General features: G+C 44.8%; 2 protein-coding genes across 5 annotated transcripts; both read right to left on the minus strand.

Moving 5' to 3' along the window:
- Nucleotides 1-18,948: 18,948 nt before the first annotated feature.
- Nucleotides 18,949-104,155, minus strand: zeb2b (zinc finger E-box binding homeobox 2b). Of its 4 annotated transcripts, none has more exons than XM_085801539.1 (10): nucleotides 102,356-104,155; nucleotides 100,979-101,117; nucleotides 39,885-40,136; nucleotides 34,700-34,768; nucleotides 32,096-32,284; nucleotides 30,891-31,105; nucleotides 27,778-27,886; nucleotides 24,959-26,967; nucleotides 22,987-23,089; nucleotides 18,949-21,146 (listed from the first exon to the last, which is right to left on the minus strand). In XM_085801539.1, exons 2-10 carry the CDS (start codon nucleotides 101,049-101,051, stop codon nucleotides 20,575-20,577), a joined length of 3,591 nt encoding a protein of 1,196 aa, XP_085657665.1. In that variant the 5' UTR covers nucleotides 101,052-101,117; nucleotides 102,356-104,155; the 3' UTR covers nucleotides 18,949-20,574. The 4 variants fall into 4 exon arrangements, with proteins under 4 accessions (XP_085657665.1, XP_085657648.1, XP_085657656.1 ...); XM_085801522.1 differs by having other exon boundaries at nucleotides 22,909-23,089; XM_085801530.1 differs by having other exon boundaries at nucleotides 39,885-40,139; nucleotides 102,356-102,821.
- A 2,625-nt stretch (nucleotides 104,156-106,780) lies between these two features.
- On the minus strand, nucleotides 106,781-120,015 carry LOC146990931 (uncharacterized). The gene is made up of 6 exons (XM_085801552.1): nucleotides 119,833-120,015; nucleotides 118,813-118,886; nucleotides 114,800-114,887; nucleotides 114,175-114,253; nucleotides 109,709-109,784; nucleotides 106,781-106,868 (listed from the first exon to the last, which is right to left on the minus strand). Exons 2-6 carry the CDS (start codon nucleotides 118,818-118,820, stop codon nucleotides 106,811-106,813), a joined length of 309 nt encoding a protein of 102 aa, XP_085657678.1. The 5' UTR covers nucleotides 118,821-118,886; nucleotides 119,833-120,015; the 3' UTR covers nucleotides 106,781-106,810.
- Nucleotides 120,016-144,179: the final 24,164 nt, after the last annotated feature.

A 144,179-nucleotide genomic window follows, 5' to 3' on the forward strand; every position in this document is an offset into this window, starting at 1 on the left:
GTGTGGCAAAAGCCGGGTAATGAAACCCAGCTGCAGGCCGCAGAGACACTGGATGGCTTCCCTCACAACACAGGCCGGAGAGAGGGCCGACTAGGAGCGTAACACAACAAGAAAATCGAAAAAATACAAACAAAACGAGTGATTTGCACACAAAAGAAAACTGAATAAAGCGTGGCCCGTCCACTGGAGAGAGGTTTATGTAAACAAGTGGCTGTGCTAAAACAATACAGCTGGATTTCCTTCTCGGTAAGCGACGATAATCATCACTCACTGTTTACCACAGAGGAGACGGGTTCCAGCCCCAAACAGCCTCAGGTTCCCCAATAACACAAACGAAGCTGGATTCACTAACTCTATCTCTGTGATGATGCAGTTCTACACGAAGATTTGGCAACGAGTGTTTCGCTACTGTCCAAACAGATCAGGAGAAATGGGGTTCATATGCTCCTCTGTGCACACAGAGAAAGTTTAGCTTTAGTTTTATCAGAAAACCTGAGTTTAAACATCATTTTGGCATAACTTACCGTCTAACTATAACAAAATTTCCCTCTTTTTTTTAATGTATTCTAAATGTCCTTAATATGTGTGAGCACTGGAAGACTTTTTTCCCCAGCAACATTTCCTAACCATTCTAAAACTAATCATTTCGCTTTATGGAAAAAGAGCTTATCATATGCAAAGTGCTCAACATCAATGTCTTCATATTCTCGTTTGAGAAATTCATTGCGCAGTGAATTCCCTGGGGATCGCTGCAGCCAAGTTTCTGCCTTGCAAAAGTTTTTTTTTTTTTATTCTCTCACTTTAATTCAACTTGGCACGTTATTTCTCAGAAATACCGTTGGGCTCGAGGGAGAAACATAGACGTGGTCTCACTTGTTAGTGCGGGTTTTAGTGCTGAATAAGGATCAGACAATGGCTGAGGGGAGAGGGGCTGCAGTCTAGCGAGGTATTGACACAGGAGATATTGCCTGAACAAAGTGGATCCGTGAGAAAAGGGAGCGAGCGAGCGTGAAGGAAGAAAAAAAGAGAAAGATTATCTTAATTATCATTCAGGAGCTGCTTAGTGCAGCACCTGTGCATGAATAATGTCATTTATAGGCACATTGAGATGTGCATAATTCCCCCTTAAATCATACACATTAGCGGCATAACAAGGGATGAACAAGTCGGCCTCTCGCAGGCTCAACTCGGAGTGAGGGGGTTCATTGTCAGCCCCTCACCTCCCAATAAGAATGTACTGCTTTATTCAAAGACTCCACACATCTCTCATTTAACACTTGCTACTCGGTCCAGAGGAGCTGTGAGGTTACATATCCCGCTTCATATTAACACACTGGCTCTGTGATTTAACAGCACAGGGCTCGTATGATGATAATCACACTTGTTTTCAAGTAAAAAGCAAAGAGAAGCTGCTACTAATACACACACACACACACACACACACACACACACAATGCAAATGAATGGAGCATCTACACAAGAGTGTCACACGGAGCTTAACCCAAGATGAACAGCCTCCTCACAAACACATTTTAATCTGAATTTAGCAGTAGCTCATCTTTTAAATGTCAGACCTTCAACTGAACTGTGCAGAGCTGAACTAACAGCCTGGTCTTACCTTGTGTCACTGCTCTGGTTGTTGAATTTGAGGCTTTATTCTCTCCTGTGGATTAAAGTAACATGCATTAATTTCCACATGTATCATTATTAAGCATCAATAAATTTGACTTTATTTAAACTCTGCGGTATTTCCATTTAACTGCAGAACAAAAGCACAAAGTGGGAGCTGAGTAGGGATGGGTATTGATAAGAATTTAGCGATTCCGATTCCATTATCGATATTGCTTATCGATTCGATTCCTTATCGATTCTCTTATCGATTCTCATTGGGTGAGGGAATAAAAGAGAAATGGGTTTGTTTGCATTAATGCAGTGGTTCCCAACCTTTTTTGGCTCATGACCCCTTTTGACATCACAAATTTCTGGTGACCCTCAATCAAGATGAGCAAGCTCAGATATTTGTATATGCTGCATTTTATTTGATCTTGATTTATATTCAAGAAAGTGAATGTATAAAGAATATAGTTGTTTAAGATTGTGAAAAATAATTAGTTAAAAAAAAAAAATTAATCAATTACTAGACATTTAAGGCGATCCCATTTGAATTCCAGGCGACCCCACATGGGGTCCCAACCCCAAGGTTGAAAACACTGTATTAATGGCTCTAACATTAAAAAAGTAGACAGGACCGACCTGCCTGGACAGGTTAACACTAGACCACTGTGGCTGTGGGGCAGCTGTGCTCACAGGAGGAATTTAACAATGTTTCCATTTCATGGTTTTTATGCATCTGTATCTTCTCACTAGTTATTGTTTTCATAACGTTCGTTTTTATGCGGAGTGAGCGAGTGAGCGAGCGAAAGAGAGAGAGAGCGCGCAAGAGAAAAGACACACGGCGCACCGTTTCACGTGGCTACGAGCAAAACCTGAAACGAGGTGGTTGGAAATGAAGAGAGAAAAACAGAAAGAATAGACATGTAGCCTGTTCAGGAGACGTTGTCCTGTCCTCACGACGTGAGGGAGGGAGGACCGGAGGGTGGCTCTGGCTCACAGGTTAGTGATGAGGAAACGTCACTGTCAGCTGCATCTGTCAGCAGCTCCGCTCCACGCAGACACCACACTAACTTTATTTTGGGAGAACAAACGGTGACGTGTGGATATAAACACTAAGCACCCTCATTTATAATGAAGATTGATTTTAACGTAACGTCACGTAACGTCATTAATCAATTAATGCGCGGGTTTCTGAACCAAACGGAATCGATAAGGGAATCGTTAAAGCAGACACGCACACGATTCCAAGAATTGATCCAAGTTGGAACCGGTTCCGAAGAGGAACCGGTTTTCGATACCCATCCCTAGAGCTGAGACACCTGGATAAAACGGAGCTGCTGGGAAGAAACTCACCTTTAGTGCAGAGAGGGGAAAACCAACAGGGGGTCTCATTAGGAACCCCCTGCATGCTACAGCTAAAGCCTTGAATCATTAAATGTTCATTTCATTGTAATTGTGAACATGCATACAGCAGTTACATGCTTTAAAAACATTGCCCAGAGAAATCAGTCAACACAACAATATCACACAAGGTCTGAATGATCTAGTTTAGCATTATTTTTAAAGTTAATTGAGTGGAGCACAAGCAGAGACTCACCTATAGCCAGCTGACAGTCACACAGGAAGTGACATCACCACCAAAGTCTACAAAATAAAAGTGCAACATATAAACATCAAACACATAAACAGACAGATAAACCATATTAATTCTGTGGTTAATGAGCTGTTACTTTTCATTACAGCTGCAACATCACTACTCAAAGTGAGGTAATGACAGTAGGTGCCATGGTAACGCCAGTCAAACTGCTGCTATTGTAACCCGGCCGTTGCAGAGGTAGCGCTCGTAGGAGTCCTGCTAGTTAAACTATAATTTCCTGCATCTCATTTCTCCTGCACAGAAACAATGGTACAGTGAGGCGGTTCACAATGCCACACTTCATCACGGCTCTCATCTGCATGCACACTCAAAGTTCAGTGTCACATAGAGCCCATATTTCCACATGGTTAGCCTCTCAGAATAACAGCCTTGTTGGAGCCGTGTACAGTGTTTTACAGTTCATCTGAGGGAATTTGAAGGGTCTCACATCCACACAACTTTAGTATTCATGTGCCAAGAGTGATGTAGGGTGATACATGACACTGATTCCCTGAGGTCCTGCTGTTTGTGCACCACTTGTGTAAACTAGAAAAGAGCTTCTGATACTTCATCTACCCGTGTCCCAGTCCGTCCCTGAAGAATACATTCACGCCCAGCGTATGTCAAACAGTCCTTGAAAATAAGTGCTCGGGCCTCAACTTGACTACGAGCTGGGTGGGTCCGCGCTCCAGAGCCGGAAAGTATTTGTCATCCAAATCAGATTTTGTGTTGCCACGGGAGACATGGGTGCACACAGAGAGGATGCATACAATATGAAACAAGAGTAGTAACAAGGCTGTCATCACGGAGAAATGTCAAATATTCCGCCCCGCTGCCGACTCCTCAGCGCAGCCTGCCGCTGTCGAGGCCCGGCCCACGCAGTCAAAAGTTCACAACAACAACAGAGGGCATTGTGGGTTTTCTCTAATCAGAGGGGCCTTCCCGTTAGAGCTGAGCTCTTCTGAATTCTAACTATGCCAACAGAGATATGGAGTAGGATTCAACTCCGAGTGTGTGGACCTCCTCAATGCTGAGGTCAAAATGCAATTTTAAAAAACTTTGAGCACTTGCTTTTAGCCTGGGTGGAAGGTTCTGGTGGGAGGGCTTCGTCATTTTGGGAAAATGTCAGTCGGCAACAGAAAGAGATTTGATTGGATCTCACACTGAACTCGTGTATTATTCCCCCCAAAAAACAAGAGCAGAGCCGCTTGAAGCTCAACAACTTTCTTTCCTTCTGAAGCTGAGAGTTGCTAAAAGTGCTTTGTGGTATTTTCACACCAATAACTCATCAATTAGGAGAAGAAGAAGAAGCAAACACAAGCAGCCTGCACTCTTCACTCTCTATAAGGGAACCCAAAAGATGGAAAAGTGCAAACAATATCAGATGGTGATTCAACAGCTCCAAAAATAATAAATAACGACTTATCTTATGAGCTGTGACAGAAGAAGGTGATCAGTGTTCTTCAGTTTTCTTCATTAAAGTCACAGCACAACTCTACACAGTCCTTGTCCGAACAAATTAAGCGACTAAAAATAGAAAATAACCAGCTAGTCTGAGATAAAACTACAAAAAATGACATTTTGAAGACAACAGGTCCCTGAGTCTCTGCTGCTGTTGTGCACCAACATTTTATCTTTCAGCATGGAGAGCACTGTAACTCTGCACTAACACTGAATATTTGCAGGGGAGACAAACTTTGCAAAATCTCCATTTTCCACCTTTTTCTGGTGACATCACAGGTTTGATTCTCATCTCTGTGCTCGTGCTTTCACCCCCCTCTCCCAAAAAATACTGACTTTACCATCCCGGACTGCAGGAGCAACATAATAATTCATATTCAGATCATTATTTTTAATACCTCTGAGTATTCTGGTAATATTTCATAATTGCAGTGGAGTGACCTTAGGACAAATGCCATTATGAGTTTAAAGGATGACGACTAATCTGAAAGATGTAATTCCCTCTGAATATTCGGAGGGCCCCATCGACGCTCGGTATCATGTTTGAACTCAAGTTTTATTTATCCACCGCTATTTGATATCTTTAAGATACTGCAATACATATAAATTATTCATGTCAATTAGCTTTTCATCTTTCAAGATACGAACTTGTGTGATCCCTTTAACAACTATTTATTTCATGCTAAAACAGAGCTCTCCCTGGAAGCCCACTGCTATCGCCTGAGGACATGTCTTTTAAATAAAAGCATCAGAGCTTTGCATACCTACAATTTGCATATTAAAGGCACTGGGAGACAGATGATAGAAGAATTGGCTGAAGCAATCTAATCATCCCTCAACTCTGACTGGAATCCCAAACTCTTTTGGGCTTGGCCTTCAGAGACGCGGCAGCAGCAGCGGGGGCAGCGAAGATACATTCGCAAATGAGGAAAAAAAACCTTTTCAAGTTGTTATTGTTGGGTTTTGTTGGAGCTCGGTTGGTTGTTCCTGCCTCACATGTGCCATGTTTTCTTTGTAGCGCCTGCACCAGTTGACAAGATGAAGACAAACTGGTGGAGTGGAAAAGAGCCGACAAGCTTCAGGTCTTTAAACCCATTAAGTTAAAGGGTGATTCCAGAGGAAGGTTAAATTAGCTCTACAGGCCGAGGATCAGAGGTCAGAGAACAACCCTGCTGTCACTGACAGTTTGTCTTATCAGTTTGCTGCTCTTCATCAGTTTGTCTTCCAGATAACTTTGACTAACTTGGTCAGATGTAAACAAATGAGATAATAACTCTTAAAAACCGGAGTTAACCTTTTAGGTGCAGCTGTTCAGATTTAAATTATTCAGTGCATTTTAAAGACACAATTTACCTTGAGTTTCTATCTCAATGAGCAGCCTGTCTTCTTCTTCATGTGTCCTGATGCTGTAGAGATCTCCTGCAGCTCCACTCAAATCTGAAATCAAAGAGAGGTTTTGTTACAGATTTACAGGGGATTTCTGTCATGGCACCACTGTGTAACAACGTTTGAACAATCACACCGGAGGAGGACTCCGTGTGAGAACGAACGGTGCAGGAACATCAGGAGGAAACTGACCAGAACAGAGCTCCGATTTCACACAACTTGTTTTCACTTGTTTCCCACGAGAAGTGCTGTGAACATTAATGTCAACGACGGCTCCAGACCATTTAAGTGCAGTAAACTAAGCCACTAAACACACACACCCACACATCCCTGAGACCGGTAAAGCATTAATAATGTTATTAATTACACCTGCGGCCCCTTTGCTGTCAAAATGTCTTCTGTGATGAAGCTGCACACTGAGTGAGGACAAAACGCCATTCTGGTAAATGTTTGCAGCTAATGACAGAAATATGAGACGTTACGGGAGTTTGACAGAAAGTGCATTAATCTGAAGAGTAAATAATATCATGTAATCATAAAAACCAGGCTGTAATTAGGTAAAACACTGCAGGCTGATGACCACATAAACAGCAGTTTGTCAAACAAATCGACTCTGTGTTTTTATTTTGGATAGAGGTGCGTTCACTGTCGACTGAGGTTAGTTTGTAGGAATTTTAACAAGATTCGACTTCAAGTCTGCAACAAATACAAAGTGGAGCTGTGAGTATGCGTGCGTGTGTGTGTGTGCATGTGTGTGTCCTCTCAGCCTGAATCATGCTGATCACCTCTGATACGCTGCTGCCCTGTGGCTACACATGCCCTGTTTAGGCAGAGACAAGAAGACACCAGCTACTATCATGGGCAAAGACTTCCAGCTCTCAATCCAGCGCACACTGTGTCCGCGCTGAGAGTGAGTCGATCTGATGCAGATTTCATGTTTTGTAAATTTAAAGGGAAGTGAAGTGGAAGCTGAAAACGCTGCTGCAGCAAAGAGAAAAATAAACAGATGGTTTCATAAATCCACAGAATGATGGAAAGTGTAGAATTAAGAGAGAGTGAAAACAAGTGAGCATGGAGATCATTTGATGTGGTTGAGAGGGAAAGAAACAAATGAGAAAATGAAGTCAGAATGAAGCAGTAATAAATGTTTTCTAGTGTCACACACACACAGCGCAGTGAGAGAGCAACCAGGGAGGAGGGAGGATGTGATTTTTAAGAGGAACTAATGCTCCAGTGTCTAGAAGAGTCTGAAGTGGACATGAAGTGCAGAGAAGTCCAGAGCAGTGAACTTCTCAGCCGGCGTCACTCTGACTTCCTGTGATTTGTTTGCCCCGTGGCGACCGGCGTCCTGTATCGGCCGAGACAGGCAGGACGAGCGCGGCCGCGGGTCCGTCCTCCTCCCCACCGCTAACGGGTCACATCACACGCCGGTGTCACTCGCATGTCCACTCACTTCGGACCTGACCCACTTCACCGAGTCTGACCACGGCTACTGCACCGCCACCGCCGCCACCATCATCGGCATCATCAGCATCATCATCATCATCACCGTCATCCTCCCTGCCTCGGCCAATAGGCCCTGACACCCTGCAATCTGAGCCACAGCTAATTAAAGCCTTCATACATGATCAGAGGCAGCGGCCTTTTCACCCACATCGTCACCGACAGCAGATTGATGCTCGGCCACATCACGCAAATGAGGGCGGCGGGGCGTTTATGAGAAACAGATCATGGTAATGAAGAAAACTTCTCTGACAAACTTCCCTGTGGTCGGGGCAGGATGGTCAGCAGTGGACAGAGAGAATCAGAAAGAAAAACTTTCTCGTGTTTGTGAAAACAGGAAAAAAAAAAGAAAGAGAAGAGAATGTGAGCATCTGAGGCTGCTCCCAGAGACATCAAGTCTTCCTCCATCTCATTGTCGCATCTCGTGCAACACGTTGGCCAGACATCTTGGCTGCACATCGCGAGCGAGGTCCGAGTGGCGCGCAGACTTCCTCAGCACACATGGCGGCGCAGCTTCACCGCCACCCTCGCCCCTCGCCGCCGCCCTCGACGGATCTGTTTAGAGCCTCTTTCCTGGAAGGTTCCACCTCGCCTCGCCCAGGGGACAAATGTGAAGCGTTACAGTCAGACAGGCTTTGTTACAAACGCTCCGGTCTCACTGCTAGCACACCGGCTGGGCCCTGCTGATAGCTAGTGCCACTGCCAAGGTGGGCCCGAACACACACGCACACACGCTTACACCGAGTGCAACAAACTCCTCCGAGCTGAGCTCCAAGAGCACACAAGGCCTGAATGGAGATGTGCAGGAGGAAGCCAAGTACATGTCGACCCTAACAAGAACACAGCTTTTACAATCTGACGTGACTCGCTGGTCAGATTTAATATTTAGAAATCATTTCCAACATATAAGAGAGATTTTAATGTTCTGGTCTCACAGCAGGATGCAGATAATGAAGCTGCCCTGGTATGTAAATCATTTGTGATGCTAAATTTCTGCAGATTTTAAAATGACAACACAGATTTCAGGTCTAATGAGCTTTACAGGCAGAGATATAAAAGAACAAATAGAGCAAAGACAGTTCAATACAAGGTGATTAATCTTTTAGATAGAACATAATAATATAACTGGTGCAGGAGATGAAAGAGGGAAGTGGTTGAATTGAAAACACCAAATTACAGCACTAGTGTGTATAAATGTGAAGCGGTTTTTTAAAAGGTGATATTATGTATTATATTTTTGCATTTTTACAAGAACAGAGAGGATTTATAAAGGCAAGAGTTTAAAGTAAACAGCTGCTACTGGATTCATTCAGCTCTTTCTGCAGCTTTTCTGTGACTTCGACTTCCTTTAAGTTCAACTTGTTGTTTACCAATTACCTTCGAGGCTTTCCTACCAGCGGGGACTTCTCTCTGCATTCTTTACATTTATATTTTATGTACTTGTTACTTGGCAGATATAGTGTTTCTCCTTCCTCGAGCCAATCTTCACTTTTTAGTTGAAAAAGGACACGGAGGGAAAATGTTTTCGAGCTTTTGCGTTTGAAAGGCTTCAGAAGGTGATTTGGATCTCGGGCGTTGGAGATCGGCAGTAATCAGAAGCGGGTTTGGTAAAAAAGAAAGAAAGAAAAAGAAGAAGAAGAAAAAAAAAACAGAAAACACCCACACAAGTTCACATGGCTCTCCCCTTCCCCCTGCCTTCCTGTGCAAATTTGGACATGATTACAAGTGAGAAAAGCCGAGGGGGGTCTGGCTTCACGGCAGAGATGGAAGATACCGCGAGTGTGTGTTTTTGTGCATGCATACTTTTGCATGTGAGTGTAGGAGAGAGAAAAAGAGCCCCACACACACACATGCACATGCACTTCAGCCACACAGAACATACAGTCCCAGAGACATGAAATTCCAAGTAGATTTAATATGCACAGTTGCACAAATGGCATGACTCGGAAAGCCTCCAAACCTCTCTCTCTGAGGTGAAAAACCTCCTGTAAGTACTTTAACAATGGCATTTTGCTGGTTTAACATACCAGTTATGATTGAATAATACTTTCTCGTGAGGCTTTGATCTCGAAAAGCAAGGCAAACCTAAATTTTGTACAGATTAAGGGTTGTTCAAAGCTGCAGAAGGACGGCAGTTTTTTTTTCATCCCCTCTTCCCCTCCACCTTTTAAGTCGCCTGAGTGGAGAATCATTACACTTCAAAAGTACTGGTCCTCGCTGTAAAAGCCAATCATTAAATAAAAACTCAGGGAAGAAATACACCTAATTACGGGCAGACAAATGCACATAATTCTCCCGTTTCTCTCCCCCCTCCTGTAGAGCTCAGAAATGCTTTTTGAAAAAAGAAAAAAAATGCACGTCGTCAACCGTTTGGGGATTAAAACATACAACAGCTCAAGCACTTTTCACTTTACGTGTCGACGTTGAAGAGAAGAGAAAAAAAAATTACACAAACTAATTCCTCCGAGGACAGGAGTTGTTGTCGGGTGTGTGGAGGCGTTTGGAAAAGTGGCACAACCCGAGTCTTTGCAACACAGACGGTGAGGCTCGCTGCACTGCGCCACGGCTGAATCATCTCCTCATGCATTTATGAATTTACTACTCGCATGTCATTATGGGTGAGCGCTGTGACAGAGGAGTGCACCGGGTCAAACTGCACGAGAGGAGGAAGAGCACAGTGTCCACAGATACTTCTCTGAGCAACCTTTATTCCCACGAGAACTTTACAGCAACCGATCAATATTTTAATATTAACGACCGGCCACATGACCACCGGCAAGTGTGAGAGGTCACTCACAGTGATGGACTCACAAAGAGTCATCACCCACCTCTGCAGCTCCCTTCAGTTTCATTGTCTGGTTTGTGGAACAGAAACTTTACTGTTCAGGTCTCATCAGTGTCACTTCCACACTAACAAGCTGTAAAAACTCTACGACACCTGCTCAGCATGAACATGGCAGCCAGACAGAAAAAAGAGACCAAACACAGAGCTAATAGAGAGAAAAACTGGACCAGGAACAAGTTACAAGATGAATATTGAAAAACAACACTCTGTTCTCTCATGCGAGCTGAAATGTATGACTCTAAAACGCCAAAGCTCTCAATAAAATATAAGAAACAAACACAAAAACAGAAACTATCATTTACTTAACTCCTCAAATAACCCCACAACAAGCTACATTTGTTGACTGTCATTAAACTGAACTGAGGTATTTTTCAACATTCGTTACAAACATCCAAGAAGACACTTGAACACAACACGACTCTTTTCTGTAGTTTTCAACTGAATTGTGATTAATCTACAGCATAACGGATAAATTACAGAGGTGTACAGCCTCAGCTTCACATGTTGAACCAAAATATCTGTTGTTATACTCAGTCACAGTCTGACTCTGGACACTGGTTAGAGTCTGGTTTTACACACTGAATGGTTTCCCTATTGTGCGATTTCATGTTGGTGGAATTCTTACAAACACCATGTGAATATCACATTACTGATTTGGTCCACGCACCATTAACCAGTGAACTCCTCAAAGTTCCCTTCACCCATTACTCCTGTCCCACATGTTCATTTTCTTAAGATATTAGGCAATTTAATTACAGTTAAGAGCATTAAGGAGCAATTTTAAGTATAATTTGCAGTTCATGAACTGTTTTTGAAAATTACTCTTAATATAATTAACTTCTGTCATTAGGCCTAATCCCTGCAGGCTACAGAGGGAATGCTTCCTTTAAGAAATTACATACATGTAACGCTACATTCATTCCTTTTCAGCAGGAAGGTTGGACTGCAAAGGTTCGTCTCCTCAATGGAGTAATTATCCATTTCCAGTGAGAGAGTACAAAACAGTGCTAAGTCCATTAACGGCTGGGAGTCTCTCTAGCATGAATAATCATAAACCAACCAAAAAAAGTAATTGGCCTGTTCAGAAGACGAAAATACACAGAGAGGGAGAGGACACATTTCAAGTTCATTTGCTTGAGAATTTAGGGGAAAATGCCAAAAAAGGAGGGCAAAGGGCAAGAAATCATGGATTTTTTATGACCACATTAACCCTGCATCGAATTGCACTGTCTCCTCATTCTCTGGTGAAGTATACCGCTTAATTAGGGCAGATATTTCCTTGTCGAAAATACTGGGGCCCAACGTCTAATTAAATCAAGAGGAAGGTGGCGTATTAGTGATGGGAACACCCAGGCAGCCATCCACCATCGGCCATGATGCCTTCATAAAAAATGCATGCAGCTCCCCGAGAAGAAAAGCTCTAATTTACAAAAAAAAAAAAAAAAAGAGGAGAGGAGAGGAAGAGGCTGAAGATTCATCCGGGGCCCGGTCTCAGCGGGGCGAGCCTCGCACCTTGACGGGTAAATGATGGTTTGCTTAACGTCTCCTCTGATGAGGTTAAGAACGTGTCACTTTGTCTTTGGCCGAGCTTTAATCAGGCTCCAGCCGGCCCTCTGGCACGAGCCGAGGCTTCGCAGGCAGCGCGTAACTGACCGGTGATTTAGAATGATATGATTACACCTACACCGGCATGCTGCGCCGTGGTGTGAATTAGCCTCCCTCCCTCTAGAAAATGTGTAATGAGCGATGTTCCCTGCTCCCAGCTGGGGCCCTGCGGACTCAGCCATGAGCCGGCATCCTAATCAGCCGTCAGCCAAAAAAGCCGCTGTTGCCGGCGCATTAGAATCTGTGTTTGTGCATATCAAAAGATTTCCACAAACGCATTGGCAAAACACATAATCACTTACCCCTCAGAGAGAGAGAAGGGAGAGGCTGGATGGACGACGGACAGACTGACAGAGATCATTTCCTTTGAGTGTCGGAGGAAATCGCTGCCGTCACGTGACGGGGCTGGCAGCCGGCGTCGGCCCGAGCGTTTCAACCGGAGGAGTCGGTGAGGAAGAGGGAAGTCGAATTCGACAGCAGGAGCGGAGAGATGATCAAAGTCCTAATGAAAAGATGAAGTTTGAGGCTGTGATGTTTCCTGCACACGAGCTGAGAAAATACCATGAAATGACCACTGAGCTCATCAAGGTCTGTCACAGCAGGTGTCTGCTCCTGTTTTAGCTCACATGATGAAAACCATTAAAATGGTTTCATTAATTAATGATAAACAGTTGCTGACATAGATTAGAATATTTCCCACAATCCAATACAAAAAATGTGCCAAATACTCAACAGACTGTAGTCATCTATCTGTGTTATAGCTTGTGTGTGTGTGTATTTAAATGCATTTACCTTGTGTGTGTGAGTGTGTGTCCATGCAGCTGGGACTTGATTCATTTCCCTCTGCAGAGATTCTTCACCTTCATCACTGATGAGCACAAACAAGCTGAGAGAGAAAGACGATCAGAGAGAAGCAGAACATTCACCTGCATCAATCTAGAGAGATAAAAAACACATCAGTGTCAGGGCTCCACACTCACTTTTTTTCTAGGAACAAACTGGCCCCTAACTTTACATTTTTGGGGCACAAGCAGAAAATTTAGGGACGACTTGCAAAGCAAATATTCACATTTCTCTCATTATTCACCTTTTCATTCATGATCCTCACTCACATTGGCCTTTCACTTGATTGCAGATTCTTTGAGTCGCCCCTTTCACGTTTTCCCAATGTTAAAAGAAAAAGAAGCAAATTTACTGGTTGCACATGCACAAGTACAGTAGATGAAAAAATTTACTTGCACATCTCAAATTTTAGGGGTAAAATGCCTCCATTTAGGTGAAGTCTGGAGCCTGGAGTGTTTTGGATTGAAACAATTTCATTGTCACAACAACAACATGAAAAACAGAGAGGTGGCAGCTTTAAACCTGGAGCAGGTGACACACCTGTAAACAGACCTACAGTCAGACTGCACTGAGAGTAAATCTTATGAACTGGAAACATACACAGGACTGACACGTACACCTGTAGATACACACAGGTGATACACCACAGAACTGCACCAAAACATTGAGTCTCAACATCAACACATCAGTCTACACCGGTGGTTCACAACCTTTTTGGCTCACAAATTGCTGGGGGCCCCATCAATCAAGATGTGCCAGCTCAGATATTTTTTTTTTATATTTATTTGAACTTGATTTAAAAGTATGAAATATAGTTCTTTAGGATTGTGTGTGGTGTTTTTAATCTCTTTTTTTTTTAAAGAATTTAAAAACAATTTTTATCAGAATTTTTTTTATGTTTTTATTTAGCCTACTGCCATTTCAGGCGACCCCACTTGAATTCCAGTGACTGACTGGGACACTCACATACACACACATATAAGCAGAGTGCTCATAGCCTAGTACTGTTCAGGTTGACCTAAAGCAAATAACATGAGGGTGTCACATTCCTGCAAAAACAACCAGAAAATACTAAAACATGGACCTTGTGTTAGTAAACATGATTTATCCATCCACATTAATGTATCAAAACAGACAGCGGTTACCTGTCAGTGGTGACAGCTCCGCCTGTCTCTGCTGCTGCTAATTGCTGCACCTGTGCAGGCCTACCGTCAGCATCCTCCGCTGCAGCCCGGTTGCTAATGCTAATGCTAACAGGCACGAAGAGAAATGTGCTGGTGTTTGCTTCGGTTTGTTTGTTTTTACCGGTTCCAGCTTCTCCTCCGTCCCCGCTCTTTGTTTCGGTCCAGTTTCTCTGCTCCGTCGCCCCAATGTTTTGTTTTTGTTGTGTTTTGAAGAGGTTTCTGCCTCGTGCTGCTGCACTGAACCTGCAGGGCAACACCTGTGGTCTTCCCTGCACGTGACGTCATTGGCCACGCCCCTCACAACCTGAGCAAAACTTGGCCTCCTCTGAACACCTCACTCACTGAATTCGTTTTTTATTTTTCATTTTTTTAAGTAGGCTATTTTTTTTTTTGGGGGGGGGGGTCGCCTTTAATTGACAGGAGGGTTGAGAGAGAGAGAGACAGGCAGTGGGAGGATGACATGCAGGACAGGGACGCTCAGCGCGGGATTCGAACCGGGGCCGCCTGCAGTGAGGATTATAGCCTAGTGCTCTACCAACTGAGCTAAACACCTACCCAAATTAATTTGAATTTAATGATATAAAAAACAATTGAATTACATTAAGTTAAAATAAATGAATAATAGCCTAATAAGTAGGCCTGGGTGTGGGTTAAAACAGGTTTATTGAGCAGACTACTACTAATTGATCCATTAATATGAATGAGTTGTTTGCTTCTGAACAACACCTGTATGTGTGTGTGTTTCACACGTGCACATGGAAAATGAACCAGTAAAGTTGAAGTGTTGCAGCTCTTTGCAGCAGCGGAGGCTCTGCAGGAGTCTGCCTCACCGCTGCCATACCATGACTCCGCTGTGCCAAACGCGGTGTTTCGGTGGGAGCGAGAGCATGAAACGCATAAATGCAAATTAATAAAATTCCACGCGGGGGTCTTTGCAGAGCTGTCCAACATCACCACGGTGCACCGAACCCCCTCTGATGGTGAGAGCATTGTTGTCTTTGTGACGCTCTGCAGCTGCTGCATTCACTGGAAGAGGCAGCGACGGGACCGAGTCCCCTCAGACTCACACTGTCACCTCCAGTTCACATGCCACTCAGCACTAAATGTGTCTGGAGCTCATGTGATCATAGTTCTTTTTTTTTTTTTTCTTTATAATGTATTGACCTTGTGTTTCATGTCTGACCTGCTTTGTGTGGCCCCTGCCTCATTCTTACCTTCTCTACCTCCTGCTAATTGCTTTTTGTTTGTGCTCTCTGAAGCGTGTTCTGAAATAAAATGGCACATAAATAAAGACAAGGGATATTCTCATATCCCTGGAATATGTATGCATCATGATGCTGGGCCAAGCTTTAAGTGCCAGGCTGGAGAGAGAAAAAAAAAGTAATGCAGTAACGTCCCCACATTAGGAAGAGGATGAGTTTCTTTTATCATCTTCTTCTTCCTCCCCCCCTCTCCCCCCCCTCCCTCCTCCTCTGTAGCACCGCTGGCACCGGGCTGCACCACCTGCTCCGGGGCTCTTTTCGCTCCGGCCAGAATGAACAGCTGGCTGCTCTTCTGACGCTCTGATTGGCTAATCCCTGCTGGTCACTTGCGCTTTTCCTCCCTGCATGTCATTGAACTTTCTCTCTCCCAGTGCCAGGTCCGAGGAGTGCTCTCTCTTTCCCTCTCTCTCTCTCTGTCTCTCTGTCTCCCGCTCTCGTCTTTGCCCAGGCCCCCGTCCTTCATGTGCCCTGCGAACGGTCCGGGTGGCATATGGGGATATGTAAATAATTTAATGAGGTCAAAAGTGTGAGAGTCTCCTCTACTGCACCCTCAGACCAGCCCTGCTTCCAGGGTATCAATGGGTAAATAAAGTGCTCAGTGCAGCAGTATCTGGGTCCAGTGTTGACCTTTATCACCTCCTCCTGAACAAAGCTGCTGAGGAGCCATCCACACATGCAGAGTCTGTGCATTGTGCCACCCACGTGCTGGAGTTCATGCATGTGCACCCTGGTGGGTGTCCTCCTACAAACAGCTCCAGTGGTCAACAGTTCCACCTTCCATGTTAATTTAACGTCTGGCTGCACTGGTGTTAACGTCTCCTTCTCCCTCTCCGCATGCTGAACCACCTCACTCCTTCATTTCTTTTTTATTTCGGGGGCTGATCTGTTCTCCAGTGCGGCTCAGACTGACTTCAACATGGAAAAAATACACTTCAAATCCCCAGTTGCAACCAAACCTCAGACCTATTTTCATTCACGGGCCTCCGACGTGTTGTCATGCTCTATCACTCTTATTTTGTGCATTAAAGCGTGATCTTTTTTCCCTTACGTCTTCATTTTGCTGCTGATGTTCCGTGCTCTGCCTCCTTTTTTCCATATTGTAACCCTCCTGCTTCTTAAAGCTCATTTACGTACTGGTTTTGTATTTTTAAAGCCGCGTATAAATAAAGTCGACTTGACAACCGAGAGCCACTGGGCCTGCACCGCGTACAGTGGATGACACATGAGCTTATTTTGTCTCATGCAGGTAGAAGAAGATGAATAAAACAAGACAAGAGGAGTGATCTCAATAGAAACAAGTCGATTTTACTACTAAGTGTATCTGTGGAAGCAGCAGAGTAGCCCCAGGCAAAATGTACACTTAGCTTTGGTCTATACGAGGCCCAGCAGTGAATCATCAGAGCTCAGCTGTCCAAAATACACCACCAATCTGGCCCAGGCATATGGCTGCATGACACTCGGATGAATTACTACTACACGCTCGTGTTGTTGTTTTTCCTCCCGTTTTAAATGTTGTATATGCCAGGAAACACTCCCAACACCGTCTCACATCAGAGCAGATCAGTGACGCCTGAGAACAGGTCTGAGGATTTTACATGTGGGAGTGAGGTCCAGCAGAAAGTGCATCTGACTCCTGCATGATGTGATGTGTTTTGTTCTTTTGTATCAGACCTGAAAACTTCTCATTATTCTCATTATTTCTCCTTGAAAAGGACTGAGCCTGGATTTCAGTGTTCAGTGTGTTTGCTTTAAACTGCTGGGCCTACCACATGGGTGGAGTTTGGTACAAAGGATGATAAAATGAGGGCTATAAAATTGAAAACTGGGCGTCTGATAGACAGGTTTTGATATTAAGTTCACAAAAAAATCAATTCAGGGCCCCATCATGAGGCTTGATTGCAATTAAAAGCCGCCCTCCACCGAGGCCGGGCTAATGCTCCGAGACAGTATTGATCAGTAAATGTAAGACTAGATTGGATCAGCATCAGCGTCGGCCACTATTCAAACACTGACAGCTGGAATTCATACAGACAAGAGAAATGACTTGTTGTACCTGGCTCATCCAACGCTGCCAACGTGTGCTGGGATGTTGGCTAAATAACGTTTCAGCTGAGCCAGTTTTGCATTGCATGTGTGGAGTTTCTGCCGTTCTCACCTTTTATCTGGTTTCTCCCTCAACATGAACTAATGTAATCTTTCCCCCATCTTTCTTTGCTGTTTCCTAATTCAGCAATTCCCCCTCTGCCTGCATTGCTCTGAGGTTGCAGGAATATTTCATCACATCCAACTCGAACTTTGACCTCCCTATTAGTTGCTTGTGAAGTCAGAGACCAGCGAATGAATTCAGGCTTGTATGCAAGTCTAATAGATGTAAAATGTAAAAGTGGAGGAAGGTTGAAATTTCTCTCTTAATGATACGATGCACTCCAGAGGATTCCCTCCTTGGCCGCCTTGACACGAGCGCTCATTTTTCGCATGTGTAATTGTCCGGGCGGTTCACAGCACATTATCAGATTCATCAGCTAATCATTTAAGACCCCCTCTTTTATCTACAAGATGGTCTGCGAATGATCCGACGCTGCACCGATCGATAGGAAAATCGGAATATGCAAAGTGCGTTCTGATGTTTGGCATCGCTCAACCTTTGGCGCTTTCATCTGGGCCTTTTGATGTTGCTTTTAATCTGCATAACGCAGTGTGAGTGGCTAATGGAGTCGAGCGTCTCCTTCAGTGGAGAGGACTCTGCTGCTGGACTCCACCTGTCAGGCCTCAGTGAAGTTTCTACATCAGGGTTAATGGCCGGAGAAACGAAAGCAATGAGTCCAGAATCCAAAGAGTTTCAGTTTAAAATGATTTAAAACACCTTCATTGATTATTAAAACTGATTGTTGATTAATTTTCTATCAGTCGACTAAGGGATTAATTGACTTCTGCCTAATTCCCACTATGAGATATGAGTAAATATGAATTTGAGATGCTTTAATAAAATCTTCTACAGTACGCCAGATGTTGTCATAATTAAAACAGTGGACAGCTGTTTGTTTAAAAAATAAATAGACATTTCTGAGAGAATGAAAGTCAGAAAACAATGTTTAAACATCTGTTTTCATTTTCTGTTTGATTGAATATTTAAAGTATGTATTTTTCTCTATTTTTCTCATAATCAACAAACCCCATTAAAATGCTCAAACATAAATCTTCAAAAATAAAATTCACAAAAACAAGTAAAACAGGAAAAAATGAATTTCCTGGGGATTTTTTTTTGTCAGTGGTGGATTAACACACATTTGCTGTTTTCCAGCTGGAGGATGAATCCATTGAGTCCAAATTAATTCCAGTGCAAAACTTTTAAGATCAACTCGACTTCTTGCTTTAAATTCTTGTGTTGTTGTTTGTTGTGTTGTGTTTGGATGTATGGTGTAAACACAGGTGAGAAAATGTGGCATCATCTAAATAAGACATAACCAAGCAGCAGATCTGGGGTCAGCTGAATTGAAAGTGTGTCCTCGGTGGTTTGTGTATAAAGTGGATCTGAGAGGAGAAGACTTTGCCAAAGAAAGCTGTACAGTTTGCTCTCTGAGAATAAACATGTAGTGCTGAGGGTTTGGTACTCTGTAATTTGGCTACTTTTATTCGAGCAGGGTCATTTTCAAGAGAAATTACAAATTAAGAATTCAATAATACTTTTACAAAGACATTTCAGGAAAGATTCTTCTTCAGTCATGATATCATACATAGTATTTAACAGTCCCTCTTCATTTTTTTAGCTTAAAAAAAGAAACAAAGATGAAGAAAGTGGAATTTTTCAGTCGAAAATACAGTGTTTTCACAATTGTATAAAAGTTCCCAAATTTGGAATTTTCCAGTAACTGGAAAATAAAGGAAATAAAATAAAATAAGATTAAACTTCGCATTTCACAATGTTTCAAAACACAATAAATGCTCTCTTTACGTAAAATTTGCCCCTATGATCGACACCATGTTCCTTTTTACTAAAATATATCTATATATTGAAGAACTATAGTACTGTACACAACAGTATGAAATAAATAAAATTAGGAAATATAAAATGGGCCACATAAATAATGTCTTTTTTTCAACCTACAAATAAAATGAATGCAATTTGCTGTTTTCAAAAATGGTTTGGTGTAATACTGACAAGTTAAAAGAAAAGAAACTGAGAAAACATTGCACAACATAATGTAAACTAAGGAACTGCTGCCTATAAGTCTTAATACTGACACGGGTGCTTCAAAGAACAACGGTGAACCATTTCATAATACTGAAGCTGGTGAACAAAAGTAACCTTCCTTTTACACAATACGAGGGTGGCACTTGCAGAAAACACACAGGTTAAAAGGTTTGCATATAAGGCTTCTTTTTTCTTATCAAAAACACCTTACAAAGGCTTCGTCCTTCATTTTTTTTTTTCGCCCCACACCATCTGTCCATAAACTGTATTTTCCCTTAAAACGAAGGTCTCTTTAAAACTTCATCCTCTCAATTAAAAAAAAAAGAAAAGAAACAACAACCTCTAAGCTCCTTCATACAGTCTTTTGTTTAAATTCCTTCATTTGAAGTTGATTCAAGAGGCCTAAAACAGTGTGGCTGGAGATGTCTGTGGCCGGGCAACAGGGTAAAACTAAAGACGACACCGTAGGTAGGTAGGTGATAACAAAGGTAATATCGAAGGACTGTAGTGCAGACACTACTGCTCTTTTTCCAACACTGTATAAATATATACATAGGCAATACTTTTTATTATTTTTGTTCATGATTATAGAAGCGGAGTGCAATTTGTACAAGTCACTAGTTGTGCTATAAATACTATGGAACACAGGGGGTTTATTTGAGGAGGTTAGCACCACACATATTTTTAGGCCTTAGTACTGTACATTTTTTGAAATGTATTCATTTATTCATTGTTCGGTTTGCATAATGCAGCTTATTTCACAAACCCATGCCTCCCTTCCCTAAACGCCTTCCTCCAGATTGATTTTTGAGTCCATGTCTTGTTCGGCAGACGTCCCCCCACCTCCACCTCCACCTCCCCGAGGAGTCTGTCAAAGAAAGCTTCCCGGAAGCTTCAGGCACGTGCACGTACAGCTTAAAACACGGTGTTTTAAACCGAGTAGGTAAGAATACTGAACCGAAAGAGAGAAACTTAAAACTTCTAACATGGGAAGCTTCTGAAACGTCGTCGTTGTCGTCGTTTGTCACCGTCGTCGTCGCCGATTACATGCCGTCCTCCATCGTGTCCTCGTGATCCGATTTGGTTTCCGTTTTGCCGTCCAGCGAGCTATCGTCCATCGAGTGCTCTCCGTTCTCCTCCTCGTCCCTCAACGTGTCCGGGTCTGTGTCCATGCTCTTGCTCTCCTCCTCCTCCTCCTCAAACTCGTCCTCTCTCCGCCCTATCTTGGCGTACGTTCCTTCCACTTCCTTCCGTCCCTCTCTGATCCCTCCGTTCACGGCGTCGTGCCTCAGGATGGCCTCGCGCTCCGCCAGCTCCGGGTAACCCTGAGGTGTCATGCCCTGCAAGTACGCCCGGCTCATCAGCAGCTCCGTGGGCTCCAGGTGGCCCTTCTCGCGGGCCTCCCTCTCGGCCGCCTCCCGCTCCTCGGCCTCCCTCTTGCAGTAGGAGTAGCGGTGGTTCATGTGCTGCGAGTAGGAGCCCGAGTGGGAGAACCTCTTGCCGCACTTGTCGCACTGGTAAGGCTTCTCCCCCGAGTGCAGTCTGGAGTGCTCGATGAGATGGTGTTTGTGTTTGAAGGCTTTCTTGCAGATCTGGCACTGGTGTGGCCTCTTGCCTGCGGAGACACAAAAACAGAGCGGGGACGTGAGTGGCCGGCCTCGCTCATCCTGCTGCTACAACACATTACACAAGTCAGAAGAAAGCAAAAACGTTGAGGAAAAACTCTGATGAATTGGATGGCATGGAGTAAGATGACATCACGGAGCATTAAATCCAACTCTGACTTACGACTTAGGGCTATTTGTTTATTCAAATTGTGAGCACGATGAGAAAGTGCGCTCGCATTCGTGGGCCTACATTATGGAAATTCCCTCCTGTGGTTGAAGCATGGAGAAACTCGACCACAACTACTTATTTTAGGCCTGCGTGCCACACTGATGAATGCAACATAAATAAACTACTGCAAAGCAAACAAACAGAGAAGGCGCGACAAAGGAGTAAACAAATCCGAGATGGAGCGACGGGGAGGGGAGGGGCCGGCGGGGGGCTCCGAGGGGTTGCCCTGCTTATCTCCCGACGCAATTCGAGTTCATGGTGACGCCTGGCCCTCCATTAGGTTTTGGGCTGGGGCTCCTCCGTCGACCAAATGTGACGGGGCGCTTCGGATGCCAAGGCAGAAATGAGAAACCCAAGCTGGCCACAAGGGCAGGGTGAGATCGTTTTATGACACGGGGCCATAAACTGTCTGGCTAAATAAATGTCCTCCGGCTTGTAATGTGGCCGCACGGCTGCTGTTACACTCACAGTTTATTCCAAACACTCGCTGCTCGCCCACCTAAACTTCTTCCCTCTCCTGCGACCTAAAGTCACCGCCATGTTTTTTCTTCCACTACTAATAAGTCTCCAAACATCTAATGTTATGTTGGCTTCCTCCTCTATGTCACTGCTGCTCACCACGTGTGGAAATATGGCCGCCTGTCTCACACAAATCACATGACTCCCCTCTGACACCGGCTCCGTCAGCCAGCCAGCCAACAGGCTTTCAAACTCAAACTTCAGTCCAACATCTGGCCGCTTCCCCTGCACTTCTGAGCTCTCGTATTATTGTTAAAAACAACGGGCGGCGACACCGACATGAATGCGTGGCGTCCTGAGCCGAGATGCGGGGACGCCGCGGAGATAAGACGGCCCGTTTTTAAAGAGTTCAGCGCACTGTTCTGATGGTGCACCCTCCCTCGCTTTTATGTCCGAGCAGATAACATGAAGGCTGCATAAAGCAGTGCGCGCTCTGCTACAGATAGTGGATAAAATAAATGATGCAACCTAGTGAAAGAGGATCTCTGTATAATAACTATAATGAAAGACTTGTTATCAGTGCTCTGAAGCTTCTGAGCGCTTCTCCGCTGATGTGATCTATCGCCAATAATGGGGCCGATAAAGGCATTAGGGGCCTTTTGCTGGCTTTATATATCTAGGTGAATTGATGTGTGTCTTTTGAGATAGTAAAATGGTTAATACAGCAGGATATGATTGGAAAATAAAGAGCACAATCACTTGAAAAGATAGCTGAAGTCTTCCCTTTGCTTGCCTACCTGCATTAATTACAGATTACACATATTTTAGAGGGGAACACACAAAGCTTTAAAACACACAAATTCAAAGTTTAACTAGTCATTCGTTGGCATCTCAACCCTGTCAATGAAGAAGCACGTTAGGTGTTGGGTTACAAATACAACTTAAGGGTAAAAAACAGAGAAAGAAAGAAGGAGAAAAGGGGTAACAAAAATATATATTCATACTGAGAGGATTTGGCAACACAAACATTTAAAACATAAAAAAGCATGGGGTTTAAAATAAGGGTCTAGAACAGTATATACCTGTGTGTTCATATTTGTGTCTTAGAAGGGAACTGCTCTTCTGGAATGTTTTGTCGCACAAGTCACACGCGTACATACCACTTTCGGTCTTCTTAATCTTCTTCCGCGACAGACAGGAGTCGGGGTCTGTCATGTCGTCCAGCCCTGACATGTAATCTGGTGTACCGTCGAGCAGGTCCCCCTAAAAACACACAAACAAATAAAAACAAAACAAAGAGAGAGAGAGAAAACAAAACATAGCAATGAATTTACTGTGTTGTGTGAGGGGAGAAGAAAAGTTTGCTGGGGAGGTGGATTCTGGGAAACGGTAAAAAAAAAACATTTTAATATTGTTCAGGAGCGTAGAAACATCGGTTTAGTCGTAGTAATTCAGGATTAAATGTCATATAATTGCAATTACAAGACATATCGCTGTGCAAATATTGCTTTTAGTCAAATAAAAGTTATTCAGCGTTCAAAGTGTGCCACTTTATGTTGCCAGATAAAACAGTAAACTGCACTGTAACCTCCCCCCACCACCACCACCACCAAACAATCACACTGTGCTCCATGTTCTCATGAATTTTTGATCAGCAGCACATAGCAGCATTGATTTCTTATAAAACTTTCAGCTCTGGAGTAATATCAGCCATCTATAACTGACACGCTCCCCATTATGAAGCTCGGCCATAATGGTGTGTTCAGTGTGGTCTAATTTTGTACAGGAGAGTTAATTCTGCACATTCCTTTAAAATTCTCCTTTATGATAAAGATTAGTCCTCCACTTTAATTGATGGAGAACAATATTACGACATTAGAGGAGGCGCGGTGAAATTGCAAACTCATATAATGATTAAAATCAGAAGGTGCACCTTAATGGCCAATATTGAGCCACCAAAGCTTCCTTTAATGAATATGTGTGTGATAATGTGTGGACAGCTCTGCACTGTGTTTTAAGAAGGGACCACTATCACTCTGCAATCAATTTGAACTAAACGCCTGTAGCTGTATTTTTAAAATCTAATTTAATAACTTAGAATAGGAAACATTATTAATACTTTTTTTCATCAAAATGGTTCCCTCTATGTTAAACAGCCTTCAGCATTCACTGGTAATGAACATGGAGACTGTGCATTATTAATCCACATGTAGAAGCTCATTTTGGCTGTGGCTCTCTCTTTAAAATGCAGCAAAGTTGCGATGGGAAATTTCACAGAAGTGCACAGCTCCGGGGCTCACCTTTGTCATTTTTACAAAGGCCTTTCACCCATATTTAATAACAAAATATGTGAGTGCAGGCCAGCGCTGGAAGACGACTGGAGTCGGGAGCATTAATGTGTTCCACACGCAGCAGCGGGTAAAATTTACAGTGGAGAGTGGTAACAATTAGAGCTTTACTGAGATTAGATTTTAGGGCCAACATCGTCCCTGTTATTTATTTGAACCTGATGCTGTTTGATTTGTTTTGCCAGCGCTTAAATTGGACTTTTCTGAGGTTAGAAAATTAAAAACTACTGTGATTCTGGATCAAGGTTTAGTGTGGAAACCCTTCAGAACGGCCCCCTAAAACCATTAAAAAACGGAATAATTATAAATCTCATCGCTAACATTCAGAATGTGCAAATGAAAGGTTGGAGGCTCATGAAGGCAGCATGAGATAATCCATTTAAAATATGATGAGAAAAAAAGATGTGAAGAAAGTGGCAGCAAATCCTGGAACCACAAATATTTGGCTTTTTTCTTTCTAAAACAGAGAAAGTGATGAAGAAGATCCACAACTGACTGATATTAGTCTCATTATCATCACTAATATATCAATCTCAGACTGTAAACAGCTGAACCCCTCGTCCTCCATGACACCACTAATCATGTCACTTTTTTTTCCCAGCCCGCGGTCGTGTCACAGCTGTTTATCTCCATCGCCTTTGTCAGCTCAGCCTACCTCAGGTGAGAGTGTCTCTCTCCTGCCTCTGAAGTCAGTTTTAATTAGTACAGAAATGAGTTCAGATCATTTTAGGGAATCTGAATGAGCCTGGGGCTTTTTACATAAAACCACAGGTGGCTTATTTACCTGGAAACCTGGTTTCCGCTGGTACTTTCTCCTCTGCTGCATCTCGGCAAAGGTAGCTGCCCCTGCTGCGTAAGTGTAGGCCATGTGCGGTAGGAAGCCCATTTGATCCATGCCCGGGTAGGGCCTGAGACCTGGTATGCTGGCCTGCATCGGGGGCATGAATGTGGCAGGTGGGAAAGCGCTCTGAGGTGGAAGTGAAGTGTACAGGGGTTTGGCAGCAAACGGGTTAATGCCGAAGATGGGGCTAGTGCTTTTTTCAAGGTTTCCGTTGTTCATGGAGCCTGAGAATTCCTTCTTGAGATAGGCCAGGTTCAGAGGCTCCTCGAAGTGCTCTCTTGGAGACGGGACGTTGTTGTGGTCCATGCTGATGCTGTTGACTTTAGGCCTGCTTTTGACAGTCAGTGCGTGCTTGGGTTCCTTCATGAGTCTCGGCAGAGACAGGTCCAGCGGCTCGGCCTGCAGGTCTTCTGATGTCAAGCTGTTTGGAGTGTAGGAGCTGCTGTGGGAGTTTTTGGAAGATGTGGAGGACAGGTTCAGCGGGGAGGGGGTGTTGCTGCGGGAGTGGTCCAACTTTTCACCGGCGGCTTTGGCGTTGCCGCTGAACTGGTGGTTTTTCAAATGTCTCAGCGAGTTGTCACAGTTGTTCACGTTGTTGTGGAGCTCGGCGATGGAGGGGGACGTGATGCGGTCAGTAGGTTTCATGAGGGACACAGGTGACCTAGCTGCCATAGAGTCTTTTGGTGGAGTGTGGTGGTTATTTGTTCCGACAACCATGTCCGAGTTGTTCCTGTGCTCTAGTGGTGGGGTCCTGGTGGTGCCGTACTGGTACATCTTCCGCTGCTCGAACCACTCCTTGACGAATTCCTGAGGAAGGCCCACTGCTATGGAAATCTTGAGCAGCTCCTCCGAGTTGGGCTCCATGTTCATAGCGAAATACGCCTTCAGCACGGACATGTGGTCCCTGTAGGGGTTGAGGGGCACGGTGAGTCCCTTCTCAGACAACATGGGGGAGGATAAGTGGCTGTTCTTCTCCATGAAGATCCCTGGTTTGTTGGGCATCAGATTCTCGCTGGGCTGCAGCACGGCCTTGATCTCCTCGTTCATTTTACACAGGTAGCGTTCGTGCTGATGCAGGGGGATTGGCCCGGGGAAGCTTTCTTTGCAGTATTGGCAAGCGTAAGGCGTAAACATGTTGTTTTCCTGCACCTTCTCCTCCACACCTCCTTCAAGCATGTGGTTGGGTTTCTCTCGTTTGATATTGCTAATCTGTCTCTTTGAGTCTGCAGTCAAGCTCTGGAGGCAGGCTTTGGCTTCGTTCACTTTTTCTAACGTGTAGTCGATGATGTTTTTGGTGGCGCCGTTGTGATTGACGAGGGGAAGACCAACCTGAATCCCGCCTGATGCCAGCGCCTGTTTCTGCTCCTCCACCTGGGACCCCAGCTCCTTCATGTAGGCCTTCAGCTTGGACAGCTCCTCGGGCTTGCAGTCCATTTTCTGCCTGCACACAGTGTTGTCCACGATCTGGAGAACCTTCTGCACCTCGCTCAGGTTGTTGGCCAGCGGGCCCGGGTAGCCCAGGAGCTGCGACTCCAGGCTGGCTATCCCCAGGTGCTGCAGGGGGCTCTGGGCCGAGCCGTGGTGGATGCCCAGCGGGCTGCTCCCTCCCATGCCTCCGTTCATGAACGGCCCGGGGGCTCCGAAGCCGTGAGAGGCCATCATCAGCTTGTAGTCGTTGAAGTCCAGCGGCTCCGTCTTGATGTTAAGGTGGTTGTTGTGGTCGGGGAGGCCGAGCGGCTTGCCGTTCTCCAGCTTCTGCCTCAGCTGGGTGATGGCGGAGTTGGTGGGCGAGGAGGAGGCGGAGGTTGGGGAGGAGCCGGTCTTCATGTTGCTGCGCATCCTGCCGTTCACGGCGATCAGGCCAATGCACTTTTTGCTGCTGATGTGGGAGCTGTAGGAGCCCGAGTGGGAGAAACGCTTCTTGCAGTTGGGACACTCATACGGTTTTTCACCTGAAACACAAAATACACATCACGTAAGACAAGTGGACTATTTGTAGTTTAGTTCTGTGGTTTGATTGTAGGAAACAATGAACATAAATCAACATTAACACCTTCAGAGTGACTGTTCATGAAGATTATTTTAAAGAAAGATGTTTTAAAAAATACAATGAAAGTAAATTGAAACACACCAAAAGATGATACTGACTGTGCAGTAACAAACTGCCTCAGATTTACTACAGTAAATAGGAGTTTGGTGGAGAACATTAAGTCATTAGACACAAGAAAACAAGTGAGGAAGCTGCTGCAGAGGTGATAGAAAAACATAAATCAAGTTCAAGTGAACAGAAATGTTATTAAATCCTGGTTCACCTGTTTATTTCCTATACAGAACTGTAAGATAAGTGTTGCATGTGAAGTGTGACCTGTTGTTTTAAGTCATTAAATACAGGGGACTTCAAACTGCTGTGTGTTTTCTGCTGCTTTACACACATCGTTGTTGGAGCTAAATGGTTTCAGGTTGATCCAGATTAGCCTCTGGACCCAACGCTGCCTCGCCTAAGTTGTCCTGTTGATCAATGCATAACAAATAAACTGATAAATGAAGGAAACCTCTAATACACTTCACACACACATGCGTTTCTGAGCAAATATTGCACTTGGCACGTGAGATGTTTCTTAACACAGCACAGTTCAGTGTCCATTAACAGCAGGGAGGGTCCAAAATAAACCGAGAGGAATTTGTGCAGATTCATGGTCGTTCTTAAATCATGGTTATGAATATTCAGAGAGCAGGGCTGCAGCGTTCCTCTCTGCACTCACCACTGTGAATCCGGAGGTGTTCCTTCAGATGGTGCTTGTATTTGAAGGCCTTGCCACACTCGGTGCATTTGAACTTGCGGTTGCCGGCCGCTTGGTTGAGCAGTTGGTGCTGCGAGAGGAAGAGGGAGAGAGCGAGAGGGAGAGGGGGAGGGAGGGAAAAATAAAAAACATTGTCAGGGTGAGAGTTCAGTAAATAATCACAATTGGTCGGCATGACAACAAGCAACAAGCCGAACGGCTCCTGTGGCCAACGAAGCCTCCTGGCTTTCTGCTCCCACCTCCGTCGAGCGACTCCAGGCAGCGGCGGTGATAACACAGAGAATCACATAGTTTTTAATTTCCTGGCTCCTCAGCCAAAGGAGGCCTGCCTTTAGAATTTGGCAGCCCAGAAAATAGAATAAATGAAAAGAGAGAGAGAGAGTTTTTTTTTTTTTTTTTACGGCGTTTCCCCCTCATTACAACCACCGATCTGATCTACTTTTCAATTAATTTGGGGCCTAATCAGTCTGAGAGGTATTCACAATCACCCTGCATACCTGCATTCACACCATTTAAATTAGACTTTGTACTTTTTTCAGAGCAGCCTCAAATGTCCCTCAGTAATTGGGACCCTTTTTTTTTTTTAAAAAAAAGCTCAAATGTCTCTTTAATAATCTTAGGATACAGAACAGAGCGTATACACCCGGCCTTGATTCGCTGTTCAAAGGTAAACATCAGTTGCAATCCATCAAATTTGCAATTCAAACGAGGCCTGATCTCAAAAAAAAAAAAAAGAAAAAGAAAGAGGAAAAAAAACTAAATGTAATACCCAACAACAACAACAACAACAACAACAACACTGGGTGTAAACCTGGCTCGTCACTCACAAAACAATTAATTCCAAGAGGGAGGTGAGGACGTTAAACGGTTAGTAAAAAAAAAAGACACATTTTCTGTGAGCTTGCTGAGGGGAAAACAGCAACTCCCACCTCCCTGTTCAGCCTTGACAAATGCTGGGGTGTGTGCTGACTCTACCCACATTCCTGGGGAGACAGATGGTGGCGCGCAGGACACTGGGAGGACTGGGAGGAATTGTTCAAACAGCCCCAACCTTCAAAGATCAAGCAGGGAGAGTCGGGGGCCCCGCCAAGCGCCGGAGAGGGACCCCACTGCTCGTATGTTGCTGAGTTGCATAAACAAACAGCAACAGCTGCTTCGGTGCCCCCACCTCCACCACCACCAGCCCCTTACTTCCCCCCTGAGGACCCCTGCCCGGTAAAGTTTAGTCTCGCCACCACTGCTAATAAGACACAATCGCTCAGCGCTCTTAATTGTGAATGGCACCGGCAAAATGCTCCGTCTCTCCTTCATGGCTGGTTGTCAGTGTGAACGCCACCGCCGCTGATTGTGGGCGGGGACCCGGCTGCATGTTTGCATATGTATAACCTCTAATTAGTCATATTCCAGCTAAGTGCTTAAGAGGAGGAGGAGTATTAAGGCTTGTAAACATACGAGACTGAACAACACGGCGCATGATTACCTATCAGGACATTATTCTTTATGTTAATCTGATTGCTCCTCAGTTAGTTGTTAATTACCAAATGTACATTTTCATATAAACACGAGCTCGTTTAGACGCTCCGTGTCTTGATGAGCGAGTGATGGATTTTGTTTCTGGTTTGAAACAGTTTGAGCCAGGGCTGAAAAGACAAAGAGGAGAGCGCCACCTACAGAGAAACTAACAAAAGAAAAGAAAGAACAAATCGGAGGAGTGAGCCATCACCTCGAGGATTACCATTTAAACAGTCCGGCTAATTTACAAATCAAGATAACCGGCTTTGTGGAGGGACCCGCGGCACTTGTATAGGCGTCTTTGGCCAGCGAGTCGACTCTGGAGGAGGCAGGAGGCTGGTTGCATTGTAATATGAGGAGTGGGACAGCGGCTCAGTCGGCCGGCCCATCTGCTCACGTTTACACCCAGCTGGTAGATCAGGTGAAAGTGCTGGCTGCTGACATCTGATCAAATCAGCCACAGTCTGAGCCTGTCATCCTCGCTTCAGAGAGCACAACACCCACGACCTGGGACTGAACACCGCTAAGCATCAGGGTACATGACATCATCTGTGATTAGCTCAGTGGATGATACTGGAGATTACAAGGTTTTTGCTGAGAGAGAATTATTTTTTTTAATGATTTTTCTTATATTTTCAGTTGTCCTGTGTTGTGGTTTTGACCTTTTCCCTGGAGGGTTTTCAATTAATTCTTCTGATGGATGCCACGTTTCTCTGGACATCTAAATCACAAAGTTAGATTCATTATGTTCTGGAGATTAACTTGATAAAACGGTTGCATTTTTTAAACAAATCCTTTAGTTATAATCATCTGCACAGACTCCATCTACTTTAAAATTTACTGCTCCAATTTGAGTTCGCTGAGAAGTTATAATTATCCCCCGACGTGCAAAAACTCTGAGAGCGTGCATTTTTTTTTTTGCCACAATCTATCTCTACCCCACATCTTCAACTTAAAGCTGACAAGCGAGTTAAACAGCCGTGACTGCTGGATGTGTTTTCACCTCACAGGACTTTAAGGTGATTCATGCCAAGTGCCAGCAGATTCACATTATATTTCAGACATATAGGATATAAATCGCTCGAGAAAATTCAAGTATACACAGATGTTTATGCAGTGCATGAAATTAGAAGTGTAGAGGGGGGTGGGGTGGGAGGGTGGGGTGGAGTTTGATGGAGTGCTACGACTGCAGGCTGCACCAGAAGAACATTAAAGGCCAGGAGTGAAGTGAAGTTAAGGAGCTGATAAAAATTTCCAAATTGGAAATTAACACAATCATTCGATCGTGAACATGAGACTGGAAAATCATATCAGGGAGGGCCATCAAAAAACCATTTAGGGCCTCAATTAAAGTTATTACCATTAAAGGATCTGCATCTTCAAAATGCCATGAAAAATTAATAATGATTGCCAATCAGAAAAAATGATCTCTCTTCTCCGAGGGATCACAGCACATTAGAAATGAAATGAAATAAGAGGAGGAGGAAAAGTGGAGAGAGAGAGAGAGAGAGAGAGAGAGAAAGAAGGGATGACCAGGATAAAAACATGTAAAGTGGCCTCACCTGATCCCTGGCTGGCTTGTGTGTGGCCATATGCCTCTCCAGCTGAGTGCGGTAAGCAAACGTGTAGTTGCAGAGGGGGCAGGCGAAGTTCTCCTCGTTCTTCTCATGACGGTACTTGATGTGCTCCTTCAGCGATGTCAAGCGCTTGTAGCCCCGGTCGCAGTAGGGGCAGGTCAACAGTTGGGCGAAGGCATCTGGCGTTCCAGGTGGCAGGTCTGCACAGGAGACAGCGGGAGGAGGAGGAGGGAGGAGGGAGGGAGGGAGGGGGGAGGAGGAGGAGGAGGAGGAGGAGGAAGGGGAAGGGAAAGCGGGCCAAAAGGTCAGCGAATCAATGGCAGCTAACGGGCGGGCTGCCCAGAGTGGTATGGGAGTTATCTCTGCAATCTGCTCCACATGAGAGCCACAGTGTCAGGCTGGCATCCGCCGCACTACGACCTCCTCCCGACTCCTCACACACACACACAGACACTCACACACACACACAGACACTCACACACACTTGTGCAGCTTCGCTTACCGCACCCCACTCAGTCTCAGTTTCCTTGACATAGTAACAAACAGGCAAACGAGGGCGTATGTACACAAACACATGTACACATACGTACACAGAGTCACAAGTGGACAAACCCGTTGACACACATGTGGAATTCCTGCTGCTCCCTAATTGCTCCAAACTGCCTGCACTTTTTTACCGCCACTCTCGCTGACACGTTGATCATGTCTGAAGCATGAATCATGGATCATGAGCCCCCTCCGATCCAACCCCCCCCCACCTCGGCTCTTTTCCCTCCGGGGGAGCTTCGGAGGTGCACTATCTGATTTCAAGCCCCTGCCCAGCTGTTGCTTAAGACTGTAGGTAAACACCAAGGCATCCGGCGAATCTGTGGGACCAACAGCTGCCCAGTCGTGTCAGCGCTCTGAGCTGCTGCTCTGTCCAGACGCCCTCACTTCTCTTTTTTTAAGCCCTGCTGCTGTTACTGCAACGGCCCGGCTACAGGACGTCCACTTTACTGTCTCCACTTTCATCATTTAAAGTGAAAAAAGAGATAAAACTTGTCATTTCAACACATTCAGCAGTTTTGTTTTACAGCCTGCAGTAGCTCATGGTGGCTAACGTTAGCTAACGGGAGCCAACTGGGTGGTTTTGCTGACTTCCTGTGACCTTTGACCCCTCCCTCCCAGCCAGCCCAGGTCTGGATGCGTACCGTTCTCCTCCGGCCCGGTGGCCTCCGGCGTGCCCAGGCGGGACAGCTCCTCCGGGGCTTCTGGGTAGATGATGGCAGTGTCGCCGCGCTGCAGGTACTCGGCGATGCTCACCACGTGGCTGTCGCTGTCGTCCAGCTTCCGCTTGGAAAAGAAGTCCTCGAACTCTGAAGTGCAATCGACGCTCTTGACTGAGGAGAGAGAGAGGGAGAGAGACGGTGAGGGGGGAGACCAACAGAGAGGGAGGGAGAGAGGGAGAGAGAGGGGGAGGAATAAATTGGATTCATTTCTTCCCCAGAGAAATGTCTTACAGGAGGATATTGGGAACATCTTGGTAGAAATGCGATGAGGACAGCCACCCTAAAACATTACAGCCGTGCTTTGGGGAGAATACATCTAAATTACTGGGTTTGCTTGTCACGCCACGGCGGCTAAAATAAGACTTGTAACTTAATCCGGACAAAAGTCAAGAGATAAAGGCGCTACAGTACCATGAGCTGCTGGAGAACAACGTGTAAAAAAAAAAAAAGTAAAATAAAACTTCTCTGACCCAATTTACTCATGACATAAAATCAGATTTGAGTTAAAGACTGTGAAATAAAGAAAGGAAAAGCCCTCTCTTACATACATACATACATACATGCAGGAGGCTTAATCAGCAACAGAGCCACGTTGCTTTGTATCGACTTTCACATATAAGGTCAATCAAGAGACTGTGGCTTTTGTTGATTCCGTGTTGAACAGATTACCGGGGCCAAACCACAAACCAGCGCAAAAAAAGGGAGAAGGGTAGAGGGGAGAGAGAGAGAAAAAGAGAGAGAGAGAGAGAGAGAGAGGCATGCTTTGCCATAGCTGAGCAGAATGTATCTTAAGCCAGCCAAAGTGCTGAGGCCACACAATGCGTTTTCTCAAATTATTTCCCAGTCCCCTCTCTTCAGGGAAACTCTTAAGCTGCAGTGTGGAGATAGCTGCCTCCAAAAACAAACCGGAGCTAAAAGAAATCAGCAGCCTTCATTAGTCAAGGGGATGGCCGACTTTCAAAAATCACACACATACACACACACAGACACAAACACACACACTTTCGTACTCACACACACTTTCGTACTCACACACACACACTGTTTACATCCTAGAGATTCTGGAGGCTGTTTGGCTATGCTGAACCGAAAAAAAGCGAGTGAAGTCTCATCAGGCTTCATCCCCTGTTAATTAGGCTTTTAGACTGTGAGCCAAGGTGAGGTTTAAAGAGCGATTTGTTAGGCCGTGATGACTTTGCGGTCCAATTTGCGAAAGGTCAAGGTAGTAGATATTTGGTTGTCAAAAATGGCATCGAAATGTCATCGGTGCCAATGCATCGCTTTTGATAACCGTGATAGCATAATTCACAGCCATCTCATTAGGTGATTCTAAAGACAATTGTCAGAGACTCAGTGTTTTTCTTTTTTTAAGTGGTTATTTAAGATTGAGTGGTGATTGACCAGGGTGCGGCTCGGTGCAATCAGTTTCTGGACCTCAACCTAAAAACCATCATGGTCAAGGAATGTTGTTTATTTTATGTTTTTACTTTGCAGGCCATGCAACCTACCAGCCTCCTCTGTCAGCTCAATAAAATGACCTTTGCTTTTCTTTTTCACTCAAACTCTAAATGCAACGTGTTTCTTTAAAAGGAGAGAGGAGCGACTTTTCTCTCAGTGAGGGAGGAAATCACCTGGATCAAAGTGTGCTTTGGCACCAGGACGTGATCAAACTGCTCATGTCTTTAAATGAAATCACATGTGATCTGGTGGCAGGGAGCTTCCACCTCCGTGCAGCAGTATTGTTTCCAAAAAAAAGTCCTTTAAAGAAGTCAAAATGGAAAACATTTGTCGCGCAGAACGGAGGGGGGAAAGAAAAAGTGAAGAATAAAACACCAGGACGAGCGTAAAGTAAAAGTAATTAAAGCTGAAGGGAGGGTTTCTGAGGCAGGGCTGCATGGCGTTCTGTGGGGTGAGTCTGGTTTACCATAACAGCATCCGGGGCCAATTGTCAGGGTGGCCAGGATGATATCATGGAAGGAGAAGGGGTGTGTGGCGGCAAATCAGCTCTGGTGGCTTAATGAAAAATGGCAGGTATGGGTTTGGGACACAAACACACGCAAAGACTCAGTGAAAGGCTGAAAACAGCCACGTATAATCACAGGTTCTAAACATTAGACTCAGTGGAGCTGCCCATAAAGAGACAGGGATTTGCCTCAGTGGTGTCAGGAGTCTCCCTCTAATTACACCTCACAGTTTTCACATGTCATTGTTCTGTCCTTGTTATTTTAAAGAGGTGGTCGCCGACAACTTGGAGTCAGAACCCCCCAGAGGAGAGATAAATCTCCGGTGTCACACGGTGATGAATGGTTAAGAAAGCAGCAGAGATGTATTTCTGCTACATAACACAATGTGTTGTGTTTCTATGTTAATCCCTCTGACCATTCATTAGTCAAACTGGTCACAACCTGAGGCTGCCACTGAGGGAACAGGGACAGGAAGTCAAGTAGGAGGAATTTGCAAGTATATATATACTGTATATATAAAATTGTTTTTAAAAATCACATTTTACACCTCGAGTCGACTCACCTGTACCGTTTCCAACTGCCTGCAGAGTGGCGTCGGGCCCCAGGGTGTCGAAATCATCTTTTATTTCATCTGCACAGAGACAGAGGAGAAGAAGAAGAAAGAAGAGAAGACGGTGGGGTGAGTGAGAGAAGGGCGGGCGAGCACCTCGGTGTGCAAACCAACAAACACAGACAATGAGGCCTTTAAGAAGAAGAAGGTATAGAGAAAGCAATAAAGGCACCGCTGTGCATCGCAGCACGCCGCAGCTTTGTTGGGCATGCTTAATGAATGCTATCATCTGGGCCAGACAGTGACTTATTTACCTTTAACATGACAACAAGCGGTGGGGGAGGCGAAGAAAGCTTCAATCGCCAAACAGAGCGATTAAATACAACATGGAGCACATCCACCTGAGCAATCATAGAGCTCCAGCCAACACGCAGGCTGAGCTTATTACTCCCTGGCTGTGACGCCGCTGCAATCCTCTGCATGCAGGATCACGCTTGTTTTATCATATGTCATTTGGTGGATGCTTTTATCCGAAGCTGCCTGTGTGAGTATATTGTGAGCGCACACATTTTTTTGATTTGCCACAAACCCCTGGCAGAGAGTTAGCGCCTTGCTCCTGACTAAAAAGAATACAACCCTCAACCACAAATTAACAGTTTTAGTTGCACAAACATTTCTGAGGGGCAGAGCGGCTCTGCAGGCAGAAATAACCTCATTGGTCGGGGTAAACCTCAGGTGGGCGGAGCCAAAGAATTAATGTTTTGTTGTGAAGAGTGTCAAAAAGCTGAGGCCAAATGAAACAGTGAAAACAGGAGGCTATTATTCCAGAGATAATCCTGCAGGGTGGAGACCTCCAAGATTTAATAAATGTGACTTGTTAGATTCAGTTTTTTGGCTCCGCCCACTCCAACCATTCACATTTTTTATTTATCCCTGCTTCAGAGAGATGTTTGAATAACTAAAACCTCCAGGAGCCTCGGTTTGAACAGACCAGGTTCTTACTGCCAATCAGGATAATGGCAGCCAGTCTGTGCAGACGGGCAGATATTGTCCTGGCACAGGTGAGGGGCTGTAAATAAACGGTGGATTGACAGGCTCATAAACAACCCCCCCACCCCTCCTCTGACAAATTCATCGGTCCACGGTCGACAGGAGGACACTGACCGGACAATCAGCTTAAGGAGCCCGTGGTCCCTCCTTCCTGCCTCGTCCGTAAAAATTAAATCAAGGTGCTTCCGAGAACATGGGGGCTTTGTATTATAAAAAAAAGAACAAAAAACCTGCATTGTGCGCCTTACACGCATCTGTTCTTGCTCTGCTGCTCCTGCAAGGATGTTACAAGTGTTGCATTGTGAAGATTTTTTTTTTTCAGTGGTCCACAGCAGGATCTGATGTATCTGACTATCCCTTGGCTATTAAACCAGGATGAGCGCCTACATTGAGAAACCTGGCTGAGATATTACAGGAAAGGTGGTGGGTGTATTGTTGATAATAATGTTATCCTGCTTACATTACTCTACACAAAAGCCAGAAGCAAAAAGAATTTTTATTTTTAGTTGGAAACAATGGGCTTAATAGTTGTGGAATGCTTTCTGAGGCTCGCAATTCAGGGTTGTCTTGAAATTAAAGATTTGGCTTCTGCGGTGAAATGATAAATACCCCTGTCAATGGCTCCAGAGAATAATGACAGACTCTTCTGGACGGGTATGTCCTAGTTTAACTTTCCCCTTGCTGGGCTTTTTTTTTTTTTTTTTTTTCCTCCTCTGTTTTTTTTTTGTACATTTGATTGCACGTCTGCCAAACTGCATCAAAACCACAGGCGCAGTACGAGAAAATAAATGGGTTTTAAACAACATAAATTAAGCTATGACAAAACAAAACAGATAAAAAAAACCTCCACCACAGATTAAAATATACCCACAAGTATCAGATATCAGCGTGGATGAAATCCTCCTCCGTTCGCGCTGAACACGGTAAAAACTCCCTCACATTTCTGTGTCCTCGTAGGCACCGTGTTTGCTTTGGGTAATCAAATTTGGCTGCATAGTTTTAGTCTGACGCAAGGGGATGACCAGTGGGATTTACTGGCCCTCCACTCTCCCCTATTTACCTTGGACAACTTTTGTTATCTGTGGTCTGAAGGGAGGGACTGCAGCTTCCAGCAGGAGGTAGGCTAATACCACATACACCTCTCTGCTCTGGCCTCTGGCACACATACATGCATGCGTCCATGCCAGTCCTGAACTACATTCAAATGGGACAAAGTGTCATTGTGGTGAAACTGGGTGGCAGCAAGAAAAAGAGCCGAGTGTTGCTGCTGCAGCGCCTTGTTGATTTTACAGGAAGTGACCGATTTCACGGCTTTATCTCGTAGAAAAAGATCAAAAAATTTCACTTTATGAAAACAAAATGAAAAACAAGGAGAAAAAAAAGAGGGATTCGATTTCTTCTGGAGACATTTATGCCACAAATATGTGCCTATTCTTGGTCATGGAAAGCATTTTGGATGAAACTGTCCACTAAATGCTGGAAAACTGTGTTTTGTCAGCAGTAAATCACAGAGGACCTGAGGCGGTAAGGTACACACCTCCTTGAAGAGCGATGTTGAGGTCTGAGAGCCGACTCCGGACCCAGGAGGAGTCCAGAATACCTTGGCCAGACCGTAATTCCACCTATTTTCATAGCAGCTCTGATGCTGTTTATTTTGAAAACATTCCTACTTTTATGGCCGGTCACCGCAGTCGCAGGCGCTTTAAAGTTCTGCCTTTGTGCATTTAGCCTCATTCATCCTGAATCTGTCACGTCTGAGTAAAGAGTTTCACGCTCTCCAGATCTCCGATAGAAAAAACACGGTTTTGTTAAAACATGATTCTGATATTTTTAGACTGAAGTTGTCAGTCGAAGACATTGTGTGTCAGTGGTCCATCATTTCAGATACGAGCATTTTACAGCCAAAGAATAGCCGGTGAATTTTATTCTTGGCACAGTGAGAAGCATCAGAAACGCTGCACGTACTGAAAAAAATTTATAACACAAAAACCTGCTAAATGTGCACAGAAAACAAGAACCAGTGTTTTATCACAAACACGGGGCCCCGTTTGGCACAAATGTCATAAAAGAGAGAAAGATTTTGTGTTTTCGGAGGATGCGTCTCCGGGACGAGATGCTTCCACAGTCCAATGAACATGAGGAAAAAAAAAAAAGTGGGATTTCTGCAGCCTGTGATTACTGCAGAGTTCAGTAGAAATCCTCCCGACGCCCTCCACAAGAGTTTAAAAAAGGGCAAAGGCAGCACGCAGGTGATTTATTTGAAAATGTCTGTCAGTGATAATGATGTCATACTTTCCAGCACATCGTGTCCAGCCTCACTGTGGGATGAAGGAATGTCAAGGACAACGCCAGACACAAGACTCTGATTGTGCCCGGGAATCAGAAGAGACTCCGTGATAAACTTTTTTTCCCCCCTCCTTCTCCCTTTTACTTGCAGTAATTATGCTTCAGAAAATCATTTAGGCTGTGCAGCACGATGCGTAAAGAATGAAATCTGAGTGTGTTTTTGTTTTACAGCAGCAGTTTTGGGTCTTTTCCTGCAGCTTGTGAAGACCTACAGTCGCACACACTTCCAGGACCTGTGTAAAAACTCTTGATAGAGCAGTGACGACCAAATCAGTGCGATTAGGAAGGAGGGAGGGTGCTAACTTATCTCAGGCCTAAGTTATGTGCTGAGGTATCACTGTAGACACTTAGGCACCGGGGAAGAAAAAAAAAAAAAAACACACACACACAGGCTGGGAAACACAGCACCCGCAAGATTGGGAAAGAGACTCCCAAATGCTCTAATGAACTTGACTTGCTCTCTGAAATATGTCAGACACTTTATCACACAAGAAGCATATTATCTGGGAATTGCAACATAGTTGAATTACAGACATTATGGCACCGCGGGTCTTTATCAAATAAACAATTACCGTATGCAACGACAGCTTGTTTATCCTTTATCTTGATATATTTACCAAACTGTCTTTTCTTTCTTCCCCCCGCTTAAGGAGCCAGTGTTATTTAGGAGAAGCAAATGTTGATACCCACCAAGTTTTTTTTTCCATCCCTAATAAATGTGCAATTTTCCCCCATATTAAAATTTAAGACTGCTGAATGTTCCCCCGTTTTTCGGCACCGTGCACAGCTAGTTCATTAGCAGAAATGAATAGCGAAGCCCAGCTCATTTAAATGGGCTGTCTTACATGACTTCTCGCCGTACTCTGTTCCTGTCACATGCTTCCAAGAATCATTGACTCTTATTATACATGTAAATGGCTATCATAAAAATAAAAATTTCATTTAAGATTGTTAATGACTTTTTGCAGCAGTCTGGCTTCCTTTAATGATTATACCCTGCCCCCTAATTAAAAGTATTTATCTTTCAAGCATCCGTGACTGGAGCCCCCTGCAATCGGAGTTGTTCAACAAAAGACGATCAGTCAGTCAAGTTGGAGAAGGTATCACCTGCCTGGGATTAAGCAGCTTGTAAAGGGGGGGTTTGTCACATGGCGTCAGTGACTGCTGGGGGGTTGAGATGCCATAAACACACATACAGTTTGACTGTGCCTCCCTCCTCCTGTACAATCTGGAGACTGAAACAATGAATCATATCAGCCGCACTCTCACCTCCTCGTGCTTTTCATTTCCTGCAGCTCACAGGCTTTTTTTCTTTTTGTGAGGTTATACATTACTGTAAATATTTTTTGTTGTTTGGCTCAGAGCAGGACTTTTCTCTAAGCATGAACCAAATGGTCTCTGTCGCCCGCAGAGAAACTGTTTATCATGTCTGTCTGCTGAGGGAGCATCATCAGGGCTTCACCATCAGACCTGGCTCAAGTCGTGTTTGCAAAACGCTTCGAGGGGTTTGTTTAAGTCTACTCGGGCACCAGATGGGTGGGGTTTACGGCATAAGACGACACCGCGAGTGGCAGGATGTGCACACAGTCACCATGGAGTGTCTGAGAGTCAGCTTAGTGGTAGTTCCTGTGATTGACAGCTCACCTGAATCCCTCATATCTGGTAAAGCAGATAGAACAAAAGCTAGAAGTGTTTTTTGAGTTGTTGGTTTTTTTGGAGCCTGATCTGAGAGAGATATTCAAAAATAAAGTTTGATCAGATACTCATCTAACATATACAGTATCATGACAAAGACACTCACCAGTACCGTCCACTGAGGCACTCAGCATGTCGTTGTCAGGCCAGATGTGCTCCACGCCGCTGTCCCTCATCTCGTCGTCCTCCTCCTCCTTGGTCAGCAGGCCGTGGCTCTCGGCGTGGGGCGAGGCCTCCGGGTTGGTGAGGCTGGCCGGGCTGCCGGTGCCGTTGATCAGAGGGTCTTCCTCGGACACGGGCAGCTTGTCCTCCTCCTCGGTCTCTGAGCCGGTCTCCACCACGTTCTCATAGTTGAGAGCTGCAACACACAAAGGGAGGACGAATGTGGTCAGAACAGAGGCTTAGAGGAGGAAGAATGCAGCGTATGTGTGATACAGGATGAGATGTGTCTTTGTGAACATGTTGTCGTTAAACTGTAAACATGAATGACAGAGGAATGTGAGGAGGATTTGCGACTTGTTTTGGAAATGGAGGTGTATATTCCCACATTAAAAAGGTCACCCCACATCACAGCAAGGCGTAGGCACTTCTTCTATTTCTTTTCTTTTTTTTTTGTGGGTTACACCCCAATTACAGCATCCGCGTCTGGAATTTGTGACTGAACCACAGCGGTGGGCAGACAGCTGTCGAGGCGATGCGAGCCAAAATAGCCACTAATTTTCAGTCCTGCTCACATGCCTGGGATGCCAACGAGCTGCACCTTTCAGGACGGCTCTGCTGCGCCGCATACCCGTCACGTTTGAGATGCACCGCATAACACATGCAATATTACAAATGTCGCTGCTGTGCATACAAAAGGCTTAACCTATAGTCATTTAGATTATTCAGCGTGCGTACCCCTCGGATGTCTTTGCATTTGCATTGCCAGTGAACCATGAACATAAATATAAATGTTTCCTAACATATGAGAATATAGGAACACGGCGGGGCCTCCGGGCCCATTGACTGCACACATTCAGGGAGCTACGCTGACATACATACCACACACACACCCACACACACACTCACACACTCAAAACTCAGCATCAGCAGAGCACGCCTGGTTCCACAACACTCAGGTCCCAGACATATGCCTGCTTCTCCCTAAAATAGCCGGCCTGTAAATAAGGGCTGTGAACTCAATCAAAGGTGGCTCGCGTGCAAATTAGTCACCGCGATCGGCAGCCATCGGCCGCAGCGTAAATCGTGGCAGAGGAGGACGTCAGAGGACTTATTGGGGGAGTGCAGATGGAGCACTAGGCGAGCCAGAAGCATGGCATGGGGACACACCTCATTGGCAGCTTGTACAAGAATGTTCTGCGGTGAGAGCCAATCATGGGAGGGCCCCGAGTCAGAGTCACCATAGTGAAGGTGGAGGCTTTTTTTAACGTGCTTCAGTTGAATTTATGTTTCTGAGTCATAAAAAAAAAAAGCTGCAGCGAGGCCGTAAGTCAGCAGAGTCTTTAGAGAGAATCAACAGATTTATATCTAATAGCTTTGACATTCAACGTCTCCTTTTAATAATAGTGTAAAATATGTTAAGTTGCGACCCTGGAGGAAATCAACAGGCTTCATTCAGGTTGTTTTTGGCTAAAATCACAGCCCATCTGAGGCCTGAGAGAGTCTCTGCCTCTTGAACTTTTCCCAGAGCAGAGTGTCGACTAGTTCACGCATGACATTTCTGAAGACATTATACATATGAAAAGATAATCCTCCCCACATCTCCTCCTAACACGTCTCCGTACGATTGACTGGTCTGCACTTGCCTTCAGCGAACAACTGCACAACAGGTGCAAATTAAAATGAAAACAGGGCTTTCAAATGTGGGAGGGGAGGCGAAGGAGGGGGAGGCCGAGGGGGTGGCAGGCAGGCAGGCAGGAGTGGGGGAGGAGGGTGGGAGTGCGGTGACCTGCCTCGAATACCAATCGACGGAGGAAACAAAACCTTTTCAAGAGGTGTGATCACAAGGGTTTAGGCAAGTTCAGACTCAGTAATGCTCCTTGGAGATGACAAAAAAGGCAACGCAGGCTGGAGACCCACGAGTGGAGAGAGACGTTGGGATTCCTGGGTGGTCTGCATCCACCTTGGTCCGGCTGATATTGGGCCTTTTATTGATCTGTCGCTCTTGTGACAGAGAGACGTTTACCTGATTAACCCCAGACGTCTTAAACCAGCCAATCATCTCTGAGAAACTATGAAAAAAAAGATCATTTTGGAGGCTCCGTGCCCCTGCAACCCCGAGGTTTTGAACTTTCCTCAGCAATGTGCCATCGGCTCTGTGCAGCCCCCCAACTTCCAGAGGAGGGGGCGGCAGCGCGGGGCCGCTAGAACAAAGGGCCAAGAGGCTTGGGAAGCTATCAACCCGTCGCTGTGAACCTGATCTCTGGATGCAGATTCAATGACGGAGGAGCAGGGGCTGGCTGAATGAAATTATCTAAGGCTGGACAGGTTTTAAAGGGCCCATTCTTCGCCAATAAAAGGAGCGAGGGAGCTTCTTTTTGTTTAGTAACACATCCACCACGGCAACGCACACCGGTCTGACTTCTATACTCCTCTACACTCCCACGTAGGGAGTGAGGGAGCGCTGCATTGTGTGTGCGTTGGACCTTCCTCAACAAACTTTGTGGGCAAACTAAATCCAAAGTGTTGCCTTCAGTTTTATTTTTGTCAACACTTTGAACCAGCTTTTTTGTCTCCTGCTGTTTTTCCCGTGTCGTCTTGTCCTCCAGTTTCTGAACAAATTTAAGCGTGGGGGCGTTGAACTGTCTCCGAGAGCTACAGTAAGACGCAATCTTCCCCCGAACGTCAGCTGTCTCCTCCGCATTCAACGTATACCTCCAAGAAGGCAAAATGACAGTGGGGTGCTCGTCAAGTCAAACGCGTAGTATTAACGCCAAGAAAGCCGCCATTGTTTAGGTGCCACCGTTGACAAGAGCCTCTCCCTCTCCGAGCATGAAGCATCTATTGGTATTGTGTCACGCAACAAAGTAATTCTAACCTACTAATATTTCGCAGGCAGTTATCTCCCCCCCGAAAACCTCGCTCTTAATCGGCCTTTTGTGTTGCTGAGGAGAGAGAAAGACAAAGAAAAGATAATGTTTACTTCTCAAATGCCTCTTCTCTCCTTTTCTTACCTTAAGTGTCATCCTCAACAAAAGCAATTACGCCTGACGTTCTGCAAACTGTTGCTACCTGTTTCTGTCTTTCTCTCTCTCTTTTTTAATCTCTCCCTCCGTTTAAGGTAAATAAAAGGAGCAGCCTTTGACTTTGAGTTTTGCAGATAATTAAAATGACACATGTAACAGCACAATTCTTGTTTAATATCGGGTTTTAAACTATCTGACATAACCCTTTCACAGGCCTGGCATTATTCTGTCACTCACAAAAAAGTACAGAGGGGAGAGGAATATTGTATATTGATTAGGATGGCTGGAGGCTTCAGCAGTGACAGGCTGAGAGAGAACCAGAGAGCAAAGGAGCAAGTCTTATTAAAATCTCATCATTTCTTTGATTAAGATAAATAAATAAGAAAAAAAGAAACAATAGAGAAAGCAATACTGGAGCTGTGACAGTTGTATTCTGCAGAAGCTGGTGGAATTAATTTGGTGCCGGGAAACAAACTCCAAATCTGAAATGATTGTATTTACAAAGCATCAGGTTGACAGTCAACGAATGGCTCCAGTGATCAAAAATGCCTTTAATGTCGGAGTCATAATCGACTCGTGCAGATAACTCACTTTGTGTGTGTGTGTGTGTGTCTGACAACAGTTGTCGGACCACATGCTGCATTCAAAGACACCCAAAGTCACTCGGAGGAATAGGCGGCGACCAACTTGTGTCTTTGATGCTGACCCCATGCATGTGTTTGTCAAAAAAACTTTGTATGCATGTATGGTATGTGCACGGTGATCTCTCTTTCAAGCTGAGAGAGCATGACGCTAAATAAAAATGTCTGAAAATGAGCTTGTGTTCGCACTTGTGGGGAATCTTTGATGCCGGAATTTACATTTATTTACGTCTACATGTGAAGCCTGTTGGCCTGGTTTTTCTGAAGCCTGGTTAAAACGGAAACTCCAATTCACAGTGCATTTTAACTTATATAAGCCGCTCTAACTTCTTGTATTTTAACTCGATGAGTCTCCGAGCCGGAGAGACTGAGACTCTTTGTGCTGGCCAGGCCAGCGGTGGAGGTGATGGCTGCGGGGAGAATGACTAACACCCACATTCGCACTCTCACGCTAACCCCGGCTGACTTTTTAGTCGAGTGTCGAGGCTTAGCTCCAGGTGACACGCTCGGCCTCCTACGCCGATAATGAGCCAGGACATTCTCCCTATTGGACGATAACTGCTCGCGCTCGCTCCCTGTCTCATGAATGTGAGCCAAGCGGATCACCTGGATGGCTGCGAGGGAGATGGGTAAGCAGGAGCGCTGCATTAGCCAGTGTGTGTGTGTTTGCCTGTGTGTGTAGGAGGGCATTAAGGTGGAAGCGAGGTCGCTGCCTTGTGGCTATGGCCGGCGGTAGGGGATTCTCATCATGACCTTTTGTCTGCCATTGTTCCTCTCTGCAACTGTTTAACACTTCCCCGGGTAAGTCTTAGTCCTGTCTGACGGAAAGCTCACATCTCCACAAGACCATTACCTCATCACACATAAACAACTGTTCACTGGCCTTGATGGCGTCTTCTCTCCCTGCTTCATCACTTTTTGTTTTAGATTTCAATCCGACCGTATCGTATCCGTGTTGAATATTTTGAAATTAAACTAAACTAATTTCTAAAGGGGAATTCATCAAACTTTTATAAAAATAATAAAACTCAGGAAGCTCATTGTTCTTCAGTGAGATGGAAAACTTACACAGAAAACACCACGTCCATGTTGAAAATAATGACGTTCATAAAACTCATTGTCCTTCCATCTGACTGTTTCACGTTTCGAAAGCTTTGAACCACAAACAAACCAAGCTGGAAAAAAAAAAACAACTTTTTACGGACAATATGACTTCTGTGTTGAAAATAATGAATCTCAGGAAACGGACCGTCCTTCAAACAGGGCACAGCAGTGTTGTTTAGCAGCTCAACTCAAACACAAGTCACGGCAGACAAAAGAATCGCAGACGTGTTTGGATATTTTGTGCTATCTTGTCTCGGTATAATGGTGCGATCGAGCACAAGGGGCAAATCAGGGCCAAGTCGGTGAAAGGACGGTGGCAGAGGGCAAACAAAAGCCCTGAAAAGAGACGGAGAGAGAGTGAGGGGTGAGGGCCAGGGAGGGGAGGGGGGCGACTTGGGAGAGACGATGAATGGTGAAAACTCAGTGAAGTGTAAACGCAACCTGGGAGTGTGTGTGTGTGTGTGTGTGTGTCTGTCTGGGCAGTGTGTGTGTGTACAGAGAGGGGGAGGGGTGTTGCTGAAAAGTGAAGTGAGTGTGTGTTTGATATGAGTTGTTGAAGACAGAACTGTTTTACAATACAGAACAAGTCTGAGTTATTGGCTATTTCCAGTCCAACTGAATGTGTTTCCTGCAGTAAATGAAACATTACACTCACATCTCAGAGCTGCACAAATTGATTTTTCCTCTTCGAATCACCTGGTCAGATATTACTGGTGTAAAATGGACTTTTTTTTTTAGTCCAGTAAAAATCAATACTGTTCTAAATGTGCTGCTCACACCTACGTGGACAGAGGGAGTAAACGCTCATGTGCATATTTCAAAGCTGCCGACCAGGATTGAGAAATAGATTTGGATCTTTTGGAGGTTTGACGGGGGGGGAAACTTCCAGCTCGTCGCCACGCATCTGTCAAATGGCTACTGGGTTTTGTCCAGGAGGAGACCCCTCGCAGCAGCTCTGACTCTAATTCAATTAAAGTCCCATTTATTTGCCGAGGAGGCCCGAGCAACAGGCTGGGGAGGGAGAGGGAGGCAGAGAAAGCTTCAAGGTTTGCTCAACAGCTCAGAGGTCCCACCTTTGCTGGGTCCTGCATGGATTCACCATCTGTGCCCCCCCCCCCCTTACCCTCCCTACCCTCCTCCTCCTCCTCTTCCCCCAGTTCACACATGTTCCAGCCTCCAACAAATGTTCGAAGTAACCCCCTCCCCTCCCCTCCGCCCCCTCCTCCTCCACCTCCTCCTCCTCCTCGTCACACAAGCCAAAGAAGAAGAATAAAAAAGACACACAAAAGCTTCCCCTGGCTGCCCTCAGGACTCCCAGGCCAGGAGAGTGGGAGGGAGAATGCAGGGAAGAAGAACAGAGGAGGGGAAAGGTTGGTAGGGAAGGGGAGAAAGGGGGGAGGAAATGTATGTGTGTGTAATATGTGTGTGTGTCGGAGGGGGGAGGTTGCGGTTGCAGAAAATATATATTTTTTATCCCAGCTCAGGTGAGCTTCCCCTCGCCTCCTGATGTTACCCTGACACACGTCAAGCAACGGGAAGAGGGGGGAAAAATGGTTAAAATTAGAAAATTTAATTTATTTGATAATTTCCCAGAATAATTAGAGTTAATATGGGTTAATTAATATGCAAATCTCTCAGCAGATGTTCGGCAGCGAGGCTGCGCGTGACTGAGGAAAAACAGCCCCCTTCTACTTTCTCCTGCCTGGTTTTGGCTGTCAGTTATTGGGCCGTAATTACTGTAACTAACCAAATACACACACACACACACACATACACACACACACACAGAGGGAGGAAAAAAAGAAAACGTTTGCTGGGTGAACTGCTTCCAGTTTTGGAGTCGTCGCAGGCAAAGCAGAGCTTCTCACACACATAAAGGGAGACCATTGCTAATTTCCCCTCCACTATAAAGGCTCTTTTTATGCTCCCAGCTGAATGAATGCAGCCAGTACTTTAAACTATTTGAAATTTGCGGGTCTTTGTGTGTGTGCCGATGTATAAATGTAAATTGTAAAGAAGAAGGAGAAGAAGCAGTGGAGGCAGCGACTACTGACAAGAGCACCTGCATGTTAATACTGAGGAGAAAACACTGCTAATAAAGCACATGTGTGGAATCAGTCTCGCCACAATAATGGGACAAATGTGTGTTTACATGTGTGTTCTTGGTTGTATATTAACTACACAAACATGCAGATATTAGGCAAAAATAAAATCAACATCTATGTGATGCACAAATATTGGAATAAATAAAAGGATTTTTAGATTTACAAATAATAAACTTTTTATCTGCACTCAGGCACAATTTCTATTATACAATTCAAGCATGAATCAATTAGCTTGATAGAACAGAAAATCAGATCTTTTAAGTAATTTATCTTTGACCTTTTTAAATGCAATTTAAAGATGTCATCTGTAAATCCAGAGTCTTTTTCATTATTTCTGTCGTTTTACAGACTAAATAATTGATCACTTAATCTAGAGATTAATCGATAATGAAAAAAAAAATCACTAGTCGGAGCCTTGAATGAAATATTCCTCTCTTGTTTGTATTCTTGTGGGAGGAGGGAAGGGTTACCTTTAATAGAAAGATTTAATTCATGAATTCTTCCCTGGGGAGGGAGAAAAATATAAGAGCCTATCTCAGAGTGCTTGCCAGGGTTCTCCTGTGGTCAGCTCTCTCCAATAATAATGTGTTTCTGATAGCGAGTGTGTGTCAGTGTGTGTGTGTGTGTGTGCGTGCCAAAAGCTGAGACTGTTATCTAAATCGTTCCTCTTTCCTACAGTCTCTCTCTTTCTCTCTCTTGGTTTCCACTCCTCCTCCTCCTGCTCCTCCTCCTCTCGCCCAGTCTCAAAGGGACACCGTGGCTCAATGCCATGAGTCCACGCCCTGGCCTGCACACACACACACACACACACACACACAAAACACATGCATACACACACACCTACATGCAGCAGCAGCAGCAGCAACATGCATTCATAAAAATAGATGCACAAACACACATGATGAAACGGCACGCAGAACATTTTTATAAATAGAAGCACACGCTTTCACACATGTTAAAACACACACACACACACACACACACACACACACACACACAGACAGAGACAGAGACACACAAACAAACGCACACCATGTTAACACACACTCAGGTGGTGGAATCTGCTGACATGGCCTCGTATCAGGTTAGGGTCTGGGGTGGAGCGGGGAGGGGAGGGAGGGTGGGGGGGCAAATTGATAGTCACAGCCTTCTGTTATCAGGACTGAGTGTTTAATATGGACCCTGGCTGTGTGTGTGTGTGTGTGTGTGTGTGTGAGGGCACCATGGAGCTGGCGTGGCCTTCCAGTGATAACACATCTGCTTTAGGTTCATCTGTTTATGAATCACTCTTATCTGTCCTAGTGCTACACCACTCCTGAGTGTGTGTGTGTGTGTGTGTGGGAGTGTACATCTGTGTTCCTGTGTACCCCAGTGTGTGTGTCTCTGTAGGTTTGTGTCATTGTGAGTATTTACAAGAGAGGGGAAGAAGAGGAAAGTGATGAAGGAGGAAATCCATTCACATTTCTGCAGTTTTAAAGAAGCTGCACCAACACGAGGAGGAGGGAACTAATCACTATGAACATATCTGATCATATATCAGTCTAATCAGCTATGATGGAACTTTGAATGACTTCTCCTTTGATTTTTGTGCTTGATTCTCTTCAAATAGAACAAAAATCAAATGTAATCAAACTTGGTAAAGCTCCAAAACTTTCCAAACCCATCACTCAGCAAGCGGGTATTTAACCTCAAAACAGTTCAAATACTTTAAAGCCTTAGAGTCATGAAGAATGAAAGCGACTGGGAGCTGGAGTTTAGTCCAGGTGCTTCAGCCTGGACCGTCCTTGTATTGTCTCTAGGGAGCTCATGACTGATTAAAGAAAAGTTCCATAGCAGCTGAAGCTGACAACAGGTGAGCAGTGCGTCCCCTCACACCTTTGAGGAAACTCTTTCCCTTGCAGCACACAGAAGCAAAACCCAGCAATTCTTCATCCCTGACGGCTCCCACGTGCCTCGTTTTAATAAAAAAGAATCTATAAAAATAAATTACTTGCACTAAGTATATGCAAATTCAAATGTAAGCAATCATTGCAAAATTAATTTTGCCAGAACTGATTAAAAGCTTTAATAAATCTATATACAGTATTGCGCCAATCTGATATTGTAAATTTATTACGCTCCCTGTAAGATTAATTAGAAAGCTACGGTAACATATTGCACTGCCAGGCCAGATTACTGTACTTTTTTGTTAATAACAGTTAAGCAGAACCTGAGCTGTAATTACCGGCTAACAGAAGCTTTTGATGCTGATTTCCTTCACCGGCAGAGAGAATGAGATCCAGACGGTAAAAGGAAACAAATGAAGGATTCGTTCCTCAAATGCTGTGCATCTATTTTGGAAAGGAAAAAAAATTAATCACCGCTTGAAGTTCATCTTTTAATATTGCTAAAAAATCCAGGCTGGGAGATTTCAATTTGGGAACTGAGGGTGTGAATTAAAAAGTATTCTCATTTTCTCATTGGTCCGTGTGTTAAGCAAGGCAGCAGCAGTGCCAGAGCGAGGGGTTGAATTCCCACCGGAGAATCAAAACCAGTGTAATATCAAACTGTTGCTCAATGTTTTATTTCTAAAGCAGCAGAAATCTTATTTTCCACCTTTCACCTTGATTTGTCACCATGCAGCTGGGACTCAGACATCAGAGAGGTTACAGGGCATCCATCCAACACTCTTTCACCTTTTCCCTCAGACGGCAGAACTGTTGAGCGAGCTGCCAGAGCGCAGCAGAAACAACTGGTTTGATCTGGCCAAGGTTGTTTGGCATTCTTGTCCAGAGTGACGCGGCCATGGCCACGTTTATCTCAGCAAAACAGCACCTGAGAGCTAAAACAACAATTTCTCACCAACAGCGCTGCGGCCTCAAAAACAACATTTATGTAAGTTTGAGAGAGTCTGGTTGTCATGCTCCTGTGTGATGAAGGTGAGAACACTCGTGTTTCCATTTTTGGGCTGTTTCTAAAATAAAAGTAGCGCAACATCTTGTGCTGATGCCGACAATGACAAGGAAAAACAGGAGAGAGTGAGACCTCCTGCTGTCATAAAACTCTGCCAGTCAGCAGCTGTTTAAAGGTCGATCAGTGTGTGTGTGTGTGTGTGTGTGTGTGTGCAGGGGCAACAGAAGGGGGAGTCAAGCAGGGACCTCAGATGGACTAAAGAGATCAGACAGGATGAAGCGGGGGGATGGGGGTCCAGGTGAGGGGCCACAGGAGGCCGAGGAGGGTTTGAGTCCTCTTCTTCCTCTCTGGGCCGAGCCAGTCTGGGGGCCCGGGGCCTCATTCACATGGTAATGAGAGAGTAAAATCACATCTGTTACCCCGACTACACACACACATGCACACACACACAGGAGATCTTTGTCACCTGAATAGCATCCCCACCAGGTATCAAACAGCCACCAGGAAATGGGGACTGTGTGTGCATGTGTGTGTGCATGTGTGTGTGTGTGTGTGTGTGCTTTGTCCCCAGCAGGCAATCGGCAAACAGGGCCCTCCAATCAGTAAATGACACACACACACACACACACACACACACACACACACTGGAGTGGCCTGGGCCCTTGCAGAGAGGGAGAGCCCTCTGGAGAAAGGAGACTCTCTCTGACACTGTTACCAACTTCCCAATTAGCCACCAGTCAGCCAGAGGGGGGAGGAGGCTGTGTGGAGTTTGGACAGATACGGGTCGGGTGGGGCTTAGCTTATTGCCACGGCAACAACCTGAGGGTCCAAAACCATCTCCTGGAAGCTGCTGGACGTAATTGTTGAGTCAAACCTCCACAGCCTGTGCTGGGTGTCAGCATCCTGCTCAAGGGCACTCAGGGCAGACATGAGCTGCTGGATAAGCAGCATTTACATACCTGCAGGCTGAACCTGAACACACTGGCAGGTAAATCTGTCTGAGGTTATGATCTTGTGTTAGCTTGAAGTGTAAGAGCTTCAGACCTGCTCAGGATCTGAATGTGATAAATATAAATCACCAGACTGATGTAAATACAGGGTAGAAATGTTTTTATGGATCAGTTTAGTTTATATTTGTTGCGATCACCAGCTGGATGTGAGATTTTGCACACCTCCTTATGCACGGCAACATCTGTGTGTGTTTGTGTGTGTATGTGTGTGTTTGACAGCGCCAGCGGCAAGGTACGCCAGGTGTAAGACGGTAGCGAGATGACACAACTTAACCTCTCTCTCGATCTTGGTAAACGGCACAAACAGGCAGCGCTGCAGTCGGAGGCCCCAGAGCCCATGACTTATACATGACGTGGGTGGAGGTAAACAGGAGCAGACCCAGGCGTTTGCTTTCCTTTCTTCCCCTTTTGCCAGTCGCAGTTTTTTTTTCATGTTGTACCTGTCTTTCTTATCTAGCCGCAGGAGGGCCAAAACTACACTTTTAATTACATGGTGGGAGTTGAGGATGTGAGCAGGAGGGGGTAGAGGGGTGGTGGTGGTGGAGGGGGGGTGGTGGATACCTAGGGCTCTTTCACACACTGTGCTACACCTTAATAAGACGGCTAACTGGGAAGTTCAATACAGCAACAACCTCCATGTTTAAAGGTTTGACCCTTAATATACACATGTATTTGAACTGCAGGATTAACATGAGTGCAGGTAGAAGATAAGGTCAGATCTGCAGCAGCTGCATGGTAATGTAACAGATCCTGACTCAATACTGTTGTCTACCACTCACATTCACCTCTACCTGCCATGTATTATAGATAATAAGCTGTAACAGTGGAAATACTAGAAAATGAAGCTGCCTCTTTGTAAAAAGTCAAAACAGAGGTTACATTTATGTGAATTTCTTCAATCTCTCACTATGAGCTAAGATGGCAAAGACTGGGTCACGTGTGTGTATGTATATGTACGGCTTACATAATTGAGCAGCTCCATTGGCATGACGTGAACGGCTGCAACACACACACACATTCACACACTCTGTAGTCTCCATATACTGTAAGTAAAAAGGAAATTTTGATCTAAGGCTTTTTCCCCCACCTACCCTTGGGTTCTGCCTCCCCGTGTTTCTGTCAATCCTCTCCTGTTTTTGATCAGTGGCTTGAAAGAGTGGAGCATGTGTGAGTGCTCAGGTACCTGGGGTATGCCGAGGTGCTAATTAGCTCGGCAGGATAATTGATGTGTAGATTACACCGTTGAACAAATGCTCTGACTTGTTTGTTCTTCGCACTTCTCAGCCACCGTGCAAGGAGGAGGGGAAAGAAAAAGAAAAAAACTCCTCCGTAGCACCTCCTACCCCCCCTTTTACCTCGGCACTAATGAACAATTTACCTGGCTTGTAAAGGAGGTGGTTAAGCCTGCCAAGGAGAGGGGAAAACAAAGAGCGGGTTGCACAGGAGTTCATTTCCCACAGGTGGAACGACTGTCTCCTGTGCTTCAAGACCTGCTCTAGTCCCTGGTGTCAGCGCGGCTGGCTGTGGAAGAAGAGTATGTGTATATACGCTTTGCCAAACCCTGAAGGAGAGGATGGCGAGCATACATAATTCCAAAAGGGAAACAATTTTCAAAATGAAAGAGCATGCCATTAAGAGCGCCGGTAGGCTTCCATTGTTCTAACCCCCCCTCCTCTTTCTCCTATAATGCTATTTCCTCCATCTTTTGTCTTTGGGACGCTATTATTAGCCGAGCACGCACGTGAATAACCTCCCCCTCCCACCCGCGTCCGTTCAATAGGGTTTGAATTTGCTCATTAACGGCTAAGAATCCGCAAACACATTCGCCGGAGCTTTTGCTACTGCTAATAAACTAATCATGCCCTCTCGTCTAATTGGGAAATAGAATGAGGGGAGGAATGAGAGCTTCGCCTGAGGATTTTAGGAGCTGGGTTTTCTATGGCGCTGGCTGGCAGAGCCGTGGAAGTGGAGCCCATTAGCAGGACAGATGTAGAGGCAAAAGGTGAACGGCTGAGACGTCGGCTCCTCGCCACACTGCTGGACCGCCCGTAATCTGTCACCCACACTAGTTTACAAGTTAAACACATTATTGTGCTTATTGAGTCTCATTTCTGGGATTCATAGAGCTGCCTGCTTTTTTTTTTTACTCTCTCTCTCTCGCTCTCTCTCTCTTTCTCCCTCATGGAGCGCTTACAAACCTGCCAGGGCACTGTCACTGCATGCAGGCTATTACCATTTGTCTCAGCAGTCCTGATTAGTCAGGCAGGCGGGGCGGGGAGAGCAGAAAAAGAGACCGATAGGGGAACCAAGCCAAGACATAAAGTCTTACACTCATTGTTTCTTGATACTTCCTTCACATCCCTCAGAAACCTCATCTCAGCGGCAGGAGAAGCCCCCGAACGGCTTCACAGGTCTCCAATTTTCACAGCTCCCGGAAGTCATATCATTGCTATTTTTCTGTGCACGGGGCAAATGATTTGCACAGTGCAAATGAAAGGAAATGTGTTCTGCACGACGTCCAGTGGTGCTGTTAACTCTGTGTTTACCGATGAATTGGAGCCCACCAGGACATAGTTCAGCCATGAAAAATGCACTCAATACAACCTCCCTCAAGAAGATCATTTTATTCTCTTGTTATTGTGTTAGTGGCCTCAGGCACCTCCAGTTTGCTATGTCGGTGTGATAAGGGAGAGAAAAGATGAGTTCTCTCTTTTAGATCAACCCTGAACTCCCTGGGACAGATTACCGTGTCATCGAAAACCCGGGGCGGCATGTTTGGACTACGCCGGATTGGGAGTCTTGCTGACTAACTGGCAGTTTCCGTCGCCAACCTGATAACTCTCCTCCAACATCCCTCACCCCGGCCCAGCGCAGCCAGTCAGCCAGTCAGTCAGCCAGCCAGCCAGGCAGGCACTTTTTTTTTTGTTTTTCCTCCCTGCCTTTTTCCTGTCGCCATCTCGGTATTTAATCTAACACCGGCAGGCGGCAAGAAGGGTTTACTTTTCCCCCCTCAAAGACAGCTTTGCGAGGCAGAGAAGGCAAAAGTGGGAGGAAGAGAGCTGAGCACTCAGGCGGGGAGGGACAGGGGAGTCTAGGCAAGGCACAGGAAACCTGGGCCAAGCGTCACTTTTAACAAAAGCCTTTCATCTTTCTCTCCGCTTTCCCCCCAAGACAGTGCGCTTCCAGCAGTGGGATCCTTTTAAGTACATACCTGATAAGGAAACTTTTTTTCTTCCCTTTCGAGAGTGCATAAAGGAAAGTATCCCCCTCCCACACACACACACACACACCCCAGTGCGGCTAAAACCCTCTCATCGCTTTGAACGTCAGATACTGCTCCTTTTATCCGCGGCGAACGGGTTTCCTATGGCTATTAACTCATTCAAAACAGGTAATTACGGCGGGCAAACAGAGACGCAGCGGATCAGAGCCAGCCGCTCAGGCCCACTCCACCTTTTGCAATCAAACCAGGCGACGTCTCAGCGAGCGAGTTAACAGGACAGAGGTAGAGTCGAGGATCCATTTGTGGATAACTGCACCTAATCCATTTTAGTCTGGAGTCACTGTGGCAGCGCTGTGTGTGCACCGGGGGAGGACCCATGGGATGTGTCTGATGGAGAGGTCATAAATCACAGAGAAGAAGTTGAAAAAGTGGAGCTCCCACAGAGGGAGAGAGGTAGCAGACGGAGAGGGGGGGGGAGAAGGGGAACGCCCCTCAGAGGAAAACAACTGAGGCTATCATCACCTTAGTTAAAATATCAGCAACCTCCGGCCAGTTGGGGCGGGACCGCTAAACAATGCCCTCTTCCCTGTGGCTGGAGGAGAGAAGGATTCATGCAGAACCTCTGGTGGGTGGTTGTTGTTGCAGGACAATTCCCTCAAGTGTAGTTAACATAGCAAGAGCCAGTTGGTGGACATTTTTATCCAAAGCGCCTTTGCTGCATACATTTTTAGCATGGGTAATCCCAGCGGGAGGCGGTCTACCGGCCCTGCCAGTGTTAGCAAACTCGCTCGCGGGGAATTGAACCTCTAATCCCGACAGAGTTTGGCGCTGAAGTTTCAATGCGTTCAGACATAAGACAAACACTTAACCCCAGCAGTGGAGGGAACCGTCAACTTTGAGGTGAGCCGAGCAGACATGCTGTCTCACATTCCCCAGAAGAAACAGAATCACATGAGAGATGGATGGTGAAGAAAAGAGAGAAGGGGAGAAAATGTTAACCCAATCTCAGGAGCCAAAGAGTCCCTTTTTCACCTATCGTCTCATCTGCACAGGAAGTAAATGGCGCCCCAGGGGAGCACTCACTCTTTCCTTCCTTGCCTCCTTTTTTTTTCCTGCGCTGTTTGTTGTTTCAGGTAATGAAAACAGAGCGGCTGACAGAGACGTTTTCATGTTGTTTTCGTGACCCGGACGACATGCCAAAGCCTCCCGCAACGCTTGTTCAACCCAGAGGTGAAGTTTGACGAGATCCTTAAACATTCTCTCGCCTCTCGTCTTCTCCTCTCCCCGCACTCAGATTTTGAAGCGAGCTGTTGCATAAGAAACTCTCTGTATCTGTGGTAATGGGCAGCTAATTGATCCCATGGGGTTTCGCTGGCATGGGAAGAACTTATTTACTCTTGCGACAGGGATATTTCAGCTCAGACGTTTTCTCTCCCTCCTCTCAAGCCTTCCTCTAATGTGACTATAACTCTCAAATTCTCTTATCTGCTCAGGGCATGGGAAGGTGAAAAGGGGGCCAGTGTCTACACATTTTCCCATTTGAGAAACATGTGTTCGCGGGGTGACAACCAGCCGCCCGTTGCATCACAGAGAGGAACCAATCAGCCTTTAACACCTCGACTTTTCTCTCCCGATGTGGCGGCCGCCGCTGAGCTGCTTCACCCGCCTCAGTGTCACTGCTACAAATTGGCTTCCAACAGGAATCCAAGGTGCCAAAGAGCCATTAGACGGACAAAGGCTTGAAGTCTACCCAGGGATTAATGTGTCAAAATCCTTAGCCTGTGTGATACACGGGAATCAACCCTCTTCATTAGGAGCTGCTATAAAGGAACGAGTCGGAGTCCCTCTCTGCCAACATCAGCTCACCTCAGAGTGCATTCTTCCTCTTGTGAGGACAAATTGAACTTTTTAACAGCTGGTTCAAATGCTTGAGGCTCTCATTAGAACATGAGGCTTTGGACATGTCATTCTTTTATTGAGTGTGATGTGCCACAGTGGGCTCCTCCTAAAGATGTGGCTCATCAGTGTTTCTATAATTTATATAGGAATATAAGAATACGTATTTTGAATACTGTCGCAGCAAAAACACAATTTCTCATTGTTTCACTACAGGAGTCAGAGCTGAGGTCAAGACCCAGAAAAGCTGCTGATACACTGGTGGATGCATCACAACGATGAAAAGCAGCAACAAAACACCTGCACCACTGGGCGACAACAGGGCCGATTGTCAGCTAAGCCCATCTCCAATTAAACAAAGTCGTAATCTGCCCCTGACAGAGCGGATTAGGTTTTGTCCTGGTGGGGGCCTGGTGAAGGGAGGAAGGAGGAGGACAGAGGGGGTTAACCACGGCTGGCGACTTCATTTCCTGCGAATACGCCCTTGTACTCCCATGGAGTTACCTGACTCAGCGCAGGCGAGCGGCTGCCTGGCCGGTCGGCCGGTCGGTCCGTTGACTTGTCGTCTGCTTGTAGGAATCAAATCCTGTCCAAGATAACAGCTAATCATTTGTCACCCCAAGAAGCAATTCCCTCCAATCACCCGGGAAGAGAGCGCCACTTTATTCCGTGCTGCTGTCAGAATGGCAAGAAATTACATTCGGCCCTGCTCAACTCCCCCCCACCACCCCCCAAATCTCTCCTGAGCCCCGTCTGGAACGACAGCACAACAGCTGACAAGACTGGAAATGACTCTGTGTCTTTCCAGCCCCAAACACACTCACACACACACAAGTTACAATACATTTCTATTTCTATTGAGGATGTTCCTTGCAAATATCCAGCGACCAGCGTCAGTTTGAACCAACCTGGGCCTTACAAAGACAGAGTGAGAGCGCTCCAGAAACACAAGAACACATAATCACACGGGGGCTTTGGGAAACTCTGGGAAAGCACATGGTGGTCAACACATGCATGCAGGCCTGTATAAAACACACTCACACATACACACATGCACACACACTGATACTGTAGCCTGTCCATGCAGCTGTTTCCTTCTGGGATTCTTTAAGCTGTTACACCGTGACACTCTCTCTGCTTTCTCAGTTAGACAATCATTTGGACGCTGCAGCTCCCACCGCGGAAAAGTTACATGTGCAGCATGTTCGCAAACTGAATGAGAACAATTTGCAAATATAACTAAGACATGCAGCTACTGTCCAGTACGGCTTACATAACACACAGCATGTCAGATCAGAGCTGTGAGCACATGGACGCAGAAAATAAACTTTAATATTGACATGAGACCCACACGAAAGGAGCGGTTGAAGCTCAAATAAATAACATCTTAAAAGTAATAGGGGACAAATGAGATTGGATGTTTTCAAATTCTCAAAATGTGGTTTCGGTGCATCAGTGTCACAGGAGCTGAATGAAGGAAAAAGCAGCAAAGCAGTTGCAGTTTACAAGGTTTCATATTTTGAGTTAGAGAACTGACTGGCTCTGGGACGGCTGCCCACACTGCATTGGCCATACTTAATTACATTATGCACGGCGTGGGGATATTCATAGCATACATGAGCAGCGAATTAAAAGGAAAAAGAGACAATATTGCCAGTGTGGAAAAGGACCTCTGACATTGAACGAATTTGGTGATTTATTTAAAAAAGGCAGCGTCCTATTAGATTAGCAATGCTAAATTAACGTCGATTTAGAAAGAGGAGAAGAAGTCCAACCTGAGAGCAGATCAGCACGACGGTGGCGTTTGGGAGACACTAGCTTGTTGATGGCATAATGCTAAGTCTGTGTGTTGAAGATAAGAGTGCCATACAGTAGGCCCTAGGCCCAATGCTGTGTATATATGTGTGTGTGTGTGTAGATGTGTCAAAGAGTGGGGGGAGGATGTGTGTTTGTACACAGATATATACGAGTGCATGTGTTAGTGTGCAAGACAAATGAGGACGATGCTTGACAGTGTGAAGCGACTTATCTCTCATTATGGGGAAACAGTGGATGAATAAGGCAGTCGATAGAAGGCAGAAACAATTAGAGAAAAGCACCCAGGACTGACTGGAGATTGTTGAGGTGCAGTTTGAGGCGTGTGTGTGTGTTTGTGTGATAGACATGGAGAGGAGTGAAAACATTTTGCCATAAAACAAGGTCCCAGGTTGAATCAAAGAGACGAGCTGCCAGTGATTGCCGGAGCTCCGACTTTGAAGAAGAAGAAGGAGAAGAAACGTGGAAAATTGATCGTTCAAGAGCCGGCGTACTTCTCTTTTCTTTTTTTTTTTCAATTTTAAGGTAGTATTTGGAAAATGCTCCATCAATAAATGGATGTAGCAATCATGGGAGAAGAAGAGGATGAATTCAAGAGCACAAATACCAAGGGAGATGTCTGATTTTTCTCAGGTTTAACTGAATAATGTATGCATACCTTCACACGGGCATGATGAAGCAATTTTGGCCTTTACAACCTGCGAGAGAAGGGGTGGGCTTCACTTCCTGCACCTTTGAATAATTCAGACGACCAGGTGGAAAGTCTCAGAATACATGCTGCTATCTTTTTTTTTTTTTTTTTTAACAGAGCCGGGTTCTTATTTAAAATGGCTTCATGAAATGAGAGGAGAGATAAAGTGTGTGTTTGCAGTGACGCATCCTCTCTGACACCCATATGAAATCTGGATTTGAAGCAGGTTTTAAAGAGATTTGAAGAATCAAAAGGTCACAAACCCTCGTCTCTGTAAAGCGTAATAAATACAGTGAAAACCTGGACCTTTCCTCCTCAGCCTGCCTCTGTGTTTTCACCTACATCTCAACACTCAGGTTCAGGCCGCCGCTGCACTCTTTGCACGTCACTCTGGATAAGAGCGTCAGCTAAATGGCTAAAATGTAAATGTAAAATGACAGGCCCTGGAGATCTCCCTGCCCTGGATGTGTGTATGTGTGTGTGTGCGTGCGTGTTTTCCATGGAGTTCAGGTTTGCCCTTGATAAAAGAGAAAGAAAAAAGGAAAATATATTTGTGCCGAAGAGGAGAAAAATGAATAGAGGGATTTGGCGTCACAAAAGTGTGTCTGACAGGTTGAAGGGCTGGAACCGTGAGCGAACGGACACCTTGGTGGGTTTCCTGAGGTGGCCGCTCCCGAGCAGATATGAAAGGGGGGGAGTGTATGATATTGGGAACATGAAAACAGAGTAAAAACCACATTAAAATGGTTTTTTGCTCTGTATTTGTGACCATTTAAAAAGTCAACACCTGAAAATGAGCAATTACTGAACAGTGTGCGCAGCAAGCAGCACGGTAACTGCCTCCATCCTCTGTGTTTCAGAGATACAACATGTTTTATTGTGTCTCACCTTCTTGCTGCTTCTTGCTGACACTTAAATTTCCCTCTGGGATAAACAGACCCTGTATCTAGCAGAGGGCCTGCTGTTTTAACACACAACCACACCGAGCTATCTGAGAGAAAAAAAACAAAACAGGTACTAGTCCCTGCAGAACCTTCAAATTACTTCAAATTGATGCAGTAAAATAAAGCAAAATGCATAATAATGTGTTAGCTCTCCGGTGGGAGCGCAGGAAACGGAGAGAGGAGGGTAAAGAAGCAAAGGTTTCCCAGGCCAAGCAGCGCTGTCGGTTTCTCGTCTCTCTCTCAAACTCCACACACCCCACGCTGCTCGCTCCTCTCGCTGCCCTCGGTGGCCAAACAAAGAGGAGGATGGTTGTCAGAAAAGTAACGAAAATCAATAAAAGCGAGACCCCACCACCAACCACCTGGCCAAAGGCTGGCGGTGTTGATGCACGCTGTTTACGAGCGCAGATCCATTCCCCTCCATAGGTTTCTGCTTCCTACGCTACCCTGAGCAGAGAGGAGTCTGGGAGGAGGAGGAGGAGGAGGAAGACTGAGGGGGGGGGCACACTGGAGGGCTGAGGAGCAGCTGGGCTCCTCCCACAGTGATGCCTGTGGGCTGGCTGTATTGCTGTGGTGTCGGGGCAGGAGGGCAAACAGGCCACAGAGCAGTTGGACACTATTACCAGCAGCACCGCTACCTACAGTTCGATTTAAGACATGTGAAGAAGGGATGGTAAAGACAAAACATTTCTTGTTTTTGTATTTGTTTCCATCTTTGGCTCACAGGTCGATGTCGAAGCACTTTCAGCAATTATAAAACAATGCATGAACTGTGAATTGTGCAAATAAAGGGTGGCTGGAGCCTCTGGGCGTTTTACGAGGGCTTACTCAGATATGGAAACCAAATTTTTTGCCTCCTCTCAACTTCTTCAAACTGAAACTTGAATTTCTGAAGTTTCTTTGCTTCCATCAGCTCTTTCCTCTCCACTTCTAAGGTCATATAACACTTTGTTGTGGCCTTATTTTATCAGCTCAGACCTTCTTTATTTCAAACAAACACAACAGCTGATTCCACTTGTTACCACATATAGAGGAAACTCCATTTTAACATTTTGTTTTAAGGAAAAAAACATCTGGAGCTGATTTAAAGATGAGTGAACCATTAAATTACAGCTTTGAACTTTTTGAGTTTAAAAGAGTGTTTTTTCCTTTTTCCGTCACACTTTACCTCCCCTGGCTTTTATTTCTTCACCGGGCACATTGTTCCTTCAAGAAAATGGGTGTTTTACTCTGGAATCCTGGGCCACTAGCTATTCCAGTGTATTCCTCTCTGACATCATTTGTGCTGGAGAACAACATCAGTTCAACAGCTAAGATGAAAATGTGACTCAACCCTCCCTCCCTCCCTCCCTCCCTCCCTCTCGCTCTGACACACTGTTCTGGCAACATATGGCAAAACAACATAAAACCCCTAATGCACTCCAACTGTGGCTCGCCCTAAAATGCTGCTGCACCCTGTAAAGAGAGCACTTGTTTCCTCCCACACAACACGAGGGCAACTTAATCTCAATTACACCCAGAGGTGAACACGGTTTCACTTGCCCACCTGAGTGATTGGCGAACAGCAGCGAGCTGAACTCTTAAGAGCCGTGCTACTCTGCTCTCCTCCACTCCACTTACCCGCCGAGAGGAAAGAGTACCGCGGTTGAGGTCAGCAGAAACGCCGGCTGAAGCCTCGCGCTTCATTCCTGCCTCGCAATCTGTATTAGAGCGTCTTAGAGGAAGGGCTTTAGTGACCGGGGAGTGTGTTCCTGACATTTTTTTTCCACAGGTTTTGGCCGTGGATAAGCTTCGCCAGCGTGCAAGAGAATCCCTCAGATACGGGCGAGTTGCGGCCGAGGCTCGCCCACACTGACACCTCATCACCACCGACCGCTGCAGGGGTCACAGCTTCTGCCCTCCACCTCGCTGCCGAGTCGGGGGATAGTTGTAACGCCGTGGGAGGAGGTCACGCCGGACACATGATACTTTCCTGCCGAGGAAATTCGCCGTGTGCGGTGTGGGTTCAGCCGTTTCCCTACCTGACACTGGCAGTGTGAATTTCTGTTTTTTATCCTCTCAGGAAATCTTCATTAAGCGTGTGGCCTGATCCTGCTGAACTTTACAGCACAGATACATCTACGAGATTTTAATAGGCTGATGCACAGCGGCAGGAACCTCCAGATCATCGGTTTACATCTGTATTTTCTCAAAGATGTGAACAACATTGAGAATATTATGTTACCTGTGTCCTTTCTCGGGTCAAAGGTGCATCAGAAACACGAGACGAAGAGAAAACATTTTCCTAAGCTCAGGAAAACACACAGGCATCCATGTGCAAGGCTGTGATAAAGTATCACTAAGTCACTTTTAATGTAATCACTCTTTGTCAAGTCCGACTTGTTCCATTTGTGAAATGTGTACTCATTAAAGCGGCTGCTCCTCCCACCGGCCGCCGCTGAACAGAGAGACGAGTCCAGCTCCATGCCTAATTGCAGCCCCCCTCTGCTCTTACCTGCCTCCCCTGGCTCACTCAGAGGAGGGTGGGGGTGGTGTAGAGGGGGTGGTGGGGTGGTGGTTGAGGACAAGGACAGGCATGTGTGTTTGTATTTTAAATAAACATGACCCTTGTGGTTTCTCCCAAGGCGAGACGCGGAAAAAAAGAGATGCCTAAGTGCGAGAGAAAGGGAAGGGCTCTCAACCACAACGATACCTTCACCCCAACAAAAAGAGACAAGAGGAGTTATCGCAAAGAGGTTGGGAGGGAGGAGGGGGGAGGGGGGGCTCTCGGTGAGGCAGAAGTGCCATTCACCACCACTTAGACCTGCACTCTCGGCAAAGACTAAAAATAGCAGGAAGTTAACCTCATGACACTCAGCGGATAAGAAATTAAGAAATTAAAAGCCGCATGCTTCACCATATCCAAGAACATGGATCTGCTCTGGTTTCTCCTAATGTTGCATCTCAGAGCTGCCGTGCACGTGAAGTTGAAGAGCACAGTGTTCCTGTAGATAGAGCCTTATCAGGAAAAATAACAAGCAGAGTTCAACAGGTAAAGGTTCAGACTCCAGAAAACCAAAACATTCTGTCTCTTCTCTGATTAGTTTAACATCCTTATCTCATTTTCAGGGACATTTGTTACATCTACGGCTCTGACTGCTCAGTACAGGTCACTCAAATCATCTTTTTCAATTTATACTTGTTAAAGGTTCTGGTTGAGGGAACCAAGCCTGTTTTGCCCGTGTAGTTTGTCGCGTTAAACGTAAAACAGAGAATGGAGGAGGAGAGTGGGGGTGTGCTTTGTAAAACCTCCACTGAAATCTTCCAATAAGAGATTATGACACAGCTCATAAATATACTCAACCTTATAAATATTTGAGCTTGGCTACTCCCCCTGCCTAATGTGCTGTACAGGCCCTAATTAAGCCAGTATCTGATAGATGCCACTGCATAATGATGTGCGGGTGTCTGGCTGTGGGGACGGGAGGCAGGAGGAGTGGTGGTGGTGGTGGTGGCGGCTGGGGACAGAAGTATCATCCGAACTGCTCGCTTTGTAATAATGATAGCAATGTTAATGATGGCACTGCTACTTCAATTAAAACTACTTAGCGGCTACAGCTGCTGCCGCTGCACTGACCTCGACTGAGCTGCTGAGAGAGGAGAGGTAAGCCGCTGCTCAGGTATCAGATCATTTCTGTCCATTATCCACTCCTCAAAGTCTCATTGTCTCGGAGCGAGTGGGAAAATCTGCTGGTTCCCGCTGGAAATCAACATTTTCAGATGCCGCACCAGAAAATTATTCAACTTTCTCCCACTTTATTTAAAAAAAAAAATGGTGAAATTCTGGTGCGTTTCCCAACCTCATTCTGTCCGGCTCTGAGATAATAACACTTAGAAAGAAGTCGATTTCTGCAAATCAACTCATCAGAGGAATCTGTTCAGACTGTTTTACTCTCCTGAGGACGGTGGGATTGGACTTTTCCTCATTCTGTCTTCTTTCAAAACATTTCTAGGTTCAGGGTTAAATCACTTGTACTGCTCTAGAAATGAGCATCAGTGTCTTGACAAAAGACAGAATGAAGCAGATTCAGTATTAGAATGAAAAAAAAAAAATTACACATTCAATTCAGTGTAATATGATTTGTTTTGGAGACAGGTTGAAATTAAATCCCCCAAAACAGGCAGAATTTTCTCTCATTTTAAGAAAATTACAGCTTTAGGGCTCAATAATGGACAAAATGACTTGACTGGGTGAACACTGTTCTCTGTGCTGGCTCTCTCTCTCTCTCTCTCTCTCTGTCTGTGCCTCTCTGTTTCTGTCTCTCTGCTTCACACACACATGCACACACACACACACACACACACACACACACACACACACACACACACACACAGGGCTCCTATCTGGATGAGATAGACCAGGCATTGATTTACACGTCTCAGTTTCACTCCCCCCTCGATCACAGCGAACTACCTTCTCCTGCCGTTAACGCCTGTAAAGGGACAGCATTATTCCACTGCACCTATTTGTAAATTTCCTGCTAAATTTTGCAGCAGCGAACGCAGCTCGAGTTTTTCTGCTGATGAGGTCCATTCGCCACGCAGGACTTGCTTTGCCAAGCACTATTTGAGCTGTGATTCACTCAGTAACATGCTATCCAGGTCCCTGCTTCAACCCGGGTGACACAAAGAGGAAATTTCTCACTCTTGACCCAATGTTCCACCAGTAAATTATTCTAATAAAAGGGTGATAAAAGGTTATGAGACAATATATGTTACCATTTTTAAACTAAGATGTATGGCTTTTATTGCATGTGGTGAAAGCTCAGTCAAACAATCCAAATAAAGAGAGGAAACCTGGCCTGGTTTTGGCTCCGAGTTCTTGAGACAATTTATAAGAAGAAAATAGATGCAGAAACGTCGGAGCTTTACGACGCTCCGGGGAACGGCCTAATCTGGACCGAGCTAATTCTTCTGAGCTTCCCTTAATTTAAAGAGTCGACATGCAGCCCTCGTTAAGACCGGAGACTGACTTCTCACCTCGGGTTCAAAATGTTAAACCATTGTCTGGCTGAACTTCTGCTGCTGCATTTAACCAGAGAAAGAGAGAGAAAGGCACACACACACACACACACACATCCACACACACAGCGAGCTGGGACCTCAAAACTTCATGACTCAATTATTCCGCCATTTGATTCATGTGCTAACCAGATGATCAATGCAGATTAATTATGTAATAGTCGTTTTGGCGGTGCGCCACGTGAAGAAGTGGAGGTAAAAAAGAAAAAGAAAGGAGGCTATAGACTCTTGGCTTGACGGGGGGGAGGGGGGTAAAAGCCACGAGGGCTGCGGACTTGCTCAGGTACTCGGGACTTATTCAATTACTGCGCCGCAGAGCTGCACTGGAAGCATAATTTCTGGGTTTTAGCCTCCTCCATTTACACACACACACACACTCTCCCACTCCACTGACCTGGCTGGCTTCTGACAAGCTCTTATTACTGAGCAAACATGCCTGCCAAGTAGCCATGAAGCAGAACCTAATGAGCACATTATTGTATTTACCTTAGATAAGGTGAGCCACACGAGGCGATAAGAGCCAGATAAGTCCATGTTTGAACAGTGGATGTATACATCCAGAGGGTCTTTGGCCATGTTTCCCTTGTAAGAAAACATGGCAGCTGCTTGATATCAGAGGATCAGACAGGAATGCTCACAGTTTGAGCCACAAATCAGAGGAACTGTGATAGAAATCTGGGTAAAGTGAAGCCCGGCTAATCAGAGGAGGGGTCAGTGAGCTGAGTTTTGAATCCCCTCCTGCTATCCTAATTGCCAAATGATATTTCCAGTGAGGGCGATGCAGCGAGCAGGATGGAGGGGAGGGGGCGGACGGTCAGACACTTTGGCAGGAAGTGACCCGATGATCTGACGCCGGGGGTAAAAGGTCATCGCCGAGTCCTTTTACTTCAGCTGGCCTGCTGCATCCTTCCCCGGAGATCTCACATTTAAAGCGCTGCACTACTGCAAAGAGGGGCCTCTCAAATTTATCACCTATTGACCATAGTTCATGGCAAGGTCATAAATCCACGCTCTGGCCTCCGCAGATGGCCACCTCAAAGCTCCGTCAGCTCGATAATACGAACAGGATACGGGGCAGAGAAGAAGAACAAAGCCCCGGACTCGGTCTCGTGTGAAAAGGTATCCGCTGCTGTCAATCCCGTGCACTCGCGGCTTCCTGATTCTGAGTTTTTTGTCCCCCGGTGGCACCTATAGTGTGCCAGATGTGTGTCCCCCCCAACTGCCATCCTCCTGCATGTGACCTGAGACAAGCCCAGGGCAGAATTCTGGGTAATTTCTCGCTCACATCCCACACCGTCGATTGTGGCGCCTTTTTGAGGTGAGAGAAAGTGACAGCGCCGACTCTCCAGGGCAGAGCTTCCCAGTCGAGTGGATCAGCGGACTGAAAATCGCTTATGAATAGTCATTAGACCTTCATTACAAAGCCCCTCACTACCCACTTCTTCCTGTGCAACCAAATGCCTCTTGTCATCTTCACAAGGTGTATCATTTAATTGCCAATTGATTTTTCTCCCCCCAGTATATGACAACATGTCACATAGCAAAATGCAGCCTCGACCAGCCCTAGGCAGCCACATATTCTTGGCATCCTGAACCGCCTCTGAATATTCTTCAAAAAGAGACAGGATGCTTCAACCCAAAGAGAGCTCAAGCGCCTCACACAATAATTAAACTCAATAAATGTGAAGAAGGAAAAAAAACACACATTCTTTGAGCCAAAACGACGGCCAATTGTTTCTTTGTGACCCATTTTCTGTTTCAGAGGCCACGCAGCTCTGTTTCTTCTGAAGCAGAGGGCGACCAGGATTTATTCCTGCTTTTAAAATCTGTATGTTTTCTACCGACATGTCTGTTTGCTGCTCACAGTCGCTGTCAGTGCCATTAGCACAAGTGACACACCTATTTTGTCTCAAAGCAAATGTAGGACAATCGTCCCTGATTGCGAAAGAGTGACTCTCCTTTAAAAAAACACACACCGATGTGAGGGCAACATTTCAATGACAGCTCGACACACGTCCACTCAAATCTCTTCTGTGGATGTTTGGCGTTTTCTGTCAGCCTCCCTGTCGACCCCTGAGGTTTGAGCCTGGAAACTATGGAGCATTTGGTGCCAGAAAAGGCATGAAAATGGCAAGGCCGTGTCACTCTCCCCCCGCGCTCATCAGATGCCGCTGGTTTTTTTTTGTAGCGTTCACCAACAGCTGCCTGTTGTGTCCATGTGCACATTTTCTTTCTCCCTATTTTCCTGTTGTGTTGTCGTTGTTGTACTGACGAAATGCGACCGTGTGTTCCTGGCCCGTTGTAATGACATCCAAATCAGCGGGGTTATCTGTCAGGTGCACTTCGCCTTGGGTTTGACTCCCGGGAGGAGCGTGCATTGTGTCAGCCGAGGCGAAAAGCATTACACGTCGCCTGTATTTACAGAGCAATTTCATCCCGCCTGCATGCGTGGAGGATTGAGCTCGGAGCCTTGTCTAGCCTTCAAATGTGGCAAATCAGCACAGTCGCCCCCTTTGACACGAAATGCTGCACGATTATCGAGTTGGTGCAGCCTTAATAAGCTGAATAATGAGGGAATTTCAGAAATGCCCAAGCGCCATTATACCCCAACAATAAGAGCTAGGAGTGAGTAAACCAGTGCGGGGCAGAAGGTAGGCGTCAGGGATATAATGAGACTACTGTGTAAGTAATGTAGTCTCTATTGTATACCCATGTAAATGCCCATTTCTTCACATGCACAGCAACGACGGCATTAAGCCAGTCAGAGATTTCTGGAAGAATGGCACACACAGTGGCGCTCTTTTTTCTACTTCACCCCTCTCTCTGCCTTGTTTCTTTCTTTTCTCTCTCTCTATCTCTCTCTCTCTCTCTCTGCCTCTCTTTTTTTCTCGTCTCGGTGACAGCCAGTGACAGTGGCTGGCAGCCGCCTGGCTTCTTGAAGGCAAACATTACAGCGAAAGATGAGCTGCAGGTGTGCCAGACTTGTAAACACGCGCTAATTACACATTTTTCCAGCGGATGACAATGAGGTCACTGAAATAATTGCTGTTTTTTTTTTTTTTTTTTTTTTTTGACTCCACACTGTAATCTAAGTGAGACCGACAGGCTTACAGATGCTGCTCTGCTGTCGTCGATCCAAAATAATGTCGCACGTACAAATTAACAAAGATTCACGGTTAAAGATCACGTGTGGAAGCGGTTTAGTAAATGCTTCTTTAGTCATTTCAGTTTCAGATTTTAAATTGATTTCTACTGGAAACAAGTTGAAATAGTTGAAATTCCCACTGCACGTGAAGCAGTCACACAAAGCCCTCTATTTAAATCTGTTAAAGTGTATGTATGAATGGGGTAAAGGGGCCAAACAGTTTCCGCATGATCATGATCGCAATTAATTATATTGGCGGTTCACTCAATACTGTTTGTCCTCAATTTTTGAAATATGAGTGGCCCCGACAGTAAATTATGTCAGGTACCTCGCAAATCACGCCCTGGGCCGGCTGAGTTACTTCAGCTGGAAGATGGCGGGGGAGGTTTGTTTCAGGAAAACAATCTCTCTCCCGCATTGTCAGAAGGGGGGGGGTTACCCAGCGAATAGGCACATACATCAAAGGAACTGCCAAACAATTGTCTGTTTTTTATTAATAAGCTCCGAACATTGCTGCTGGACAAGGCCAGGAGAAGTGCCTGGCTTGCACTTTTTTCTGCAACACAATACAGGTGCAGAATTTAACAGCTCTGTAGTCGGTGCGGTTATTTTCCTGTAGCATAAAGAGGCTTGTAAAACGTCCTAATCTGTCAGGCTGCTCTGAGGCGCCGATCTATTGAGACGGGAGATAGGCCTTCGCCAGGACGCCTGCTCCTTTTCAAGCCGAGGTCACAAAAAATCCAGGTGGATCGTGTTCGCGAGCCAAGTCCCCACTTTGACTCCCTCGGTGCAGTCGAAGACATGAATACAGATCTCCCTGAGCCTGCAGGGCCTGGCAAAGCTCCACAGTCAAAGCTAGTGTGAACAATCTCCATCTTAAGGAGTCAGTTCTGACAAAAAATTTACTCCTCAAAAGATCCTGATTCTTAAAAAAGGTGAAAGAAATGCAGTGAGAAGGTTTCCACCTGTTCCCAGCAGATAATAACAGCCTTTATCTTGGGAAAACATGGGATGAGGTAGCAGGAGAAGAATGAAACAAGGTTGTCTTTCTTTGCTTGTTTTGCAGATTCCTTCGCTTGTTTTTAAAAAAATAAGAACTGAAAGGACTCAGGACTAGTTTTACTCAATGTGCACAGAAATATGCACTAAAACTTGAGATATGAAGGGTCACAGTGGGTCTAGATGTTGTTTCACATGATCTCTTAAAAACACTATGGGAAAAATCAGCTTGGGACACTAAATACTTTGACATATGCTGATCTCTAATCGTTTTTTTTTTTTCAGAAATATCCGTCTGCAGCCTCGGTGCAAACAGATCAGTTTCAGCTCCGCTTCCTGAAACCCACAAACCACCAGGGCGACTTCCACTGGAGACAAACACTGTGCGGACTGTGATTGGGAGTTTTCTGTGCGAGGGCCGATCGGCTGCACTTTGTTTAAGTATCTCTTTCCATTTGTTCGGGGAGGCTAATCCTTCGCCGTACTTTTTACAAGCTGTTAATATTGATTGCCGCCGTGGATGAGAGAGGGGCGGCTCAATCTCAATAACAGCATTCCATTATATGGCAGACGACAGCCGTGCCGAGTGTGCATCTTCCATGCAGCCACGCATTTAGGGTATTATCAAATTGATAGTGACTCAAATTGATTTGGATAATGAAGGTCGCTGCACCTTGAAATATAATGGCCACTTATTGTAATTACCATCACAATTATCAAGGTCACCGCATCAAAAACAAAAGGGGGCTGACATTGTGACCACAGCAACGGAGCCTGATGAGCTTTTATTATAAAGCCTGGTCATAGAGCAGCGATACTGTTAAATATTAGATAAAAGGTCAAGTCTGACATCATGTTTTTATTTTTTCCTCCTCTGTCTGTAACTTATTCAACACCGTTCACTGATCTCCATGTCAGACATCACATGCGACTAATGAGCAGCTGAAAATCCTGATTTCATTTGAATACAACAAAGCTGCTGCCCTTCACCCCCAACCCCCCCAAACATTTTTATTTTTCCTCACCGTCTCTGATGCCCATCAACATGTCAGGGCAACAAGGGATGACATCCCAACATGAGAAAACTGTCACACTCCGTGGTTTAAACCAAATATGTGAATACATTACAAAAAAAAAAAAAAGAAAAACGTTCAGTTGAAATGCAAACAGACCTGCTTGATAGAAATAATATGGTTATATACAATTCAAAGGAAACAGCAGGGATGCCTGTCTACTATCTCTGAGAATCAAACAATGTTGGATTGCGTTTCCTTTCACACAGTTGAGCCTGCAATAAACCCTTGGCCTTTGTTTCGGCTACGCTGAGCAGAAGGATGACCTCAGCTGTGAAACAATAAAGGGCCTGTAATGGTCTCTCTGGAGGCCTGCTGCCTCAACTTTGTTTCTCCTGAATGTGTGAGAAGAGGGGAAGGAGGCAGAAAAAAAGCTTGGGTTATAAACTTTTCCTGCCCCTAAACCGACTGTGCAAATTGATGGCAATAATGGTGCCACCTGGGGAGGGAGGGGGAAATTTACGAGATAAATGATAGTGAAGGAAAAGTCCTTATCTTGCTGTAAACGTGGATGAGAAAGTTTAGAGTTTGTTTAGACAATGACAGAAAAGTATTTGAATGTCATTACTGGCCCTGATGTGGGGGAAACTCCACCCATCTGGGAGGGACTGCAGCTTAAAACAAACACACAGAGGTATTTGGTCTCAGACAAACAGGTGACAAGAGAAAGAGAAAGTGAAAAAATGCCAAACAAAAGAGAAACAGAGCATGTGTGTGTGTGTGTGTGTGTGTGTGTGATAGTAGTAGTAATAGTGGTGGTGGAGGAAACTAAGGGGGCGGAGGCATGGCAAACTGCTAAGAGGATCAAATATCGAAGCACAACAAAAGCTGTGTCACAGGGGCGTTTGAGTCACAAGTCTCCCTTCGACAACCCCTCCTCTGCCACCCACCTCTTCCCCCGCCACCCCGTACCTCTAACCTCCTGTTACCACGACAGCGCTCTGCCACAAAGACAGCCCCTGATATGACAAAGAACAAAACAGCAGACAGATGTAGGTATTGTCATGCAGAGTGCTCCCTCTCTCCCTCCTCCTGCTCTCTCCTCCCTCCTCCCTCGCTCCCTCCCTCCCTTCGTCCTCCTCCTCCTCTTCTTGCTCTGAGAGAGGAGGAAAAACAACCCACCCCTGGCGCTTCTGCCCAGAACACCTCAGAAAAAGAACAACCAAGCCACTGCCCTCGAGTCGCCGCCGCTGAAACTTGGAGACGGCCGTGACGGTCAGCGAGCAGGTCGACTCTGTGGTCGCGTCTGTGCGGCGAGCCGGGTTGATTGAGAGACGCAGAGGTGAAGCCAGTTTCAGAACGGCACCAGAGTTTGACTGAGATATTTTTAAAAGCAGCAAAGGTGGTAGTTTGTGCTTATATTTTTGTACATATAATCTGGATCCAATTTGTGCCAAAGAAACCCAAAAGTTCTGGCTTTTATTACACTAAGAGTCTGGACCCGGAGCCAGACTGAGGAGAAGTTAGCAACTCCTTAAAGGCCGGGCGAGGCCAGCTGATACATTGATCTAGTTTCAACATCAAAGCTTTTATTTTTAGCTTGTTGGTAAACTGGGTGAGACTGCTCTCGTTTCATTCTGTCATAGCTGCTTATTTTGACGGATCTGGAAGTCACGAGTCCAGATTTGACCAAAAAGGGCCAGTTGGGTCGAGACAAAAGAGCAGACTCCTCAGGTGTCAGGTCATCTGCGTGGGACCGAGCCGTGTCCGAGGCGGGCTCTGGATGAAGCCGGGACATATTATTACAGCTGGGAGACCCGGGGAGACGCTGGCGTGGGGACGAGGTCTGATTGATTCAGGCCAGATGGGCGTCCCAACACGTTGCAGCGCTCAAACCGAAATAGCTCCACGCCGTCTCGCTGCATTCCTCAGGAACACATTGTGCACTTCATGGCAGAGACGGCAGATCTACGAGTTCCCTACGAGGGGAACCTTAAAATCTAGCGTCCAATACGAAGGCTGCTGCTGCTGCTGCTGCTGCTGCTGCTGCTGCTGCTGCTGCTGCTGCTGCTGCTGCTGCTGCTGCTGCTGCTGCTGGCTTATCAGAGCTGGACAAGGAGTCAGACGCTTAGATCAACAGATATTAAAGGAGGAGGTTTCATTCCAGAAACTCTAAAAATCAACAGTCTTTCATTCCACATCCTCACGAGGTAATTTATCAACTGCCCAAAGACAAGCAGCGCTCCAGTCAACACATGTCAGCGCTAAGGCCATGAGAAACCAGAGCAAAACCTTCTGAGAACCTGACTTTAAGAACCATGATCATCAGAGAAGATTTTATCCCCATCCAACTACTGTTTCCAGCAAAATCCACTGAGCGTGTGCACCAAAATAACAAATTACTTAACACTGTGGGAGTTGAGAAGGCCGGAGAGGTACCTTAAATTAGCCGGGGATTTAATCTAATTGGTGAAAGTCATCTGCTCCAACCTTCACTGTGCTAAATCCCCCTGCTCTCCCGTCTAGACTGAATTCTTGACGGTCCTGCGCTAATGTCCCGGGCCGGCGGCGGCAGCGGCAGCAGCAGAGGCGGTGGGACAAATGCAGAGCGGCAGGCCAATCTGACATGAGGCCCGTCTCATGGGCTTTAATGCAGGGTGGCAGCACAGGCCTCTTTTTAAGGGAATCAATTAAGGTTTAAAAAGGTGATTCCTGGACGCAGTGTCTGGCTTTATTCCTGGGAGGGAAGAGTGGAGGGGGGGTGGAGGGAAGGAGGGAGGGGAGGTCCCATGGGGGTTAAATAGAAACCACACACACACACACATAATCACACACCTCAATAGCACCATTGTCGTAAGCAAACCACATAACTGTGAATCTGGCGGTGCTGTCTTGCCTGATTTGAAAGTTTACATGGTTGTTTTAGTGTCGATTGACTCTTGGACCTTTGAAACCTCTTGAAAGTCTAATTTCTCTCCCTTTACTCCCATTTCTCCTTCATCTCCTCTTTCATTCTTCTTTTTTTTCCTCCGCTCCTTCAACATAGTTTCCTTGATGTGCTGAGGTCTTTACTCTCTCCAGCAGATTAGGGATTTTTTCTGTGAGCGCGGCCAAACATGTGAGTAAAACATGGCGCCTAAAAATACAACAATGACTTTCCTAGGAGGTTCTGAACTTCTGACACGGCTACTCCGAACACAGAGTGGCTCTAGGTGAGGACGTGGAGGAGATCAAATCTAAAACTCAAAACAGCTGAGCTGATTTGGCTTGGTCTCCGTTGGTGCTAAAACCACTATTTTCTCCTCAGTTCTCCCTGATGAACTCTACGTCACCCTGTCACCCTCCATTTAAGACCACGAGTCACTTTCCAAATTTCCCTCTACTCCTGCGTTGTGTTCATTAAAACTTGCATCTGCTATCACTCCATCGCTTGCCACCAAAACTTCCCAACCTGTGGGAAAGGGCTTTGGCTTTGTTCTGCACCGTTTAGCGGTGAGCTTGTTGGATTTCACTCGGTTACACCATGTATCAAAGGAAAAGAGTCTTTATCAACACAAAGGTGCCTCTACACCTTAGCACCGACTTTAATCTCCGCCCCGAGGCGCCAGCAAAACTATTCTTTCCTTGGCGAGGCACCTTGCATAAGATGTCGAAATCAGCTTACGACATGATCTTTTAAGGAAGCTCGCTCTTGTGTGCAGGTTGCAGACAAGGTAAGAGCGCTGAGGGATGTGCAGGAATAGAATAAATGCCATTGTGATCTATGAAAGATGAACAACCTCCTCACCTCTCGATCAAAAGCCTTCAGCACTCAGATACACATAAACACATCCAGGGAGTGAGGCTCGATGTATAACTCTTATTTATGTCATTCAATTTAGCCCCAGCTGCTTGGCAATTCATTTTCATGATCAATTACAAAACCTTAAGGCATCTGTAATGCATTTGGCTTGACAGGGCGCGTTCACAGGCGCGCGCTCAAACACACTCTAAAATATTCAACCCTGGCGCCTTGGAGGATTCTCTGAATTGGCTCATTTTCCTCCTTTTCACTGTGTATTTGTTTGTATTTATCCCCCGGGAGTCGACAGTTACCTGCACCTTTGATGCTAATAGCAGCTTTGTGTTGTGTGAGGTGAGTCTGCAGCCGACTGTGCTCGTGTAAGACAAGATGAGAAACAGGCTGTGATGAGGTGTGTGTGTGTCGGTGTGTGTGTGTGTGTGTGTGTGTGTGGAGGAGCCTCGAGACGCTTTCACATCAGTATCAATCAGTTTTTACACAACTTGTTCTGTGGTTTAAAATGCCAGTTGAACTAAAGAGCTTCATAAAACAAATAAAGAGCATTTCCACTAATTAAAGGAACAACAGATGGGAGAAAACACACATGGATAAAGCCAATAATCAATAATCAAACTCAGGTCTGGAGGAAAATAAGTCAACATTTTTCTGTCCGTGTCAAATTTAATGGCTCCTCCAAACCCTGACCTCTCACCTCTGGACTCAGCATTGACCCTTGTTGTTTGACCTGGCACTCAGGTTGATCTATGAGACCAATGCTGACATCTTATTGGATTCATTAAATATCAAATATCAGATAGTCACTGTCATCTGGTGTCTTCGGGTTTCATTTCTTTTTTTTAAAGTGAACTAATGTGACTAGCTTGGTGAGGTATTTAAGGTTAAACATTGTTTTTTGGAGGGGGCTGCTTCATTCTGACAACAAGAAAACATTCTGGCAAAACACTCATGGTGGAAAAAAAAACACGGGGCTGAATTAATTGAAGCTCAAAGTTTACAGATACTGTAAAAAAAAAAACTTAAAAGAATAAAAGGGCAAAAGCCACCGCAGCTCAACAGCAGATGTAAAAAATAAACAAAACATTTAAGAAGCACAAGTCTGTCCTCTATTATTCTGCTGTTTCTCTATTCTGCGCTCACACCGAGTTCCTCCTTCAAACAGGTTCGATTTTATGAATCACTGCTTGCTCCTCAAGGGAATGCATTGTGCATTCCTAGAGCCACGGCCTCGACCGTCTCTGCTCATATACAGGGAAAATTCATTTCAATATTTATCTCCATGAATATTTTTCCTCTGTTTTTTTTTTTTTGTAGGGTGAAAAATAACGTGGAAATCACAAAACGGGTTTGGGGGATGTGTGTGCGGCTGCAGCACGGAGGTGGGAAGCTTGGAGGAGATCATCAGAAAGGGAAATTGTGCACAGCGGGAAGAAAAATCATTGTGTTACCCCAGGTGAAAAATATTGTTGCTTTGCTTAAAAGTGCATGCAAGGCGAGCTACATTATTAGAATGTTTAAATATTAATTCTTCTGCTGGGTAGTAAAGATGATGGAGTCGCGGAGTCAACTACTTTGTTTTTCCTCCCCCTGCTCGTAGGCCACAGCTGCATTATTTTTCCCATCTAACCTTGCTTTGCTCCTTATTCCTGCAGAAAAACACATTTCCTCTCTGCACTCAGGGGTCACTCTTTAGATTCCAGTTACAGTTTAACATGTTAATTTTTGATGTTTGAACAAAACGCCGCACCATGCACATGCATGTGATATTACAGGAAGGATCCGAGGGGTATAATGTGTCATTTGAGCAGCTTTGATCGGAGAATCAATACTCCTTGTCTTTGTCTTGACTGAAGGTGAGGTCACGTTTCAAGTGCTCTGAGCTGTTGACAGTCAGAGGTATAACAACATGCACTTGATATAAAAGCCTCCTTTGGAGATGCAGTCCAAAAACGTGTGGGAAGAGCTTTTTGTCAAGGTGACTGTGGTTTGTGAGAGTGGACATCAAGAGGTTTCACTCCACAAACACTATGAATACATTTCAGAAAGTAATTATCACCTGGTGCTCCTTTCTACATCCTCCGCTCTTCAGATACCATTCTGCAAAATGTTAATAAGTCTTATGTAAATGGTTCAAGATTGCTGATAACTTCTGCCTCCATGAGGCAATTTGCAATAACAGGGATCTCATTTTGAAATGAAACTCCTCATACATGAAGAAGTGCTTACAGGGTGTTAGTGAGGAGGAGGAGGAGGGGGGGTGTTTGCCCAACAAAGCCAGGTGTGGTTTAGGAGGATCTTCTCCAGCACTCAGGTAAAGTGAAGTGCAGCAAAGTTCCCTTGTTATGTCGAAAAGAGATTTCAAAGCCGGCGGCTTAAAGGTAGGTATTAGGCTGCTCAGATCTGAAACACTTTGGGATCCTTCAGACTGAAAATGGATAAAGATACAAAAAGCCTGGTGCAGGGAGAGGAGGGGGAGGAGTAAAGAGGGATGGAGAGGGAGGTGAAGACAGAGACGTTCACACTGGAGCTGAAATTGTGATGTTTTCTAAAAGGGAAGCTGAGAGACGATCTAAAGCAGATGTGGCACACAGCAGGAACACCTGGCTCAAATTAATGCCACCTTCATCCTACCTGCACCGAGGTGATGATGTTCAGATGTGTGAGATTGTCTCGGAGCTGTTTTAATTTCTTCTCCTTAACTCATCTCTGCTGATAGTTGTGCACTGACATGTTTTAGTGTGTAGAATGAGAGGGAGGGACGGGGACAGCTCCGAGACAAAGGAGACCACAGATAGAGACTTGAAGGCCCCCAGTGCATGAAAGTGAGAGTGCTGTCACTCTCCACTGCCCCTGCCAGCCCTGCCCCCACCCCCACCCCCACCCCCGGATCCAACCACCCCACCACCACCTGCGAGCGATTGTGATGCATGTTCTAGTCAGTCATGCAGGAGAAGCAATACACAAGTTCAGTGTACAGCCACTTTAAAAGCTCATCAGGCGCATACTCTGCTTGTAGGAAATACCTTATTCATGACGGACCCGGCTGCGGCCTAGGTAATTACTTGAATCAAGGTGGCCTCGGAAATGTTTAAATCTACAAGGACTAGGAGAATGCATGAATAATGCAAAATAATTTGCATCTAAATTTTTTAAGTGTGCTTTATTCGAAAAAACTAAAACGCGGGCTTCGATTAAACTTTGATGAGTGAAAGCTGAGCGCTACGTACATGCATGCGTGCGGGTTTGCAGCAGAGAAAACCTCCTCATTTGTAGAAATTATTTAGAAAGGCGATAAAGGGGACAGAGGAGGCGAGAGGAGAGGCGAGGAGAACCAGAGGTAGTGCCAATAAATAATAATTAAGAGAGAGAGGTATTACAGCGGCCGGGTGTCTGGAGGACGGTGTGAACAGCATCACAACAGGTTGCCACCGCCGCAGCGCTCCCACATTTATGTTGCTGCCCAGCATCTTGTTCCCTCAGTCTTTTTTTTCCTCAGACACACGTTTTTACAGCTCAACTCGTGTTCAACTCTTTGAATATTTATGAGAAAGTGTTGTTCATAAAGAAATATTTCCCTCCTTGTTATGTCTGGGGAATTCAGGCGAGATGGCCACGTCCAAATGTACATGGTGTTGTCATGACTGGTGCAGTTTAAACAGTGTAGCATGCAACAAGAGCAGAGTGCTTACCTGCTGTTGGAGTGGAGAGGTGGAGAGGGAGCAGCACCGGGAAGAGAAAGAGAAAAGGACATGTGATTAATAATTTATAATAATAATAATAACTTTATTCTGATCCTTCAGACATTTCACAGGCCGAGACAGAAAGACAAGACTTGAGGAGAAATCTGAAAAATGACACAAACAGCATCGTTTCTTCCTCCCTAACTTGTCATTCATCTTTCCACCCCCCAGCCCTTGTCTTGTGACCTCTGACCTCTCGGTCGGGGTTCCTCAGCGTCTCAGACTGTTGTTGGAATATTTAATGTGCACACACACACACACACACACACCAAAAAAAAAAAAAAATCAACCGTCTGCAGTTGGAGTCTAAAAATGAGAATATGTGACTGATAAATACAAATGTGTCACATCAGATGAAAATAACCTGGATGGATGTTGAGTCAAACCCAAACACACACACACAGACACACACACACACACCTCTCCCTTTGTTAAACAAACCATATATCACTGCTTTTTTCTCGGCTTGGCCCGGGCTGCCAGGGCCAGGGAGGTGATAGAGGAGTGGGGGGATGAGGAGGAGGTGCACGCTGGGTATTTTTAAACGGAGGCTGGAAACAAAGGCCCCTCCTGAGGCCGGCCCCCTGCCCGGAGGATCACCTAGTCCCAGGCTACGCTGCTCCACTTTTCCCACGCTAACCTCCAGCCTCATTTGCATCCCCTGCTGCCCCTCGCAGACATTATTTTCAGGTGAGCTGCTCTCTATAGAGGCCCTTGCTTGAGTGTGTGTGTGAGCGTCCGTGCATATGTCTGTGTGCATGTGTGTATCTATGTGATTTTATGTCCTTAGGTCTATCAGTGTGCATGTGTAACGGTGTGTGTGTGTGTGTGTGTATGTGAGCGTCCACCCCCTGATCCTGCTCTTAATTACGACTGACTGGCACCAGACACAATCGCCCCCTTGATTCGTCCGTTTGCCCCCCTCCTCCTGCCCGCTCCCCCCTCCCTCCCCCTACGACCCCCCACCCAGCAGCTCGGGGTGACCCGAATTATCTCCCAGCAGCTGGAGGAGGAAAACATCGTCTGCACACGGTGACGGGCACAGACACAGATAGTTGAAACAGAGTTGCGCTGTCTTCCTCCATCAATGCGGCTGCTCTGACACTGCGTGGACTGTCACTACTATTATGCAGCCGTTGTATAGGTTCCAACAGGAGCCTGTGTGTTACTGTATCAGCCCGGCACAGCAGGGATGAGGCCGCCTGTTCATTCATTAACACTGCTGTCATACATGTTAACCACCATCACCAGTCAACTGTTACATATTAACACTGCAGGCTGCAGCACACTGATGATTAGGACAACGTGTACCAGATTATAGGACTTCCATTTTAAAGGGATGCTTCACACATTTATAGTCCAAGTCAATGCACTGATGAAGACCAGGAGATGTGGGTGAAAGCTCTAGAGAAAACTTAGTATGGGCCTTATGATGATTACAGAGTAAACTGCTCCTGACCAACTTCTAAATACACTCGTGTTGATATACTGTATGTTGCTGATACACAACAACAACATGTTGGAGTAAAATCGTCCATATGTGAGCGCCGTTCGCCCAAACAGGCGTGAACTCTCTCACCCCAGCTGTGTTAGCGCCTTGTTCTTCCCACTGAGCGACGCGTACAGTAAACCCACTGATCTCTGCCCCGCCAGTTCAGCTCCACAATCCAGATCGCACAAAAAACAAGACACAAAAACAATTTCTGTCCTGCTACAGCCGGGAGCCGCGCACACATCACTACACCTTATTATTTCATATCATGAGCTCGGCGCTAACTCTTTCAGCTGTGGCAATGGGGAGAGGTAGCTACGAGGCAATGCTGGGGGATTTACACACACATATACGCCCACACAGAAACAAACACACACATCCCTAATATAATTGTCAGCATCTGTCCCTCCCCGTCTCAGAGTAAAGCCCCAGCGTTCACAGAGAAGGGTAATTATCGTGTATCCGAAAGGGAGGATGCAACCATCTCTGGCTCTGATTAGAGGGGACAGGAGAGGAGCGTCGCCTCCCTTTTGCAAGCCAGCGTTTACAGGGAGGCGCACCTTTCACTGTCCAAACAATGTCTGTCAGTCACTATCAATGGCCGCCCCGGGAGGAAACAGTAGCCAAGGTGCCTCGCCTGCCCCGCAGCCTGAGAAATGGATATAAATTGGGTAAAAAGTGCAGTACAAGGCTCTGGTAACTCCACAAATCCCCGTGTGGCGGTGGAGCGCGGCAGCCATCGTCCCAGAACATGTCTGACAACGTCCCCTTTGCACCAACGCCGGGGTTTCTATCACGAATCAGTGTGTCACGCAGTATAAACTAAGACTATTTTGTACCTGGCAGCTCCAGCGATTATGATCTTTGGATGGATGAAACAGAAAAATAATCATATTCCTCTTCCACGAGGAAGGATTCTGTCAAAACTGGTCTTGTCAGAGGTTTTTAGTTGGCCTGTGTGTCACGCTACCTTCCTCTTTCCTCCTCCTGCTTCACTCCCTTCACCTCATTTCTCCTCCCCTGAGGTTGCCATCTGCACCCTCCTCCTCCTCCTCTTCCTCCACCTCCTCCTCCTCAGCACATTTCAGCCTCACCTCATACTTTATACTCTCCTGTTTTCATCCACGGCCTCCCCTTCAGCATCTTGACTTTTCTCGACTGATTTTCTAATCGGTTTTTGATGAAATGCGCCATCTCCCACCTTTTTTTTTTTTGCTTTAGATTCACATTTGAAAATGTCAGTGGAGGAAAACTCTGGCCCAGCACAAAAAAGATGGAAGAAACAGCAAACTTAATGTGCCGACTGACTTTGAAGTTCAAGGGAAGGAAGTTAGCTGCCACTTGAGATGTCACAGCTAATTGTCCATTGCGGATACATGTATGATCATACAGCAAAGTGAAAGCGGATAATGACAAAACAGGGAGAGCCAAAGAGTGAGGGAACATATGCAGAGGCCTCATTTAGTAAATAAATGAGCTAAAAAGGAAAAAAAGAAGCAGGAGACAGCAAAAGAAAGAAAGAAAGAAAGAAATCGGTCTTCCCTGCTCCCCCTACACCCACCCCGAGTTAACGCATCGCAGAAGATGATCGTCTCGACTCAATTTCTGAAAATTGCCACTGCTGCTGCAACCCTCCACCCCCAGAGAGAGAGAGAGGGGGGAGAAAGACAGACAGAAAAAAAAACTTATCAGTGGTTACTCCTCCTTCATTTTATTTCATTTATGAATTACAAGGAGAGATGCCATTATATATTATTAATTCTCTGCTGTTTCTTTGGCTCTGGCTGCTGCAGCGGTGAGCTGCGGATGTCGGCGGCGGTGTAATTACGTTCTAGCCGGGCAGCCATCCGTTTCCTTTCAAAAATTTACAGGATTCTTAATCACGTTGCTCATTTGGGTGCACGGTGGCGGGGATGGCGAAACACAAACAGGGGCACGTCTGTTTGCACGGGAACACCTGCTTAGCATTGATAGCAGATGTCAGTCAGTGAACTGAACAAAAAAAAAAGTGCAGGCAGAGGAGGGGGTGGAATTAAAAATGCAAGCATCACCAACTTCTTATTATTTACTTACTCCAAAAATGAACTACTGGAATGGGAGAAGGAAAATCCTGGCAAACGCCGGGGAAGCTGGGCCTCGTAATTGTGCTGCTGCCTCCCTCCCTCACTCCTTTACTCCCCCCTCCCTCTCTCTCCCCTCCTTCCTGTCCATCTCTTTCTCTCTTTCAGAAATCCAACAAAGTAGTAAACATCAAGACGGCGTTTTAACCTTTTCCTTCTCTCTTCCCTCTGCTTTCTTCTCTCTCTCTCTCCCCTCCACCTAGAGTCTTATATTTCTATCCGTTTGCATCAGTCTTTGCTGCATTATTCATTTGCATTATAGCACTGGATGGTAATTAAATCTTGCCTGGGATGCCGTTGTATTTAAATGAAACGTGAATATTTTAGTGAGGGAAATGCAGAATGTTTAATCTGCCCCCCCACCCACAGCCCTGCACCCCCCCACCCCCCACCCACTCTCTCTCTCCTTGTTTTTTTTGCCTTTTAAAAGCTCGACTATTGGCCTCTCTCTCTCTAAACGGCTTCTTCTTAAGAATAATAGTGTTGAGTCAACAGCCGCATTGACAAACATATTTCAGCTGATGCATTTGCCTGGACAGGGATATTTGATACCACTGAGACCCACACAGGCGCACGCACACACACACTGCTTCCTCTATCATACACACATATAGAGAGAGAGATACTGTACACATGCATGGAGGCAAACACACACAAAATCTTCCCCAACAAAATGGCCACTGAGGACCTTTGTCTCACAAAGATAGAGAAAGACAGAGAGTGATAATGTACACATAGTAGTGAGAGAGGGAGAGGGAGGAAGGAGGGGGAGAGAGGAATTAGGGAGGAAGAGACAGAGAGATAACAGGAGGGAAAAGATGACAGAGAGAGGGAGGGAGACCTTTGTCATACATACATGTGTAGACAGAGGGAGGAGAGGGCGAGTGAGATAGAGATGCATTAAAATCAAAGACAAAGAGAGAGAGGAGGAAAGTAAGTAATGCCATGTTGACATATGAAAACACGTCTTTGTTTCATCCCTCCATCCACACTACCACTACACCGGGTCAACAGGTATAAAACACAGCACAGGTATGAGCAGCAGATCCAGGACCAGTGTCATCGCTGCAACAGATGTTGGCTGTGATTTACTTTTTATTGTTTGGCAACGAAAAGATGACGGCGAGAAAATATTTCTCCGTTTTCCTGCTGTTCAGGTGTTTCAGGAAAATCTGTCGACCCGGTGTGGATGAGAGACAGAGAGACAGAGAGGGAGAGAACAATAGAGAGAATCAGAGGGAAAGATGCAGAAAAAATGAAAATGAGGCAAAAAAAAAAGCGGAGGAAAGGCAGTGATAGAGAGACCCCACGGAGGAGATGACAGAGGAGAGAGAGAGGGGTTGAGAGGCAGAGGGATGAGCTGTGCCTTTAATGCCCATCTGGCCCCGAGATGTAATAAAATTGACATATTGATTCCTTTGAATTTACGAATGCCTGTTTCATAAACTCCATTTCCAAAGCCGAGGCCTCTTTAGAGCCCTGTCATTTTTCCCCCAAATGGATCAATTATGTGCCCACGTAATCCTGTTACCTGAGAAACCCACGCATACTTCTCCCATTTGCGGCGCTTCACCGGGCGCACAGACTCGCATTATGTGCACATAAACAAACTCGAGGGTTTTTTTTTTGTTTTGTTTTTGTTTGTGTGTGTATGTGTGTGTGTGTGTGTGTGTCCCTCCTCCTCCTCCTCCTCCTCCTCTCCTCCTAATATTAGCGATTGTTTTCTCCCCCCTGGTGTCAGCGTGCGACTCTCTCCTGGAGGGTTTTAGGGAGGCTTTTCCTCTCCTTCACTCTGGCTTGTTTTTCAAGTTGTTAGAAATCCTTTGTACCCCTTTAAACTGCAGCTCTCCCACCTCCACATCATCACAAACATCACATCATGTCCTTGTTAAAAGACCCACAAACATAAATCCTAATTCCGAAAAAAAAATAGCATTTTGATGAATCCACTTTAGCCACTTTAAAAAAAAACCATAACTCACAAAGAGAGTCAGTTACAAGCTGCAGGATGATTCTGGTTGATAAATACACACTCATACCAACTACACCTTAAGTAATAAACCATGGACGGTTTGCACAACCACACACAGGAGGTTTCTCCATCTGCTACAAGATAAATACGCTTTAGGAAGAGGAAGCTTAGGGCATTCGTTTCCCAAATACTAAAAGCACCAGTGACTTGGATAAAAACAGGCAGTAAAATCTCACATTTTCAAGGTGTGTATTTTTAAGTCAGGCAGGCTGCTGCACGATAACTAGTAAAATTGAATTTAAAACAGATTATTTACTGGAAAGAGATCGTTATTGAAAAAAAGAACTTTGCAGTGTAAAAGGCAGCTTTGGATTTTAAATTTAAATTCCTAAAACATCTTACTTTTTTTTTCCAGATGTCATTTTATCTCGTGCAATCACGGGAAATTAAACAAACGACTGGAAACTGACAGGAATATACATTTTTGCATTTCTGTCATCTGACATGTAGAGCTGGCTCTTCTGTACGTGCTGGGATTTCCTCACTTGTGATTTAGTGGAGTCCATAAAATGACCAGAAACACAAAGTTGGTTTCAAGGATTTAACCAGAAACAGAGCGAGAATTTGTCTCGGTGTCACTGGTGCAGAAACGTGTCGACAACTTAAAGAGCTCCTGACCCGTGCTGGCAGTGCAGGGATGGCTCACATTCATAACCTGGGTGAAAACAGAGGAGTCAGTATGGCTAGAGCCTGGGCGGTAATAGCATAATAGGCAGCTACAAGTGGTCACGGGTCAAACCGGTGCGAGTGTAAATGTTGGAGTAATACAGCGGGCTGTCAGGTGGAACGGAAATGTATGAAGAGCGACAGCAACGGTGGCGCACGGGAGCTCTCGCTGAGCCACGAGATATCTATTTTACTATCTCACATTGTTGTAAAACCAAGAGAGAGCCGGAGAAGGGAGGGAGGGAGAAGAGAGGGAGGGAGTGGGAGAGAAAAAAAAATCAGTCCTCGATCTTATTTTCCACACTCCGGCGAGCTACAAGCGGCTCAGTTACACTACACTTGCACTGAACAATCAGTCTGGCAAAGGTTCACAAAACGACGAAATACCTTGTCACTTACTGCCTGACCTGTTCAGCAGAGTGACTCGAGAGGAGGGGGAGGAGAAGAGGAGGAAGGAGGAAGAGGATGGAGTAAAATAAAATAATCATAAAGGAGCTCAGAGTGGAAGAAAGGTTGTGTTTGTGAAGGGAGAAGTTTTATTCCTCCATATTATACCTAAAGTTATATCATGCTTATCATTTATAAAAATAAAAATATCCTACGTGTTTGGACACTTTCTCCTCTAGGTTTATAAATAAAGTTTTGTGGGACTGGAACAACAGGACTTTACGCTTTGGCAGGTCAGTTGTGAGGTTATTGTGTGTTGGTGTGTTATTCCTTCCAAACCTTAAACCAACAATCACCATGGAGGCTTTAAAGCCACACTGGTCCATGTAAACAATGTGTCTGCTACAGGTTTTGGGATGGCCGAGCTGCAGTGAAGGCAGCAGCAGCAGCAGCAGCAACAGGCAGCTTGGATGTCGGGTACAGGAGGAGGACGAGTGTTAAGTACATGATTTGTCACATAGCAGCTGTAGAAAGTTGGAGGAGCTTTGAGGCTGAGTGAGACAGGCGATTGTTAAAAAGTGAAGAAGAGGGTGGAGGTGGAGGGATGGAGGGATGGAGGGTGGAGGGCAGAGGGGGTGTTGGGCTTAACAGGCGGCTGGGTTCTGCTCACTGGACTTAATCTAAAAGAAAAAGGCTCCAGTTATGATGAAAGCTCGGCAGAGTATGTCTCAGCAAATTGGCTTTCCCTTTTTTTTTGGGCTGCCTGATGCTTTCACTCCACTGGTGTGGAAGCCTAATGACCTACGGCCTGCTAGCTCAACCCTTCCTCCCACCTGTCCACCCCCGCCCTCCTCCTCCTCCTCCTCCTCCTCCTCCTCCTCCTCCCTCTCCTCCTCCTCCCCGGTTCAGGAACACCGATTTCTGTGAAAACTTTGGCTGCCGGTGTCAGTGTCATCTCCACTGAAGGCTTTTTCCAAAAAATCAGCGCTGGTGACAAATCAGAAAAGGTCAACCATCAAACTCGTTTTTCTTCAGCCTTTTGCGTGTTCTGTCACATTTCTCGTGTCCCAGCAGCTCAATAAATCACAGAGGAGACATCGACGGGGGCATCGGAACTACTGCAAACTTTGACGTGTTTCAAGATAGAAACACAACAAGATGGATCATGGAGGGGAATTCAGAGAGAGTTGTGACCCAGCTGCGGCCAAGTGGAACAGTTTGGCCCGGTCTTGTTCCAGGCCTGACATTTCTCCAAGGCCAACTATAATGATGGACAATGACAGGTAATTACTAGCGGGCGCGTACGCGAGAGCTCGAGATCAGCAGTATCTGCAGAGCTTCTGGAAACTCTGAGTGGGGACGAAGGACGGCGGCCAACATCCTGAGCGGCGGGTCCCGGTCCAGTGGGGAAAAAACACGCCACCACAGTTTTGATGTTGTGTTTTCCCTAACTTGAACTGAAAAGTTTACAAGTGAGAGCCGCTGCAACCAGAAAAAGACAACACAACAGCGCTGCCGATGAGGAAACAGCTACTTTATAATGATTAGATCTTTGTTCCCTAAAAGCAGCAGAAGGAGTGGTTGTTTCTCCACCTGGAGAAACCTCCACTTCCTAATGAGCTACATGCTAAATGTTTGCTGCTTGTTTTCATCTCTGTGAGAGGAACCGCTTGTGTGTTTTTCTGCGCGTAACGCCCTTATATGTCATTATTTAGTCGGGGGTGTTTACTCTTGCTGTTGTGAGTCCACAGATGAACTCCTAACGAAGACAGAATACCAAATAGCTTCAATATTTTGCAAACAGCTTCACCTGCACGCTGGGAGAGTGGGGGGATGGGGAGGGGGGGCGAGGGGGGGAGTTGGTGTTGCAATCTCTCGTGTTGCACAGACTCCTTGGCGCTCCCCCTTTATAAATTACCTCATCAGTGACTGAAATTAACACCGATTCTTGCAGGCAATTTCTCAATTTCCAATGCTAATTAGCTTTTTCTCTTTACTTTTAAATTCTGTAGCACCTGTTTAGGGGGAAGACATCTTAGGCAGTGCAGGCGCATTTAATCACAATTTTAATTAACCATCCCCGTAGATGTGAAAGAGAAGCAATTATAATGCAGATGAATGATGATTTTTTTTCCACATTAAATTGTTTTGTTTCTTCGTTATGTTGATTGCATAAATACTGGCGCTGCTCAATTTTTATCTACTGTAATTTTGTAATTGTTTTGCAAAAAAAAAAAAAAAAAAAGAAAGAAAGAAAAGGAGAAGCAGCAGCAGAAAGGGTTTGGATAGACGGAGTTTGTCTGTTGACAAATTGTTTCATTTAGTTAACCCGTTAATTGCCGGAGCAGCATGGTAAGGATTTGGCAGGAAGTGTCTTATTTGCTTTCTTTTCCCCTAAACAACTGTCGGCAGCCACCTCACGTTTCAATCACCCTGAGGTTTTTTTAGGGGGTTGTTGTTGGGGGGGCTGCAGCGGGGTGGGATTACAGTCTTCTTATCTCTTTTGACCTTAACAAACTATTTAACCAAATGAAAGTCATCGCCTGTCTTTCCTCCGTCTCCCCGTTAACTACTGAGCATATAGTCACAAATGAAAGCACAGATGGGTGCTACTGGAACGGACTCATAATCTTTATGTGCTCGTGAAAATATCATTGGGTTCGATGACGGCGCTTTCGACTGTGTTTATTGCCCCTTGTTCTCCCAAACTTTGCTTTTATGTTAATGTCAGAGTGACTGTTGCAGTAAAAACACAAACACACCGCTGTGGCAGATTTCCTTCAAACGCCGCCGCCGCCTCCTTCACCCGTTAATGGGAGATGTTTTTCCGTAAAGAGCTTGCGTTAGCTTAACGTAGCAGCTTTTTACTCACAGTGAGAGCCTGTTAAATTGAAGAGCGGGCCTGTTTAAATGCTCTGTCTTGACACCTGGGTAGAAAGTTGCAGAATTTTATTCAAATCAAAGTGAAAATGCTGCTAAATGAAGTTTCCAGAAGCTGTTTTTGATTTTATCTGTGGCGTGCCATCTGGAGCGATCAGGACAGAGGCTTTTCACATGCACACACACAGTACGGCCTTTTTGGAAAGAGTTAAACAGTGACTGCTGTTTGTAGTGGGCTTCCTCAATAAAGGACCTATGGAGATCACTGCAAAGGGCCTGCTGTAGGGCAGGAAAAACTCCCAGAATCCTCCTGTGCTCTGTCCTCCGCCCTCAGCCACCCCCAGCAACACTCATTCTCTAATCCCACTGAGCACTGCTTTCAGTTTGCCCAAAGACCATGCAGGGGAACTCCAATGGACCAGACACACACACACATACACACACACTCATTCACTCACAAACACACTCTCTCTTTTGCTCTCTCTGTGTGTGCTGCACTCACACACACACACACACTCACGCAGACACACACACACTTGTTTCATATCTCTCTCCCAGTCACAGTGACAGACACTTACTGTGGGGGCTTTTCTGTCTAAAATTGGTGCAGTCATCTTTAACTACAGGGGCAGAGGTTTTACTTCAGTAAAGATGCTTCATCTGAAGTTTTGATGTAGAACTTCTACATTAAAATAAATATTTGTTTTTGTTATAATTTTACAGGTTTGATGGGAAGCTGGAGAATCTCTTCAGCAACACGACTGACACATATTTTAGAAGATGCTAAATTATCAATATGCATTTTTTTCTTGTAGAAAGTATGACACAGACAGAAACAGCTCAGAGTGTTTTCACAAAGTGCAGCTTTGCCTCTCTGAGTCACTTCTCCACAAGCAAAGCTGCAGTTTTTTTTCATGGATCTATCTTAAACCGTCCTGAGGTGCGTCTAAAAAGGAAGAAGCTCCTCTTTGAATATTAGTGGCGATTGGCTGGAGGTAAACAGAGCATTAAATCCTGCAAAACTGTGGCAAGGCCAATATGGGCGCGGGACAATGGCTTGGCCCGGCATCTCCAAGCCTTTGTTCTCGGCTTAACAAAACTCTGCCGTCACACCGTTTTACCTCAATGCTGCCCTGTCGAAACGGCCATCAGCCCATCAGAGCACATGCATAGCTGAGGACGGGGAGGGAGGGAGGGAGGGAGGCGAGAAGGAATAAAATGGGGAGGGGAGGGGGAGGCAAATATAAGGGGGGGAGAGATGGGAGGGAAAAGAAAGATTAAGACAGGAGAGAAAGAGAAGAGGATGGCAAAAAAGTGCCAAGAAAAAGAGTAAAAGGCAGAAAGATAAAAGCAAGAAAAGGTGTGACAGTGAGAAAAAGAAGAGATGGAAGTGAAGAGAAAAAGACTGAAAGTGTCAAAATCCTCCGAGGGTCAAAAGCAGCTGAAATCTAAACTTGTGGACACGAGGGAGGAAGAAAATGAATAAAAACACAATAATACTCACCTCTCCCACACAGCCTTAATAAGAATATATAGCAGCTGTGGGGAGGGGATGGTGGGAGGGGGGGGGCGCAGCGTTTTGAGCTTTGTGACGTGGCGACGACAGAACTGGAGCAGCGAGATTCACTAAAAGTTTCATTACAAAGTCCTTATCTGCTTCCCTTGGAGGCCGCGGAGAGGCTGAGCAGCAGAAACACAAAGAAAAGAGAGAGAACGACACATCTGCGTCTGCTGTGACCTGTCTGCCTGCCAATTAGCATGTGTGCGAGCGTGTGTGAAGAGTGTGTGTGCGCTGCATGTGTACATCTGTGTGTGATATATATTTAGGGTTATGTGTTTCGGTGTGTGTGTGTGTGACACTGTGTGTGTCCGTGTCCGTGTCCATGTGTGTGCAGATGTGCACTTGCCTGGTGAACATGTGTGACTGTTTTGTTGGCGTCAGCCATTTTCAAATAGATGGCACATAGCGCCGGCTCGTAACTCCGCCCCCTCCTCTGACCACTGCCCTCTTAAAAAAAAATTAAAGGCTCGCGAAGGAAACTCTAAAATCTTCAAAAACATTTATCTGGTGGGCAGAAACGTCCGCGTCGTGGCTCCTCACTAATGCTGCAGGTTTTTTTCTAAGTTCATAGTGGGAGAAAAAGTGCTCATGTCAGCCTCAGAGTGATTATGATGATGAGCATCATAGACCATGTAGGAATTTTTGGCAGTTTGTGATCTGGCCTCTAAATTGCAAACATGGTGGAGGAATCCACAGATGTTGGTGGGCAAGAAAAAACCCTAAACTATCAGTTGTGTTCCCACTAATACGAGTCAGTCTGCCGGGGGGAAAAAAAGCAGAAAGCATCTCCTCCAGTTCAATTAGGGTTGATTTTAAACTGACTTATTAGCACTTAACCCCAGAACTTGACCTTGCGATCACCATCTTGGATGTAGTTCAGCCTTGTAGTGCTGTGATTTGCCGGCGCTCTGTTGCCTCCTCCCTCCCTCTGTCTCTCCTCCACTGTCAGGTTCTGGCCTGCCAATTTCCACTTGAAGCTTGACTGGGCCTGATTTGATGCAAACTACCTCGGGGTGAGGTGGGGAGTTGGAGGGAGACAGGGAGGAGGGGGGGTCGGGCGGGAGAGGGACTGAAACTGATGAACAGTTATGTCAAGTCGATTTTGCACCGTTGGGAAAAGGTAACCTCTCCTTCGGGGAGGAGACGGTGGGGGAGGAGGAGATAAAGGTAACAAAAAAAAAGACAAGGTTAGTGGAGTGGAGGGTGCTGGGGGAGGAAGGTGGGGTCTCAGGGTTTCAGGGTTGCGTGGTGAGGGGGGGTGGGGGTGGCAGAGGGGGCGTGTAATCACACCAGGGTGCACCCACTCTCTGCCGCTTCACCTCACCTCCCTCTGCTTACCGCCCCGCGCAAAACGCTAACTGTCAGTGCGAGTACTAATTGCAGATGTGCCAGTCTGCCATCATAATAAAATCAGAGGCAGGGCGGACATTAAGCATGGCTGGCTCATTTGTGAGACTGCTGAAAAGGTAGCATAAATGAATATTTCATTACCTTAATTACTAAGGAATACTCCTTTCCGCCAGTCGTGGAATGAGTGTTGCTGTAACTAATTATGAAAAGTAATAACATTAGGGATACTGTGATTGCCAGTTTATAAGGCGGCGTCTGCTTGCTGTTGAGGTATAAACCATGTTGGGAAACATGCGGCGCCGAGCGGAAGGAAGGAAGGAAGCGAGGGCGAAACCCACACATCTGCAAAAAAGTGGGGTTTGCAGGGATGAATGAGGCTCTGATTATTTACCCAGGGATGCTTGTGCGTGTTTGAAATTGCCAAGTGGAGGTTTTAACAGGTATGAAGGAGCTAAAAGGTTGTGAAACTCACTCGGTGTGAAAATGACGGCTTTTCTGGCAACACGGGGAGCCCTTTAATGCACCGGCTTTTTGATGAATACAAACACCGAGTATGAAAGGACACGTGCGCTACAGCTACCTGAACGGCAGAGTGCAATTTGATGAATCCGTTACCAACGCAGCCCTGAAGTACCTGCACGTCCCAAAAAAAAAAGAAAAAAAAGGCCAGACTACAGCGAAGAGCCGCGAGCTGCACATTTGCATCGCTTCATCATCCCTCAGAGTCTTTGATGTCAGACACACGGCTCGATACCTTTGTCCGTTATTCACCTCCGCAGCCCGTGGGCACGTCCCATGCCCGGCTGTAATGTATGACCACTGATAAGGTCGTAAGGAGGGCTGTGAGAAAAAAAGGCAGAGTACAAGGTCTGCTTTGATGGCCATGCTAATTCCAATACCCCTAAGTAGTAAGAATAACAAAGTGGTGGGGAATTTATCTCAGGAATGCCGGAGCAAGACGGCCGGGCGATAAGGAAGTAGCTTCCCTTGGGTGGGGGAGAAGTAATTAGAGTGGGCTGAGTGGTTACATGACTGACTGGCTGGTGGGATGGATGGGACCAGAGGTGGGCTAAAACAAAAAAGGCAAAGTTTAAGAAAGAAAAAAACAAACCAAAAATACATACACATATAAATGTCACTGTCAAATTCTGTCTGAACTGGATTTGAATTTCCTGGTTATTCATGTTTCCATTGAACTGGTGTTGTGATGGAGCAGCTGAGAAGTGAGAGAAGAAAACACAGGAAAAGCCAAGGTTCATCCAGGACGTTAAACCACTCCCGAGAGAAGTTTGAGAGGCCACAACAAAAATCACTAGGAACATGCAAAACATTCAAACCTCAGGCCCAGAAAGTCACAAAGCCTTGACCTAACCAAAGAGCGGGCTGCGCCTCAGGATGAGTCACGGGGCCAAGTCTGGGTTTGCCTCTCCATATCTGACCCAATCACAGCCGTCTCCCACAAGGCCTCCAGGTCAGGAAATACCCGTCCTACCCTGTGCAGCTCCAGCTCCAGCAGGCATGACCAAATCCAGCCATGACTTATGTCCCGTCACTCGTCTCCAGGCCAAAAACACAGAGCTTCAATAACAACCACACCAGCCTCAGTTTTATCACCTCATAGACAGTTAATGATCATAATAATCACAAACTATCTGCCACCAAAATTCTGCTTCAGCGCCTTTTTCCAAACCCTAAACCGAATCCTGGATCGCTGTGACCCAAACCAGAGCTACGACCACATCCACAGAGCCTGCAGCCTGCAGCCCTCGCACTGATTCATCTACTGTCATGTGTTCAACGCGCTCCTCCTAAATCTTTGACGTCCTTCTTCTTGACCACCTCGCCCCAGAGCCCGGACCCAGACTGCAGCCTGAGACCACAGAGAGCCCGGGCCCCCGGTGGCCCTGCTGCACGTCAGAAAGGCTGAGGACAGGCCTGTCGGTGTGATTATCCCCCCGCTACCTGAGGAGGTGTTTGTTTGACATTCGCGTTTGACAGCGACGGGACACGAGGCGTTCAGGGGAGGGGGCTCCCTCTCCAGTCACAACCCATTAACACGTGAGCTCACCTCTCAGAGTTTTTAACAGGGCCGACTTTGATACACATGTCCACTAACTGCACCACGGATCACATTTAAAGGGGAAGACGTGCCCCCGCCCCCAACGCGCTTTATCTGTCCTTGACTCACTTTTGCCAAAGGTTAAATGTATGTTTGAATAACAAGGAGGCCAGGGTGTAATTTCTGACCATTTCCTCTTTTCTCTGCAACCTCCGGTTAAGAAGGTGCTTGATCAACGCCGAGATGAAAGCGTGGAAGTGAGCGAAATTTGTGCAACCGCAAAATGACCTAATTTCGTCCTAATCTCACTTGGCAATCAGCTGCAATTAAATTGAGATAACACATCTGAATTTACTTCCACACGAGACGGAGGGAAACCGGCGCACAAACGAAAGCAGACATGTCCTCGTTAAACAAAAAAAAAAAAAAAAAAAAGGTAACGAGTGAGGAGGGAGGGTTGCACTTAGGTGGCAGGGAAGCAGGACACCTTCTGAATAATGAAGTGGAGTAAGAAAGCGAGCTCTGATCAAATAGCATATTCTATCACTTTGAGTTAAAGGTAGGACGGTGTGCGGCTAAATGTGAGGAGTTGTATGTGGAAAAGGCCCAGATTTCCAGATGTCATCATGCCTTAATCTGGTGATCTGTTATTGATTGTTCCACGCTGCTGTGACCTTGCCAGAAGAGCTCTTCCACCCGACAATCAAACATACATCAAAGAGTGTGTGTGTTTCCCTAAATGCCCGCACACGCCCGAGTGTGTGTACGTGCGTGCGCGTGTGTGTGTGCACATGTGGCAGCGGCGAGCGTCGCTTGCAGATCAGCGGTGCCGACATCAGAGCAGAAAACTGGAGGCTGCTTTCAACACTTGTTTGCACAAAGGTGTCATCACTGAAGCAGCTCCCGCAGAAAAGGAAAGAAAAAAGAAAATGGAAAAAAAAATCATTTTAATGGGCAATAGAGGTGATTACTTTTTTTCTCCTCTTTCTCAGAAATGCCATGTAGCTGTGCCCCTGCTTTACGGCTGACAGCAGTGATAAGTCTCACACACACACACACACACACACATAGACAGAGCAGGAAAACATTCACACACAGGCTCGAACCAGCTGTGATGTGTTTGTTCTTTTGATTCACTCTATATTTGTTCCTTTGCTGTGCTATTAAGACACGATCCTGGTTGTTAAAACACTTTAAAAATAGATTCGATTTGACAGATCACTTCTCGTTGGGATCAAACTGCACTGAACATGACAAATAACCTGCAATACACAGAAACACACACACACGTAAAAATAAAAAACAGTAAAAATTGTGGAAGCAGCAGAGTAAACTGTAAACACACTGCAAGAGGCAAATCTGCAAGGTATGCTTGGCTTGACGCTACATGACAAACTACATTTAATTTGGTGGAACAGTTGCCATCCAAACTCCTCCTGTGCATCCAGACGAGGACGCACACGCACACTTCTACCATTGTTCGGCAAAAGAAAAGTGTTTTTGGAAGTTGTTGTTTGCCCCCCTGCCATTTAATTATGAAATCTCAATGTTAGTTTACACCTGCTCAGCAACCTGTCGTCTGTCTCGCCCAGACTCCCTCGCAAATGGGAAAAAGTCGACGCGTGGAAAATGTCGAAAATCACAGGCGAGACGCGGCGCAACAACTGAATAAGTGCAAACAGCAGGACGAGATGGAACGGATGGGCCAAATAAAGACTTTGCATTTTCACTTGAGAAAGACTCAAATGAGGCATGATATTTCAAAATGCATTTCCCTCCTACGCAATGCATAAAACATGCCGGCTTAGGGTAAAGAGTGTACACACGTAAATGAAAAGTCCAAATGCATGCAATTATTTGCCGGACCACTGAAGTTTCAATTTCTGTGTTTGCTTTTTGTCAAAATCACAAGGAGTGAAAAGAGAAAACAGAGAAAACAAAGGGATGAAGGGAAGACGCTCAGTAAGAGGGAAAAAAAGAGCGAGAGAGAGAAAGAAAACAAGCATGAAATAAAGTCAGGGAAGCAGGAGAAAGACATCTGACTGCACTGCAACTTTACTTGTCGCACAACAGGCGCACATCAACATAAAGGGAGGAGGAGGAGGGTGGTGGAGGGTGGAGGGGGGGTTTGATCCGAACTGTCAACTCCTGGGAACGAGAAAATGAAGGTGGGTCAGAGCTCGACAGGCAGAACGCCGCCGCCACAAACACCTTTAAGTCTGTCACCTCTGCTCCATCACTCTCCATCTCTGCCTCCTTCACACCGTCCTCAGTTGTCCATGTCTGACTGACCCACACTCCTGACAAGCAGCAACACACACGACACACACACACACACACACTGTCACAGAGCCGGGCCAAATTAGCACAGTTTAACTCCCAACTTTAATATCTCTAAAGTAGATATAGCTCTGCTCTCGCTTTGGCTTCAAGTGACTAAAAGGCAATTTTTTTTTTTTTAGCCAATTCCTTGTGGGGAAGAAGCAGAAGTTCAGAAACAGTTCAGCAGTCATGCAGTAAAAACTGGGACTTGCTTACATGTTAAAGAGAGACGGGTTTTTTTTATGATGCATAAACAAAATGCAACAGATTAAGGCCAAAAGCATGCAGGGAATGCCACGGTGCCGCCTGTGTCACCACATTGTTTTGGACGATACATCATTATTGCCGTTTAAACATAAAGGGAAGTCACAGGGGCAGAGTTGGCTCGCTATTGGCTGATTCATGCCTCGGTGTTAGTCAGGCAACGGATCCCAGCCACCGCTCTCGCTTTCATCGTTCTTGGCAGTGGCAGTTGCTCTGTGAGTGTGTGTGTGTGTGTGTGTTTTTGTGTGTGTGAGTGTGCATCACCCTGAATACATTGTAACTTGTGCAGCTCTGCTTTAACAAACCCAATATGTCCCATCACACAAAAAAAAGAAAAAGAAACTATCACAGGAATTTTAGGGATTTTAAGTTTGGACCAAAAAAAAGTACAAGCTGCAGTGAGTTCAAAAGGAAGCGATGGACACAGGACATGGAGGGGAGGGGGGGATGTATGAGCAGCAAAGAGTTGTCATACAAAGAGTTAACACCCCCCCCTCAACACCACCACCACCACCTCCACCCGTTTCTCCAAAGCACGGGTTAATATCATGGCTGCCTGGTAAGGCATTATCCAGAACCTCTCGGAACAAAAGGCCCCTTTTGCAAACAGACTCCTACTTTCTCCCAGTGTCCAAAGGTGTTTGCTGAAGTAAATCTGCCTAAATCCTGCGCAGCTTGGCCAGGAGGAGGAGGGAGGGAAGGTGTACCGATAATCCTTCTTCTTAACCAAAAAGAAAAAAAAAAAAGTTCTGGGTGAGGAAAAGAAAGAGAAGAAAGAAAAACTGGAATCCATATCACATGATGCCATTTAAAGGAGTTGTGGTACCCCCTCCCTCTCGTCGCCCCATCTTTGCTTAAGATTTGCATACATCCAGCCTGGGAACAGGATGATAAAGATATCTTGCTATTGGTGGATTAATCAACAGATAAACTGCATTGTGCATGTTTACATAAGTTGAATCTTTTTTTTTTTAAATGATGATTTTAGAAATTCTCACGCCAACAATTTATTTTCCTAAAAGTGCCACAAAAAGTGCAAATGTGTTTTATCTCATTCAAACTTCAATAAAAGTGCATGGTCGAGACACCTGCTCCTGACCCTTATCGCTCTCTCTGAGCACAATCCAATCAGTCGCAGCCAGGATTTTTTTCCTTCTTCTTCTTAAGTGTGACTGGCCACGAATAGTGTGGGCATGCCATCTCGTAACACTATCTGTCTGTCAGGAGGGGCCCGGGTCCCTGCTAGAGTAGGGAGGCTATAAAAGGCTTGTAACCAGGGGACGACCAACAAACAACCACAAACACCCTAGTTATTTCTCTCCACCATCCACCCACCCCTTTCTGCCTCTCTCTCCTATTTTTTCTCTTCCTCTTCTTCTTTTTTTCCTCCTCTCTCCTCTCTTGCTCTCATTTTTTTTTTCGCCCCCCTTTTCATCTCAGGCCCTTTTCTGATGCTGAATGCAAATGTGTAGCCCTGCTGCTGGCGGCGAAAGGGGCTGAATTGTGATTAAGAGGGAGAAGAAGAAGAAGAGGAGCTCCTTTCTTTGTTCTCCCCCCGGGGGATGTTTACCAGGAGAGACACGGCGGATCAGATATGAAAGGCATTCAGGTCAGCATTGATGTGAGCGAAAGTGAAATCGTACCTAAGGCATTCCAAAGACCCGCGGTGTCAGGGGTCCGGGCTCGCGGTGCCTCTGCAAGTGTGTGTTCTCTGGCCGCCAGGCGAAAAATATCTTCACACAAGCAGGGCGGTCGAAGAAGGAAGAATGTAAAAAAAAAAAAAAAAAGAAGAAAAAAAAAGGAATTATAAAAAAAAAAAGGAGAAAATGTGTCAAAATGTTTTTTGGCTATTTTTTGGGGGGAGAGGAGGGAAGGAGGGAAGGAGGGAGGGATGAAAGTTTTCTGTCCAGTGTCCAGGATGGAGTTGAGATGATCATTAGCTTCCTCTTTTTTTTTTTTTAGTGTGTGTGTGTGTGTGTGTGTGTGTGTGTGTGTGAGTGTGTGTTGGGGGGGGGGGGGGGTGTACAGCCACAAGCCATGCTATTTGCTTTTATCTGCCTTATCAAAGCGTGAAAAAAACTGTGCTTGTGTGTGTTGCTGTTGTGTGTGTGAGTGTGTGTGTGTGTGTGTGGAAATGCTGTTGCTCAGCTACATTCCTGATTTAATTCCTTGTGGAAAGCACATATTAGAGGATTTGTTGAATAACATCAGCTTGAAAGCCGAAGATATCACGCTGCGATGACTGTATCTCTGTCTCTCTGTGACACACACACACACACACACACACACAATGAAATAAAATAAAATCATGTGAATAACAATAACTGCAAATACTCCTGGCCCTTTGACAAACTGATCCCGTGAAAAAATGTCTCCTTTCACAGCTGACACCGTTACCCAAAGGGAACATCCTTTTTTTTGCTCCTATATACCAACGCTACGCTCGAAATCACAATGATCTCGTAAGGGAAGTCCATTCATTTTTATGTGCTTGGCTATATACACTTGACTCACACACTTTGAGCAGATGGATATATTTAGCTCGTGACGACTGCAGCCGAGGGAGCGCGAGTAAAAAAAAAAAAAAAAAAAAATCAAGTGATGCAAAAAGCTCCCGTTCGCTCCGGAAAAATAATAAGGCCTCACGCAGCACGCCAAAGTGCAATGTGTAGTTGTGACAGGACAAATATGCCTCCTTATTAGCCTGCATTGAGGGAAACCTGCTAGTCATTTTACATGGGGTAATTGGAATGTGTCTATTTTGATTCAACCACAAGGCCGGCGTTATAAAAATACTCCAGTGAGAAGCATCCCCGGCTATCTGCGGGTCTCTGAGCACAACAGGCCCCCCTGCTGCACACTGCTTCCTGCCGGCCCCTGTAATATCTCACAGTAATTATTTCACTTGCTTAAACAAAATAATCCCTTATTTCCCTCAACATGAATGCACTGCAGAACACTTTTCTCTGCTTCTTCCTACTGATAAAAAAAAAATCCATCAGGAGTATAAGGTGTCCGCTTTGGCTGCTCCACACAATTGCCAACCCGTATGGGAATGGCAGCAGTGAATGGCGCGGTGGACAACCCCCTGCCACTATTGACGGTATAAACATGTAAATGAAACACATTACCACTGACAATCAATTGTCCGCGAGCGCCCTGCGAAACCTGCCCTCCTCCTCCCCCTTTTTTTCTTCTCCCCCTCTCTTACCCCCACCCTCCCTCTTCCTCAGTGACGATGGCAAAAAAAAAACAAAACTGCCCCTACCTTGAGGAGGGAAAATCTGGGAAGGGAAGGAGGAGGGAGAAGGGGGAGGGAGGGAGTTTGGTGGATGGGACATGGGAGGAAAGAGGAATAGGAGGAGGGGGGGTGTGAGAGAAGAAGGCAAAAAAGAAGAGGAAGAAAGGGAGCACCTTGTCTCACTCCCTCCTCCCCTCCTCCCCCCTATTCTCTTCTGCGGGAGCTGCGAACACAACTTTAAAAAGGCAGAGGAATAATAGAGATGGACAAATTGTTTAGACTGGCAGAAATCTGCCATTGTCTGGCTCTGAAAGCAAGGCTACCCCCTCCCACACACACACACACACACACACTTTCCCTATTTTCCTCCACCTAAAGCATAAATCTGTGATAGCCTTAATAGCCACATTCAGACTATTATATCAAACTCCAGCAGCCAGAGACACAGAGAGAAAGAGGCCTCGTCTTTCTGATTCTTCCTCTGCTGCTGCTGCTGCTGCTTCAGATTATGTAATCAATGTATTTCCGAGGTATGTCCTGACATCCAAATGTCATCTGGGATGCGGAGAAAAATCAAATAAACGTCTCAAAACCTGGGTGACGCGGCATCAAACGATTACAGGAAACACCCTGAGAAAAATAATGCAACATCTGTATTTCCTCTTTCATCTCCTCCTTAGACAAACGCTGGCACAGTTTGATGCAAAGAGTGTGTGAGTGTGTGTATGACATCCACATCGAAAAACAAAGCCGAAGGATTTTTTTCTTTTTCTTTGAGGCATGTTTGTGATGCATGTGCTGGTTGAGTAATATCAAAATAAAGGACAGGTGTGCGAGTGCTTTTCTGTTGGGCGCTCACAGCTGGATGTGACAAGCAACACCTGGCGAGGGCCAAACTCTCAAACACTTCACGCTGCAGAGATCAAGTTTCACACCAGGAGAGGAGAAGAGGGCTTTTTGAGCAGTTTAACAGTGGGGGGGGGGGACAGGGCGATAAAAAAATGTAATTTCTCAGGTTTTGTTGCTTTTTAAATATCGCTGCCTTTTCAATCCATCAGCTGGGAGACTGAGGCTTCACAGCGGCGGGATGAGAGAGAGGGGGGGTGGGGGGGTAAAGTCATGAACTGTGGTTAAATACCACATGACAGACTGGGCAGTGAGTGAGTAAAGCTACAGTAGCACCTCCAACCCTGAAGGCCAACAGTCATCTGGATGAGAATGTCATTGGTTAGACAACTTAGTGAGCAAAATGCCTCATTAATACTAATTGGCACAAATGCTGAAATGCCCCTTCCATTTTTAACCAGCAGAATAATAATAAAAAATAATAATAATAATCGCAACAATTCCAGTCCCAGGAACACGCTACGGAAAAATAAAATTTAAACGGCTCAGTTACTGAAATAAAAACATAAAAACTAAACTAAACATTTTTTCAACAACAACAAAAAAATGACAGGTGGCAAGCAGATTCAAATTTACATCGAAACATGCCCGCACACACAGCAGCACCTCTACAACCACTCAGAGAAATTAGCTGTAATTGTACATATTTCAGATTTGTGTATATTCATCTGATTTGTTAGTTAAGAGAAGAAAGAGTTGGTGCATCCGCCTTCCATCTGCTAAAATATTTAGAAATACCCCTGTGTGTGTGTGTACGCAATGCATTTTTCTGTCTTGTGTTTGTGGTGCATTCAAAGGCGTTGTGTTAGTTGGAGCTGCAGGAGTCAGAGTGTGTCCTGCCGGCTGTCACACGCTTCGCCCTGCTACCATCCGTCCACACAGCCAGGCAGGAAGAGGACAGGGAGACAGGGAGACAGGCAGAGACACACACACACACACACACACACCCAGAGTGGCCAAGCCTCAATAAGCCTCTGCATTCCCAGGGGGGAGGACTGGGGGTGAGGAGGGGAGGGGAGGGGCAGGGTGGTGGTGGGGGGGTGGATGGGTGGCAGGGAGGGAGAGAGGAGGGGAGGGTGGCGGTGGTGGGGGTCATCAGACAGAGCTACTTGTAATGGAAGAAAAAAAGAAAGGGGGGTGGGGGGGGGTCACATTTGTGGTTTTACTATACTGATATAAAATCTATTTTCTTTAAACGTGTGTTCTCTTGTATGAAAAGAAGAAGCTAGGCTTTTATAGCAGATATAAATATTCTTTACACACTCTGCCAAAGCTCGCCGTCTCTCGTCAGGTTTAAGGGTGTGAAAATTATATTTGCTTTGCTAATATTATTTTATCAAATGCTACATTTGGTACAAAAGCCAAGACTGGTTTTCTCCCTCTCACTCCCCCTTTAACTAAACAGGTGGCCAGGGCTAAACAGGCTGTCATCTCTCCAAATGTCTCTTATTATTCTATTTTTCCTTTAAAGTGCAAATACTGCAAATGTACATGTACATATGTACATACATATATAAATATATATATATATATATTGGAAATCTCCAGCTCCTCTGCTGTGCTCTTGTGCTATTTAGTGTGGAACAAAATGCTTGTCTGCTATTGATTGTATGAAATCAATAAATGAAATCTGATCTAGATAAATAACCTGTGGGGGCAGAGATTAAAAAACTGTTGTGGAGAAAGCAAATAAAAGCCTCGTCTGAGCTGCTGAATCACAGCCTCGATATTTTACTCTCTTAAACACACACACACACTCACACAGCCTCAGTTCGCTCAGTGTGTTTGGAGACTATATGGAATAATCAGGAATAACGGGGCCAGGAAATGTCACTGCAGATTTGCCTCTTGTGGGAAAGTGTGCAGTCAAATGGGGAAAGAAAACCAACAAATCTCCACCTAGTGCTCCAGTCCAGACCCCAATTAGTGTCCAGCATTTATCGGACATGTCATCCTATTTATATATGATTACTCCACGCCAATAAACTAAGTGGTAAAGGTAAACAAAAACGCACAGGTCTGCAAATTGAGCCAACAATCAGCTGCCATCTCCTGTGAATAATTTCACCACTCAGCCTGTCCCGGAAAACAGCGACAATGTGGGGCTGAATTACTAGAAAATGTGGAGATGTAAAGGCCCATATACAGAGGTAAAACATCCCGGCTAACGCATGCCAGCGCGTGGATTAAAGCAAATCAAAACTCAAGTCACAAGGTTGGACTTTTACACCGAGCAGCGTGAGCGTGCTCCAGCCACCGATGCTCTGAGTGACCGCTGCAAGTCCCCCATGGCGGGGTTTGTCCCGGCGAGAAGGCAGCCGGCACCGCTACACTCCCAACTTTCCAACATCCACAAGTTTCCAACTACCCTCCTCACAGCCTCCTCAAAATAATCCCCCGAAAATACACATTTAAAAAGCCGCTATTTTTTAAGATTCCCAGGGCTCGAGTGGGGCTGCAGCACGGACGCATTTACGCACAGTTTCTCCCCCGGATAACGGTCCCTTTATCCCTGCGTAAAAGGGGAAGGCTGATATGCGCACCAGCCGCGGACCTTCACACATCCCCGAACCGCAGTGGAAACCTTCAAACCAGGCTTGCATCCAAAGATATCCCCCCCCCGACTGCTTGGTTTGTCTCCCCCGTGATTTTCTTACCGTTTTTCCGTCTCGGGTTGGCTTGTTTTCGCCTCTTACACCTGGGGCCATCCGCCATGATCTCTTGCTTCATTGATAAGTGTGTGTGGGATCAGATGGCAGCTCGCATGGACTCGATTCCTTGATTTCAGCTTGATATCTGACGGGAAACACACAGCAGCACCAACAATGTGGGAATTAGCATGGAGATCCACTTGCGCCGGACGCGGACAAGAAACTGCAAATGTAACTTGGATGGAGGGACGGGTTGTAAAAAAGAAAAAGAGCCGTGGGTGAAAGTATGAGAAGGAGCGGAGAGGGGATCCGTGTCCATCTAATTTTGATTTTCAGCTGATCGGCTGTCAGCTTAGTGGCATTAACAGCAAAGCAAACAGCAGGAGGAGGAAGGGAATTATAATTTCTCTTATTAGGAAAACCACTATTCATCTCGCCAGTGAGAACAGCAGCGAAAACCTGACACTCTATTGTTATTTCATTCAGAAAAGTTTCACAAGCCGCTTTGGATTTTTCTACAGTTTTAGGAAAATTTAACCTTTTGACTTATTTGCACTAAAACTGACAGGATCCTCTCACGTTTTGCGCTTTCGGTCCCGGGTTTGGCTCAGGACGCCTAACAGGTTAATAAATCAAATTTGTGTCAGATTTTAGGGTCAAATCCAGATCTTACACGTTAGAGACGGCGAGAGCGAAAAAGAGCCTGAGCCTGGAATAAGCCTCCACTGTGTGGTCTGATTAAAAGTCATATAACTTCAATAAACACTCGGGCTCGCCTGAGAAAATTACACTTCAAGGTTTAATAAACTAAATCCAAACAGTTAATAAATAGCAGCTGGGAAATAATTGTTAAAATGTGCCAACTCACTCCGCACTGTAAGAAAAAAATCTTTCAGGCACAAATGGCGCATAAACAAAAGCGATAAGACTCAGATCGCCTGTGAGAGATGTTCGGTTCGCCAGCTAATTTATCAGCGCAAATACCGTTATTAGGGGAAGTGAATATTGACAAGAGGTTTTGTTTGTTGTGGACACTTGAGCGTTTAGCTGAGTGACACAAACAGACACTAATATAATACAGGCTGAAGGGACTCAGAGGGAGACGGGATGCATATCGCCCTTTTTTCCTCCAAAGGATAGCGGTGCTGTGCAGCGCCAAAACGCCCCGCAAAGAGCACATTTCCCCGGCTGTCAGGAGCCCGCAGGACGCCTCCAACATCACGGGGGGAAAAAAAGGGGAGAAAAACCCGAGGAAACGCACCTATTTCCACCTGTGCAGGTAAGGCAAAGTTGAGCTCCAACTCTGACGCGGGCGCATGGAAGTTTAATATCCAAGCTTTCTCCAAAAAAAGCGCTATAAATAAAAAGAGAGGAGACACATACCTGCTTTTAGGAGAGTAAAGAGGTGTCTTGTGGATAGGAGTCGCGAGGAAGGATGATACCGGAGCGCGTCGGTGAGCGGATCCTTTTCCACCGGTGATAATAAAGCCTTAGAAATAAAGCCTTAGAAATAGTTGGGAGGAGGGAGGGACCGCTATTCCTGCTAGGGCAGGTTTACAACTGATGTCTTACACCCACTCCAGGAAACAAACCTGGGTAGGGACTGACGTGTTACGCCTCTTCTAATGACATTTTTTTTCTTTCCACCTCCTTTTCTTTGCCGTGTAACACAGAGGAGAAGCCCCCTGAAACGCACGCCACCTATCTTCACGGGAGGGGATAATTGAGGAGAGCCAAACGTGAGCATCTTCTGGGTTGAACGTGAAGTTTTTTTTTCCTCCCTCTCTCCTTTCTCCCCCTCTTCCTCCTCTTTTTCTTTCCCTCACTCTCCTCTCTCTTTCTCCATCTCTTCTCTTTTTGAGTGAAACCAACTATGTCGGGCTTCGACGCGGAGCAAAGAACAGGCGACAGTGTGTTTTCTCTTTCTTCGTGTGAATGTGTGTATATGCGTGTGTGTGTGTGTGTGTGTGTGGAAGGGGGGAGAAACTTGGAGCGCGTCCACACCGGCCGCAATCATGTAAGGATTCTCTTTTTTTATTTCTATTTCCACTCCGTTTAATTTGCAGAAATGGCAGCTTGATACGGGGGGCTGCAGGAGCTGGGCTGGGGAGGCAATTCCACATTTTCCTCCTTATTGTAATTGGCTGCGGCTGCAAAAGGTTTGGGGATGTTCGCTTTTATCTCCGCTGTAAAAAATGTCATTTAGTCTTTTTATTTGGTAAAAACTCTCTCAAGTGTAGCGACAACTCATTAATAAACGTTGCTTCTATTGGGGGATAATTCAGCGGATGTCAGAGAATTTATTGGGAATTTTAGAAAAGGACCAGGAAGCTGGAGACGGTTTGGAAACAAGTGGAGTTTATCAAAAATGTGTGTGAGAATAAATTAATTCTGGAGGTTTAAAAAAGTTCAGATGGATTTGTTTTAGCAGCTTAATGAGTAAATAATTGTTTTAGAGGCTGTGATGAAGCTGCAGCATCAGTGTGTCTGCAGCTTCATCCCTGTCAGAGTGTGAGTGGAAACTAACTCCACTAAAAATCATTTTAATTTTTACTTTTTTCTTTGTGCCTCAGTTCATTTGCATTTTCCAATTGCACCCCCTAACGAAAACGATCCAAAAGTGAATCCAAAAATAAATTAGTGATGTTACAGGAGTGTGACTGCACGAGCTGCAGCCGGAGCAGTGACAGAGAGACCGCAGCCTCAGTAGGAATATTCTGATGATACTAAAGGAGCTGAAAAATCCCATAAAGTACAATAAAGTGACTGTAAAGTCACCGCAGAGAGACGCAGACGCGCTGCGGGTCCCAGCAGGAGAATTAGAAGAATATCACAGGAATATTCCGACTCTATTACACTGATTTTTTTCAGTCCTGGACGCAACTTAACACGATGAATCTCGCATTTATTACAGAAGTCAACCATCTCAGTCTGGTCCGACTGGTAAAACACACACATACACACACGCAGGGAGAGAGAGAGAGAGCGGGAGCGAGCGAGAGAGAGCGAGAGAGAGAGAGAGAGAGAGGGGAGAAAGAGGAAGCTCCACCTTTGCAGCGCAGTGATTGGTTATGTAAATAAAGTATTATTTTGTGTCCTGTCCTCCTGCAGTTCGCCACTGTATGGCTAATTAAATCATCAATCAAGGGGCTGAACTGGTTGATGCCCCCCTCCCTCCTCCACCCCCCATCCAAAAAAAACAAAAAACTAAACAAAACAAAAAAAACAAACAGATGCAAAAAGAAAATCAGCCATCAACAGGGTCTGAACTTCTGGTACCAATTTATACATTTTAATACTTATCACTCCGTTTCTCACATGTATTATTATTGTTCTTCTCTTCTTTAAGTCATATTATTATGAAATATTATTATTGTTATTATCATTTTTTACAAATGCCTCCTTTAACCCTTGTCTCTGTCTGCACGGACGCAGGGGCCACACGGCTGTGCTCGGGACTCAAAAGCCAAACAGAGTTTGTTGGTAAGTTTCTGATTCTCTTCAGTATTTTTAAATCATCATTATTTTCCTCCTCTTATCCAACAACAAGGAGGAGGCGGAGGAGGTAGAAACCGAGGAGGTGAAGCTGCTTCGCCTCCCGTTTTTCTCGGGTCGAAAGTGGATCCGGTCCTGGGTGAATTATTGTCATGCGTAATTTACTGCCACGGTGCTTGCATGTAAACGAAGCAGTCCAGCTCCCTCTCTCTCTCTCTCTCTCTCCCTCCCTTCCACACACACTATTTCTTTTCCCATGCACACACACGCGCGAGCGCAAGCACACACACACTCACACTCACACTCACACTCACACTCACACACAGCTTTGTGTCCCATTCATCCACGCAAGCCTGGAGTGGCACCTCGCCTTTTTTACGCACAGCCTGTGCTACGTGGGGCCACATATTCACCGTGAAAACGGATTACAGTCGGTGTGTGACCTATAGGGGGACCTTGTGCTTAATGAATATATTGATTTAAATGAGGGGAGGAGGGGGGGTCCAAAAACATCATCTTCTGCATGGGTTCATAATTTGTGCTCGATTTTTTTGATGCTTAATTTCAGATTAAAAATGTAAACATGTTGTTGCGCACGTTGTCAGTGTGATGTGGTGAGTTAGGAGGAAGGAAACATTTGTTTATTATGCTTTGCACAATTGTTACTGAGGCTTTGAGATGAACAGTCCAATAAAAAGGCAGATTTGTAATTAATGATTAATTATTTCTGATGCATTGTGGTGATTTTTTTACTGTACTTCTCAGTGCTCATTTCTCCTCTGTATTTTTCTCATTCTCTAAATAAAAATCTGAAGCTTTTGCAGCACATTATCGGCCGTGGTTTATTTTGTGAAGTTGAAATGTTGCCCCAGAAAAATCAATAAGTAGAAATTCACTTGGGTTTAATGGTTTTTAATGTCCAACACCTAAATTGGAGCTGTGCAGTTCTGCAGCTGTCTGCCTCAGGCGTGACTGCTGATTACCAAGATTATAATCCTAATTTTCTCTCCCTCTCTCTGCCTTTATGTGTGTGTGTGTGTGTGTGTGTGTGTGTGTGTGTAGAGAGGCCCACTTTTAGTTTTTTGACAGCACGAACACATAAACGCAGCGGTGCAGTGGGGCTGTAGGAATGTTTCGCAGGATTTTCAGACTCTGTCAGTTTAATCACCACTTCTGTTTGTATGTTCAATAGAGTAGTCGAATTACACACACACACACACACACTCCACTATATTTTACCATACATTGTCGGCTGCTATTACATGACTCAGTGTCTGAACTGCCTTCAAAGTTTATATGACGGGGGGGATGCCGTAACAAAGATCACCGTTTTACAGCTCTTGATCTCAGAATAATAAAAATCCCTGCACGCTGCAGTCATTCAGTCATTCAGCCGATCATATGTTTGATTATATACGAGCTTTGATTCCAATATCAACAAAACAAGCTACTAAAAGCAAGGGGTCAGAGGTCACTGCAGCATGACAACATCCTTTTGAAAAGGCTTGACGTATAGTTTCTGGCGCATTGTGTCATATAATTGAGGTTGATTTGCATAAAGCAGCATGAGAAGTGTGATTGTCTTGTAGTCAGATAGAAAAGCCTCTACAACAGCCTCCTCATCACCACCACACACTCAAACTGTCCACTGAAAACCAAACCCTGGACTAGCAGCAGGTTTCACTGCAGAGTGAAATCAGACTCCAGCTTGAAGCACATCGCCAGCCGACGCCACTGACCCTCTGATATGTGATAGTTATTAAAGAGAAGATCGGCTCACTGATATGTTCGGCACAAAGATCACATGAAAGCTACAATTAATATTTTTGTTCAGTGATTTTTTTTCCTGCTTCTGCTGTCATTTACAATAGAAAAATAAGAGCGACCCAGTGGGAGAGAGGGATGCCACAGCAGAACACGCCTCGGGACTGAAACACAGTTGCATGTACATGTTGTGCATTCAACAACTCAGCCGCCAGGCGTCCCTGATTATTGGCCTAATTTAGATCTGTGAGAGTCACATGACACTGTGGTGCATCCAGTGATGAATCTATGCCCAGTCCAACTCTCAAGAAAAAAAACAACAACACCACACCACACTCATCTGCTCCAATCAAACCTGTTACAATCTGACCATCAGTCATCGACATGATATGTGACACGCAATTAAGACCTGTTTTAAAATGATGAATCAGATTGAAATCATATGAACATCATCATTTTGTTGCCGTTTCAACGTCTCTTTGTGAAAAACGTTGTTTTTTCTGCTGATAAGAAACACAGGCGTGTGTGACTTTATTCTCTAACAAGTACATGCATGTCCCTGAACGCCTCCTCCTGTCGTCACAGTACGTCAGAGACTTCCTCAGGGATTTGAGGATTGTGGATGGATGAAATGTTTCTGTTGATGACGACACATCACAGAGAAAAAAGAGAGACAGGTCATTATTTTGAAAGTTTTAAATATATACTATAAATCCAGATTATTAAGATCCTGCCAACATTACACATGACTAACGGTGGAGAGGTCAAAGGTCAGGGTAGCACAGAGCTCAGTGGATGTGGCTACATGATGCTCACACTTTGGCTTGAAGCTGCTGAATGCTGAAGTTTGGTGCCAGCAGTTAATCCTTTTATTGTTGGCAGAAACACATCTGACACGTTTCCAAGTCAAATAATGATTCAGCTTTTCCTCCAGAGTTTTATTCTTATCAGGTAAGAATCATCATCTGAAACTGAAACGTGTCCAGCAAGAGGAACCCAAACCCTCCTCGGTAATTAACGACGGGTTTACAGCTCCCTGAAGTGGGTTTCATTAACAGTCTGTTACAGACACTCCTATCGATAACTATAAAATGCATCCGGGATTAATTCTGTAAAAGGAACTGCATCCAAAAGTGTTAGAATAATATAAAAAACATGGGGATATTCTGCATTTCAATAAAAAGGTAACACATGTTCATCATCAGCTCAGCGTCCTCGGCCACTCTCAGTTAGAATGACATAAGTTCATGGCAGCGTCACACAGCTGTCCCACAGTAGCTCGTCCTCATGTGTTGTGTTGGGTGGTGGCGTTTTTCCCTGCAGTTGCATCATGCACGGATTCCACATACGACAACGGGTGAGAGGAGATTTCTGGGTGAAACACATCATTGTGATGATTCAGATTTCCCCACGGCAGTAATGTTGTATAAAAGCAATTATCACCGACCAAAATATATCTCCATGTTTTATCGATTAGTCCGGTAGATGTGGAGTTTAGTGGCTAGATAACTTTTAAAAAGTCCTATTGATCTGTTATTGATTATTATGGAGCGAATGGAGAAAGACGAAGGTTGTGTGCGAGTTTCAACAATCTGCCTTCAGCAGGAGGAGTTGGTGTAAATACAATTATAACCACTTCAAAATCAAACAAAGCTGCTCTGACCATGAAGTGGGTCCACACAAAAAAGAGGAGGGACATTTTTGAAAATTCACTTCTACAATTCAAAACAGCTGTCAAGCGACTGCAGCCCGGCCTCTCGAGTGTTAAACCCTCAGCATACAGTTTGTGCTTTAGCCCCGAAAGCAAGTTTTTAATTAAAATAACGATCGTTGTAGTGCTCAGAGGTTTTGAATGCATGACAGAGAAGCCATCGTACCCTAGATCACATCTCTTCTCTGCGCTTGTTTGTGGCTCTTCCAGCTCTGCGACATCAAACTCAACATCTCTCGACGGGCTCTGGCTCTGTGATAGCCACCGCAAGAGCTTCAGCACCACAGCAGCTCCAGAGATTGACGGACAATTAAAGACTGGGAGGCGAAGGCTCGAGCGTGTGATCTGCGAGTACTCCTCAAACATGCAAAAAGAATTTAGTTTACATTTGCCATGAGCAAGAGAGTGGGAAAAAGCCTCTTCTTTCTCTGTGCATTTCTGATCTCTCTCAGTCGGACAAGAAAGCTCGCAGAGAGAACAAGGCCGCTGCATAGCAGATTGCTGCAGAAACAAATGCTTACACCAAAAAAGTATTGATTTTTTATGTTGTTCTTGTTAGCTGAAAACTGAGCAGAGGCTTCTACAAATGACCACTTATTCAACTGAGACTCTCTCAAGAAAAAGAAAACATATCATGTGTTGGCCATCTTTTCTTTTTTCCCTTCAATTCCTGTGGAAAGAGGTCAGATGTTCTGCAGCTCCAGAAAACAACAGGTTGGGAGAAACAAGATAAATACAAACTCAAACTTTTCTTTTATTAAACACAAGTGTTACCATATTCTCTACCTTCTGTACTATTTTTGTTTTCATTCTCACTCGTGTGCACTCTGTGTTGTTTGCAATGCTTATTTTAGTGGAGTGATTTCTTGTGGTGAATGTGCCAAGAGATGATGGTAAGTGCACTTTGCCTCAGTGATATTTCTATGGAAGTCAGGAATTGGGCATGTGCACTTTCAAAGACTTAAATTATTATGAGAAAAGCATTGGTGGAGTAAAAAATAAAAACTCTTTCACTCGTATTGATTGCTGGCATGAAAGTGAAGCTTGTTATGTATCAGTCCTCAAGTTTGGAGTTGTGTTAACATAACATAGATTCTTTGGTGAGGGGTGAAATGTGGTCTAATGAATCTTCAGCTGAGAAAGAATAAACTGAGCTGCAGTCGGTCCTACAGTACATGCATGAAGGTTTCAGTGATCACAGGCGTTGTGATGTGCACATGTGTGTTCTATGCACACTGTGTATTTTGAATGACAATAAAGTAGCTATTCTACCAAAGGTCAAAGGTCCTCAGCCAGAATCAAACCAGATATGTTGCTGTGCTACGCAGCTTTAACCATTAGTAGACATGCTGTGAGTGTCTTGCACCCAGACACAAAGGGACGCTGCACATTTATGTAATGTGATCTGCAGAGTCTAACTGTCTGCAGCCTGGTCCGGGTGCAGCCTCTGTGCCAGCGCCACCAAAACAAATCCTGCACATTTACTGCACTTGACAAGTGAAATGGTTTTGATTGGGATTCTGATAGATCCCACAAGAAAACTTTTTTTACTCTGAGAAGAGGAGAAAAAATAAAAGACCACTCATTTCTCGCTGAAATGAATAATTGACAGCGTCTCCGATGAATAATTAATCAAACATTTGAATAATTGTTGTAGCTCTAATCTTGACAGACATTTGCATATCGGCATGCTCTTAATATCTGCCTCTGTATATGAATTTACATCCTCTCAGGACACAAAGATAGAATTAAAAGATCTAACTTACATCTGCAGAAACCTTGTCCGACGCTCAGAGACTCTCCGCTCATTCAGATCTCTTGACATGAGCCGTGCATCAGCTGCTGTGATGCAGAGGGAGAGGAAAAGGGCTTAGAAACTTAGTGTGTTTTGATAAGGCCAGAAAAACAAGATCTGCAATCACATGTAATCCTGCAACAGCACAACATGCATACACACACACGCAAATACATAAGTTCCATAAACAGGAAGTTTGTTATTTCTTATTTAGTCTGAGAGACAGAACGATGATGTGACTGATTTTCAACTAAACTCGTGCAGAAATGTTTTTTCACTATTTGATACTTTGCAGCCTAAACAGCAGAAAAAAAGAAAGTCAACTTTGAGGGACTTCATTACCCATAAATCATTTCACCAGACATGCATCTGCCAAGAGTTGCATTTCCTTTTCAAGGGGAACAAAGCTCGAACAGTTGGACTATTCACGGATAGTTTATCTGAGTACAAGCAGATAATTTCATAAGGCTAAAATGATTTAATGACAAACGTTTGGTTCTGGATATAAAACGGATGAGTCTTGGGTGGAATAATATCCCCCTTTAAGGTTGGAAGTTTCCCCTTGTCTGCTTGTTAGCATGATATCGGGAAACATAAACACATTTGGCTGAGACGTGGTGGACAGATGCTGGACTTTTGTCCAACAATAAACTATTTACCCAGACTATCTAAACCACTTTATTTAGAGGTGAAAGCAAAAGTGATTAAGTAGGTCAAAGATAAACTCCCAAATCAATCTGCAAATGTTATTAACAATGTGACAGATGCATCTGACAAAAGAAGTTCCTCTACTACCTATTTACTTTGTCAGACTGCTTTCAGACGGATGTCAGTCGCTGCACTGGGAGCTTTTTTTCACTCCAGAAAGGCCAGTTTCCTTAAAAAAGGCTGGTCAGGTTGGTCATGACTCTGACATTAGAGAGCGGTGTTTGTGACCTGCCTACGTTTTATTAAGTTTAGAGTAATGAAACACTTGCTTAAGTTTGGGGAAAGATTGTGGTTGTGGTTGAATATTGAAAAAAGACTTTGCCACGACCACAATCTTTTCCTAAACTTAACCAAAAGCTTTGAGCAAGAACTTTAATCATGTTTTAGTTGCCAGGAGCAGATACTGCAGGAGGACAGTTTGCAGATATCATCTTTTATAAATATTTCCTCAGCAGGTTATTTCTCACAAAACATTTTAGCTGCATGCAAAAAAAACAACAACAGTGGACATAGCTGCACCTGAAGGAGTTCTCTTTGCTTAAACAGGAGTGTGAGGTTTGCACTGAGCTTTTAAATCAGTTGTCCTCTTGACAATCTAAAACCAGGACGCTGTGCCAAACACATGATGAGCACGTAGCCTCAGTAAAACAAACCCACTTCCCAGACTTCGCCTACGACTGTCCAAACTCACCATCCCTCAATGCATTGCCTACAAACATAGCGTGAGTGTGTTTGTGTGTCTGCCCAAAAGATCACTAACTCTAAACTAGACGCCAGCAGACTGATGTATTTTCTCCGAGTGCGGCAGAACTTTGTAGACGAGTCGGTTTTGAACCCTTGGCCTCCTCGATAAGACTCCAGAGTTTGCGGGTTTCAAAAGGTTTGCATTATTTTTCAGCGCTGGCACAGACAAACACGTCCGTTTTATCCTCCGCTAAAGTTTATGGCCCTGTAGGACTTGGAGAAAAGTCAGTTCACGGTCTGCTGGATGCACTGTATACCTCCACTGCTCATTTTAGACACACCATCCTTTCCTGCATTGTCATCCGTGGCGTTTGTTATCTTGACGCTCAGAGGATTTTGGGGAATGTTGATATAAGCTGGCGTAGGAAGCAAATTGCTGTTGTGTTCACCACTTCCTGCCATCTCTCTGTCCTTACCGAGTAAAGCCATCACTCTCACCCTTCACTTTTGACCATTTTTCTTTGCAGCCACCACTGTGAGTGTGTCTGTCTGTGTGTGTGTGGTGTGTGTGTGTTGGGAGGGGAGTCGATGATTCGTCTTTTGATCCTGGCGTGCTTGTTGTCAAAAGCTGCCTGGATTGAAGAGACTGTTGGCCACAATTGACTGTGACAATTAGGGCACGATCACAGTCCCCGAGTGGAGCACTTAAAGGCTAATTTACATGTCACTTTGCCGTATTAAAAAAAGAAAAAAAAACATAGTGGGAGAAAAGATATTCTGCTTCTGCTCACCCTCCCCTCTGTCGTCTCTTTCTCTGTCTATTCCTCTTTCTTTCTTTTTTTTTTATTCCTCCATGCCTTGTAAACTGTAATTTGTACACTGCTTAAGGGAACCTGGCAGAAGAGAGGCGACCAGCATTTCCATTTGAAAAGAGGCAATCACCAGGCCACTGCTGAGCCTATTGTCCGGTGGCGGTGGCGGGGGGTGGCGGCAATTTACAGGCAGTGAAGTTAACCTTCTGCTGAGGTACATTACACACGAGGTTTACACTCGTATGTATGCAGATCCTCTCGTGTTTGCTGATACACTACCTCAGCACTGTCGTTTTTTTATTTTTTTATTTTTTATCAAAGCCTGTGTATCTGTCAGTCAGTCTGGGCGCGACTGTTATCTGGCTGTTTTATCTCCTGCTGTGAGACGGTTCCTCTGCCAGAATTTAACTGCACTCAAACGGTCCAGACCTCATGTGGGATGTCCCCGTTTGTATCAAATATGCTCCATGTTTTCATACACAATATGTGACCTCAGCTTCTATAGAAAGGAGCCTGTGTAGTCGCCCTCTGTTTGCTGACTGTTGTGTGATGAGACGATGTGTATTCATCTAACAGCTTACATTCCTGGGTAACAGGTACTGAATTTGCCCGCTGCCGCTTTAAAAACAATTAATACAGGAACAAAATATCTTTAATCAGTTCAGTTTAATCATCTCAGCTCAAACAGACACCCCCTCCCCCCCTCACCCCTCTGCTCACCCCTCCCCTCCCTCAGCTCTTCCTCATGGCTGAAGTTTCTTTTCTCCTGTTCTGACAGGCTGTTTGTGACAGGTGCAGAGTGTGTGTGTGCATGAAAGTGGTGTGTGTTTGAGTGTGTAAAAGGACCCCCCCCTCCACCGCCACCCCCACCACCCCTTCATCCATCTCTCCCTCTCTCTCTCTCTCACACACACACACACACACACACACTCCTGCTGTCCTTTCAAAGAGAACATAGAGGGAACAGAGTGTGTACAGAAACAGCAGGTTGATGGGATAATGCCCATCATCTGTTGCACCGTGTCATTTCTGTGCTGCCGTAACCTGCTTTTGTAACGGCCCTGTACACACACAGACACAGACACACCCCCACACACACTGCTGTGTGTGTCTGCATGTGTCTCTACATGTGAATGAGCAAAATAATAGAATATAGCAGCAGAATAGAACTGAATCTAGAAGAAATGAAAAGGAATCGCTGAGATAAAGACAAATCTACAGAGTCTTGTGAAATATGAAAATGCACAAAAGCCACTGTGTGTATGTGTGTGTGTATCAAGGTGCGCATGTGTGAATAGGTGTATGTGTGTGGGAGGTGTTCAGGCATACGTCAACCCGCACAGGGATTGTGGTGCGGCTCAGCCTGCTCACAGTAATCATTGGAATAAATTCCTTCTTGTGCTGTGAATGACCTAATCCAGATTTGATGGTCATTATATCAGACCTGTTTCATTATGCCGTAAACATACAGAGGAGATAATCTTAATCTCTGTAATGCCACTGTAAACGAGAATAGCACTGCTGTCGCACTAAAGCCACCTCTGCTTGTTGTGTTTTTGTCTCCGTTTCCTGGCAACAGTGAAGAGTTGACGCTTGTTTGGAGAGTTTTGCGAAATTTGAAGCGTTTGAAGCCGACGTTTTTTGTTTTTTTTCAATAAATCCTTTAAAACATACTTTCTGTGGATACTTGAGTTACTAATATGAGTATCAGGTTGAATGTAGGTTACTAATCCCAGCGATTGAGCCTTTAATTAATTGCACAGTTTTGTAATAAGGCTGGGAGGATTAGTGTGTGGACAGGTGGGCAGATTTAAACCTCACTGGGCTGGACACATGTTGAGACTGAGGGGAAGCCATCATCCCGAACAAAGAGGGATTTTTTTCTATTCCATGGAAATACTCCAAATGTGTGTGTGTATGCGCAACAGAAAAGGATTCTGTTGCATGTAAGCTTCAATGTAAGCTCGGACAATCCACGTGCTGCTGCACCATTTTACTAAAGGCTTCAAAGGGTTCTGCACACAACCTGCACCATGCTCCAACAAGTGAGACCTTCATATCCATGTTGTTGATGCACATTGTTGGAGCTTCATATAAAAGGTGGTTTCAATATATTACAACTTTAGCTGATTATGTAATAATCAGCAAATTCAAAAAGCAAAAACAGAACAGATTTAAACTGCTGAATGTTTTATCAGGTTTCTAGGAAGTATAATCTTTAGCTGTTACTTACCAAAGTGAATCCTGGGAGATGAAGTACTTTGCACCGACTGTCTGCTCGTCCACGCCTCAGAAGTCTCTATACCAGACTCCTAAAAAAAAAGAAAAAAAAAAAAGATCTTTATTAGTGTTGTTCTCATATCTTATGTTCACCATCAATGCATTGTCATCACACTGACACAAAGTATTTTGATGAATTCCAGGACATAAATGCAGGATTTTCCATAAACAAAGTCAAAAGTTTGTTTGCTGGTTTATACTGGTGTAATTGAGCCTTTACTGAAAATAATAACTCAAAAATAGCATTTATGTTATGTTATGTTGTTATGTTACGTTATGTTATGTTATAAGATTCGACTTCTGACTAAATTACTATTGTTTACATTTCTATAAAAGTTTTGTTTATAATGTACATTGAGTTTTACTAAAAGCAAAGTTTATTATTATCATCATCAGTATCAGTATTAGCAGCAGTAGCATTACTGACCCACCTACACACTCTGCTTTACTTGCACATGGAGATATGCACATCGCTCACACATGTAACCTCTGCAGAGACCAACCTACACACACAGAGACACACACACACACACACACACGGTCTGACAAACATACTGAACACATCCCAGCACATGTACCTGTGTTTTATCTCCTTTCCACCCGGAGCTGTGGAGATGTGATGCAACCTGCTGAGCGTCTCCACGGGAGGGAGGGCAGCAGATATTACTGAGAGAGAAAGAGAAAGGGACATTACACACACACACACACACACACACACACACACACACACACACACACACACACACACACACACACGAGGGTAGGTGTAGAAAGAGAGAATGAGGGGGGAAATGCAGACGTATTCCGTTTTTTTTTACCCATTTCTTTCATACGACACCACCTCCAGTTAGAGAAGCTGAATAGCAACAAATAACAAAATTTGATAAAACATTCCCTGCAATATTGAAAAAAACAATTTAGCATCCAGTACAATAAATGGTGAATGAGTTGCCGAATAATATTGGGAATAGTGGCAAATAGACCATAATGTCTGCTGGACACGATTCACCTGATGAATGATGCAAAATTTACTTTGTGACAGCTGAACGGTGGCCGTGAAATTTGTCAATAAAAGAATATATCAATATCAATATTTGTCCAATTGAACCTGGAGATGTACCTGCTCACAGTGAGAAACCAGAACAAGTTAGTTTGAGGAGAAATATGAACAGAGATCTGTCTTAAAGGAGCAGTGACACAGCTTTCTAATGGAGAGTGAACAATTATCTAAGATCAGGATGTGATTAGACTCCTCCCAACACATCTGAAGCTGAGTGATTACCGCGCCGTATCTCTGTGGTTCAACCTGTAAATAAACAAATGTCTTCAGGATAGTTACACATTTGGGCTGTGTCCGAAATCACTCACTCACTCACTCTCTCACTCCTCCCTACTCTCTATCCAGGGAGTTCTGCAGTGAGCTCATCGGGAAAATGAAGACACACTTTGAGACATTACTCGGGTTAATTTTCTCCGCACCCTATTTACGTCTTTCAGTGCAATGTAATGATGGTATAACGTGTTGGGTGGATGCATGGAGCAGCTCTACAGGCATCTGGCCAGGCTAGTCCTTTCCCTCTGCTTCCACTCTTTATGCTAAGCTAGGCTAACCGATCCTTCTCATCTCTCAGATAGATAATGAGATTTATTTGCCAATAATCTGGGCGTGTAACATGGGACTAAAACCACTGCAGGTCAACAGTCCTCCTGGACAAATCATTTCTCCTCAGCACTTTTACCAGTGAGAATTATAATTAAAACTCAACAAGAAACTTTAATGTGGTTCCACTTTCTGTTCATTTTAGACTGAAACTCTTAATTTATCTACAAATGTCAATTAAATTCAAATCTAATCAAATACATCTCAATAAATAAGTGATTGTGGGGTGAGTTAGCACTGCTCACAGTGCAGTGTTTTGGGTTTCTCCCTCTCTCTCATTATAAGCAGCCTTGAGCGGTTATACCAACCCCCCCCACACACACACACACACTCATGTTTGCCGAGCTCTGTGCTAGTTGTTAGTGGCCCCAAACGGTTTCACAGTACATTTAGGGTTTGATCTTCTGCTAGTGATACGATGGCACAGCATGGCCGAGCTGCCCGCTGCACGCTGTATACGCAGACCGCAGATACAGACACACAGACCACCACTTAAAGCCACCCAGAAACTCACCTCTGTGCCCAATGCAGAGGGAAAATAGAGAACTGCTGTTTGATATCAGATTTACACTGAGAGAAGACTTCTTCACCCCTGGGAGGAAGCTCAGGTGAAGGCAGCGCTCGGTTTTACCCTTTATCCTAAAACCTCTTTTGCAGATATTCTGCCTGTAGGGAAATTAATGGGCTACTTTTGATAGTTTGCACACCAAGTTTTCTGCAGCAGAGACACCAGATTACAGCTGCTATATATAAAAGACACATAATATATTATATTCTTATCTGAAGCTTTATGTCGAGTTAAACTCCAAAAACCGGACATGTGACAAAAGCATGACTTGTATGACTGTACACTACATTATCTCACTGCCAAACTACTTCCTGTCCCTTCCTCTTTTATCTAATGATGACACACACATTTTAACTTTACAGCATCCTGCTCATTCAGGGCTTCACTAGACCTAGTCTGGATGCATTTAGTGTCTCGGTGACAGGTTTTTGGCCTGTGTGTGTTGATGGGGGGACTTCATAAAAGTACACTCTCCCTGGCAAACATTGAGACACTGCAATAAAGCCCCCCCTAAAGCCAAAAACTAAACACAAAGCCTCCTGCAAAACCAGACAGTAGGGGTTTTAGTACCGTGCTCCAATCAAGTTTTGTCGTCTATTTTTGGGGGCAAAAAGGGGGGGATGAGGAGGGAGGAGCGTTTGGTGTTTGGTAGGGTTGTTGGGGTCCGTCTTTACAGAATTGTCTATCAATAGGTGCAGCCAGTGTCAGTAGTCCTTCTCATCAAACCGGGGCCTGACAAAGAGGCGGCGGCGCATGGGAAAGGGGCAGCAAGGTGAAACTAATGCCATGGATGTTTGATTCATCAGGGCCTCATTGTTGGCGGCCACGGCTGATTGTGAAGGTTCAGTCAAGCAAAAGGGGTGCGGAGTAATCAGTCGGATTTATGGTGCCGAGGGCCTCGGAGAGAGAGAGAGAGAGAGAAAGAGAGAGGGAAAAAAAGCCAGATAGAAGCTGTTTGCAGTGCAGCCGGAACAGGTCGAACATACATACCTCAGATAAAGAAACACAGCTTTTATTCCTGCTATAAATAATAAAATAGACGGAAACATAAAAAATGTGTCACACCTGGACACAGAGCATAAACGTTTACAGGCACACCTGCACTGACTGCATGGAATCTGTCTGGAAAACTGAGCAACAGCAACTAAAACATCTTCACATGATAAAAAGTCAAAGTTCTTAGTTCATGTGAAGTTAGTGAGGACATACTGTATCTGAGCACATCTGTTAGTTTAGCAGTCTGGTGGAAATGCAATAAGAGAAGGAGGGGTCAGAGGATTACTTCATGATCATGGGTGTACAGTAAAGTGCCAGACGGTTACATACTGTAACTGTGGTACAGTAATATGAAGTGTGTTACACTGATGATGTTGTGGAGGTGAAGCTAAAACAATGCACCATGCTTTTTGTTTGTATATAATAAACAGCTGCAGAGTGGAGCTTAAATATGAAAATATTCAAGAACTACCACTCTCGCCTCTTTTAGCTCCTGTCCTGCATCTTTTCTCCATCTTCCTCTCCTTCGTGCACCACCTTCCCCCCTTTCCGTCATCCTCCTCCCTCCTTTCATCCCTCCATCCCACCTTTCTGATTGGTTGTCGCAGGGGGAAGACAGATGTAGGGCGAACAGCAGCTAAGCCGTTGTACTCTTAAGCCTAATGTGGAAGTTTTATATGCAAAGAGGTGAAGCAGGGAGGAGGGGAGGGAGGAGGATGGAGTTTGAACTGATTAGGATAATTCCTGCTTTTAATACAGCTGTCCCTCCAGCTTAAGGTAAACCAAATGTTGCCATCGGAGATTAGTGTACCTTGCCTGGTTATTAGCGACACCCCCCCCTTCCTGCTCACACACACACACACACACGTCAGAAATGTCTCTAAAGCCGCTCTCGCTGGCATTAATTTGAGAAAGAGAGAGGCGGGAAGGAGAAGAGGAGAGGAGAGGGAGGAGGGGGGAGAAGAAAAGTGTTGCAACTTGATCTTCTCCTGCACCTGTTGGGAAACAGTGTGTGTGTTGGGTGTGTGTTCGTGGTGTTATGCATCCTAAATTTCTGCACAGGAATTTTAAGGATAGTCGTCCTAAGTGATGACATTCTGGCTCATTCTCACTTCACGAGAGGCTGAGGTAAAAAAAAAAAAATGTTTGAAATTCACAGCTGCTGAAAAAATAAATACAATAATTTTCCTTTGTTAACCTTAAACTACTGAAGAATGGAAGGAAAGAAAAGGAGATACATGACTTAAATGCAAAAATCTAAATCTGATCTCTGTGTGAAAGTTTAGCAAAGAAAACAGCACATTATCTACATGCAGAGCTCTCCTGTGAGTGTGTGTGTGTGTGTGTGTGTGTGTGTGTGTGTATACCTGTGCATCTGTTCTGGCCCATCAGTCGACACGATCTTAGCCAATCCTGCCAGTTGGTTTAATACCTTCACACCCTGAGGAGAACAAAACACACACACACTCTTACACACTGACTTTCTCACACTTGGCATCTCATGTCAAATATTATGTCACTCGCTCCGAGCCACGACCGTTAATGCAAACATTAGTAACTGAATACGGCAGAACTTGGCTCAGGAGTTTTATTTGAAATCCTTTTCAGTACTGAAGCTGCTCAGCTGAGTTCAGCTGTGGAGAATTAAACATTTTCAGTCGAGCAGGAGCTCAAATGTTTCCACCAGCACAAGACAGCTACCAGTCCAAACTGATTAGAAATATCTGACTTGTAATTACACATAAGAACATGTTCTTTTCCTTTTTGAACAAAAGCATCATGACAAACTAAGATTAGCTAATGCTAACTTCAATGAACTCCTATGTATGTGAAATAATTTCAGCCACTAAGACCAGAATATCTGCAGCTATAATACCACTAATTCATTAAATAAAGTTATTCTTTGACATATTACACAATAATGAGGTTTATCAAAGACACTCATTATACATTTTTGCTGTATAAGCAGTGTGGTCCTGATTTCTACGTCTAATTAAAAATAAAACCCTGCAGTTACAGGAACTGAGGGAACAACTCCCTTTAACACACTAGGTGGGCACGAGTAACCTCTTTAAGCACTGGTAGTAAGTATTCTAAATACTACGTGACCTAGTTCTCACACGTGTGCTGTGGCTGTCACAGAATCAACCCTAATTTCTAGAGCAAGCTACTTTTGACAAAAAAAGGGAGGAGGAATCCTTCGCCTGCAGCGTTTGACGTGAACGTGTGAAGATTTCCTCCCAAATGAGATATCCGCTGACAAGTGAAGCGACATCAAAAGGTACCGAATTAAAACAAATGATGGCAATTTTCCACGGACAGTAGGTGTGTCTTAACTCTTTAAGATGACAAAACGGTTTATACGCTTTGGTCTCCAGACACATTACCTGGTATCTTTAACTCCTGCTGGTGCAAACACAAAGCGGGTCATTAGTGAGAGGTCCTATCAGGCCCATTTGTGACGCTCTGACGTGGGCAGGAGCTGAAAAACAGAAAAACAAATATTAAGTGTAAAATAAAATTCATAATGATTATAATAAAGTTCAAACAGCTGCATTTACATAACGCACCGTGGGGCTGAGGAGTCATTCATGATTAAATGGTCCAAAAACAATTTCTCAAAGCCAACACACAACTTGTTTTTATTGGAAAATTAAAACTTCTCTAGGTTGGCGACAGAAAACACTGCTGTCAGGTTCAGGAACCAGATAAATCAAGGTAGGAAAAAAAATAAATGTGTTCACACACATGCAGAGGCAGAGACGCTTCACTGACACAAAGAAGTGAACATTCGGTGTCAGAGGAAGCCATGAGAGGTGATAACACCGCTCATTTCTGCCTCCCTGACATGTGAAAAGATGGTTCATTGGCTAATGCTCAACAATAATACACCACTACACACACACACACACATTGAGATACACTACGTGAAGGTCAGGGGGCAGAAGAAGAGAGAAATCATTACAGACACTGACCCACACAAACGGATGATTACCACCACCACGGCCCCGCGTGGATCGATGTGGAACAATTCGCTCTATTATCAGGCTTGGCTAGTTAGACAACATAGTATACAAGTGTTAAGCAACAAGAGTGCACTGGCTGATATTAAAGCTGCCGTGAAGGAAACATCAGACAAAGAGACTGAAAACAAAGTTGAACGTTGAGGAGGAAGGAAGTCAGTCACTTTATCAGCTACTATATTTTGAGGGAACATTGGTAACAGTCCCAACAGAAAACTATGTGCACACAACGTCAGTGAGTAACCCATCATGGCTGCACACACACACACACACACACGCACTCCTCCTATCTGTTGTCCTCCTTCCTCTTTCCCTTGTTTACATCCTAATAAGAAACCTGACTGGACTGGGCTAAGAGGGAGCAGAGGCGCGATGGCTACAGGCGGGTCAGCGGGTTAATCACACTTGACTTGGAGCTCATTGCGATTGTCTGGACCACTTTAGACGTCGAGCGCAGACCTTTCAGAGGAAATCCCATTAACCTGGCGAAAAGACCATTTAAACACGGTGACTGGAGAACCGATTAGGTTCAATTTGAGATTCCCGCTAAGCAGCGCATGGCGCTGGGCCAGAGAGAGAGCACGGGGAAGCAGTGAAAGTTAGCCAGTGTGAATGTAAATCATCAGGAAGACCAAAGAGCATCTTTACAGGAGCTTAAGTGAAAAAAGGGCCAGTTTGAGACATATTTCAATCGTTATAGATATGAATTAACTCTGCGTATTATTTTAACTAAATAAGTTGAAGCAGAAAAAAAAGGGAAGTGGAAGAAAGATGAAGCTCAGGTGGAAGGCGAAGAAAAACAAGACTTCACCTCGTGCTGCTCAACAATAATTCACACCATCCTCCTTTGAACATTATCTAAAGCTCAAAGTTTGCACCACTGCACTGCTGCACATTGCATTATGGGTAGAGAGATGAAGGTAAGCATGCATTTTCTTACACTGCGATGATCACACGTCACATGGCATCGCTGTGACACGGAAAAACAGCAAACAAAGGTGGGCTCCTATGTTAATGCGGTGCTGCGGCCTCTCTTCAGATTTACCGTACACAATGAGCCGCGCTCTGACTCACAGGCTCGATTCCCTCAGAGCCGGAGGATGAAGCTGAATCTGAGCCATGAACTTGCTGAATGGGATTTTTTTTAGAAATGCAAAGGTCTCTCAGAAGTGGAAATAATTGCACCTTTTGCTTTAAACCTTCTGCATTTGGCATAAAGAGAATGTGTTTATGGTGAAAAAAAGACAAAAAATAAATCCATGAGGTACAAAGTGCAGGAAAACTTTTAAATATCACAACTTTACAAGTGAGCAGCTGGTTCAGAGAGCGCCGTCTCCCCCTTCACTCTGCATTGACGCTGAATGTCTAATTCAGACACTTGCTCTGGCCTCTCCCATCAAAAGACTGAAGGGTGACGGGGTTACAAGTGTTATAAAAGATAAAGTGGTCAGATATCATGCAGTGCTCTTACAAAATCATGACGAGTGCAGAAATTTTGTGCTTCACACATTGAAATTCATTCATTTTAAAAACGGCATGCTGCTTTTCAATGTGACTTGGAAACCCTTGTATAAACAGAGCTTTTATCAGAGCCAGAAACGTCGTGACAATAATGTTTCATATCTGTATGAAATCTGGGACAAGCGTTTACTGCTTTCTGACCCATGTGAAACACTCCAAGGTTTTTTTTTTCACTTAAACAATGCAGGACAAATAAACCAGAAAAACAAAAGGGGGAACTGAAATGACAACCTTGAAGCCGGGGCTGCATTCTGAAGGACAGCTGAAGACACGTGACCTTCACCTGCTAAGATTTATGTGTCCGGGAGCTGTGCAGATAAAAAAGAGCTGGTGAAAACTTCCAGGTGAGAGTTTCACTTAAAACTCCACGAGGCCTTTAAAACTTTGATACTTAATTCTAAGTAACTGCAGACAGAGTGATGCTGATATTTCCTACTGCGACTTTACCTGAACTCATACAATGAAGCATCCTGTGTGACTTTCTCTCTACATAATCAAACCTAAATGGGTGTGTGGTGGAGGAGTGGAGGTGGTGGTGGTGGTGGTGGTGGGGGGGTGGTCTGTATGTGAGGCTCTGACAGCCTCGACAGTTGGGATGGGCGACTGCCAAGCTGCTGCTAAATATACACAGGGGTCAGTCTCTGGCAGTTCCTCGGCTTTGTCAGAGCTGCGCTTCAGGTTTTCTGATAAAAGCGGTTTCTGCTCGCGTAAGTCAAGAGACAGTTGTGACAGGGGAGAGGTCGCGGGTTGGGGACCTCCGCATGTGTGTGTGTGTGTGTGTACGCGGGAGGACCTGACCTGTCGGAGGTTGATAGGCACTATAGGCGATGGAGGGGGAAGAGTTGTCACAGAGGTCCCCAGATATCCAGCCAAAAGCACTGAGGTTGTCCGCTTCTTTTCCTGCCGGGGAATTGTGGTATTTTTGTTTGGACGTGTGTTACATCCACACTGTAAAAAATAGGAGCTGTTTTTTTTTAAATTGGGGAAATGTTTGAACAAAACTATTTTGGGCTTTGAATATATTTGACTCTGGGAATTTATGCATATAGTTTAAACCTAAAACATAATAGTATTAATAATCAATTTTCCAATATCGGTGATTAGTTCAAGAAGTGTAAGAAACATGAGATTAAACCTGACAGGTGAGATGGAAGACACCACAATGCAGCTCTTGTTTTTTGATTGACAGCTGATTTGACATTTTGATGAGAAACATGACAAAAATTAATCAAATTAAATTTAAAAAAATTGATCCCCAAGATCAACATTCATGGAGAGCATTTTTTGCAGTGTGCCTGTGTGTGCATGCATTTCCCTGTCTATCAGTGTGTGTGTGTGTGTGAGAGAGAGAGACAGTGTGTGTGTGTCAGCGGAGCATTGATGAACTCAGCACAATGTTGAATGGGACTGTTTTGGCAGCTGAGACAGCGGGGCCAAACCTGCGGGTCAGAGATAAACGCCCCTCGCAGCTCTGAGCTGTGGAGAGGACGTCCCATCAGAGATGGGGAGGAAGCGCAGGAAAACAGCTCGCTGAGGACTAGAGGTTACACACAAGGGGCTGTGAGTGGAGGGTTGCTGGTTAAAATCCCTGCTACCTTAGAAAAGGCTGATATTACTCAGAGAATAATCTGTCTTTTTAAAGTCGGCCCTGTTTCCCCAAACCGGTTTCAAACACTTTAAATATCATCAGACAGTCACACACCCAGGAGATATTTATCTAATCAATAAATAAAAATACTGGCTCTCAATCCATAGCTGATACAGATACTTTCACTACAGTGAGAAAATCCATCCAAAAAACACACACATGCCCTGGCTACATCGTTACAGGCACGTGTAAGAGATTTCAGAGCTAATTAAAGTGGTGTTTACTTTATAAGGTCATTCTGATCTTTTTGGTCTAAGTGGGCATCACTCTATGACTCAACAGAGGTTGAGAAACATGGCTGAAGAACACAGCAACATAATGGAGGCTGAAGCTGTGATCCAGCCACCAGGAAGCGGGCTAATCACCGCGAGGAAATGATAAGGTCGGTGCTTGATGTTTGCAGCAGGAAGCCGGGCGGAGGTGACCGCTCCATTTAAACATGCAAACCTGCCAAGACTCAGGCTCCTCTTGTTTTTTTTTCTACTGAGTGGCCCTCTCAAGATCAGAAAAAAGGCCTTGAAGAATCAGTGAGTGGAAGCTTGGAGCTGCATTTAGGAAGGAAGTGAGTAAACGATACGATGCGCAGACAGAGGTTATTAGTCCCATGTAAAACTGGGAGCCGTACGATTGGACTTTGCACAGAACAACTGAGCTCAGCAAACCCTCAGAGGGGAAGCTGAGGTGAAGCCAAGAAGCAATATGTTTCTGTTACTTTAACTGTCACTTTGAAACCTTCCCTTTCTTTTCTGCCACGGCATCCTTGACCAAGACAGCTGCAAGGTTGCTGCTCTGCAGCTGTGCATAACCTCTGTCCTTCTGAAAATTACGGGAAATTCTGCTCTGGCAATCAGTCAAGTGTCAGATTGTGACCAAATGTCTCGTAGGTGAAATCTGCAGAAGCAGCAGAGCTGGTTGACTCCTCGTTTGCTCCTACGAGCTGTTGCTGATACAGTGGTTACAAGTGGTCGGCTTCCAATAACAAATACCAAACTCACATCCACCTTTCATTTGACAGGCAGAAATCCTGCTCCTGAAATGAGGAAGTGCAGAAAGCAGAAAGGTGACAGAGGTGAAAAGTCCATGTTTCCACTGTGACTACAGACTGAGACACTGCAGTGCACCGTCTGACAGATCACTGATAGTGAATCCAAAGGACAAAAGCAGTTTCAGGTTTGTAAAAACAATTCACAGAGGCAGCAGCAGAGTCCTAGCTGGGTTCCCACCTCTGACTGGCCACCTCTTTACTGCAAAACTGCACTGCATATTCAAGTGGTAATTCAGAGAGATAGTGATTTTAGAACAACAGAGAAATGAAGAAACACTTCTTCAGAGCTGTGTCGACTGGAGGTTAACAGAGCGGCTCCGAGGTACAAATAAAAGCGAGTGTGAAGCCGGGCGCAGCTGAAAAACTGCATACCTGCACAGCAAATCTGTCCTCTGTAAATAACAGCCTGAAAAAGCCGAGCCCAGTGTGCTGCAAATAAAGAAGCACAAACATGTTTGGAGGAATAATCTGACTGCCACGGAGGCTGCATTACACCTTTCATCTCCACGTTAGAGAGAGTGGATTTGGCTTTCCATCACGAGGACAACACAAACTAACGCGGCGAGAATAGAGCGAGGGTTTGATCTTCCCCACAGAGAGAGGCTGCATCCGAGCAGTTAGCAAAATGAATTGAATCAGCGGGATTAACGGCACCTGTAAAGACCTGTCAGGTAGATTTACAGGCCCCGCTGATAAGCCGGCGGCGAGAGATAAATACGCCCGGTGTCCCGTCGGCTGCCAGCCAGTCAAAGGAAAGCGTCCACCCCTCCCGCCCCTCCTCCCCCTCCTCTCCTGGCCTCTCTTTCCTTTTCCCCCGGAGCTGCAGACACCTCCACCTTTGATAAGGTAATAACATCATTCTTGACTCCGGCTGCAGAGGTGAAAGCTGACTGCAGGATGGTGGAGACACGCTTTCAGGGTGATGAATGCAGTCAGAAACAGGCCGACTGTGTGTGCTGATGCCTGTTTGGATATCAAAGGTGAACACACCCTCGCTGTCAGGTGCAAACCTTGTATTATGGAAATGAAAGCGCCTCAGAGGCCCAGAAAAAACTTGTTTGTATCATTCAATTCTGGATTTGGAGTTTCTCTGATCATGTGTTAGAAGATTTAAAACATTTGTAAACTCACCAGGGAGAAGGTTGTCTTTGTTATCATGCTGGAAATGGAGGATTCATTTCTACTAGACAAGATAAAAGGTCACGTATACGTATAGCCTACTGTTTCTGGGAAACTGTTATTCTTTTTTAACCTCAGGAGGAGCAACAACAAAAAAAGATTTTTAATATCTGAAGGTTTGTTTTGGGAAAATTTGAACGCATGACCTCAAACCCTGGTTGTAAAGTTACTTATGCATCTGTTCTATGTGATTCAGTGTTGTTGCATCTATGTTGTGTACAATGTCTGAGTGTGCATGGTCCCAGATGTGCTCATCCATCTGGAAAATGCACAAAAGACCAGGAAGAGCAGAAAATCAAATGCATGACCAGAATTGGTTCCAGCACATGTCGTCTCAGGAACTACAAGACGCCTTTGACGGAGAGGACAAAGTGCTCAGGTGAAGAGAGGGACGTCAACTCTCAGAGAAGTCGTCTTGGGAAAAGAGGTTCACAACTGAGCATGAATTTCCCACAGAGCGTAAGAACAGACCCACCTCTGGATTAAATATGACACATGGAGCTGCATGACGCCGAGAAGTGACTTTAACTTCTCATAGACAAACACCAGCTCAGTCAAAAGTCCCTCTGAGGTCATGTGAATCAGTGACAGGCTGCAGAGAAGACTGTGCACTGAGGAGCTCAGGGGTGTTTCTCTCCACTGCACTGGTCATACGATTTAGGAAAAAGACGCTGGCACTTATTATACTGTACATACTTTACAATTTTTCACTTACATTTTGTTACTTTTTACTGTTGTTGGTTCATTTCTTGTTTCATCTGATTTATAAATAGTCTGATTCAACTAATTTAAGAAGAAATGTGAGCAAATATTTCACTGATGTATTGATTAAATGAGCACAGAGAGAAAGCGACAGATAAATCCTGAGACGTGGATGTTCTATCTGCTCTGATTGGTAGTGAGAACTGGCTCCAGCAGCTTGTTTCTGACTTCATTTCACATGTGCAGGAGTATATCCTCCCAGAGCTAACATCAAACCTTCACCTCCTCTCACAGCTGGACCTGTTCTTGTGTGGCCGCCCCCGGTGCCTTCACCTCACAGAGCGTATTTCTTCACAACAACTCGAGAGATACGACTCGATGAAAACTTATTAGGGTTGGTTTATGCATCAAGGGTAGGAACTCACCTCTGAGTCGACTTTAATTGAAAACATCAGTTCACTACATTTACAAGAGGACTGTAAAACGCTCTCCTGGCCGTGACTTAACGCAGCACAGGAGGATACGATATCCTGCCTGTTTGTTTAAGTGTGTGAGAGCGCTTTATGATGGTCAGTTACTGAGTCCAGTTACTCCACCTTATTTATGTCCGCTGTGCAGCCAGGCTTCCTGCAGGAGGGATTGAGATGCGACAAGCTGCATCCATCCAGGGCGACCCGGGACCCAGTCCAGTGTCGGCATGTAGGCCACGTCCCTGGTGAACATGTTCTCATGGTGAGGTAATCCATGATGTCACCGCTGTGAGCTGCAGGTGGAGAATGGACAGGGGACCAAAAAAGAGCATGAGTACGATTTTTTTCGTGTGCACATGTTTGCTCTCAAACCAAAGCACAGAGACCTGGCTCACAACAGTGACTTTAAAAAAGAAAAAAAAAAGCTTTTTATTGCTGTCATGTTTTCTGTATGACTGAAGGTTTACATGGTTGTTGGGCGTCTTTTCCGGTTGGACTAATCCCAACTCATCGCCGCCAGCCAAAGTGTGATGTTTTGTTTTTCCTTGGGATTTTAAAGTGAATGTGATGTCTCATAAGTTTCTGATTTATTTCCAGTTTATTGATAGAGACAGGCAATTTAGCTAAAGCACTAATGGGACGGCCAGAAGTATGTGGACACCCCAATTAGAAGAGGGCTTCGGGCTGCAGTAAGCAATATTTTAGCAAAGGGGTACAAAGCCAGCTCCTCCATAAAGAAATAGTTTTCCCAGCCCCGACTGGTCTGACGTCAGCCCAGTCCTGCATCACTGGGACCAGAGGTCCAACACTTTGTGTTTGGGTTGGCCCATGTAACACACATTTTTTAAGTGGCTGCCGACCCCATAGGGAAGCGACAAACTATGTCCTTCATATTTTTATCTCAATGGAAGGCCACACAGTGCGACAGTCACATGTTAAATGCTCAGTGCATTCTTCCAGCCGTACATGAGTGTCTGTTTGAGCAGTCCTGTATAATTCCTGACATTTTTCACTTTTGAAGCACCATGGTTTTCCACTTATGGCAACCCCTAAAAAAAAAGTTCCACCCACAAGGCTTTTCCCCGGCGCTGCGTCTTGTGGAATCCTCCCAAAATAATCACAAAATGAAGTAAAACTTGAATTTTCATGACATGCTGTACGTCATGTAAATTAAACAGCCATACTCGCGATCCAGTGGCTTGGATTTCATCTGGAGCTGCATGACGAGTACCTGTGTGCAAGCAAAGCTTAATATCCTGAACCCTCCGAGGACCACTGCATGGATACTGGGGTAATTCCACCAGAGCATCGCTGGCACGGCCACACTCTTCTCAGAACTATACAGTTTAATGTTTACCCATATTCCCCACTGGTCTGGAATACTATATATCTGTGAGAGGTAATGTTTTTCAAAGCCATGACCAAATGTGTTTGGATTGGCTGCAGAAAGCTCCTTTAGATTTAACACAGGCTATAGAGGCTGATCGCTCGTCCAAAAAATATATATTCCATGAGCAAAACAGCTATAAAGAAGTACATTTAATGAATATTTACATAAGACTGGATACATGTCAAACTTAAGGGAATTCACAGAGTTGGGACACGGATCACTCAGCGCGCTCCATGTACAGGCACTGTGTTATGTTATGGAGCCATGACTGAACAAGTCAGCGTGTGCGATGACAAAAAAATGGCTGAATTAATCCTTTATTTCAGCAGGTACTCCCATCAAGCATTATTAGCAGAGAGGCTGGCAGCCAAATACATAAACACAAGCGTGATTAGAGGAGAAATAAAAGGAGGATTTTACAGCTTCACTGCACAAACTGAACTAAGTATCAGGGTGGCTGATCAATACCGATGAATGACTGATAACCTGACTAGAGATTTCTGGCCTGAATGCCGTCTCAGAACACTGCAGCTGTGAAAATTACTTGCTTTCAATGAAAAAAGGGAAAATGCCAAGCTTTCCTTGTGTTGACATCTGTTAATTTACTCTTGTACCTCTGCTCTGACTCATAGAAACTGTCACAGAAGTTGTAGCACTCCCCTCTAGTGCACTACACTTATTTATCTCACTATAAGAAGTAGAAAGGCAAACTTTAGGTACTCACGTGTGTTGGAGCTGTGATAAAGTCAGTGTGTAATGAAAATCCTTCACTGTACACTGCATAATTTGTCTGCAAGTTAGTTCATAAGAGGAGTGAATGCGCCACTGTAAACAAAAACACTGCATCCTGCAGCAGGTGTGTCTGTCAGACTAATTAGGACAACAGGTGGAGATATCGAGGAGATAACAAGGAGTCATCTGCATGAGGAAATATGAATAAATAAGAGAGACTTTTTGACTGAGGAGGAGACAGAAATCAATCAGGCCTTAATGTTGCACCTGTGACAAACACACAAAAGTCCAATAAGATTCTCACAACTCAAAAAATATCATTCAAATCTTTGAGGCTGATGTCGCAGAAAAGGCCAATTACCATCGACAAGGAGGTTTTGTAAGTGCACAGTCATTGTTGTAAAAGATAAAACCAGGAACCAGAATGAAATAAAGCTGGATTTGTGTCCAAGGACAAAAAAAAAAAGAGCGACGGTTTGCAAACTTCACCAGTTTCATCAGAACCAGCAATCTGTAAAAAGACGCTGAGAGCCGAGTGCTGAGCCGAGCTGAGCACTTGTACTGACGAGACGAGGGGGAAGCTTTGAAATGCAGATGCCGAGGCCTTTTGACTGTCACCTGTGTGAAGCACTTTAACTCCTGTCGCTGAAATGAGCCTTTTCAAGAGGCGCATTGTGATGTGTATCGGCCGACAAGGCAGATTGGTGATGATTGCTCTATTGTAGCTGTCAGCTACTGAGAACAAGGTATTCATCCTTTGTCAGAGCGACGTCTCCTCTCTCATCTCACCAGCGAGAGCCCCCCCCCCCACCTCCTCCCTACCTCCTCCTCCTCCTCTCCCCTCCACCGCCATCACCCCACCCTCTTAACCTCTTGTCTTGATTTGGAATTACTGTTCAAAGGCATGGTTTACTGGTGCAGCCCGCTACCATTACTGTCAATGAGGAGAGATGCAGGAGCCATTGTGTTTGCTTCCATGTAGCTATTACACTGCTGCTTTTTCACCAGTCACTGTATGTTTGTGTGCAAATGCTGCAGTGTGTTTACAATGATGTGTGCGGCTGCAGCTGGAAAAACCAACAGCGCGCTCTTTAAATGATTTACTGTCGTATAGCTCCTTTATCCACCTGTGGGGAAGACGTTCAGATCTGCACGGTGGGAAAAAATGATATTTCCGTTTTTGGATGAACTGATCCTTTTCCTTTATTTCACCTGCTAACATTAGTGATGAAATTCTGACAGAGCCAAACTGAGAAAATAAAAAATCTGATCTGAGGAAAGCTGCTGTTTCCGGCCCTCATTCTGCCGTCGGTCTCGCTGAATTAGATGTACGTTGTTTAGCGATACGATAACAAAAGTCTGAGGTCTGACTTTGACAAAGTGCAAGACGCACGCTCGCCTTAATATCAGCCTGTCCTGAATAAATGCACACACTTATAGTTCCTATAGCACCTCATTTATTTCCTGACACTAATGCTGCATACTGTGTCCGTGTTGTGCCTCTCTGCTTTATTTTCCCCCTTTTCTCCCATAATTCAAAGTGAAATACTTCCAGCCATTTGACACAATTAGGCGCTCTCTTCCCACCACATCGCATCCCACTGGATGGCCCTCATTATCACGAGCCCTTGCCTTTTAGATAACTTATAATGAGGCCAAAAATGTTTCACATTTTGCTTTTTCTGCTACACCGTCGGTTCAAAGAGACCTACTTCAACCTAATTAGGAGTTCCAACCGCTGCAGTCAAATGCTTTTCTTGTTTCTTATGGGGTTAACAGCGGTGAGATGTAGATTTCCACAAGACAGGGTCTAAAGCCATTATGTCGAATCTGTGACAGATATCAGTGATGTCCAAGTCCTACGGTAGTAGGGTCTCCAGCGCCGTGCGGTGTGAAGTTACCGCTCTGATGGCGAGGACGCTGTTAGTCGGATAATGTGGGGCTTTTTGCTTTTTATCCCACAGATCGACTTACATTTCCATCTGCAGATCTGGGACTCAAATTGAAAATTACAATAAAAAGACAAGAAAACCTGTTCCCCTGCTTTGGTATGTTGTTGGATGAACAGCTGAGCCCCAAATGTTCCTGAATAATCCACCAAGGACCATAGATCAACATTGTGTCCGTTTAATTGTCTTCCCATTTGTGTCGAGCACCTGGTCAGAAATCTTCTGCATACACTCCCTGTTGGAGTCTTTTGGATGCCGAGCAGAAAATGGGAAGCATGTGCTAATTCCCATTTTGAAGACTGTGGACCTGACCGGATAAAAAAACAAAACAAAGCAAAAACAAGCACAGGACCTTTTCTTTCCCCCCCAGACATCTGCATGATAGATTTACAGTTCATGCATTTACCCAGCATTCTTTGCAACGTGAATGAGCGCAACAGTAAACCAAGCTTGATTATAATTACAACCAACTGATAAAAAGGCACCGAAAGCTTCTGCACGACAGCGGAGATGGACTCCTGATGGACAGCTGTTAGAATAAAATAAGACGCACTGACGGTGACAAGTGATGACAGAAAGTTTTGTAGTGTACCTCTTTGTGCTCTTCTTCTGCAGCTAAGGAACAGGAAGTGGCTGCATCAGACAAGGTATTTAGTTTTCTCATCCTTCCCAGCATCAACATTCACATCTACTCACAAACTCCTGGACTTTAGCGACTGATTAAATTTACACTCAAAACTGGAATAAAGGTAAAGTAACAGATGTTGTGTAGCTGTTTGTAGAATTCCCACATGAAACAGAGCTGGAGAATAATTTGCAGAATGTGAAATGGGTCTGTTGGCCAACCGTGGTGATAAAACAAACTTAGGACGACTAGTTTTGTGTCCTAAAACGCAAAATCTCACATGGTCAAGCGTCTCTGTGACACAGTCTGGTTGGAATACAACTTCCAAACTGGGGGCTACAAGATAAAACTCCACCACACACACACACGCCTGGTTTAAAGCCATGAAAAGTCTCCTCCAAACTGTCCGTGTCCAGCTCTGAGAACCCTGTGGATGAGCCGTCTGTCCACTCAGATAATTACAGCCTCGGACTCGACCCCCCCGACCCCCTCGACCTCTCCTGACCCCCAACAATTCAGCTTTCCACTTGAGTAAGTTGTAGGTGTGTTTACTGGGCGCCAGCTTGTTCCTGTTAATAATATGAGCGCTGAACCCTGGACCTCACCTGACTATAGTATCTGGGACAATGGCCAGCTTGAGTGTGTCAGTGTGTGTGTGTGTTTCCTTTCCCATAATCTTGTTCCCCTCGCCGAGCCACAGAGCCTATAAAGCTGTCAGTGAACATGTACAACACGTCACCTTTGCCGGGCTTTCTCACACACACACACACACACACACACATGCCGAGTCGCTGCATTATCACACAAACGCTGGACGAGCCACTGTTACACATGCACAAAGGTATGCACATGAGAACACACAAGAAAAACAAAAGACACTCACAAAAAATCACACACACACACACACACACACACACACACACACTGGCGCTGCACAGATAAATACACAGTATTAACCTCTGCAGATTACTCTGCTTGTCTGTGATACATTAAATTGGAAGCTTGACAGTTTAAAGAGTCGTTCAGTGTATTAAGAATCAGCTGCTATCGGATGTTAACACCCCGACAGATGAATCAATGATGAGCCTGCACACACTGCTGCTGCAACTGCTAATACATTTTCCTTTTTTTATTTTTTTTTTTACTTGTATTGAAAGAGCAGATATGATGTATGATCTTTAGTGTCTCTTCTCTGTTTTATTGACAACTCTGTTTGCTCTTTGTGCTTTTTTCTGCTGTTCTGAGGCAGCAGCAGTGTATGTGTAAATATGTATGTATTGACAACCTACTGGGCTCCAGAAAACCCTGAGTTCCCAGTCTGTCAATTGGTAATTTAATGAACTACATGTTTATTTAGGGCTGCAGGTGTGTGTGTGTTATACAACCTGATCCAGTCCAGCTCTAGGAGTTGTGTAAACTGTGCGGCCATGACTTAAGGAAGAAAAATGTGAGTGTGTTAGTTTGTGCATTGTTTGTGTGACTGTGTACAATATGTGATATGATGTGATATGACTGCATGTGTGTGTGTGTGTGTGTGTGGTGGCAGTGGGGGGCCCAGCCAGCTCCCGGTCTGACTGAAGGATTATGGGAAACAGATGACTTACGCTTCTAATTTGCGGACTTAAATTGCAAACAGAGTTTCAGGAGTCCAGGAGAGTTTCAAATGGTGAAAGGTGTGTGTGTGTAGAGAGACGGAGTGTGTGTGGGTGGGTTATGCCACACACACGGCCCAAATCACTCCATGTTGGCTGCAGGTTCACCCAAACAAAGAATGACAGCTTTTCCATTTGTATTTCATTTTACATGTCAGACTCTCAGTCAAAGTTTTCAGGCTCGGTGCTGAAAGCAGCAGGACGACGAATATTAACACACACACTGTCGACACAGCGAGGAGTGTGAAGGTCAAATCGTCGGCGCCGTGGTAGCAGATATTCTTAAAACGTCTCAACTGATGCGACAGGTTTTAATTTCAATTTCTTCTTTATGCTTTCCGAAGATAAGAACAAACTTGCTTCAGTGCTCTGTGCGCTGGGTTGAAAAACACTTTTCTTAATTTAATTTTCATCATGATGAATCCATTTTAAAATTATGACATCAATCCAAAGTAGACACAGTTTGATCTTAATCGTTTTTGCTGTTAAATTCACTTTAAACCAACCAAAATAAGCTTTACTGGAGATCAAAGTTTCAGAGCAATGAGACCAAAGCAAGCTATTATAAAAAATAGTTTCACATGATCTCACCACTTTGTAGTTTATTGTTTTGGGGCTTTAAAATGGTCATTATGCAATCTCGAAGGTACCCAGAAGAAAAAAGAGACCAAAAATTCACTTAGTTGTTTTAAAATGTTCTGAAAATGGCAAGAAATTAACTTGTTTTCTTGTTTTCGGTCTCAATTATTTCCTGTGTTCTGAGCTCTCGGACGACAGGAAAACACGACGCTCTTAAATCTGTGCAGCGTGTCTCGGCGGTTGTCTGCGACGTGACGCGGGAGGGACCGAAATCCCACCGTGACAAAGCTGGGCTCCTGCAGCACATTTGCCGTGAAGGTAAACAGCTGAGGCAGCAGCGGCAGCACATAAACCTGCACCTGTTGGTGATTAACCTTTCCAGCGAAGGTAGGCAGAGGCAGCACGCGGCTCCTGTGGCCACCAGGAATGCACTGCTGGGACATCGGAGACACACTTCGCATTCCTGACCAATGAGAGCGAAGGGAGATGGAATATCCACGAGACCAGTGGGGAGGTTTCACCTGGCACCTGTTGAGCAACCCGCCGAGCTGCCAGAGAGTGAGTGCGAGTGTGGCTGTCAGTCATTGTAGGTGAATCATCGGCCTGAGGCTCTCCAGAGATTTGAGTTTCGCTTTTTACTCCACCTGCTCGCAGGACAGTCCAGGGAACATTCAAGGAAAATCCTGCTTCATTTATTTCTGGTTCATGTTTTCAGTTTGAGCCACTATGTCCGTCAGTTACGAGCATTAAATAGCCAACACTTTACTATTTAAACTACTTAAACCACCTTATCTTAAAGTCAAACTAAAGGTGTGCTAAACTCTGCACAACAGGTCAGAGATACACTGCAAAATATCAAATATCTTACCAAGAATATTTGTTATTAATCACAAATCTCATTACACTTAAAATAAGACTCATCACATAAAAAGGAGCTTGTTTTTAGACACTTTTTTACTTCTTTCAAGCATATTTTCACTTGAAATAAGTAGAAAAATCTGATATTGGTTTTTCTTCCTTATTACAAGCACAAAAAACTGATTTTTCTACTTATTTCAAATGAAAATTAGTTTGAAACTATTTAAAATGATCTCAAAACAAGTACATTTTTAGGTGATGAGTCTTATTTTAAGTGGAAAGAGATTAGTTTTAACTAGAAATGAGACAAATATTCTTGGAAAGATTTTGAGTTTTTGCAGTGTAAACTCTGAAATCACTCTAGAAACTTCAATGGAGGATTTATTTAGTAGTTGCAGCCGCTTCATTTTTATATTCATTTGTTATCAATATCATCTATGGTGAAAAATACAAACAATTAATAATAATAATAATAATAATAAGACTTTATTAAGGACACAATCCTTAATAAAGTCTTATTATTATTATTATATATATATATATTATATATATTAGTGGTTGTAAATATGTAAATATGCATTATTGTGTTTTAAAATCAAGTAGTATCAATTTAAACTGAAGTGGTGTCTTCCCTGGACGACTGGTGAGAGGAAATGTGTGTGTGAGAGCAGCAGGAGTCATCTTGTCATGTGCTTGGAAAGAACAGTTAATGTGTGTGTGTGTGTGTGTGTGTGTGTGTGTGTGTGTGTGTGTTGAGCGGTGGTGGGTGGGGCCGGTCAGGTCAGTGTCACTGTCTGGACAGATTTGACACACTCCTTTTCATCTCCTATTCCAAACAGCATGCCATCACACTGACATCACATGTGACAATAGATTTTTTTTTTGCCTCTGCTTCCACAGCGAGCTGCAGAAACCGTCCGCCGCTCTGATGTATGTTTTATGGATGAGCCGAGGTTTTATTTTGCACAACAATAAAACAGGTCCGCACCGGGTCAAAAAGAAAAAAGTGGTTGACAGTTGCAAAACAATCTCCCACTGCTGCGTGGAGTGTGGAGAAGGAATAAAGCGATGATTTATCAGTGTACACAATCAATTTAAAGCCTTGAACTATGGCAGGAAATGCAGGGAAATCTGAGGGGAACTCCACCAATGCAGATCGGTTTACTTGTCTGGAGCATTATTCACCCTGTGAAAACAGTTGTATAACTTCTTTTTTTTTTAAAGTCTGAGAAAATAACCCTGATGGCGTCACTGTGATGTCTCATCTTGGGCTTTGGGATTACAGATATTTAACAGGAACTGTGGAGTCTGAAAGTCATGGGTGTATGCCAGGCGGGACGGGTCTGACTGTGGGGAACGAAATGTAGAAGACCAAGAGTCAGGACGATTTTAACTGCTCTGCTTTTAAATCTCTGGTGTATTCCACAGTTGTGTTTACACATGCAATTTGTGCCGGTATGTTCACTAGAATATGAGAATAATAGGTTTTACTCCCCCAACTTTTCAACTCCATGCACTCCGTGTTTTCATTTATGTCTTAGGTGAGAACAGCGCCATTCAAACCCATATAAAACAGAATAATGGCACCACGACGGCTGAAAAAGTCTCAGTCCTCTAAAAAAACAAGGAGAACTGTGATGTGGTCCGTTAGATGTTAAAATGTAATCCAAACCAAGTACAGGAAACAACTCAAGGGATTATGGGTAGAGGGAGACAGAAGCAGCTCGGCCTGCATGGAAAGCCAAGGAGAACAAAGTCAGCCATTTCTTTATGTGGATTTAATTTGAGCTCCACCTCTGCTGCCAAAATCTCTAACCTACATGACTTTTATTTACAATTCGTGGTTGCCTTGTTACTGGGCAGTGTGAAACTAAACTCAAATTAAATTTTCCACTCTGGTTTGGACCAAGCAAAACAAACTGTAGGTGTGATTGTAGCTTTACTTAAGATAAGAGCAAAATGCAACTGAAATAATCCAAGTTTCTCACGGGCCATTTCCTTAATCATGTTACTGTTGTATTGCCTGTGTGCATCAAAATGTGGGTAGTTTCGATGGTGCTCCAAACATGGGAAAATACTTTTGCCTGGAATTAGAGCCCACCTAAAGCTTACAAAGATCCTAATCTCAACCAGTTTGGTGTGAAAGAGCAGAGATCGTGACGAAAAAAAGCCCAAAATAAGTGTTATCACGGACCTTATACGGTCAGAGGGACACAACAAGGAGGGGAATAAAAAAATAAAATAAAACGGAAAAGCAAATGTGTGAAGACAGGCGCGCACGCACGCACACCACACACATACACACACACACACACACACAGCACAACAGGGAAAATGCAATTTCCCAGAGTGGTGTGCTTTATACAGCCAGTGTCAGTGCAGCTCTTTTTACAGTGTTTGCAGCAAAACAGCCAAACACTGTGAACGATATCAGGCCTTTTTTCCCATGGTGCATACACTACATCACAGCACTGAGCTACTACAAAAAAACATTAACATGTGGATAAATAAAAAAGAAAAAACATGTCAAAGTTTTGTGTCATATTTATGCTGAGCTACTTGCTGAAAACAGAGACTGTATTTCACTACAATATAGAGCAGAACAAAGGTCAGCGTTGTCCGTCTCTGCACATTACAGTGAAAGATCTTTTCACTCAAACATGGATGAATTACTCGGCTGCAAAGGTCCCGACTGTAAATAGATTCAAATGTGGACGACAAAGAGAAACACACTTGATCTCCGGCTCATTTGAAGAGACAAGACGTGAGGATTACACAGGTGCATATAAAGATCTATTGATGGTTTGCAACCCATTAAAGGTGCAATTTTGCATGTGAAAATGCACATGCAAGTTGAATTATTTATCAGAATATGACTTCATATAGTGGAAATATATACATGCAGCTGTAAACAAACCTCAACAGATCTCAAAACATGTTGTAATGTTGCACTTCTGGACTTATATGCATCTATGTGTCTTTATCTAAATCGTATATCTTTGCAAATTGAATATAAATGAGAGAAAACTCTCTTTAAAAATAATCTGAGCTCTTGTTTCCCCCATCAAGGCTCAGTTTGTGTTGTGTACAGTATAATAATCCACTGTTTGCATGATGTTCTAGATGTGAGGCCCCGCTCTGCCAGGATGCACTTATCTAACCATGTTTCTGCTCCAGTGTCAGCACAACAAATTCCTCTACAACAAAAACGGCAGTGGTCCACACTGTACTTGAAACTGGGAGAGGAGGAGGACTAGAGGGAGGCAGGGAGGGGGGGGCGCTGAAGCCTGGGTTGCTGCCTTGGCATGGCAGTCCATTTAGCAGCCCATGCAAAGTGTTTACAATAAGTCTGTCTGTGGCTTCATTGTCTCATAAATGAGGACAGCGAATCACCTGGCGAGGGGGAAAAAAGGTCCCGAAGTGGAAAGGCTTTTGTTCGACGGATGGCGAACCTTTCCCCGTTGCCTTCCCAGGGAAGAGAGGTATTTTTTTCTTCTTTTTTGTTGTTAAACCCACAGTCATTAGTCGGCTACAGTGGGGGGAGATGAAGAAGAAGAGGGAGGAGGAGAGAGAAAAAAAAAAACGTGAGGCCCTTTGCGGGACCTGAACCTTTTCAAATGCGAGCGCGCCTTTTGTTTTTGCAACCCTGTCAAGAACGGTCACCTAATTAGACCTGATATCTCTGGCCAAAGAGAACCCGTTTGTTAATGGCTCTTTACGGAATTTTCTTAATGAGTTTAGATGGCCATTGTGTGGCAGGGAGCTCCTCTAAGACAAGAGCATTTTCCAGCAAACACACACACACACACATGGACACACACACACATAACAAAAAGAAGTGAAATGAGGGCGAAGATTGAGCAATGGGAGAAGTGGGCTGACATGACTGTGGGCTAAATAGGCAAGGTGTAGTGAGGGCTGCGAGCATTATGGATGGAATCAAGGCAGGGTCATTAAGGCGGAACAAAAGCAGAGTGCGAGCGTACCCAGGGGCCTGCTTCCTATCTGGCTGCAGCATTGTGTCGGGCCCCGACGCCGCCGCACATTTTCAGACACAAGCAGCACAACACCTTGATCACATCCAGTCACTGACACCGTTTTCTTCAGCAAACTCCAGCGGCTTCTTTTGGGGGAGGAGTGAGGAGGGAGGGGGGTGGGTTGGCCTTTCTTTTTCATTTTATTATTATATTTTTTCTGTCCTATACCCTCTCCTCTCACACCCAACCTCAACGCCAACCCCCTCGTCCTCCTTTTTTTTTGTTTTTTGCTTTTGTTCATGTCTCAAGGCTTTCCCTTTCTTCTCGGCTCTATGGAGAGGGAACAAGCTTGTTAGCTGGCATGGATATTTTGACTGGAGATATACTTTGGCCACTTGCCTATGGAAACAGTGTCAAAGCACAACCTGGCTTAATTGTCACATCGGCAGTCCTGGGAGAGGTCTTTGGTGAGGTCCAGGCCTAATAAATATCAAAAGCTCCTCTCATCTCTCTCTGCTCTTTCTCCCCCCTCCTCACACACACACACACACACACACACACACACACACACACACACACACACACACACACACACATGATGCACACACACTCCTTTTTTGCCAGTGAGGGAAAACTTGTAAATTAATCTTAGTGTCAAAACAAGACTTTCTCTTCTTGCCTCAGAATCTCTAGTTATTTTTCTGTTTTTGTCCCAGAAGTTTTCATCAAAGGGTAGCGCTGTCTGAGACCTAGTGTAAGACCATCCGTGCAATTTATAGATTTGATGTTTATAGAGGCTTGCAGTTCCTCAGTTGATTTAATGAGAGTCTAAAGCTTCAGCAAAATACACAGCAACGAAAGGAGAAAAAATATATATATCAACAACAAACAGTGGCTGTTCAGGAGTAGAACATGTACAGGAGGGAATGACATTCGGGGAACTCCAATTTGATGTAACTCGAGGTTTTTCAAAATGGGTCACCACACTGTTGCATAGCGTTACGGTGGCAGGAAGTATTGATTCTTGATTATGCACAAGATGTTCAGTGTAACATCTCAGCGAACACCGTGCACATTCAAAGGTTTCCTTTTTTTTCTCCTGAGCTTATCTTTAGCAAAACATCTGATGTAACTTTCCCCTATTTGCTTTGAAGCAGAGGTTGGATCCAGCATCAGAATTTGACCCTTCATCGCACCGTGACTGATGCTGTAAATACACATTTTACAGCAGCAGAGGACTTACAAAACTTTGACACATAATGACTTGATGTGTGCGTGGATGGGAAGTTTTAACAGACAAATTGAAAACTGTGAAACTTATGGAGAATGTAATCTTTTTCTGTGCTTACCTGTGCCACAAGCTGATCTGAAACACAGAGTATGTGGTATCTTATGTGACAAACAAACACGGCAGTGTCCACTCCTGCAGCCGCACACTGTTATCGTGTCAGAGCTTTTAGTGGAGTGTGGAAAAATAGTTATTTACGGTCATATTAAAACTGGCGTCAGACGTATTTGTGTTGTCCTGGAATCAGAGGCGATCTTAATAGCAAATCGCTCAAAACACAGAAAGAATCTGAACTGAGCAACAACATTTTCCAACTAGTTACTTACTGGTTTGTAAGTGTGGGAGAATAAAGCTAGGGAGTAAAGATTTTGCACTGCAGCGTGAAGGAAAAGTGAAAACCGGTAGACAGACAGGAGATAAAACATCTGTCCACATCCAGCCTTCTGATAGGACATACATCCAGGCAATATGAGTGTGTAATGGTTGGCTATAAAATGCCTTTCCATCATTGTCACATTAGTGATGGATGATGTCATATGTGTCTGAGATACATAGGGGCTTTATTTCGGATGATTAATAAACCACAGCTTCATATCTGTTCTAAATCACATCACTATCAGTCGCCTTAAAGAGCTGCTAACCCTGGAAGAATCCACCCAGTATGAAATACCCTCCGGGGAATATCATATACTTCTTTTTGTGGACTGAAAACACGACAATGCTGCAGATATCTGCTTTGAATATCAGAACAAAATCAGCTATTGGCAGTTTTAAACACATCCCAGCATGATGTGCTTGAAGCATGCTTTTTGTCTCTGTATACGTTGTCAGTATATCTTTGCCCAGCTGCCTCCAAGACAAATTCCAGTGCATTTATGCTACATGGTGCATTAAGTGATTCTGGGTCTGATTATAAAGGGACAATTCACCCAGTTTTTTTGTAAACACACCGCTTCAGGGTCGAAGTGTCCCGTTCAGCCACGACTGATGCACTCAGACAGTCACTGCCGCCTTGTAAAAAAAAGGGGGGAATTTAGGCTTTTATCTTTCCCCGTCCATTTTAATAAGCACACTTTGTGACAGCTTAGGTTTCCCCGGCATCTTAGGTGATGCACAACTGAGGCGGAGACTTCCAATTAGAGGGGGAGGGAGAAATGAGGAGTGACATGGAGGAAGGTGATGAGAGATAAAACGTGCAAGAGGAGGAAAAACATGACTGGTAAGGTTTAGAAAAGGTTTAGATCTGCATGGCCCTTTTTTTTATAACCCCACTTTTGTCTGTGGCCTTGCCTTCGTTAACTGAGTTAGGCCTGTTACATTAGCCGCTGGAATGCTTTATGTACTTGTACCAATTCAATTATTTGTTTCTGCGACTCAGCTGTGGCAGGAAGCGAGGAGAGAGGCACTCACATAAATTCTAGCTGTTAATTTCCAAGTAATGCAGTGGCCGTGATCATTTAAGACAAGACAATTGATACCACTGTCAGGAAAGAGACATCTCTGAAGGATGCTTTTTTTGTGTGTGTGTTGTTTTTTCGCTCTCTGCTTGCAGAACATCTCGGTTCAGATGAACGTCCCGGAAGCCCTTTGATTAATGTAATACAATAAGAGAAATGGGAGGCTAAAATGCCCGCGCACGTCTCCTAGTTGAATATTTGACTCAACAAATGAAATTCTCTCCGTCTGTCTCCTCCTGCCCCTCTGTCGAGGACCTCTCAATCGTTTTCTTTGTCATCAATCAATAGACATGACAGTGACAAACACTCTGAGGTCCCAGTCTCCCTCTTTTTTCTTGCTTTATTGCTTTATGGCTCCTCATTGTCAGGCTTGCCGACACATGTATTTCCATGTCATCTTTTGGAGGTGTCAAAAAGATGACAGAGGAAAGTGCAGAGGAGGGAGTAGCGTGTGTGGGGGGGTCATGAGCGGGAAGCAATGCCAGTTCATTTATGTCAGTCTCGGATGGAGACGGTGATCGTAAATTCATACGTTAACACACGCGCGGAGCTCCAGGCACCTCAGTTCTGCAGCATAAAAATTTAGATTAAGTGTACCTACTCTGCTCGTGTAGACAGCTTTTTAAAATTTACACCCTGCAGATCAGAATCACTTCATCATTTACCAACTACAATAAATGGATGGGGATTAGTCTTGCAGGTGCTGGTGCAGAGCCGCACTGACAGCTCACACAAGGGAGGAGGTGCAACCTGGAAATACATACCCCAGCCAGCCCTGACCCTAAAGGAGAAATCACTGCTGGGGTATGAACACACTAAAGAAGACATGAGGATAGAGGTGGTAGCAGCAGCACATGGCCTCACAGGAGGTTTCTCTTACATCACATGCTCCTAAAACCACCTGAGAAATCATTCACCACCAACAAAAGATGCTCTTTGTCCTGCACCTTGAGCAGCAACACAGCTCCAGATAAACTGAAGAGACACTGATCTGAAAACAACAAATATCTTGACATGGGGCCATATTTTGTGTCACACACTTGATCTTGTGACAATGATATGAATCACATTTAGATGTAAAAGCATCATATCACACATTACGCGCTAACAAGCCTCTTTTATCTTGGTCAGTGCAGTGCCTCCGGGCTAAGTATAGTATGGCAGCACAAATCAGAGCGGTGATGCTCTGGATTCAATGGAGCTGTTCTTGTCTCCAGTTATTGGCTCGGATGTTCCTGATCAAAGTGATAATGAATAAAAAGTGCTTAAATCAGGTTTGCTTTCATGCTGCATGATGAGTTTATCTGGTGAATCAGAGGCCTGTGAAGGTAACACACAGATCTTGGTCTTCTCCAGCTAATGAGATGTGTTTCTAACATTGTTAAAACAGCTTCACACTTTATCAATTGAGGCCATGGATCAGTTATAGATTATAAAACAGCTTCATCCCTTCATTTCTCCAGCTCTCTGGACTGTGACAAAGTTAGAGCGTTTGACACCTGACTGCTCCTCACACAGGTTTTTGTTAATGATTGCGTATTACCTGTTAGCAACCGGGACAAAGTCGAGCATCATTTACCTTTTTTCCAGCCGTGAGGCCAGGTGGAACTCACCTGTTCACGCACTGACAACGTATAAAGGTTAAAGGAGGAGATGTGTCTTTCTTGCTGTGAAAAGTTAATTATTGCTGGGTGTGTGTTGTTTTTCTCGTTTGTTAAATTGTGACGAGGGTTCAGGGTCCAACCAGTTGATTAGACCTGAACAGGTTTAATATTCTGAGGAGACACAACATCTCACTTTTTTTTTTTTTTTTTACTATCGGAGCAATTGAGACATTTTTAATTTGGATCTTTATTACATTACTTGTGGTTGTTGTGGTCAGCTGGAGAAGAGCAGCGGGGATTTTTTGTAATTAGCTGCCTGCAAACACTGCATCCTTTCTTTGGCACCGATATTAACAGGCTGTCACACACACACACACACATGTAGGCTAATTGTCATTGAAACACTCTTTTGCCAGGGTGTCTTGTGTCTTAAGCATGATGTCCAAACATGCCCGTTAATTGACTATAGATATGCATCTAATCACTGACGTCATCTAAATGTACATTGTGCATAAAGAAACATCTATTTATCTGTTGTTTATAGCTCTTCCTCTCAAAATAGTGTGAAGTATGGAAAGGGAATACAATGGTTTCCCTCTAACTTAATATCTTATACAAATTAAATGTGGGTTTCATGTGGTTTTGCTAATGATGGGGATTTCATACACAGATGTTGGGTTTTTCCTGTTTGCACATGTGCTAAAATGCTAACATTAACAACATTAATTAACTATATGTAGAGATAAATTAAAAAACACACATGTCCTTATGTATCTGGCTGTTTTATGTGTAACATTGATGTGTATATGCTGTGTGCTTGTCGTTCCAGAGGATTAAAGTAATTTGAATTCTCCTCAAAACAAAAAGAAATCACATTTTGCTGCATTTACCCACCATCAATTAAATGAAAAAAGACATCCTGATACACTCCTTCACCATCCCCGACACCTTTGCTTAATCCACTTACAATATTTGAGCTGCTTCGCAAACAAATTGATATCATCAATTGTGATGTTGGCAAATACCACAACCAAT

Source organism: Trachurus japonicus, chromosome 2 (genome assembly GCF_045865225.1).
Source record: "Trachurus japonicus isolate A0001 chromosome 2, Traja_1.0".
NCBI lineage: Eukaryota > Metazoa > Chordata > Actinopteri > Carangiformes > Carangidae > Trachurus > Trachurus japonicus.

Coding starts and splice junctions, on each gene's coding strand:
- LOC146990931 (XM_085801552.1), bottom strand. Junction 114,254..114,799: donor GGAAAGGAGATAAAACACAG/GTACATGTGCTG, acceptor CTTTTTTTTTAG/GAGTCTGGTATAGAGACTTC. Junction 109,785..114,174: donor ATCTCCCAGGATTCACTTTG/GTAAGTAACAGC, acceptor TCTGCATCACAG/CAGCTGATGCACGGCTCATG.
- zeb2b (XM_085801512.1), bottom strand. CDS start 101,051: ATGAAGCAAGAGATCATGGCGGATGGCCCCAGGTGTAAGAGGCGAAAA. Junction 23,090..24,958: donor AGCGGAAACCAGGTTTCCAG/GTAAATAAGCCA, acceptor GTGTGTTTTTAG/GGGGACCTGCTCGACGGTAC. Junction 21,147..22,908: donor ACACAAATATGAACACACAG/GTATATACTGTT, acceptor GTGTCTCCGCAG/GCAAGAGGCCACACCAGTGC.